At 36.8% G+C, this 144,179-nt stretch overlaps 3 protein-coding genes and 1 long non-coding RNA gene across 7 annotated transcripts in view; 1 reads left to right on the top strand and 3 right to left on the bottom strand.

The window, feature by feature from the left end:
- Positions 1-13,145: 13,145 nt before the first annotated feature.
- tm9sf4 (transmembrane 9 superfamily protein member 4) lies at positions 13,146-55,627 on the bottom strand. Its single transcript, XM_062057875.1, has 18 exons — positions 55,585-55,627; positions 42,883-42,993; positions 37,530-37,629; positions 37,306-37,462; positions 35,919-36,063; positions 35,726-35,849; positions 32,480-32,601; positions 32,276-32,387; positions 27,678-27,748; positions 27,473-27,605; positions 26,648-26,729; positions 26,481-26,556; positions 26,327-26,410; positions 19,723-19,898; positions 19,578-19,641; positions 19,369-19,488; positions 16,930-17,019; positions 13,146-13,732 (listed from the first exon to the last, which is right to left on the bottom strand). Exons 1-18 carry the CDS (start codon positions 55,600-55,602, stop codon positions 13,583-13,585), a joined length of 1,935 nt encoding a protein of 644 aa, XP_061913859.1. The 5' UTR covers positions 55,603-55,627; the 3' UTR covers positions 13,146-13,582.
- A 14,605-nt stretch (positions 55,628-70,232) lies between these two features.
- On the bottom strand, positions 70,233-125,553 carry hck (HCK proto-oncogene, Src family tyrosine kinase). Its single transcript, XM_062057868.1, has 13 exons — positions 125,400-125,553; positions 104,672-104,802; positions 94,493-94,529; positions 92,581-92,674; positions 90,415-90,510; positions 90,225-90,328; positions 83,657-83,812; positions 81,437-81,589; positions 81,166-81,348; positions 75,818-75,894; positions 75,435-75,588; positions 72,600-72,731; positions 70,233-70,637 (listed from the first exon to the last, which is right to left on the bottom strand). The coding sequence occupies exons 2-13, from the start codon at positions 104,789-104,791 to the stop codon at positions 70,435-70,437; spliced, it is 1,509 nt and encodes a 502-aa protein (XP_061913852.1). The 5' UTR covers positions 104,792-104,802; positions 125,400-125,553; the 3' UTR covers positions 70,233-70,434.
- Positions 98,982-99,464, top strand: LOC133639935 (uncharacterized). The gene is made up of 2 exons (XR_009823877.1): positions 98,982-99,104; positions 99,206-99,464. It is a non-coding gene; the product is annotated as an uncharacterized LOC133639935 (long non-coding RNA).
- An 11,631-nt stretch (positions 125,554-137,184) lies between the features above and the next one.
- Positions 137,185-144,179, bottom strand: part of rbbp8l (retinoblastoma binding protein 8-like) — a 42,472-nt gene continuing 35,477 nt past the window's right edge. The window contains exons 10-14 of one of the 4 annotated variants that reach the window (XM_062033101.1): positions 142,740-143,292; positions 140,140-140,233; positions 140,013-140,074; positions 137,896-138,049; positions 137,191-137,811 (exon numbers count right to left, since the gene is read on the bottom strand). In XM_062033101.1, coding sequence (XP_061889085.1) covers positions 137,750-137,811; positions 137,896-138,049; positions 140,013-140,074; positions 140,140-140,233; positions 142,740-143,292 — 925 coding nt within the window. In that variant the 3' untranslated portion in view covers positions 137,191-137,749. Of the gene's footprint in view, positions 138,050-140,012; positions 140,075-140,139; positions 140,234-142,739; positions 143,293-144,179 lie in introns of all 4 variants that reach the window. The other 3 variants (XM_062032930.1, XM_062033015.1, XM_062033182.1) reach the window with 3 other exon arrangements.

The following is a 144,179-nucleotide window of genomic DNA, read 5'->3' as shown; positions in this document are numbered from 1 at the left end:
CGATAGCACGGGCAAATACTGTATGCATGAAAACAATCCTGCAGACGTCACACACGGGACGGTTTAATAAGTAAAAATTGTTTTAGTTGTATTGTAAAAACATACAAACTTGGACTGGCGAATGGAGAATCCAGTAGGCACGCTATGGACGGCCAGAAGACAGAACGGCACCTGTACTCCCAGTTCAGTTTACAATAACACACCATTTAGGTGTCTTTGCATGTGTTTAATGAAATCTATTAGCATTATGGCCATCAGCGTAGAAAATGCTATAAATTAGCCACACCGTTTTGTAAGCCGCAGGGTTGAAAGCGTATAGTGTATATATATATATATACACACACACACACTAAATATATATATATATATAATTTGTCCGCACCGTTTTAGAAGCCGCAGGGTTGAAAGCATAGGAAAAAAGTAGTCAGGAGTTTACGGTATATCTCACACACATATATATATATATATATATATATATATATATATATATATATATATATATATATATATATATATATATATATATATATATATATATATATATAGTGTATGTATATACTGTACATACATACATATATAAATATAAATATATATACATATGCATACATATAAATACATATATATATATATACATATAAATACATATACATATATATAAACACATATATATATACACATAGTGTATATACATTTATATATACATAGTATATATATATATATATATATATATATATATATATATATACACATAGAGTGCATATATATATATATATATATTACACATATATATATATATATACAAACCCCGTTTCCATATGAGTTGGCAAATTGTGTTAGATGTAAATACAATTTGAATACAATGATTTGCAAATCCTTTTCAACCCATATTCAATTGAATGCACTACAAAGACAAGATATTTCATGTTCAAACTCATAAACTCTTTTTTTTTTTTTTGCAAATAATAATTATCTTAGAATTTCATGGCTGCGACACGTGCCAAAGTAGTTGGGAAAGGGTATGTTCACCACTGTGTTACATGGCCTTTCCTTTTAACAACACTCAGTAAACGTTTGGGAACTGAGGAGACACATTTTTTAAGCTTCTCAGGTGGAATTCTTTCCCATTCTTGCTTGATGTACAGCTTAAGTTGTTCAACAGTCCGGGGGTCTCCGTTGTGGTATTTTAGGCTTCATAATGCACCACACATTTTCAATGGGAGACAGTCTGGACTACAGGCAGGCCAGTCTAGTACCCGCACTCTTTTACTATGAAGCCACGTTGATGTAACACGTGGCTTGGCATTGTCTTGCTGAAATAAGCAGGGGTGTCCATGGTAACGTTGCTTGGATGGCAACATAATGGCGCCTTCACAGATGTGTAAGTTACCCATGTCTTGGGCACTAATACACCCCCATACCATCACAGATGCTGGCTTTTCAACTTTGCGCCTATAACAATCCGGATGGTTCTTTTCCTCTTTGGTCTGGAGGACACGACGTCCACAGTTTCCAAAAACTATTTAAAATGTGGACTCGTCAGACCACAGAACACTTTTCCACTTTGTATCAGTCCATCTTAGATGAGCTCAGGCCCAGCAAAGCCGACGGCGTTTCTGGGTGTTGTTGATAAACGTTTTTCGCCTTGCATAGGAGAGTTTTAACTTGCACTTACAAATGTAGCGACCAAATGTAGTTACTGACAGTGGGTTTCTGAAGTGTTCCTGAGCCCATGTGGTGATATCCTTTACACACTGATGTCGCTTGTTGATGCAGTACAGCCTGAGGGATCGAAGGTCACAGGCTTAGCTGCTTATGTGCAGTGATTTCTCCAGATTCTCTGAACCCTTTGATGATATTACGGACCGTAGATGGTGAAATCCCTAAATTCCTTGCTATAGCTGGTTGAGAGAGGTTTTTCTTAAACTGTTTAACAATTTGCTCACACATTTGTTGACGAAATGGTGACCCTCGCCCCATCCTTCTTTGTGAATGACTGAATGGAATCTACTTTCTTACACAATCATGGCACCCACCTGTTCACTTGTGGGATGTTCGAAATAAGTGTTTGATGAGCATTCCTCAACTTTATCAGTATTTATTGCCACCTTTCCCAACTTCTTTGTCACATGTTGCTGGCATCAAATTATAAAGTTAATGATTATTTGCAAAAAAAAAAAGTTTATCTGTTTGAACATCAAATATGTTGTCTTTGTAGCATATTCAACTGAATATGGGTTGAAAATGATTTGCAAATCATTGTATTCCGTTTATATTTACATCTAACGCAATTTCCCAACTCATATGGAAACGGGGTTTGTACATACATACATTTACATACATACATATATACAGTATATACAAACATATATACACATACATATATACACTTATGCATACATATATATGCAGACATATATATATACATACATATATACACATATAAACATATACACTAATATTTACATATACATACATATATATATACATACATATGTATATACACACATATATATAAACACATATATACATACATACACATAAATACATTTACATCCATACATACATATATATATGCAAACATATATACACATACATACATATATACACTACCGTTCAAAAGTTTGGGGTCACCCAAACAATTTTGTGGAATAGCCTTCATTTCTAAGAACAAGAATAGACTGTCGAGTTTCAGATGAAAGTTCTCTTTTTCTGGCCATTTTGAGCGTTTAATTGCCCCCTCAAATGTGATGCTCCAGAAACTCAATCTGCTCAAAGGAAGGTCAGTTTTGTAGCTTATGTAACGAGCTAAACTGTTTTCAGATGTGTGAACATGATTGCACAAGGGTTTTCTAATCATCAATTACCCTTCTGAGCCAATGAGCAAACACATTGTACCATTAGAACACTGGAGTGATAGTTGCTGGAAATGGGCCTCTATACACCTATGTAGATATTGCACCAAAAACCAGACATATGAGCTAGAATAGTCATTTACCACATTAGCAATGTATAGAGTGTATTTCTTTAAAGTTAAGACTAGTTTAAAGTTATCTTAATTGAAAGGTACAGTGCTTTTCCTTCAAAAATAAGGACGTTTCAATGTCACCCCAAACTTTTGAACGGTAGTGTATATACACTTATGCATACATATATACACATATAAACATATACACTAATATATAAATACATATATATATATACATACATACATACATACATATATATATATATATATATATATATATATATATATATATATATATATATATATATATATATAATAATACCTGGGGTTTATATAGCGCTTTTCTAAGTACCCAAAGTCGCTTTACATGTTAAAAACCCATCATTCATTCACACCTTGTGGTGGTAAGCTACTTTCGTAGCCACAGCTGCCCTGGGGTAGACTGACGGAAGCGTGGCTGCCAATTTGCGCCTACGGCCCCTCCGACCACAACCTATCATTCATTCAACATTCATTCACCGGTGTGAGCGGCACCGGGGGCAAGGGTGAAGTGTCCTGCCCAAGGACACAACGGCATGGTAAGAGGCGGGGAGCGAACCGGCAACCCTCAGGTTTCTGACACAGGCGCTTTACCCACTACGCCGGGGCGGCATGGCGTATACATACACATATATATATATATATATATATATATATATATATATATATACACACATATATATACAGTGGGGCAAAAAAGTATTTAGTCAGCCACCCATTGATTGTCAATGGGTGGCTGACTAAATACTTTTTTGCCCCACTGTATATATATATATATATATATATATATATATATATATATATATATATATATATATATATATACATATATATACATATATATACATATATATATATATATATATATATATATATATATATATATATATATATACATATATATACATATATATATATATATATATATACATATATATACATATATATATATATATATATACATATATATACATATATATATATATATATATATATATATATATATATATATATATATATATATATATATATATATATATATATATATATATATATATACATATATATACATATATATACATATATATATATATACATATATATATATATACATACATATATATACATATACATATATATATATATATATATATATATATATATATATATATATATATATATATATATATTGTATAGTACTTTAGTATATCAAATTTAGAATATGGAGGAGGTGAGGGTGAACCATGTATAGTCTTTGATTTCACTGATATGATCAATACGGTACAAGGGAAAAGGTACGTACTGACTTGTGTTGAGAATGACAGTGGTTGGCCGGAAGCAACAACAACCTCAAAAGAGGATGCAATATCAGTAATTAAATGACTTGTGAATGACCTAGTACCCAGACATGGTTTCCCCAAAAAGGTTAGGTCAGACAACGGCAACCATTAAAAAAAAATACAAAAATACTCACTTAGCCTTGGTCGAAAAGGCTTTCAGACTAGAACACAGGTTTGGGGTACCATCCTGAGTCCCAAGGTAAGGTTGAAAGGATGGACCAGAACATTAAAAACTAATTGGCTAAAATCTGTGCACAGACCAAATTTAATTGGATTGACATGTTGCAATTAGCGTTAATGATCATTCGAAGGTCCGTGAATAAAACTGTTTTATCGCCCTTTGAGTTTTTCACCCTATGAGCTGCATACAGGTCAGCCATTCACAGGACCAGCAGCCCCCCATGGAAGGAGGACTCAGCGTAAAACCAAAATGGTATTTTGCACAAAAAATTGCAGAATTTGTGTGCCAGTTCTTCTGTACAGATTCCCTTCCGCCCGCTGAGAGGGTCAAGATCAAGGTCATCAAACGCAAGTGGACGGAGCTTAGGTGGACTGGTCCCTTCAAGCTCGTGGAACGGACGTCCCACGCCCTTCGACTGGCTGGTGGAGGGGACACCTGGTACCACCTCTCCCTCTGCACTACAGCTGAAGAACCTGACAGATCACCAGGGGATGTCATTGCTGACATCGCCACAACATCTGCCCCTCAGCCCAGGAGACGAGAGAGATTTTCTACCTACATTACTCTTTTCAACTTCTATATTGTATATCCTTGTGTGAGACCAATCCAGTATGCTGAATGTTTCTTAGTTTTTCTTGCTTGTTTGCAGCATAACTATCTGTGTCGTTAGATTAAGTGAAAAGTTTGATGTTTATCCCCGTTTTGTTACCTAAATCACTCTGATATTGATAGACGAAAGGCAGGATGTTACACCCGGTAGTGTTCCCTGACAGACTGGTGCTTGGGCGTGTTCTACTGTCTTTGTGTCTCAGTTCTTCCTTCCTGACAACAGTGACTGACAAGTGTCTAAGAACAAACAGCGGACTTTAAATAGACTGGGTCAAAGGGGATAGCAAGACTTATTTTTTGACCTGTGCAGTGTGATTAATTACGGGGGACACAATAGCTATTACCGTGGTAATAACCTCTATATTTGTTACGACTCAACCCTGAACCATTGGTGTCGGATGCAGACAACATACTATGGTAAGTGGTGCCCATCGTCCCTTTTATGTTGTTTTGGGGGTTGACCTGACTGATACAGACTCTAAAGGAATTATTAAAATTAATGTCCTTGAGAGGGCGTTAACTACCTCTACACCCTCTGTAGCACCTAAAGTACCACCCCACCTTGGTGGTGTTTCAAAGGCTCTCACATCTGTGCGTGCTAATGACATCACCACCGAAGGCCTGGTAACTTTGACCTTAGGAGCGGGTACAGGTAAACCTGTGGCTCAGGTGGATGCCAAAACCTGGGTGACTGTGTTGCTTCTTCCGCTGGACGTCCCTTTTCCCACACTTACCCCACCCCTTTTAAGTTGACTGACATGTGTACCCTTCTGTTGACAATGCCACCCGACTTCTTCCCTTTGTGGCCCAGAAGCTGAATTACACGTGTTTTCAAATCAAAGGACCCTCTTCGTCCCCCAACAAATTGGGTGACATTAACCCTTCCTGGTGCACCACACTGATAGATGGCTCTAGGATAGGCCCTTGGGCACGAGCTGACTTATTCTGGTGTTGTGGGAAGCACAGATTGTACATTAGAATCCCGACGTCAGCCGTTGGGCTTTGTGCTATGGTTAGACTGGTGACCCCACTCACCAAATTAACACCCCTTGGAACTCCTGTTTCAGCGGCCTCTCTAACTCCCCGCCGCCGTTGAGACTAACCAACCTGACTCGTGACGCCGTTGAGGGACTTGCTGAACAACTTGCCCCGACCTCCCTCATGGCCATCCAGAACCGCATAGCCCTTGACCGCTTCCTAGCCAAGGAAGAAGGTGTGTGTGCAATGTTTGGTGACCAATGCTGTACCTTCATTCCTAACAACACTGCCCCCGATGGCTCAGTTCAGAGGGCCTTAAAGGGCCTGGAGGCCCTGTCTAGGGAACTACTGAAGTTTCAGGGGTCTCTCACCCCTTCAAAGATTGGCTTCAAAGCACATTAGGCAGGTGGACTGACCTAATTAAGTCTGTCTTGGTCTCCATTCGGAGCTTTTTTGGCCATCATAGCCTCATGCGGTTGCTTTATCGCCCCTTGGGCTAAGTGTCACTAAAGGGGGTCTAGCAAAGTGGTAACTTTAAGACTTTCGAGAATTGTTGGTTTACTTCCCTGACCATGACGACATTGACATGGACTCCTTCCATCTATCTCCCATGTAAATAAGCTGTTGTTTTATTGCTAGCTTGCTTAAAGAAAAAAAACAGCACCTACTTTAATGTGGGGCGTGCTTTATAAGTTTTGTACAAGTAATAAAGATCTTATTAGAAGATCTTAAAGGGGGACTTGTTGGAAGCATATCCATATTTAAGTGTTATTTCTTTCTAAACTCCTATAGTCATATAAAGAATAGCTAGTATTCTTCCTTCTTTTGAGTCTCATAGTAAGGTGTTGGCCTTCTAGATTGGAATGTGTCAGAGTAGAGATAACTCGTAGTAGTCTAAACAAAGAGAGTGGGGGCAGGGAGAGACGGAGGATCACGGGACTTGCGGGAGTTTTGAGCTAGACCGATCTGGACCGGGCTAGGGAACGCTTGGGTGCTGGATTGGTCTCAGTTTGTCCTCTAAGCTTGGAGAATAAACCACAAAATACCAACTATTGCCTGGAGATTGAATATAAACATCAGCGTATTGCCATAAAAAAGAATCTGGGAGAGACTAGCAATTTGAATTCCCCATTGGAGGAATGCTGGTCAACGCAACAATATACATATATATATACATATATATATATATATACATATATATATATACATATATATATATATGTATATATATATATATATATATATATATATACATATATATATATATATATATATATATACATATATACATATATATATATATATATACATATACATATATATATATATATATATATATATATATATATATATATATATATATATATATATATATATATATATATATAAACTAGGGTGTGGAAAAAAATTGATTCGAATTCAAATCGCGATTCTCACGTTGTGCGATTCAGTATCGATTCTCATTCTTCAAAAAAAAAAGTTTTTTTAAAAAAAATTAATCAATCCAACAAAACAATACACAGCAATACCATAACAATGCAATCCAATTCCAAAACCAAACCCGGCCCAGCAACACTCAGAACTGCAATAAAGAGAGCAATTGAGAGGAGACACAAACACGACACAGAACAAACCAAAAGTAGTGAAACAAAAATTAATATTATCAACAACAGTATCAATATTAGTTACAATTTCAACATAGCAGTGATTAAAGATCCCTCATTGACATTATCATTAGACATTTATAAAAAAAAACAAAACAATAGTGTCACAGTGGCTTACACTTGCATCGCATCTCATAAGTTTGACAACACACTGTGTCCAATATTTCCACAAAGATAAAATAAGTCATATTTTTGGTTCATTTAATAGTTGAAACAAATTTACATTATTGCAATCAGTTGATAAAACATTGTCCTTTACAATTATAAAAGCTTTTTACAAAAATCTACAACTCTGCTTGCATGTCAGCAGACTGGGGTAGATCCCGCTGAAATCCTATGTATTGAATGAATAGAGAATCATTTTGAATTGGAAAAATATCGTTCTTTAATCGAGAATCGCGTTGAATCGGGAAAAAAAATCGATTTATAATCGAATCGTGACCCCAAGAATCGATATTGAATCGAATCGTGGGACACCCAAAGATTCGCAGCATACATACACACACACACATATATATATATATATATATACATGTATATATATATACATACAAAATTCAGATTTTATGAAGTTGTTTTGAATCTGTTAAATGTTCATTAATCACAAAAAGCACATGATTGCAACCAAAATTGTAAAAACAAATACTGTTTTGATGTTTAGGGCCAAAATAATAATCACAATCATTTTTGATTGATATTGTAATCACGATTAACTACACGATTATTCATTCATTTGACATGAGATTTTATTGTGTACCACCAAAAATCAACTTTAAATATAGTTTAAAAAAAACAAACTTGTAAATTTGTAACAAATAAACTACAACAAAAATAACAACAATAACAATACATTTAGATAAACAATAGCAATATAAAAACAATAACATTCAGATTTTCTGTTTTAGTTAAGTCTGTATTTTCTAAAATCTTTTACACGCATTTTACCACCATAGCGTGTGTGCTTTTTGTGTCAAATAAAATTGTATAAAATGCTTCTTAATTAAATCCAGAAATCCTCACATTGATTGGTGCAATACATCTTTGGACATCTTTGGGTCAAAACATAATAACTTTGTACATGTATCAATAAGTGCTTTAAGTGCATTATACTTGTTTAAAGTACTTTTTTGAAACCTTCATTTTGTTAGCACAGTCAGACCGGTTGTGGTACAACGCGCTACTATTGTGAAGGGGGGGAAGTGTGCTGTGCTGCTGTTCTCAGCTTGACGAGTACAGAGGCGACTCACTTGAGACTGTTTAAAAAAAAGAGAGCCTCTCAAGTTGCGATTACTGTTTGTACATTGATCTTACATGGATGATGTTGTTCACTACAACACAAGCAGATCAGGTGTGTTGCGTGTGTATGGATTGTTCTTGCTAGCTTTTGCTTCCTAGTTTAGTCACTGTTTCAAGTAAACATCTGCACATTGATTACTTCAGGACGAGCGCTACCGGACTGATTATTTTGCCAAACAAATGGTCCTTCTCCTCACAATGACAACATTTATGTCAATTTCCCAGATATTATGTTGCGTTTATCAGCGGATTGCATTTTATCGGCCGATTATGTAACTCCTACGTTAACACGGAAATCATATGCCTTACTTTTTTGTTGAGATTAGAGATTATTGACTACTGATTAAGCATACTAGCGCTGTGTCAAAAAAAAAGTAGCAACCATTGTGACATTCCAAACTTAAAGTCGACGTTATTTTTTTTACTCATTCCCTCATCGGTTTCACATCATAATTGTTTTCAATTATTATATTTTAATAATCGCGAGAAGCCATTTTTGAAATTGGAATTTGATTTGGTTAACTGTCCAGCCATATGTTTTACTCATTTTATAATGCACAGACTTAAAAGTAGACACCAGATGGCAGTGAAAGCACGTATTCATTGTAATTACTGTTTTGATTAATCATGAATAATAATTGGTTAAAACTGCAGAAAGAAAGACCACCTTAGTGGGCGACAAGAGCGGGTATGTATGTTTTACACTTGATTAACATTCATTTATCACGTTCACCCCACACTTCAATAGCATTTGTGTTGGTCAATGAGAGACGATGAGGTTACCATCACACTTCAACATCTCTAACATGCAAATGCGGCATCTTTGCTAGGTCAGCATTGTGAATAAAAATCTGTTCTTTATTGTCTTGTGCTGGATAAACACATGTTAAAAATAAATGTAAATTAGGAAGTGAATGTTATGCACTACATTACCCAGAAGGTTGAGCGCTGTAGACAGGAACAGGAAGTAGGTGTGAGCTACAATTGTATCATGATCAATAATACATGTATGTTTTGTTACACTTTGTTGTTCCTGCTTCGTCTACACACAAAAACAAAGCAAGTTTTGATTGACAGTTCCAACAGTAGATATTATAATGAAAAGATAAAAAGGAATAGGCAGTACATGATACTTGTGTTGCAAAGTCTGAGCAATAAAACTGATGACTTATGCTCAGCAATGTTATGATTGCAAGTGTTTATTCCCACCCTACATTGTCATTATCTTTGTGTGTTGGACATGTAACGACGCTAACAATCACCGTAAAATGTTTAGAAAGACAGCAGCTGCTGCCAAGGACAAGCAAAGTCACGCGGGTGTAATGTCAACTCGTCCTAAAATGTAGAATGATGAATAATATACTGATTTATTGTGATTATTTCTCAGTCTGTCCATGTGTTGTTGGGTACAAATAAGAGTTGCATCATCACTAATGCTTGCATTGATCACTGGGCCTCGTCATTCATCAGCAAAGGCTCGTTGTGCCGCCTCCTCTAGCGACATTGTTTAAACGCCAATCTCTCAGCCATGAATAAATGGCCTGTGCCACTTTGTGTGATCACTGCGCACATTTATTATGAGCGCACAAAAACAGACAATGACAAAGTAACTAGATGAGGCGATTCCTGAAGGAATTGGGTGTGAACGCTCCAATGCTGAAGTTGAACTGAAATGCTGACAGAATGTAGTATGAATGTAAGAATAGTGGAATGGTTTGAATGCTGAAGAGTTTGAATTTCCAGGAAAACTGGAATTTGTTTTGGAACGTGGGAAAGTGTTAGTTTGAATGTGCAGGATAAGTGGAATGTGTTGATGTTGGAATGGTTTGATTAGGTTGAAAAATGTGGGAATTGTGCAACTTGGAAAAATGTCCCATTCATTTCAATGGGAACTTCCTGGAAATTTAGGAATTTGGGGAAAAGAAAGACTTTTTGGTAAATGATTAGGAGCATGAATGCCCTGAATGAGCTGAGTTGGTTGGTGTTGGAATTGTTTAAATAGGTCAAGAAATGTTGAAGTAGGAACAGTTTTGTAATTGAGAAATTGTACTATGGAATTCCTGGAAATCCAGGAATGTTTCTAGTTCATAAACCAACTTGTTTTTTTGTCTTGACTAAGAAAAATGTTTTGACGTTGGAACAGTTGAAATGGGATGAAAAATGTAAAGAGTAGTTAAACGAAAAAGGTTGGAAACAAGGTTAGAAAACCCCCAGGAATTCCTGGAAATCTGTTGAATGTAGAAACATGGTTGTTTGAATTTCCAGGATGAATTGAATGTGTTGAAGGTGGAATGGTTTGAATCGGTTAAAAAATGTGAAAGTTTGAAAAATGGATAATTAATTTTGAATGGGGAAAATGTCCCTAAAAACTGGGAATTCTAGGAAATCCGGGAATTTTTTAATAAATGTTCAAACGGAGCACACAACTCCTGAACAGGCTTAATATTTTGAAGTTGGAACGGTTTCAATTGGACAAAAAATGTGGGAGTTGTGGAACTTTGAAAAATGTCTCATTCTTTTCAATGGGAATTTCATGGAAATTTCGGGAAAAGTGGGAATTCTTTTGAACATGCGAAAACATTTGAATGTTCTGAATGAAATTTTATTGAAATTACATTTTATTTTAGGAATTTTAATTAAGTAAAATACGAAGGTCCTGAGTTCAATCCCGGGATCGGGATCTTTCTGTGTGGAGTTTGCACGTTCTCCCCGTGAGAAAAGTTAAAGTCAAAATAATCAACCAATTTTAATAAAATTGTATTTTAGGAATTGTATTTCAATTGAAAGGGAAAAAAGACTAAAATCAAAATAATCACATTAATTTTACCGAAAATTGTAATTTAGGAATTTTAATTAAATTTGAAATTGAAAGAACACATGGAAAAATTTAAATAATCAACTTAATTTAAGAATTATTTTTTTTTGACATTTGTATTTAATAAAAGGGAAATAAGACTAACCAAAATGATCAACATAATTTTAATTGCATTTTAATGCAGTAAAACTTCAAAAGGAAAGTAGAAAAATAAAATAATCAGGAATTTTGAATTAGGAATTGTAATTAAGTAAATATTAAAAGTTAAAATAGAAAAATCAAATATGAACAATTGAATTGTTTTATCCTAGGACATATGGATATAAAATACTCAGTTCCAGTGTCAAACTGTTGTTGTCAACCTTTCAACTATTTATCAACCCTACAGGCAATCTTTTAAGTAACATGTTAACATTCTCAACAGTCACAAGTGTAAAAAGAAGTTAACACAAACGTAAAAGTATACTACTCATATTTTGATGGCGTGGGACAGATAGAAACAAACAACTGTCATACATACGTGTGAAAAGAATGTAACTACTTCAAATAAAGTGAAACCACTCACCTTTACTCTCTGGTGACACAGTGAGTTGGAGAAAGTCCGTCTGAAAGCGAGTAAACAAAGAAGTTAACCTGCGGTGTACGATAACTTGATACAACGAGAGACGGAGCACTCTGGTCTCGTCTCATGAACCTTGTTATTGGGAGAATATTGCACCGTTCTATGGTTATCGTCACACTTTTACTTTTTGCCATGCACAAATGCGTTTAGATGACGTGGAATCCTGCTGAAGTGCAATTGAAGTGCGTACCGCCAGAGTACATAGTCCATTTATTAATGAACAAAGGTAAACCGCTGCCAGTAAAATCCTGATCTTTGCAACACTTAACAAATTGGCTGGCGTACATAAAGTCCCGTCATCACTGCTGTTAAATCGATTAAGAAAATGTCAGTGTAAGCAAAGACATTAATCTTTTGTATGCTTAAACGTTGCGCCTTACTGCTATCCAGTGGTACATCCTTGCCATTGCACCGTGAGCCACACCATTGCAGGGCTTTCAAGGACATTAAAACCACTGGGAATAAATAAAAAAATACTGAAGTCACCATTTAATGAGTTTAAAAAAACCTCTACAAGGGATGATTCTGTGTGGTCCACCCCACGTCACGCCTCCAAATAATCTCAAGTCCCCCTTCTTTTTGAGCCCACAGATCCGGTACGTTTAGAAGCTGCAGGAAAAGGTACGGAAACATGAGTTAAAAAAAACAAGAGCGCGTTTAATGCATCCATTCTGTAGAATCACCCAGCATGATCAGTCCAACGTAAGACAGTTTGTCTCTCGGGTGGAGGAGGAGGAGGCGGGAAACATTTCATTGGGAGACAGAACTGAAAACATTGATAAATTAGGCTCCAAAGGACAAACGAGTGTGCAGAAAACTCATTGTGTTGGTTGGTAGGTGACCCGGCTGAAGACGCAAACTGTCCCTTGAGAGGAAGCGTCCAAACAGAGGAAAAAAAGTCTTGCTGCCCTACACAATACCACCTCTGGGTGAGGCCGTTGTATTGCACAAAAAAAAATAAAAAAACAGCTCAACACAAGTCAGTGCTTGTTGGGCAATAAAAATATTTATATATAAAAGTTCAAACAAAAAGAGAATGTGACGAGGGGAAAAAAAGAGGAGGAGCCGCGGACTCAGTCGATCTTGACGGCGGCGTAGATCTTCCTGATGAACATGTAGGCGGCGTAGAAGCCGATGGTGCCCGTCAGCAGCCAGAAGGACAGAACCATCAAGGCGGTGTAGCCAAAGTACAAAAGCGAGGGGATGACCTCCACGATGTCCAGCTGAGAGGGGACAGTGTATGACAGGTGAGAACAGCAGAGGGTAATATTTCCCACCCTATATGACCCAGTATCATTGGGAAATTACAGTGTTTTATGCTAATTGGAAACAATAGAAGTCTGATTAATCAGTTCCTGGGTCACACTGTGACCACCACATGTCAAGGTTTTATGTAACATGTCCTAACTTTTTCCACTGAAAGATCATCGTGTGTGGGGCCATTTTGATGTTTCATTTTCAAAACCAATACTATACAATATAACCTTTACGGCGCCCCTTAAGTTTTTCAGGCAAATGTTAAAAACAATTCAGAAATTATTATTTTTAATTTTTTTACTCAACACTAAAATCTCCAAATCAACTTCAGATCTGTCAATATTATTTTTTTGATGCCTTTGCTTGTCAAAACCCTGTTTTCTATGGCAAAAATACAACATCTGCAATATTTTTCACCTCAGAACTTTCAATGTGAAGTAATTGAAGCCTTAAATATGTAAATAATTCATAACAACATGGATTTTAATACATTATAATTGTTTTGAGCAATGACCGTGTAAAAAAAAAAATGCCACTAAAATTTTCAGGAATTTAAAAGGGTCTCACTCATTAAAAACAAGTGATACATTTTTTTATTTTTTCACATTTAAATCTTCAGATCAACATTCAATTTTTTTTATTGCATTATTGTCCCTAAAAATATTTTAAAGGGAAATATTTGTCAAGTAATTGGGACCTTGAATATGTCAATAATTCATAACATCATTTTTTATAAATTATCATTTTTTTGAGCAATGATCGTTTAAAAAAAAAATGCTACCAAAATTCTCAGGGATCCATAAGTGTCCCACTCATAAGAGTGTTAAAAACAAGTCAAACATTTTTTGATTTGTTTTTTAACTTTCACATTTAAATCTTTAGATCAACTTCAGCTCTATCCGTTTTTAGTTTTTTTGTTTGTTAGTAATTGGGGCCTTGTATATGTCAATAATTCATAACAACATTGATTTTATTTCATTATTACTTTTTAAGCAATGACAGCTTTAAAAAAAAAAAAAAAAACGCCTGCATGGCAGCTTTGTTTTATTAGAGTCAACATTACAACTTTTTCTTGTTACATTTCACCTGTTTGCTTTTTCACTCCAATTTTAACAGTATTTTTAGAATGTGCTAAAAAATTAGCTGCGGGCCACACTTTAAAAATTAATAATTAAAAAACTAGAACGATACGGCATCAGAGGGTTAGTCTTAAACTGGATAAGAAGTTATCTAACGAACAGGAAACAATACGTGAAGCTAGGCGAACACATATCTACAACGCTCAATATATCCTGGGTGTACCTCAGGGATCAATACTAGGACCTAAATTATTCAATCTCTATATAAATGACATTTGTAAAGTTACAAAAGATTTAAAGTTAGTATTATTTGCGGATGATACAACAGCGTTTTGTTCAGGAGAGAACATACAGAAGATAATACAAATAATAACAGAATAAATTAACAAATTAAATAGATGGTTTAACAAAAACAGACTATCGTTGAATCTCAGTAAAACTAAAATAATGCTATTTGGTAACAGTAGAAGAGAAAGTCAAACACAAATACAAATAGACGGAATAGAAATTGAAAGAGTAAATTAAACCAAATTTCTAGGTATAATGATTGATGATAAATTGAACTGGAAATCTCACGTAAAAAATATACAACATAAAGTAGCAAGAAACACGTCAATAATGAATAAAGCAAAACATGTTCTAGACCAAAAATCACTTCATATTCTCTACTGCTCACTAGTGTTACCATATCTGAGCTACTGTGCAGAAATATGGAGAAATAATTACAAAAGTACACTTCATTCATTAACGGTGTTACAAAAAAGATCAGTTAGAATAATACATAATGTTGGATATAGAGAACATACAAATCCTTTATTTATTGAATCAAAGATACTGAAACTCCACGACATACTGAATTTGCAAACAGCTAAAATTATACACAAAGCAAACTATAACCTGCTACTAGTAGGGGCGGCGTGGCTAAGTTGGTAGAGTGGCCGGGCCAGCAATCGGAGGGTTGCTGGTTACTGGGGTTCAATCCCCACCTTCTACCATCCTAGTCACGTCCGTTGTGTCCTTGGGCAAGACACTTCACCCTTGCTCCTGATGGCTGCTGGTTAGCGCCTTGCATGGCAGCTCCCGCCATCAGTGTGTGAATGTGTGTGTGAATGGGTGAATGTGGAAATACTGTCAAAGCGCTTTGAGTACCTTGAAGGTAGAAAAGCGCTATACAAGTATAACCCATTTATCATTTATCATATTTACCCAAGAATATAGAACAATTCTTCTCAAAAAAAGAGGAGGAATATAATCTTAGAGATAAATGTAATTTAAAACATTTGTATGCACGTACAACACTTAAGACCTTCAGTATATCAGTATGTGGAATTAAATTATGGAATGGATTAAGCAAAGCAATCAAACAATGTACTAATATGATCCACTTCAAGAAACTCTTCAAACTTAAAGTGTTTACAAAGTACAAAGAAGAAGAATACTGAATTTATTTAATTCATCCATTCTTTCACTCTCAAAATAATCTTACTTATCTCATCATAGGAAATGTAACTTACTTCACCAATTATTATTTATTTTTATTGTGATTACTTATGGAGTATATTGTGAATAAATTGAGAACAGGAAGTGAACAAAAGTTTTAGCAACTGTTATGTAAAAGAAAAGGGGTAGGATTAAATAAGCTCTGCTTCTTCCTTCTCCTTTTCGAACATGTTGAAAAGAGAAAATGGAAATTGTGATGTATCATGTTGTATGCTTGCATGTTCGAAATAAACTCAAACTCAACTCAACTCAACACTTTAGACATCCCTGACTTCAACAATCTTCACTGAGTGTAAAATAAGCAGTATTGATTTTAAACATAAAAACAACAGTACTCTTTAAACAATGTTGCTAATTTATGGATACAAAAAAATGACAGAAATTGCTTTACTCATGACTAGGTTTTGGTGCGGTCCGAGCCTTGCGTTGGTAACTCTGCACCCCGGTTCTTAGCATTCTGAAAAAGTGTCCTTCGGGACAATTTGCGTGCCATCATAAAACCTTGTGACATGCAGGACTGGCATGTTTTTAATGGGGAAAATAAGATGGAGCCCTATGCGATATTAATGCATCGTGTGTATCACCTTATTGGCAAAGTAGAAGACGGCGTACACCAGGACATAGAAGGCTGACCCTCCTGAAACCAGGAAGGTTCTCCACCACCACCGGTAGTCCTTATAAGAACGTTAAGAGGGACAGAAAGCACATGTTGTATAAAGCTGAGCATGGCTAATAAAACTGTTAGCATGTGTCAAAAAACAAGCTTTATATGACATTGACGTGTACAGCTGCAAAATTTGATAAAAAGTTAGCATGCGCATGTGCCATGTACCAAGTTCATAACTCTGTAGTGTTTCAGCTGCAAAATTGGCTGAAAAGGTTAGCATGCGTCATGTACTAAGTTATTTGACTGAGGTATACAGCTGCAAAATTTGCTAAAAATGTTAGCATGTGTCATGTACTGAGTTATATGACTGAGGTGTACAGCTGCTAAATTGGCTAAAAAGGTTAGCATGTGTCATGTACTGAGTTATATGACTGAGGTGTACAGCTGCTAAATTAGCTAAAAAGGTTAGCATGTGTCATGTACTGAGTTATATGACTGAGGTGTACAAATGCTAAATTGGCTAAAAAGGTTAGCATGTGTCATGTACTAAGTTATATGACTGAGGTGTACAGCTGCTAAATTGGCTAAAAAACTTAGTGTGATAATGTTGGCATGCCAATATTAACACGCTAACAGTTTTAACATGTCAAGTACCAAATTATAGGACTGAGGTCTTTCGGCGGCAAAATTGGCTAAAAAAGTTAGCATGTGTGAAGTACTAAGTTATATGACTCAGGTGTTTCGGCTGCAAAATTGGCTATAAAGGCATGTGTCAAGTAGTAAGTTATATTACGAATGTGTACAACTGCAAAATTGGCCAAAAAAGTTAGTGTGCTAATGTTAGCATGCTAATATTAACATGTCAAGTACTAAGTTATATGACGCAGGTGTTTCGGCAGTAAAATTGGCTAAAAAAGTTAGTATGTGTCAAGTACTAAGTTATATGACTGAGATGTTTCGGCTTCAAAATCGACTACAAAAGTTAGCATGTGTCAAGTAGTAAGTTACATTACGGAGGTTTACAGCTGCAAAATTGGTGAAAAAAGTTAGTGTGCTAATGTTAGCATGCTAATATTAACATGTGAAGTACTAAGTTATATACCTACTCAGTGGCCTAGTGGTTAGAGTGTTCGCCCTGAGATCGGTAGGTTGTGAGTTCAAACTCCGGCCGAGTCATACCAAAGACTATATTAATGGGACCCATTACCTTCCTGCTTGGCACTCAGCATCAAGGGTTGTAATTGGGGGTTAAATTACCAAAAATGATTCCCGGGCGCAGCCACCGCTGCTGCCCACTGCTCCCCTCACCTTCCAGGGGGTGAACAAGGGGATGGGTCAAATGCAGAGGACAAATTTCACTAGTGTGTGTGTATGTGTGACAATCATTGGTACTTTAACTTTAACTTATATGACAGGTGTTTCGGCTGCAAAATTGGCTAAAAAAGTTAGCATGTGTCAAGTAGTAAGTTATATTACGGAGGTTTACAGCTGCAAAATTGGCAAAAAACTTAGTGCGCTATTGTTAGCATGCTAATTTTAACATGTCAAGTACCAAATTATATGACTCTAAGGTGTTTCAGTTGTAAAATAGGCTAAAATAGTTGTTAGCATGTGTCAAGTACTTAGTTATATGACTGAGGTGTTTCGGCTTCAAAATCGGCTAAAAAAGTTAGCTGAAAAAGTTAGCATGTGTCATGTACTGAGTTGTATTACTGAGGTGTACAGCTCCAAAATTGGCTTAAAAGGTTAGTGTGGTAATGTTAGCATGCCAATATTAACACGCTAACAGTTAACATGTCAAGTATGACTCTCAGGTGTTTCGGCAGTGAAATTGGCTAAAAAGGTTATTAGCATGGGTCAACTAAGGTGTTTCGGCTGCAAAATTGGCTAAAAAAAGTTGGCATGTGTCAAGTACTAATTTATATGACTGAGGTGTTTCAGCTGCAAAATTGGCTAAAAAAAGTTAGCACGTGTCAAGTAGTAAGTTATATTACGGAGGTTTACAGCTGTAAAATTGGCTAAAAAAGTTAGTGTGCTAATGTTAGCATGATAATATTAACAAGTCAAGTACTAAGTTATATGACTGAGGTGTTTCGGCTATAAAATTGGCTAATAAAAAGTTAGCATGTGTCAAGTACTAAGTTGTATTACTGAGGTGTACAGCTGCAAACTTGGCCAAATTAGATGACTGGGGTGTACGGCTGCAAAGTAAAAAAGTCAGCACGCTAACAGTTAGCATGTGTAAAGTATCAAGTTATATGATTCTGGGGTATTGGGCTGAAAATTGGTTGAAAAACGTTTGCATGCTAAGATGTTACGCTAGCACGCTAACTGTTAGCAAATGTCAAGTATCAAGTTATATCCCTGCACAGTTGAATAAACACACACTGTCTGAAGAGATGAATGAAGGAATTACCTCTGCACACAGCTGGAAGTAGACCATGACGATGCTGATCTGAGAGCAGGAGACCACCAAGATGATGAAGACCAGAAAGAGGAAGCCAAAGAGGTAATAGAACTGATTCTCCCAGATGGCCTAAAAGCACACACACACATTTATGATGACTTGATGGTCTTGGTAATGACCAACACACACACAGGTAGACAAGAAGCTATCACACTCACGCTAAAAATGAAGAAGAGCTCAATGAACATGGCCCCAAATGGGAGGATCCCGGCCATCAGGATTCTAATAAAGAGAAAAACAATGACGGTTTCAAAACCCAAGGTCCTACGTCAGCTCATGTGAGAATGCGGCGCGCTCGCTCACCCGACAAACTTGTTCATGTACCAGCGCTGCTCCGGGACCTGCCGAGGGATCTGGTTGGTGCGCACGGGGTTGTCGTACGGCTGCTTGCGGAAGCCAAAGTAGTAGCCCAGGTAGACCAAGGGCATGGAGATACCAAACCACATGCACAGCAGGGCCAGCATGGTGGTGAAGGGCAACTGAAGTTGGGGAAGAAAGTCAGTCCCAAAGCACAATGAAGTGGACATTGTTTATATCAAACACACACTATGACACATGAAAGGTGTCAACAATGAGCAAATAGGTGTTTAGAAAAGGAAAAATTCACATTAAAAACTAAGAGGGAACTGTGTCCTTTTTTAAGCCGACACAGATAACTTCCTTCTTTTTAAGAACAATACCGATAACCGATAAACTTATTTATATCTATTATTTTTTCAATGTAGATTTAAAGGGGCCCTATCATGCAAAAGTAAACTTTTCGTACCTATTGGTGCCTGCTGTTGTGCATTTGTGTCCCCAAAGTGTGAAATCCAAGCGTGGAGGGATGGCTGGGATGTTTACAAAACTATCTTGCCTTCCTATCTACTTCTTTCAAACGGTCCGTTTGGATTGTGCACAATTGGTGACGTCCCCATTCGGGAACATTGTCCATATATGGTATAAATTTACCAAGACTGTCTTGCGGGCATCCGCCATTTTTAGTTTATGTGCGCGCATCTGTAGTTTAGACGGCAAAATGGTGAAGATACGACTTGAAGAACAAAAATTATGCTGGTTGATTGCAGGGTTTCCCCTTAATAAAAGGTGGCGCGCCGCCAATGCATTTTCATTACCGCCACACCTTGAACATACGTAAGGTTGTTGTTTCTTTTTACTTGAAAACAAATTCAAGTTATATAAAATATTGTAGCCCCCAGAAGATATCACACAAAATCCAAGGCTATTTTTAATTTAAATTAAAGTACATCACTATTGACAAGTGATGTACCGAAAACTCGACCACCGGAAAAACTTTGATTAGCGAAAAACCGCGCTGCCTAAACCAGATGTAAACAAAACGCACGCTATTGTCTGGAATGTCAGTATGTCTGTGATGTGGACGTAACATTAATATATTCCAGACATACCCACGGACAACAATCTACAAAACGTGTTAGTTGTTTTTAATAAAAAAGTCATTTCAAAGTCTCTAAACACTTGAAAAAAACTCAACGAAGTACATTGTACAATCAGCAGCAAAAATTTAAAATATGGCAAAACAATAAAAAAAACATATGGTAATACTAATTAATAACAGATTTGTTTTTAAATATCCTATACATTTTTTCAGCCTTTTTAAAGAAAATCATATGCTCACAGTAAATTAGGCAAATTACTCGGTGATGTCATGGTGACCACGCCCCCACCACCACAGGTATCTTGGCAGTCAAGGGAAAACCCTATTACCAAACTCAGGGCAGTATTCAAACCTCCAGACTCATCTGAAGAAGTAAGAAGTTTCCTGGCTAACGTTTTTGTTTCATGGCAATGTGCCTTCAAACTGTGAAGAAGTTGTGTTTCACAGCAATGTGCCTTCAAACTGTGAAGAAGTTGTGTTTCGTGGCAATGTGCCTTCAAACTGTGAAGAAGTTGTGTTTCATGGCAATGTGCCTTCAAACTGTGAAGAAGTTGCTTCAAGAGTGTGCCAAGAGGAGTCCTGCTTCGCCCACAAACTTTCACGAAAGATGGATTTTCTGAAAAACACATTTTTTAATGACAAGCTCGGTGACTACTATCTATGGCAATGGAGGAGACAAAGAAACGCTGAGTAATAACAGTAGGTTAAACATGTTCAATTTGTTGTGAAGCTAGCTTAGCCTTCCACTGTAAGACAGTAGCATCACCATCCTCCAGCCAAATAAAGAATTATTTTCCTAAAAAATACTTTTAATTTGATCAGTGCCTACTGTGTTTGGCAATGGACGAATAAGTAATATAATCAATGTAACACTTAGCGTACCTTTTAGCCACAACCCTTTGATTGTTTACAACTCGAAGTAGCCGTGCAGCAGAGTTATTTACATGATATAGAATAGAAAAGCCTTTTATTGTCAAAATACACATGTGCAAGTCCAGGATCAAGCATTAGACGCGGCAGAAATGTAACGTTAGTCACGGTTTAGTTCCAGATGTGTACGTAAGCCAGGTTTCCTACCTCTCTCTTGTTTGTATCGCCTCCTTCCTAAGTGCCGACAACAAACCATGCTGAGCAGCTGGTCTCACTATATTATCCGAGATGTCATGTTGTGGTCAAAGTGATTTAAAATAGATGTCTGGTGGCAGTCACCAACATCTGTAGTGCAAAGTAAAAGCAGGAAAGCTAAAAAAAAATTACACAAAAAAAGCTGACAGGCGAGGGCGAAAGCTCATCGGTGTGAGGGGTTCTTTTGCATATAACAACTCCTCTCAAAACGAGCTGTTTTGAAAGGGAGCAAAAAAATGACTTGACAATAGGTCTGTTGAAAAAAAAATTATTTCACCAAAGAACCATCATTACATGCTATGTCAGGGGTCGGCAACCTTTACCACTCGAAGAGCCATTTTGACCAGTTTCACAAATTAAAGAAAACAATGGGAGCCAAAAAACTCTTTTGAAATTTAAAATGAAATAACACTGCATACAAAGTATTTTTTTTGCTTTGTGCTATGTATAAACCAGGGGTTTCAAACACGCAGCCCGCATCTTAAAGGCCTACTGAAACCCACTACTACCGACCACGCAGTCTGATAGTTTATATATCAATGATGAAATCTTAACATTGCAACACATGTCAATACGGCCGGGTTAACTTATAAAGTGCAATTTTAAATTTCCCGCGAAACTTCCGGTTGAAAACGTCTATGCATGATGACGTTTGCGCGTGACGTCGATGGTTGAAATGGAAGTATTCGGACACATTGTATCCCAATACAAACAGCTCTGTTTTCATCGCAAAATTCCACAGTATTCTGTTGGTGAATCTTTTGCAATTTGTTTAATGAACAATGGAGACAGCAAAGAAGAAAGCTGTAGGTGGGATCGGTGTATTAGCGGCTGGCTGCAGCAACACAACCAGGAGGACTTTGAGCTGGATAGCAGACGCGCTATCCGACGCTAGCCGCCGACCGCATCGATGATCGGGTGAAGTCCTTCGTCGCGCCGTCGATCGCTGGAACGCAGGTGAGCACGGGTGTTGATGAGCAGATGAGGGCTGGCGTAGGTGGAGCGCTAATGTTTTTATCATAGCTCTGACGAGGTCCCGTAGCTAAGTTAGCTTCAATGGCGTCGTTAGCAACAGCATTGCTAGGCTTGGACAGGCGGCACAGCATTAACCGTGTAGTTACAGGTCCAGTGTTTGGTTCGGTGTCTCCTGATAGTAGTATTGTTGATCTTCTGTCTATCCTTTCAGTCAGGGGCTTGTTTCTTTTGTTTCTATCTGCATTTAAGCACGATGCTATCACGTTAGCTCCGTAGCTAAAGTGCTTCACCGATGTATTGTCGTGGAGATAAAAGTCACTGTGAATGTCCATTTCGCGTTCTCGACTCTCATTTTCAAGAGGATATAGTATCCGAGGTGGTTTGAAATACAAATCCATGATCCACAATAGAAAAAGGAGAAAGTGTGGAATCCAATGAGCCCTTTTACCTAAGTCACGGTCAGAGCGAAAAAAGATACGTCCTGCACTGCACTCTAGTCCTTTACTCTCACGTTCCTCATCCACAAATCTTTCATCCTCGCTCAAATTAATGGGGTAATCGTCGCTTTCTCGGTCCGAATCGCTCTCGCTGCTGGTGTAAACAATGGGGAAATGTGAGGAGCCCTTCAACCTGCGACGTCACGCTACTTCCGGTACAGGCAAGGCTTTTTTTATCAGCGACCAAAAGTTGCAAACTTTATCGTCAATGTTCTCTACTAAATCCTTTCAGCAAAAATATGGCAATATCGCGAAATGATCAAGTATGACACATAGAATGGATCTGCTAGCCCCGTTTAAATAAAAAAAATTCATTTCAGTAGGTCTTTAATATGAAAATTTAATGTTAGTGCGGACCACGAGTTTTATATGAATGGCGCTTGACAGCGTCATACTTGCCAACCCTCCCGTTTTACCTCCCGTTTTACCGGGAGATCCCCGAAATTTAAGTCCACTTTTCTCTCGAATGTCTGCTGATTTTCACCCTAACAACAAGAATAATGCCCTCTACAACCAGCATTGACAACGTGCCAGTCCAGGTACATGTTGTATGCAGCTTCTGCGTGCACACGTATGTGACAGCAAGGCATACTTGTTCCACAGCCATAAAGGTTACACTTACGGTGGCGATATAAACAACTTTAACTCTCTTACTAATATGCGCCACACTGTGAACCCACACCAAACAAGAATGACAAACACATTTCGGGAGAACATCCGCACTGTAACACAACATAAACACAACAGAACAAATACCCAGAATCCCTTGCATCCCTAACTCTTCCGGGCTACATTATACACCCCGCTACCACCAAACCCCGCCCACCTCAACCGACGCACGGAGGGAGGGGGGTGGGGTGGGGTTTGATGTGTGGAGGACGAGGAAACATGCTTCACGACACACCGTAGCTCACCGGCGTCACAAAGTTAACAAACACCATGGGTGGCTCTACACCTGACATCCACTGTAATGATACCAAATACAATAGCGTATCTAGTAGGGCTGCAAATCTTTGGGTGTCCAACGATTCGATTCAATATCGATTCTTGGGGTCACGTTTCGATTATAAATCGATTTTTTCGATTCAACTCGATTCAAAAACGATATATTTCCGATTCAAAATGATTCTCTATTCATTCAATACATAGGATTTCAGCAGGATCTACCCCAGTCTAGATCCTAGAGGTCCAGTGATCACAGGTAAGAGCTACTCTGCTAGCTCTAGTCACAGCTTCCCCCACTTCTAGCTTTGTCTCTCTGTAAAGTGAAGGTACAACATTGTCTGTAAAAACCGAGCGTGATGGGATGTCATACCGTGGCTCAATAGTTTTGATCATGAACCTAAAGCCTTCTCTCTCCACTGCGCTGTATGGTCGCAGGTCTTTTGCAATGAAACAAGCGATGGATCTGGTTATCTTCTTTGCCCGTTCAGAACTGAGTGGTCATTTTGTAAAGTGGTGAAGTGTGCGTTGATTAGCTGCCGGTGTTGTTAGTGGATGATCCTTTTCCTCTGATAACTCTGGGTGGCGTCTGTCCAAGTGAGCGCGGGGATTTGACGTATTCACAAAATACTTAACTTTAGCGTTGCAAAGTATGCAAATTGCATGAGTCATGTCAAGCCCTTTCTTGCCACGGTAAAATCCAAAGTATCTCCAAACGTTTGCTTTCAAAGTCCGCGGAGGCAGTTGTATTTCTTCTTTAGGCTGCTCGGTGTCTTTTTCTTCTACCTGCATTTTATCGGCAACACAACAACACTACACTTACTAGCTAGCCACCAGGTAGCCACGCTGCTTACTGTGCAATACCTACGGTAGCCCAGAAGGCACATACACATTGCCGGGAGCGGGGGAAGAAAATCGATTTTTGAAAAATGAGAATCGATACTGAATCGTACAATGTGAGAATGGTGATTTGAATTCGAATAGATGTTTTCCCACACCGCTAGTATCTAGTCGATACTACTATGATTATATCGATATTTTTAGCATCACAAAATCTTTTTTCCTTTTTTAACAAAAAATTCATATTATGTTTATAAACTCAGGAAATATGTCCCTGCACACACGAGGACTTTGAATACGACCGATGTATGATAGTGTAACTACTTGGTATTGGATCGATACCTAAATTTGTGGTATCATCCAAAACTAATGTAAAGTATCAAACAAAAGAAGAATAAGTGATTATTACATTTTAACAGAAGTGTACATAGAACATGTTAAAACAGAAAATAACCAGATATTAACAGTTAACGGACAAGTAGATTAATAATCAATTTTTACAGTTTGTCCCTCATAATGTTGACAAAATAATAGAATGATAAATGACACAATATGTTACTGCATACGTCAGCAGACTAATTAGAAGTCTTTGTTTATTTACTTACTACCAAAAGACAAGATGTCTAGTATGTTTACTAATTTATTTAAGGACTACATTGCAATAATAAACATATGTTTAATGTACCCTAAGATTTTTTGTTCAAATAAAGACAATAATGAATTTTTTTGTGGTCCCCTTTATTTAAAAAAGTATCAAAAAGTATTGAAATACATTTTGGTGCCGGTACCAAAATATTGTTATCGGGACAACCCTACAATGCTAAAATACACAAGCAATACAAGTGTATTGCATTTGAAAGGGTATACGTGCAATATTATTATGTATTGTCATTACTTCAGTGGTTAATTTGGTCTCAAAATAAAGTTGACAATATCGTTTATCTGCAATAATTTTGTAGGTCAATATATCGTCCAGCAAAAATTGTAACCGGCCCATCCTGATATGAGCACAACAATTATCTGTCCGCTTTGAAAAGGAAATATGGCAAAATGGCCTCTGCGTCCTTGGATTTTTCAGCGTAGGTCCCTAAATGGAAAAGGTTTGGTTTATATTCATGTTCATGCTCACCGCCCCAGAGGAGTGCTCGCCCCAGATGAAGCAGTTGAGGATGAAACAGATGCCAAAAAACACAGCGGGATACAAAGTTGCAGTCTGCAGGAGATATTAGAAACATGTTGATACAGAGTACGGCGTTAGCTAAGAAACAATGTCTGCCACTCACACAAAACGCTCCTTTCTTCCAGCGGTGGCCTTTCAGTGTGCGGTACAGTCTCCCCGCAAAGTAGCCTCCAAACACACTAGGGAGTAAAAACAACACATTTTAACACCACAAAATGATTGCTACAGTAGCTTCCTCTTCTTTTTCTTTTTAGCAGTAATAGTTCTCACCCCATAAACATGAAAAGGAAGCAAGCAGTGGTCATCAGGGCTCCTCTACTGGATGGAGACAACATGCCCAACATAGCAACAACTGCACAAGCACATAGAAGGAACAATTAACACTTACAAAGTCAACACATCGTATATTCCAGGGGTGTCCAAACTGCGGTCCGCCAGCCTCTTCGCAGAGTGCTTTCAAATTAATCTTAAATACCAAGCGGTCTCTGAATGCTACATATTTGCTGCCATCTTGTGGACAATGTGAGTAAATCAGATCAATGACCCTTGATAAAAGCGCAGCAATTACTTATATAGCACAATCCAAACAACCTTCCTTAGTCATAGTGCAAAAAAACCCAAACAAAACAATGCAACTAACATAAAGGTCAACACACATAACACAACCTGCTCACTGAACTTTGTGAATATTATGAAAAACGTCCAAACACCATGAAAAATGCAAAATTACACCCATTTAAATCCAATAGAATGCATGATGGGAAAATGTCAAACACTCTCTCCACACTTATCCATGTTTGGCACATGTTAGCTGTGTGATCATTCTGATTGATTACAAAACTTTAAGATGGTCGTCACGGAAGTAAACAAGGTAGGAGTCAAACGTTCACATACCGGTACTCTTAATATCAAATTATAATAATTATGTATCCATTATATTAATTATATAGCATCATATTAATATGGTATGTACTCGCACGCACATATATAGTTACTTTACATGCAGTCGGACAATATTTTTTAGCCCAATGCGCCCCCAAGTCAGAAGGTTTGGACACCCCTGACATAAATGTATTCTTATTAAAAAACACTCACATATGACAATAAGGATCATGCAAAACAGCTGGATCCCCGACCCCAGCAGTGAGCTTAGAATCATGGGGTACTGAGGCGGCCTGAACACATCACCGTGGACATTCTTCCATCCCGACTCCTCCATTGTGTCCTCCTGTTGGCAAGAGAAAGATGGTTCAAAGGCCAGCAGCACACCAAGACTTCAAAGGTCAACAAAGCAACTTACAATATCGTCTTCTCTGTTGTAATTAGCAATGTCCTTCCTCAAGGTTCTGATGATGATCATACTGAGGATGCCTGAGCGAGAAAGAACATAAGCACGTTTATGGAAAGCACTGAGTGGAGGTCAGGGGTGTCCTAATACAACCTTTTCACTTCTGATATCGATATTAGAGCGCCGAGTACAAGCCGATATTGATATTGCTCAATGAAGGACCCTTTTTACGTATGTCTAGCTTGTGTGCTTTAGTGTGCTTAGCTGTGGTGTAGCTGCTAGCTCCAAGTAGCCTGTAGCCTAGCATGTTTACCTTTTTTAAATGACTTATTGGAGGACATTTAGATGTTAATCAGACATTTTACACGCAAGCCAATATAATCTGATATTGTTTTTTTTTTGCTGATAGAGCGATATCCGATATCAATATCGGGTCGGGACACTCCTAGTTCTAAGAGTAACGTGTCCCTAGAGCTGGTTGATAAAACTATATCATTATATATCACAACAGACAGTCAATATCAACAAAAATGCGTTTGATAATTTCTATTTCTTCTTCAGAAGAAGAACGTTTCGAAGCAAGGTTGGTTGCATGAACAAAGGCACTCGCTCTCTCGCAGGAAGTGAACACTGATCAGTAAGAGTGACACACTAACAGCCAATCAGGTAACAGTATCAATAACCAAGTTTGGTTGTGCCATCTTGTTGTCTCGCAGTTGATTCTTCAGTGAGAAGCGAAAGTAAAAATGAGTTCTGCACTGAGCAAAGAAATTGTCGATAAAAGAGGAAAAGTCACCTCGACAGTATAGCATTAAAACATTTTTAAAACAGACTGCAGTCAGACCAAAGGCTAGGCTCACCCTTTAGAGCACAGCCATAACTTCCTGTCACTAAACCTGCAGAAAATAGTTCTTCTCAGCTCTCTTTGTGTGTAAATGTTTACAGTTTTCACTATTTTCTTACACTTTCACCTTCACCTTCATTTTAAGAGCTTATTGCTAAGTGTTCAATGGGATTTTACAATTTTAATTACTTTTTAATTAATTTTAATTGAGTTTCTTCCCATGCTTGTGTTGACATTTCCTTCCCTATCTGCTTTGATCGTTGAGGGCATTATAATCAGAGGAAGGTTACTAAAAACGTAATACATTTTTTTACATGTAATATATTTTTCTCATGGTCCTTATTTTCCGTAGGTCATAAAAATATCAATAATTAAACACTTGTATTGTGATACAATTTCCAGTCATATTGCCCAGCCTTATTAGAGCCTGTTTATGAGCACTAAATGTTCCGGAGACAGTAGTTATAGTTAAAAAAGGACACCTATTTAGTATGTTTATTGTGAGCTGAGCTAACATTAGCCCTGTAATAATGTCACAAGTGGCTGTAAAATGTGACTCTTTTGCGGTACATGATGTAGTAGTTTCTCTCTCACACACAAACACATGGTTGTAATATTAAGAATGGATTAGATTTACAGTGTATTCTGGACTATATGCCACGACTACGCTTTGAATCCTGCGGCTTATAAAACGGTGTGGCCAATTTATGGATTTTTGCTCGCTAATGGTCATAATGTTTTGTGTTCAATAGCGTTCATGAAACGAAAGCGGAGACACTGAAATGGTGTGTTATTTTTTGTGCTACGGCACCATCTTTTGAACGAGTTCTCTTAATGCAGGTGTTGTGGTTTTAATGCCTTAAATCGGATGTGAAATTGTCCATAGTGCTTCTGCTCAAAAGGATTCTTCATTCGTCACTCCAAGCAACGTGTGTACGTTTTACAATATAACTAAAACAATGCTTACTTACTTAACCGTCCCATGTGTGATGTCTGTAGGAATGTTTTCATGCATACTTGTACGCGCTATCGTAATGTAATCAAGCATTAGCAAATATGCTAACATGTTTACGAGTGTCTATTAGTGCTGTATTTTTCGGACTATAAGTCGCAGTTTTTTTCATAGTTTGGCCGGGGGTGCGACTTATACTCAGGAGCGACTTATGTGTGAAATTATTAATAAATTACCGTAAAATATCAAATAATATTATTTAGCTCATTCACGTAAGAGACTAGACGTATAAGATTTCATCGGATTTAGCGATTAGGAGTGACAGATTGTTTGGTAAACGTATAGCATGTTCTATATGTTATAGTTATTTGAATGACTCTTACAATAATATGTTACGTTAACATACCAGGCACGTTCTCAGTTGGTTATTTATGCGTCATATAACGTACACTTATTCACTATTCTTTATTTATTTTAGATTGCCTTTCAAATGTCTATTCGTGGTGTTGGGTTTTATCAAATACATTTCCCCAAAAAATGTGACTTATACTCCAGTGCGACTTATATATGTTTTTTTCCTTCTTTATTATGCATTTTTGGCCGGTGCAACTTATACTCCGGAGCGACTTATACTCCGAAAAATACGGTAATATTTACCTAAAATTGAATTATTTTTGTATTGTTTCAGTTTCACAAATTGGATGACAGGGGATGCAAAACAATAACAATACTGAAATAAACTGCAACAAAAAACAGTGCAATTAACAGTGCAATAACAGTGCAATACATTTTCATAACATGGTCACTACTGCATGGTTTCTCTTGTTATATTCTTATTTTTACTGTTATATTTTTATTCTTATTGTTGCTTTTTATTCTTATTGTTATATTTTATATTTTATTTCCATTTATACCCCCATTATTTACTTTTTAGATTCGAGCTCAATTCTGTACACTGCTGCAGGAATTTTTATTTTACTGAGGGAACTCTCCTGAAGGAATCAATAAAGTACTATCTATCTATCTAATAGTAGTAGTTGTAGTGCAAGTACCATTAAACAATCTGAAGTTACTCGCCAGTTACCCAGTACTTGAGTGGTTTTCTTCAGTGCGTCTCCCATAACAATGTGACCTCGGACTATGTCAAGGTAACGTGCGGAGTTCCCCAGGGTTCGGTTCTTGGCCCTGCACTCTTTAGTATTTACATGCTGCCGCTGGGTGACATCATACGCAAGTACGGTGTTAGCTTTCACTGTTATGCTGATGACACTCAACTCTACATGCCCCTAAAGCTGACCAACACGCCGGATTGTAGTCAGCTGGAGGCGTGTCTTAATGAAATTAAACAATGGATGTCCGCTAACTTTTTGCAACTCAACGCTAAGAAAACGGAAATGCTGATTATCGGTCCTGCTAGACACCAACATCTATTTAATAATACCACCTTAACATTTGACAACCAAACAATTACACAAGGCGACTCGGTAAAGAATCTGGGTATTATCTTCGACCCAACTCTCTCGTTTGAGTCACACATTAAGACGGCCTTCTTTCATCTCCGTAATATCGCTAAAATTCGTTCCATCTTGTCCACTAGCGACGCTGAGATCATTATTCATGCGTTCGTTACGTCTCGTCTCGATTACTGTAACGTATTATTTTCGGGTCTCCCTATGTCTAGCATTAAAAGATTACAGTTGGTACAAAATGCGGCTGCAAGGCTTTTGACAAAAACAAGAAAGTTTGATCATATTACGCCTATACTGGCTCAACTGCACTGGCTTCCTGTGCGCTTAAGATGCGACTTTAAGGTTTTACTACTTACGTATAAAATACTACACGGTTTAGCTCCAGCCTATCTCACCGATTGTATTGTACCATATGTCCCGACAAGAAATCTGCGTTCAAAGAACTCCGGCTTATTAGTGATTCCCAGAGCCAAAAAAAAGTCTGCGGGCTATAGAGCGTTTTCTATTCGGGCTCCAGTACTCTGGAATGCCCTCCCGGTAACAGTTAGAGATGCTACCTCAGTAGAAGCATTTAAGTCCCATCTTAAAACTCATTTGTATAATCTAGCCTTTAAATAGACCCCCCTTTTTTAGACCAGTTGATCTGCCGTTTCTTTTCTTCTCTCCTCTTCTCCCCTGTCCCTTGCGAGGGGGAGTTGCATAGGTCCGGTGGCCATGGATGAAGTGCTGGCTGTCCAGAGTCGGGACCCCGGGTGGACCACTAGCCTGTGCATCGGTTGGGGACATCTCTGCGCTGCTGACCCGTCTCCGCTCGGGATGGTTTCCTGTTGGCCCCGCTGTGGACTGGACTCCCGTTGATGTGTTGGATCCACTGTGGACTGGACTTTCACAATGTTATGTCAGACCCACTCGACATCCATTGCTTTCGGTCTCCCCTAGAGGGGGGGGGGGTTACCCACATATGCGGTCCTCTCCAAGGTTTCTCATAGTCATTCACCGACGTCCCACTGGGGTGAGTTTTTCCTTGCCCGTATGTGGGCTCTGTACCGAGGATGTCGTTGTGGCTTGTACAGCCCTTTGAGACACTTGTGATTTAGGGCTATATAAATAAACATTGATTGATTGATTGACTGAATATTTAAGTAATGTGGATGACTACTTGAGTCATGTTACTCTTACTTGACTCTCTTCTATTCAGGTCAATGCAATATTTAACCAAATGCGGAAGAGGAACTAGTTCGATTAGTTCCCTTTAGTAATGATATACGTACCTGACTTTCTTTAAAAAAGGTGCGAATGTAAAACAACAACTTCGTGGAAACAAATTGTCGCTGGAGGAACAAACCTGAGAGGAAGAAGACCACCACCACAGAGTTGACAATGGAGAACCAGTGAATCTGCACGTCGCTCATGGTCAGGTAGGTGTCCCATCGAGAAGCCCATTTCACCTCGCTCTCCTGCCACGGTCACACAAGACACACAGTATTCAATATTTGTTCTACGGGTACGGCTCTGGGAGGATTATTTATTCTGTGTCACAGTGGCTGACCTCCCAGTGCACCGAGTAGGTGAAGAGGACCTCGTTCTCCTTGGTGGGGTCGATCTCCTGCGGCGCCGAGCCGCTGGCCTCCGGCATGGAGCAGGTCTTGTCCTTTTCCACAGCCTTCAGGTCTAAGTGGAGGTACAGTTTGGGTCAGCATTCCTCAAACAGAGGGTCCCTTTTGTGCCAACGCTCTAGTAGTCATGTTAGAACCTGCAGCTAGGTGGCAGCGATGCTCAATGCAATCAACAAGATCCCTGTTCTACCCAGTAGGAGTAGGAAGTACTGAGGAACACAAGAGTACGGGACTAAGTGATGGAAAAGTTTGTGGCAGGAATGAAAGGAAAGGATGATAAAGAGAAAAAAATATACATACTGTACGTAGCCTCTGTAACTACAGTAGGAAATCAGGAAAGACAAGGGTATGTTTGATGCAACATTCTACTTCCATTTGCAACATTCTATCTGTGTGGGACGGCTGTTTCTACCATTGCTACAATAAAAACCGTGTACAGATCAGGGATGTGACAAACCATCCGATTTTTGTAAAAATAAAAAGTATGTGATTGCCTAGTTATGTCTTTTAATACCGATCACATACACCACTCACTTTTTTAACAGGTGAGCTACTTTTCAAATGACTAAGTCGAGGTTATCTGCCTCATCTATATTTATAATTTGTATTTATTTATTTGTGAAACAGATGTTTTTTGTTAACAAGTTAAAGGTGTTTAATGATAATACGAGCATGTTCCTTTCTTTCATGAAGACAAGAATATAAGTTGGTGTATTACCTGATTCTGATGACTTGCATTGATTGGAATCAGACAGTAGTGATGATAACGTCCACGTTTTTAAATGTCGGGAAAAAAAAAGTCCTCCTTTCTGTCCAATACCACATTAAAGTGGTTGGTTTTTGGCATGGTATTTGTCCAGCTTTCATACTCCTTTTTATACACTTTACAAGAAATACATTGGCGGCAAACTCCCTAGCTTGCTAGCTTATGTGTGCTAGCTTTCTGAGACTCTTATTTTGTTAGCGCAGGCAGGATAGAGCAGCACTTTTATTGTGAAGACAGGAACTCTGCAGTCGGTCTTTAGAGTTTTGACGGCAAGTACGACGCGACAGTCTGTTGAAATAAAAGGTGTGTCTTGCCTTCCCGCCGGTAATTTTTTTTCTTAATAGTGAGCTCGCAAGATCCTTGGGTGCCGTGAATGTCAATCAAGTAACGTCATAGTGAAGATTGATGATCGCTATTTTTAAGATCTATTTTTTTTTATGCCTGGCTGTTGATTGATTGACACACCCTCCGTAATCGACCTAATAAGCACCCCTGACATACACTAATCCTGTCTGACTGACTATATATTTGTGGTGTGTCTCCATACTAAGGATGTAACGATAAACAGTATTAATTAAAGGTGGGGAAAATAATCGATTTTTAGATGCATCCCAATTCAAACATGGAAGATTAAAGAATCGATTAGTAAAGTCAATAATTGATTTATGTATTGTAAATAAAGTAATGCACACAGTTCTACAATTTGTTTGACTGCAGCAAGCCATCTCACCGAGATCCGACCAGCTATTATCGGGCACTAATGGTCCAGTTTTGCACACATTTTTAATTAATCTAATAAATGTGGGAATTAATTGAACTGTGTATTATTCCAATTGAATTGGGGTTTTTTTAAGTTGCAAGTGATAAACGCTTATTTAGTGGAACAAAAAGAAATGTAAAACTGCATCAATACATATAAATTAAAGATGCATCAATAATCGATTTTTAATCGAATCATAGCTCCTGAATTGTAATCGAACCGTGAGGTGCCAAAGATTCCCACCTCTTGTATTAATGATAACCGCAGTAAAACTACCGACAGTTAGTATTACCGTGTTAAATCAAAATGATCGAAAAACGGTAACAGGTAAGTGCACTAAACTTACGGACCGACTAGTGTTAGCATGTTAGCTAGCTAAAATGCTAACAAAAACACAGTAACGTCTATCCCCTTTAAGAAACGTCATAATGTGTTTATCTAAACATATTAGTGCCTGAACAACTAAGCTATTCACATTGAACTGCAGGCCAAAGGGAATTGAATATGAACATAATGCTCAAATGTTCTAAACATATTTTTTTGCTACAAACATGTATTTCTAAGTGCAAATAATTTTGTAGAAACATCTGTTTCAAGCAAATATGTTAAATAATAACTTAATGTAAACCTCCAGTGTAACAAGTGTAAAACAATAAGCTTTCATAGCGAGATATAAGTTAGAACTGTACTTTATATAAAAAATGGAAACAGCGTAGGATGAATGACCCATAACAAGAAGATAGAGAAAAATAAGTTTACGGACTACGGCGTCGGTACGGTGACGGACTACAATTGCGGACGCGCGCAAATTTTCAGGACTTAGACGCACATCACAAATACACATCAGCAGGTACCAGAAAGTAAGAACATTTGATTTTGCATAATATTGCGAAACAAGACGCCAGGTAATATGTCTCCATTTTGCGGTCCTTATACACACACCGTAATAATACCGTATGTTGAAGCACAGTACGTCTAACTACAGTGGCTGTAATGCTCCGACAATCCATCAAGCGATGCGGCTTCATAGCTTACCAAAGTCGTACTAAAACATTTTGACAGATTTTGAGCACCGTGTTTAATGTTCTATATTCCTAATGGAACATTTAAAGTTTTGGTGTTTACTGGCGTCATCTTGCAGTCTACACATATATCTTATGTGTGACTGCCATCTATTGGTCACACTTATCATTACACCATGTACCAAATGAAATAGCTTCGAGGTCGGTAAGCACAACCAGAATTATTCCATACATTTAAAGCGCACTGTCCATTTTTGAGAAAATGAAAGAATTTTAGGTGCACCTTATAGTCCGAAAAATACGGTAGTTACCTTTTTTACACTGTGTTCCTGTTAATGATACACGTTATCTCAAATAACGTAAATATCGATATTTTGATTTGAGAATCAATATTACAGCAAACATATCTGGTATCGGTGTTATGGATGTCTTAGTATATATGTGCACATCACTAGTTTGAAGCCCAGATCTGAAAAGTTGTGCAGTGCAAAAAGGGCTAAATACGATAATCAAGTTCCCAATAGCAATAAAATTCAGGGGGTTGTGTTCAAAATGTCTGTAGCCCAGGTTTGTGGTGACAGAAAACAATAGTTTAGGTGAAGGTGTGGAAGCGAGGGGTGCTCACGCCTACCTTCTACTTTTACACTTTGGGGTATGACCTCAAATCGCACCACTCTGTAGTTGTGCTGCTCCTCCTCCTCCAGCTTCTCCCTGTGGAAGTACAGGATGAAGGAGAGGTGGTTGTGCAGGTAAACCTGTGTGGGGTAGGAGAGGAGAGAAGGTCCAGGACTGGTGCATAACGACATTCAGGATATTCAACAAACCTTGTTGTTGTCAACAAAGCCCAGCCTGTAGCCGTGTTCAAACTGGATGTCTTTCACCATGTCCTTTCTCAGCTCCTCTTCGGCTCCTGCCTCCCTGTTGAGGTACAACTCCAGCCGGGTGGCCACCGGCAGGTTGTCTGCAATCCTATACAGGTAAAGGTAGTGTTGGTGTTGTATTTATGTACACCTGTACGGCGTAAATTTACATTAGCATTAGAGTTCCACAGATTATCGACGCTGATTATTGGGCCATTGGCTTTTTGAAATATATTGGTATCTGCCTTTTTTTTTTTCTTACAACAGAACTACATCAGAAGATACAATATCTAAACATATGGTACCAGTATTTCCTACGGAAAAAAAAAAAAAGTAATAAGCACTGCTCAAGCACTAACCCGTTTGCAATGCATGGGAAAAGTTATCTTTTTGCTGGAGCCCAATATTTTTACAATACATTTTAGAATAAAAAAATAACCTTATTGTCAATCATTTTCCCCAAATATGTTTTGATATCTGACAGGGTATTTATTTGAGTTCTTGTGAGCATTATTCTCCGGTCTGCTTTCACTGGGGCCACGCCACCCCCTCCTCTCATGCTGGTCAACTCCAGTATGTCTCCTCTGCCTACCGGTCGAAACGTCTTTTTTTTGCCGGGAATTCCAGGTTCTGTCCTTCTTTCCTTCACGATCCTGTTTTGTTTGGAGTCGCTCGACTAGCCTCCGTCCGCAACACTCGGAGGTGGGCTCATTAAAGGAGCGTCGCGAGTTTCAAATCAGATAGCGACGCGACAGATATGAATGACAAATAGGAGATTATTATATAAGTAAGAAGAGCAGGCAGCAGGTCTCACATTCTCATACTTTCTCTAACATCCAGGAAGAAATGTCGGCCATCTTAAAAATGTCTCACTTTTAATGTACGTGAAGGAGCACAGAATTGTTTGAAATTAAATATTCTAATATTTCAGGGTTCCTCATAAGGACACCTTACAATGTATTAAATATATAAGCTGTTATAAAACTGTATAAAATTGAGTAGATGGCGAGTTATTGTGATGTAGAGATATCGAATATTTTTACAGATTTTCAATGACTTTCTATATTTTGAAATGCTAATGTTGACGCTTCTCTTAGACACACGTAATAAAGGTGTTTGCGAAATCCCCTGATGTTTTTGCTGCTAAATTAACGACAACTTTAGTGACGCATAATAAAAACATTATGTCCCTACCCGTGCAACGTTTCCTGAAAAAATTTAAAACAAACCCAACTTACAAGCCTTGTCCAGCTGACATATGCTAGTTATGTTTAGCTAACTTGCTCCTTAACTACTAACAACTAGTGGAAAAAACATATCGGTCGATCTCTAATTAGCATTACAGACTTACAGGTGAACGTAATACTCCTCATGTATCCTCTCTGCAAACAACTTGCTCTCCTTTTTGCTCAGCTTCTTCTTGTCGCACACCACCTCGCACTTCTTGTCCTTGTTCATCGCCACGTTGAAGGGCGTGTTGACAATACGGTCGCCGCGCAACACCTCACCTGCAATACAATAATACCATGTTAAATATTACATGGACGTTTATTGTTGTTTTTATCTTCCACTTACCAAGGTTCTCGCCCTTGTAAACAACAGATGCAGGCTTGCAATATGGTAGGGAGTAGTATTCATAAGGAAGCTGAGTGCGGGAGCTGGTCATCTTCACAGCCTGTAAAGTAAATAACAGGACTTGTTTCATTTCAAAATGATTAATTCATGTTTTTATTATGCAAAACAGATGTTCTAACAGTGATAACAATTGTTTGCTCCACTTTTGAGAGAAGAGGCTTCGCTACACATCTTAAAACAAAGCCTGTAGCTCTGCCAACCCACTGTCAGTCAACTACGGACTTTAGTTTTTCTTCAGCAAATATGCTAACCTAGCATGATGACGCTGTTAGAATGTGAGTGTAATGTTAGCATGTAGCTCACATAGCTATGCTAGTGTTGCTAACGCTTGTGTCCTCCTGTCCCACTACTTAGCCATGGGCCGGCTTGTGTTCACTTTCATAGCGGACATGTGTCCCATTCTGCAAGTTAGCCTTTTGTCTCACTGACCTTAATGTTAAATATATCCCTCTCTGTACGACAAAAACACCAAATACTAACTTTCTAACTGGCTCAAACTCAACCATTTCTCCACCTATTCGAAATCTAAAAACACTGAAACGCTCCCCAAAGCCGTCAGGCGCTGACGGTCTTTCCTAGAAGTTGATGTCTCGAAGCGTTTGGCCACAATCAGACTTTCTTCGGCATGAACGTTTTGGAAATCCCCACAGTAAATGTCATTGACATTGTGAAAGTGGCAGCACATCAGCTGCAGCCAATCAGATGAAGTCCTTTGAGGTCACATGACAGCCCCTCCCCTGAGGTGTTTCTACGCCAAACGTCTACTTCCTGTCTGTTTCAATGGGCATGTTACCCCCATTAATATGAATAGAAGTGATTTAAAATGTCCTAGTTCCTTAATTTCTCAACAAATTTTAACCGTTCCAGCGTCTAAATGTTTATTCAGGACATGCTATCTTGCAAGGTGCTAGCATGCTAACTATTAGTATATTACATTTTTTGCTATTCCACTACTATAAAAATACAGATATATTACAGACATGGTAAAAGTGCATTAGAAAAATGCCTCGTCACTTTTGGTATTTCCTCATTGCATGCTAACGATAGCATGCTAAGGGTTTATGCTAGCGTTTTTGCTAATTTTGTTCCGTTAAGCTTAAACATGGTTTTTGATACTTGGCCCCATCTTACAACTATGCTAACTCATCCTATGTTAACATGCTAACGTTTCATGCTAGCGTTTTAGCTAATTTTGTATGTTTACTAGGGCTGTGAATGTTTAGGCACCACACGATTGCATTCGGTTCCTGGGGGTAGTAACGATTCGATTCAGAATCGATTCTCGATTGAAAAGCAATACCTTTTAAATAACATTGGGTGCCAGTTCTATGATTAACTACATTCCTTCATAAAATAGATAAACAGCTCTGATAAATGTTTATATTACTTAAAAGATAACAAACCAAACATTTAGTTAAGTGGCTGGACAGGAAAGGACAGATTTTCAAAAAGAAAAAAAAAATCGATTGTTGAATTGTTTAAATCGGTTAACAATCGTTACACATAAGAAATGCGATTAATTCGAAAATATTTTTATTTTTTTACACCACTAATGTTTAAATGAATTAAAATGGTAAATTGATTATTCTTGTGTAGCACTTTTCTACCTTCAAATGGTAAATGGGTCGTACTTGTATAGCGCTTTTCTACCTTTTTTTTAAGGAACTCAAAGTGCTTTGACACAATTTTCCACATTCACCCATTCACATTCACACACTGATGGCGGGAGCTGCCATGCACGGCGCTAACCAGTCCCATCAGGAGCAAGGGTGAAGTGTCTTGCTCAAGGACACAACGGACGTGACTAGGATGGTATAGGTGGGGTTTGAACCAGTAACCCTCAGATTGCTGGCACGGCCACTCTCCCAACTTCGCCACGCCGTCCCCCTTCCTTCAAGGTACTCAAAGCGCTTTGACACTATTTCCACATTCACCCATTCACACACACATTCACACTGATGGCGGGAGCTGCCATGCAAGGCCTAACCACGACCCATCAGGAGCAAGGGTGAAGTGTCTTGCCCAAGGACACAACGGACGTGAGCAAGATGGCAGAAGCTGGGATCAAACCTGGAATGCTCCAACACCCAAGCCACACCTACAAACCATAGATTTTTATACTTGGCACCATCTTAGGAGTATGTTAACTTCTCCTATGTCAAGTCAAGTCAAGTCAACTTTATTTATGTAGCACGTTTACGACAACTTTTAAATTGAACCAAAGTGCTTTACAGGTTAAAAAAAAAAAAAAGAAAAGCATAGAGCAAAAAAACAAACAAAAACAAAAAACAAAACAAAGAACATAAACAATGAATGAGCTGAACAAGATAGAGCAAAAGCAATACGGTAAAAGGGGTCGAATAAAAAGTAAACATTTTCTAAATAAAAATAATAATAATAAAAGTGCGACAAATTGAAAAATAAAACTAAAGCGAAGGGGTGGGTGGGGGACTAGAAATGGTGGCTTAATGGGCGGACTCAGCTCAGGTCAAAGGCCAGCGAGAAGAGGTAGGTCTTAAGAAGGGTTTTGAAAACCCCCAGGCTCTGGGCTGATGTTATGTTAGCATGCTACCGTTTTATGGTAGCAACTTAGCTAATTTTGTTGATTTAAACCTAAAAGTCATGGTTTTTGATACTTGGTGCCATCTTGCAAGTATGCTAATTGGTTCCCAGTTGGTTTCATGCTAGCTTTTTAGCTTCGGTTGAGCCGGGGCCAGAGGTTCACAGCACAGATAGCAGGCCCATCAACATTTCCACAGGAAATTTTGTAGTGTCACATTGTCAGAAACCGGCGTGGAAATAAACGGCTCATTAGCTGCATATTTTCCCACCATTAGACAGAGTGAACTGTAAATGAGATTTCATGTGCAGTACATAATGTTCAAGGACATAACATGACTGCACCCTGTGTTTACAATCCATGCAAATACACACACGTTGTATTTAATTTAGGTTCCGAAAGAAGAGGTACCAGGAACGAGATGAAGGGAGAAGAATGTGTGTGCACTCGGCACACGCCTCAAGTTAACTTCCAGTTTTGTATACCCGTCAAAGCTCTGACCTTTAGATAACTTGGTCCTCGCTCTCAGCTGCTGGTATCACAATTGTTTGTACTTGCTCCTGTTTTTCTGGTCACTTCTTATCCTTTTAGACCGCCTTAGAACACAAGGATCAAGGTGCACTCTACCCTGGAAAAGGGAATAGCTACGAACACACAAAAAGATGCCTTGCCAATAAGGTTTATTAAAATCACTTTTTATTTGTCTAAATTCTTGCATCAAAGCTATTCTTTGAACTACACATGTTCAATACACTATTGTTGCACATCTGACAGTTCCTTCAAAGAGTTGAAAAATGAGACCAAAAAAGGGGAACCCAATGATTTCGTCAAGATCAGCAGGTTTGACCATCACGCGTTTTAATCTGACAGGTCAGCCACAATAAGTGACACAAATGTCAAATTGTTGTCAAGCAGCCCAGACGACGGCACTGAGGACAATAGGAAGACTGACACTCCAGCGTCCTCAGTCAATGTCAACATTACCACTCACCACCTCTCTTGGAATTATACAAAACCCCAAAACCAGTGAAGATGGCACGTTGTGTAAATGGTAAATAAAAACAGAATACAATGATTTGCAAATCCTTTTCAACTTATATTCAATTGAATAGACTGCAAAGACAAGATACTTAACGTTCGAACTGGTAAACTTTGGTATTTTTTGCAAACATTAGCTCATTTGGAATTTGATGCCTGCAACATGTTTCAAAAAAGCTGGCACAAGTGGCAAAAAAGACTGAGAAAGTTGAGGAATGCTCATCAAACACTTATTTGGAACATCCCACAGGTGAACATGCTAATTGGGAACAGGTGGGTGCCATGATTGGGTATAAAAGCCACTTCCATGAAATGCTCAGTCATTCACAAACAAGGATGGGGCGAGGGTCACCACTTTGTCAACAAATGTCTGAGCAAATTGTTTAAGAACAACATTTCTCAACGAGCTATTGCAAGGAATTTAGGGATTTCACCATGTACGGTCTGTAATATCATCAAAAGGTTCAGAGAATCTGGAGAAATCACTGCACGTAAGCGGCAATGCCCGTGACCTTGGATCCCTCAGGCGGTACTGCATCAAAAAACAACATCCGTGTGTAAAGGATATCACCACATGGGCTCAGGAACACTTCAGAAAACCACTGTCAGTAACTACAGTTGGTCGCTACATCTGTAAGTGCAAGTTAAAACCCTACTATGCAAAGCCAAAGCCATTTATCAACAACACCCAGAAACGCTTCGCTGGGCCTGAGCTCATCTAAGATGGACTGATGCAAAGTGGAAAAGTGTTCAGTGGTCCGACAAGTCCACATTTCAAATTGTTTTTGGAAACTGTGGACGTGGTGTCCTCCGGACCAAAGAGGAAAAGAACCATCCGGATTGTTATAGGCGCAAAGTTGAAAAGCCAGCATCTGTGATGGTATGGGGGTGTATTAGTGCCCAAGGCATGGGTAACTTACACATCTGTGAATGCACCATTAATGCTTAAAGGTACATACAGGTTTTGGAGCAACATACCTGTATGTTGCCATCCAAGCAACGTTATCATGACGCCGCTGCTTATTTCAGCAAGACAATGGCAAGCCAAGTGTTACAACAGCGTGGCTTCATAGTAAAAGAGTGCGGGTACTAGTTTGGCCTGCCTGTCGTCCAGACATGTCTCCCATTGAAAATGTGTGGCTCAATATGAAGCCTAAAATATCACAACTGTTGAACAACTTAATCTGTACATCAAGCAAGAATGGGAAAAAATTCCACTTCAAAAATTAATCTCTTCAGTTCCCAAAAGTTTACTGAGTGTTGTTAAAAGGAAAGGCCGTGTAACACAGTGGCAAAATTGCCCCTGTGACAACTTTTTTGCAATGTGTTGCTGCCATTAAATTCTAAGTTAATGATTATTTGCAAAAAAAAATTAAGTTTTTCAGTTTGAACATTAAATATCTTGTCTTTGCAGTCTATTTAATTGAATATAAGTTGAAAAGGATTTGCAAATCATTGTATTCTGTTTTTATTTACAAATTACACAATGTGCCAACTTCCATTGTTTTGGGTTTTGTACTTGCACTCTTTCTGCTCTCACACTAACTGGAAAGCCACCCCACAACAGTGTGTGAGCAGTATGAGGAGATGCCCGGCTGCTGCTCCCGAGGCTCTGACTGTTTACTAGGAAAGAATACTTTGTAAACGTGCTAAAGTTCTGGGAGCTTTCAGATGTGATACGACAAGTGTTCCTACCTTAATATCTACAACGTCGCCTTCAAGGAAGTCCCGGGGAGCCACTCCAGGAACGTAGAAGGGCAACACACCAGGCAACAAGGACAAGAGGAGCAAGGCCCACCACGTCTCCTGGAAATGCACATATTCAAAAAGGAATAAAACACAGTATTGTGGGAGTCATGGCTGGCCATGACAAGGAGAAGGCAGTGCTTATACATGTCTCCTGTTTAGGAACACTTCACACTTTAAAAAACTTCACTTTACCTCAACTAAAATAATGTTTCAGACTGTTCACACTAGAGATCCACCAATAGATTTTTTTTATTTGGAGCCGATATTCTGTTGTTAAAAGTTGTTAAGATTTTCGAATGAATCGCGATTCTTATGTTTAACGATTCTTGATTGATTCAAAACTCGATTTAAATAAATATAAACATATTTTTTCCCCTCCAAAATCTGTGTTGTCCAGCCACTTTATTGAATATTTGGGTAGCATTTTATTAAACAAAACTAGTTTTCTTTTGAGTAATGTAGACATTTATCAGACCTGTTTATTTTATGGAGGAATGCAGTTAAAACTATTCTGATTCTGATAATCATTGAACTGGCACACAATGTTATTAAAACTATTGATTTTGAAATGATTCTGAATCGAATCGTTTCCCCCAACAATCGAATCGAATCGTAAAAATAGTTGTGTTTTTCTCAATTTTTGAGGAAATGTTGGACGAGTGGTGACATAAATTTTTTGTGCAGTCGCTAAAGTTGTGGTTAATTCAGTACCAAACAACATCAGGGTATTCTGGGTCGGATTTATAATTTCATGCTTTTTTATACCCTTTTAAAAACCACTTAAAATAAGTTTCATGCCCAGGGACAATTGTAAGCTTTTGACAATGATAATCTTGAATAGTTAACATTAACCGTTACTCAGTGGCGAATGGCATGTGGCTCACAAGACTGTTTCATGTGCTGAATGTTGCTGTAGATGTGAGATACTGTATTAATAGTTTTCCTATTTTACATAAGCTATTAATGATTGTTCTTGTTGTGTACTGTTTGCTGCTGGCGATCTACATCTTGCCCAGGGACTATGGTTGGAAACTAGGCTTTGTAGCAAAAACATTTGCATTTACAGCAATGTTGATTAATGTGCGTTGTCCCTGTTTAAATCAACTAATACAATGAATGTTAAAAAATGTCGTTTTTTTTTATCTATTTTTATTTATTTTATATAGCAAAAGTTGCTTTGTTGGTCAAGCCAAAGAAATAACTGCTGGCTGCCTTTAATGGCCGACTTGTGACTAGCTAATAGCATGTGTGATTTCACAACATTGATGCCTATTCAGCAAAGTTTGGAGGTCTTTCTGCCTCTCGCGGTTTACCGTCGACCGGCTTTAACCAGCGTTCACTAATGACGAAATAAACAAAAAGGTCATTAAGGTTCCCACGCACTTAAAGACATTATAGGGACAATTTACATCATAGACAAAATATATAAAACAATCTAATATGATGCTTTTATTTTTCCGTTCTATTTTATTTTGCTATCCCTTGCACATGTTTAATGTTTCTTATGTTTATTCTTTCTTTATGCTAGCTTTATTTAAAATTTAAATTTTTGTTTGAAAATTATAAATTATTATATTTTTAATGTACATATTTTTGAAAAAATGTACTGAGACATGTTTACTATTGTTTGAATTTTTTTGTTAAAATAAAACTAAAGAAAAAAAGAGCGGTCAGCTTTTTACGACATTTTTACATTCACACAGCCCATCTTCGTCTTGTCCTCTGGTTTTGAAGCAATGTGTACATCAAAGTGACCGTTGTAATAAAATCCAAAATCAAAGTGAGTGTTGCTAACACTACTACACACGGGAAAAGGTGAGGAGAATTGCAAGAAGGTCCCTGCCTGCTCCTAACGAAACAAAGATTGTAGATGACTGACAGGAGACTCACTCTGTGTAATTCTACTGTTGAATAAACACACTCATGTGCTGAGAGCGATGCACGGCGTGAGACCGGCACCACAGTTTTGTATTGTCGCTCGGTCCTTCGGCGGAGTGCTTTGGAAGCTACCGGACCGCTCGTCTTCCCCGCCCGGACTGTTTACAGCGGCGCCGGGGGCGGGAGCGAGCAGGTGGGCGAGCGAGGGAGGCAGGGAGGGAGGAAGAGCGTGTGCGGGTGTCGTGGAAAAGCGGCAAAATGTTTCTCTGCTTGCATCATGCAAGTGACGTCAATGCATACTTACCAACCTTGAGACCTCCGAATTCGGGAGATGGGGGTGGCGGTGGGGGGGCGGGTATTTTTGTAGCCCGGAAGAGTTAGGGCTGCAAAGGATTCTGGGTATTTGTTCTGTTGTGTTTATGTTGTGTTACGGTATGGATGTTTTCCCGAAATGTCAATCAATCAATCAATGTTTATTTATATAGCCCTAAATCACAAGTGTCTCAAAGGGCTGTGTGTTTGTCATTCTTGTTTGGTGTGGGTGCACAGTGTGGCGCATACTTGTAACAGTGTTAAAGTTGTTTATACGACCACCCTCAGTGTGACCTGTATGGCTGTTGCTCAAGTATGTCTTGCAGTCACTTGTGTGTGCCTGCAGAAGCCACATACAACATGTGGCTGGGCCGGCACGCTGTTTGTATGGAGAAAAAGACGGCGCGATGACAGGTTCTAGAGGACACTAAAGGCAGTGCCATCACGGCATGCCCTCAATATTGTCGAGAGGCATATACCACACACCATGATTGGTAGATTCCTTCCGCTCCGCACACAACGCTGTCAAGCGCCATTCATTTAAAACTCGCAGGCCGCACTAACATTAAACTTTCATATTAAGGTGGGGGCCGCAAAATAACGTCTCGCGGGCCGCAATTGGCTCGCGGGTTGTGTGTCTGAGACCCCTGACCTAGACGTTAACAAGAAATGTCAACTATTATATAGTTTTCATACATTCATTCTACCCAGACGTTAACAAGAAATGTCAACTATTATGCTAATGCTTTCATACATTCATTCTACCCAGACGTTAACAAGAAATGTCAACTATTAAAGTTAAAGTTCCAATGATTGTCACACACACACTAGGTGCGGCGAAATTATTCTCTGTATTTGACCCATCACCTTTGATCACCCCCTGGGAGGTGAGGGGAGCAGTGAACAGCATCGGTGGCCGCGCCCGGGAATCATTTATGCTAATGCTTTCATACATTCATTCTACCCAGACGTTAACAAGAAATGTCAACTTTTATATAGTTTTCATACATTCATTCTACCCAGACGTTAAAAAGAAATGTCAACTACCGGTATTATACTAATGTTTTCATACATTCATTCTACCCAGACATTAAAATGAAATGTCAACTATTATACTAATGTTTTCATACATTCATTCTACCCAGACGTTAAAAATAAATGTCAACTATTATACTAATGTTTTCATACATTCATTCTACCCACAATGTCAACTATTATACTAATGTTTTCATACATTCATTCTACCCACAATGTTAACTATTACACTAATGTGTTCATAAATTCATTCTACCCAAACGTTAACAAGAAATGTCAACTATTATACTAATATTTTCATAAATTCATTCTAGCCAGACGTTAACAAGAAATGTCAACTATTTGACTAATGTTTTCATACATTCATTCTACCCAGACGTTAAAAATAAATGTCAACTATTATACTAATGTTTTCATACATTAATTCTACCCAGACGTTAAAAAGAAATGTCAACTATTAGACTAATGTTTTCATCCATTCATTCTACCCAGACGTTAACAAGAAATGTCAACTATTATACAAATGTTTTCATACATTTATTCTACCCAGACGTTAACAACAGTTTTCATACATTCATTCTACCCAGACGTTAAAATGAAATGTCAACTATTATACTAATGTTTTCATACATTCATTCTACCCAGACGTTAAAAAGAAATGTCAACTATTATACTAATGTTTTCATACATTCATTTTACCCACAATGTCAACTATTATACTAATGTTTTCATACATTTATTCTACCCACAATGTTAACTATTATACTGTTTTCATACATTCATTCTACCCAGATGTTAACAAGAAATGTCAACTATTATACTAATGTTTTCATACATTCATTCTACTCAGACGTTAACAAGAAATGTCAACTATTATACTAATGTTTTCCTACATTTATTCTAACCATACGTTAAAAAGAAATGTCAACTATTATACTAATGTGTTCATACATTCAGTCTACCCACAATGTTAACTAGTATATTAATGTTTTCATACATTATTCTACCCAGACATTAACAAGAAATGTCAACTATTATACTAAAGTTTTCATACATTCATTCTACCCACAATGCCAACTAGTATATTAATGTTTTCATACATTCATTCTACCCAGATGTTAACAAGAAATGTCAACTATTATACTAATGTTTTCATACATTCATTCTACCCAGACGTTAAAAATAAATGTCTGATTTTGATTGAGTTGAGTTTGTGTTTATTTGGAACATGCATGAAAACAGTCAGGATCAAAGCCCGCTCGGAACCATGGATGAATCCGGACCTATTAGCTGCCATAAAAGACAGAGACAGAAAATACTCAGAATACCAAAAATGTAAAACAGAAGTAGATAAACAACCCAATAATATCAACCTCAAATTACTCCTTTCAACTCTCAAAAAGCAATGCAATAAATTAAGAAATAAGTCAACCAACCTGACTAAATCCTTAAAAAAAAATTACATTAACGACAAAATAGAGGAAAACACAAATAAGCCACGTGAGCTCTGGAAAATTCTCAACAGCCAGCTTCCTGGTTGCAGCCAGAAACTTAAAACCAGACTCACCAACATCAGCATCAAGGAGGGTGACTCCCTCATTACAGACAAAATGGAGGTAGCTAGCAGACTTAACATCTTTTTCACCAGCATAGCCGCAACTCTTGTCAACAAGCTGTCCCACCACTCTGGTCACTTTGGTGTAGAACACATTAAAGCCTTCTACAGAAAGCTAGGAGTATCCAACGATTATTTCAAATTAGAAATGGTCACAGCTGATGAGGTGTTTAAAAAATTGAGCGCGCTCCACCCTAACAAGGCCACCGGCCTTGATAATATTCCCTCCAGATTCCTCAGGGACTCTGCCTCCATCATTGCCCCGATCATCACGCACATAATAAACCTATCAATTACACAAGGCCAAGTACCAAAAGATTTTAAGATAGCAAGAGTAACTCCCCTCTTTAAAAAAGGAAGCAAATTGGAACCTGGCAACTACCGACCTGTTTCTTTTCTCAGTTCCATTTCGAAAGTAATGGAGAAAATAGTGTATGAACAGGTCGATGGTTACCTTGCCACTAATAAACTCATGTACAAATTCCAATCCGGCTTCAGAACCAACCACTCCACTGACACATGCCTTCTCTATCTGACCGACCACATCAAACATGAGGTGGACGCGGGCAAATACTGCGGCATGGTCATGCTGGACCTTCAGAAGGCCTTTGACACCGTTAACCACGCTATACTGTTGGATAAGCTCAGAGCAATCGGATTTAACAAAACCTCATGGAGCTAGATGCAATCTTACTTGGAGGGGAGGGAGCAGGTGGTAGAGGTGAACGGCACCGTGTCCCCACCCCTCTTGGTGAGCTGTGGAGTCCCCCAAGGCAGTATATTGGGACCTTTACTGTTCCTAATATACATAAATGACATGTCTTTGGCATGCGACTGTGAATTGTTTTTGTTTGCGGATGACTCTGCCCTGCTGGTATCCGACAAGGACAAGTCACAGGTGGAGAAAATCCTCAGTGCTGAGCTCTGTAGAACTTGCACCTGGCTCACTGACAACAAGCTATCCATACACTTGGGTAAAACGGAATCCATCCTGTTTGGGTCCCACATCAACCTTAAGAAAGTCAATGACTTCACTATAAAAGTGGGTGACATTGTTATCACCAGGAAAGATGAGGTCACCTACCTAGGTTCCATTCTAGAGGCTAACCTTTCCTGTGATAAAATGGCAACCAAGGTAATCAGAAAGGTTAACCAACGAACGAGATTTCTCTACAGAATCTCCTCTCTGGTCAACAAAAGCACCATGAGGATTCTGGCGGGAACTCTCGTTCAACCCTTTTTCGATTACGCATGCACCTCCTGGTACCCTAAAACCTCCAAAACCCTCAAATCTAAACTCCAAACATCTCAGAACAAGCTAGTCAGGTTACTTCTAAACCTCCACCCCAGACCCCACCTCACTCCTACCCACTTCTCTAAAGTGGGCTGGCTCAAGGTGGAGGACAGAGTTAAACAACTTGCACTGAGCCTAGTCTATAAAATCCACTACACCTTCCTGATACCGAAGTACATGTCAAACTACTTCCTTAACGTAAATGACCGCCATAAACACAACACCAGGGGGAGCTCCACTAACCATGTTAAACCCAGATTCCGAACTAACAAAGGTCTTAACTCATTCTTTTTCTATGCCACATCAATGTGGAATGCGCTCCCAACAGGTATAGAGGAAAGGGCATCTCTATCCTCCTTCAAAACCGCAATAAAAGTTCACCTCCAGGCAGCTACAACCCTAAACTAACACCCTCCCCGGATTGCTAATAATCAAATGTAAACAATCAAATGCAGATACTTTTTCTTATGCCTTCTGATCTCTCTCTCTCTCTCTCTCTCTCTCTCTCTCTCTCTCTCTCTCTCTCTCTCTCTATGTCCACTACTTGTTGTCCATATCCCCCCCCCCCCCCCACACCTCTGATTGTAAATAATGTAAATAATTCAATGTGATTATCTTGTGTGATGACTGTATTATGATGATAGTATATATGATAGTATATATCTGTATCATGAATCAATTTAAGTGGACCCCGACTTAAACAAGTTGAAAAACGTATTCGGGTGTGGTCAATTGTACGGAATATGTACTTCACTGTGCAACCTACTAATAAAAGCCTCAATGAATCAAAAAAAGCATACAACATGATACATCACAATTTCCAATTTCTCTATTCAACATGTTCGAGAAGAAGTAGGAAGAAGCAGAGCTTATTTAATCCTACCCCTTTGCCTTTACATAGCAGTTGCTAAAACTTTTGTTCACTTTCTGTTCTCAATTTATTACAATATACCGGTACTCCAGAAGCAATAACATTAAAAATAAATAAATAATAATTAGTGAAGTTGTATTTCATATGGTGAGATAAATAAGATTATCTACAAAATGAACAGATGGATGAAATACATTCAGAATGTTTATCATGGTTCTTCTTCTTTGTACTTAGTAACACTTTAAGTTTGAAGAATTTCTTGAAGTGGATTATATTAGCACATTGTTTGATTTATTTGGTTAATCCATTCCATCATTTAATCCCACATACTGATATACTGAAGGTCTTAAGTGTTGTACATGCGTACAAAAGTTTTAAATTACATTTTTCTCTAAGGTTATATAAGAATTGTTGTACGTTCTTCGGTAACAGGTTATTGCTTGCTTTGTGCATCATTTTAGCTGTTTGCAAATTCACTATGTCGTACAATTTCAGTATTTTCGATTCAATGAATAAAGGGTTTGAATGTTCTCTATATCCAACAACATGTATTATGACAACTGATCTTTCTTGTAACACGGTTAATGAATGAAGTGTACTTTTGTAGTAATTTCAGCTCATTTCAGTGACCACTACTTCTCATAGATAATAACACTAGAAGTATGACGGACCGTGGCGAAGTTGGTAAAGTGGCCGTGCCAGCAATCGGAGGTTACTGGGGTTCAATCCCCACCTTCTACCATCCTAGTCACGTCCGTTGTGTCCTTGGGCAAGACACTTCACCCTTGCTCCTGATGGGTGCTGGTTAGCGCCTTGCATGGCAGCTCCCGCCATCAGTGTGTGAATGTGTGTGTGAATGGCTGAATGTGGAAATACTGTCAAAGCACTTTGAGTACCTTGAAGGTAGAAAAGCGCTATACAAGTATAACCCATTTATCATTTAAGTAAACCTTTATTAAGAGGGAAAAATTGTCATTAACGTGTACAACCTGCTCAGTGGCCTTGTGGTTAGATCGTCCGCCCTGAGATCGGTAGGTCATGAGTCATACCAAAGACTATAAAAGTGGGACCCATTACCTCCCTGCTTGGCACTCAGCATCAAGGGTTGGAATTGGGGGTTAAATCACCAAAATGATTCCTGAGCGCAGCCACCGCTGCTGCTCACTGCTCTCCTCACCTCCCAGGGGGTGATGAACAAGGGGATGGGTCAAATGCAGAGAGTAATTTCACCACACCTAGTGTGTGTGTGACAATCATTGGTACTTTAACTTTACTTTTAACTTTATAGGCTGTAGAGGCCCGATGATCTGGAATGAGATTGATAGCTCTATAAAAGAATCACATTCTTTAAACATTTTAAAAAAGCGTTTTAAGCTAAATTTATTGCAACGTTATGCTTAGTACATTTAGCACAGCCCCTATGGTTGAGGAATTCACATTAGTCGCATAATTTTGGTCTTGACCTCTGTATGTATGATGATTATCGCAGATCTTCAAGATGCAACCTTTTAATCAAATTTGAATAATACGATATTGAGACTGATTTGGTGTATTTAAAGATTCCTTTTTTATTTATAAATTACATTGAAAATGGGTATTTGGTGGGTAGATTTTGAAATGTATTGTATTTTGTATATTGTATGATGATATATATTTTAACTGTGGGTCCCTGTCCATAAGCTGTGTGCTTCTGGGGATGACCTTTTTGCAGAACGGACTCTGATATTAACAAAAGAAACAAAAATGAAATACAAAACTGTCTGTAAATAAATAAATTAAAATTAATATGACCTCGGGAATACCCTGATTATGCAGATTTTTTTCAAATCAAAAAATGTATATACATTAATTTGAGCAGGTACAACCCACAGGCCAAACTTGCCTGTCAGGTTACAATCCAGCACAACATGCACAATACTAAGGTGTTGGTTCTAAAGTGTGTAATTGACATGTCATTTTGCACAACTTTCTTAAACGTTAACAGGCACATTATCCGTTTTTGCAGTAGTTTAATTAGTTTGTGATTGAATTATCTTCTAAGTTGAGGCTATTAACCACTCAATGTCATCAGTGCCTTGAGATTAGGGCTGCAATAACTAATCGATTAAATCGATTATAAAAATAGTTGCCGATTAATTTAGTCATCGATTTGTTGGATCTATGCTATGCGCATGCGCAGAGGCTTTTTTTTTTTTAAAATAAATCTTTATTTATAAACTTTACAAACAGCTGAGAAACAATAATCAAAATAAGTATGGTACCAGTATGCTGTTTTTTTCCAAAAAAATACTGGAAAGGATAGAAATGTAGTTTGTCTCTTTTATCCGATTATTAATCGATTAATCGAAGTAATAATCGACAGATTAATCGATTATCAAATTAATCGTTAGTTGCAGCCCTACTTGAGATATTTACTAATCAGTAATAGTGATGATGGCATTAGCATATAGACGTTCTGAGTGCCTGCAAGTCCGCATTCGTGGCAGGATTACTGGTGAGCTGCAGCATATAGTGAAAGTAAAGTCACTGCTCCTTTTAAATGTTGTGTTTCAACATCTATGCTAGTGTTAGTCATATTTATTCATTTTGTTCTTCTAGGCTGCAACTCCAGCTGTGTCAAGGGACGAGGGACAACACAATTGCACATTAATTACGATGTGGGGAGCCTGACTTTCACGACGGTGGAACACGGACACACTTTCACACAAACACACGCAAACGTACACGTTCACACACAGGATCACAGTCAATAAAGGTGGATTGTTCCGTGCAGGATTATACCAAGCATCGTTGCTTCCCTACTGTTTACTATTGCGGTATCTTCTAACACAAATTTCCGTCATGTTTGATCGAGGAAATATGCTAACAGCTGATCACCATGATTGATCAGCCCTAGTCTTAACAATAATCTATGTGAAGTAGCCCAGAATTGTTTTTATTTCAAGGTTTGCAATACTTCAGGGTTCTTCGCAAGTAAACTTTACAATGTACTAAATCCATTAACTGCTCTAAAATTTAGTAGATGGCGAGTAATTGTGCTTTAGAGTAACATCCCCTATTTTTACCAATTTTCCCTCCACGATTTCCCATATTTTGAAATGCAAATGTTGATGCTCCTGTTAGACACACATAATAAGGGTGTTAGTGAAATCCTTTCATGTTTTTTGCTGCTAAATTAACCGCAACATTAGCGCTGCATAAAACATGATGTCGCTGCTGGTCCAACGTTTCTGGAAATTAAAAAAAAAAAAAAAAAAAACTTAAAGCCTTGTCCAGACGTTAACTACTAATAATCTGTATTGGCAATGAAAAAATGATATCGGTCGATTTGTAATATGAACGTGATCGGCTTCAGTCGCCATTATCCACTACACCGGAAGCTAAACAGCAAGTAAGGGTTAATATGAGGTCCCACTGTGGGCTGACCCGGGTAGTTACAGTCGTGGTCAAAAGTTGACATACACTTGTAAAGAACATAATGTCATGGCTGTCTTGAGTTTCCAATAAGTTCTACAACTCTTATTTTTTTGTGAGAGTGATTGGAGCACATACTTGTTGGTCACAAAAAACATTCATGAAGTTTGGTTCTTTTATGAATTTATTATGGGTCTACTGAAAATGTGACCAAATCTGCTCGGTCAAAAGTATACATACAGCAATGTTAATATTTGGTTACATGACCCTTGGCAAGTTTCACTGCAATAAGGCGCTTTTGGTAGCCATCCACAAGCTTCTGCTTGAATTTTTGACCACACCTCCTGACAAAATTGGTGCAGTTCAGCTAAATGTGTTGGTTTTCTGACATGGACTTGTTTCTTCAGCATTGTCCACACGTTTAAGTCAGGACCTTGGGAAGCCCATTCTAAAACCTTAATTCTAGCCTGATTTAGCCATTCCTTTACCACTTTTGATGTGTGTTTGGGGTCATTGTCCTGTTGGAACACCAAACTGTGCCCAAGACCCAACCTCCGGGCTGATGATTTTAGGTTGTCCTGAAGAATTTGGAGGTAATCGTCCTTTTTCATCGTCCCATTTACTCTTTATAAAGCACCAGTTCCATTGGCAGCAAAACAGGCCCGGAGCATAATACTACCACCAACATGCTTGACGGTAGGCATGGTGTTCCTAGGATTGAAGGCCTCACCTTTTCTCCTCCAAACATATTGCTGGGTATTGTGGCAAAACAGCTCAAGTTTTGCTTGTGGATGGCTACCAAAAGCGCCTTATTGCAGTGAAACTTGCCAAGGGACATGTAAACAAATATTAACATTGCTGTTACTTTTGACCCAGCAGATTTGGTCACATTTTCAGTAGACCCATAATAAACTCATAAAATAACCAAACTTCATGAATGTTTTTTGTGACCAACAAGTATGTGGTCCAATCACTCTATCACTTAGACTTAGACAAACTTTGATGATCCACAAGGGAAATTGTTCCACACAGTAGCTCAGTTACAATGATGGAAAGTGTAAGGATGGAAAGGACAATGCAGGTAATAGACTAAATATAGCGATATAAAATATAACATATATACGTAATATTTACATAATATATGTACAGTATATTATATATACTGATATATTATATTATGTCTATATCATATATACAAAATATAACAATTACCATGTACACACATGACGACAATATTACAGTATATCACAAAAAAATAAGAGTTGTAGAACTTATTGGAAACTCAAGACAGCCATGACAATATGTTATTTTCAAGTGTATGTAAACTTTTGACCACGACTGTACAAAAAAGTTCTGCAAACCACAGGCCAAACTTGCCTGTCAGGTTACAATCCAGCACAACACTAAGGTGGTAGTTCTAAAGTGTGTAATGAACATGTCATTTTGCACAATTTTCTTAAACGTTAAAAGGCACATTATCCATTTTTGCAGTAGTTTAATTAGTTTGTGATTGAATTATGGACTATGGACTGGACTGTCACTCTATTAACTAGATCCATTCAATGTCCATTGCACCGGTCACCCGGAGGGGGGGTCCCCACATCTGCGGACCCCTCCAAGGTTTCTCATTGTGCCCATTGGGTTGAGTTTTTTTATTGTCCTGATGTGGGATCTGAGCAGAGGATGTCGCTGTGGCTTGTGCAGCCCTTTGAGACACTCCTGATTTAGGGCTATACAAATCAACTTTGATTGATTGAATTATCTTCCAAGTTGAGGCTATTAACCACTCAGTGCCTTGAGATATTTACTAATCAATAATAGTGATGATGGCATTAGCTATGTAGCTAATGCTAACAGCTAACACTCGAGTCAATGAATGAATGAAGGTTTGTCAGCAGCCGACAAGGCTCGTTCTGATATTCCAACACAAACGACTGGACCTGGCGAATAAAACCAGAACCATTTGTTGGTGTTAAACCCGTTCCTGACCACTAAGCTAAAGTGACGTTAACTGCTAGCTTAGCGACCAGGAAGTTAGCGGAAGGAGCGTCAACATTCAAACAAACATTAAAGTCTGCTCGTAAAACCCATCTAGTCGCCGCCAAAATGTTGTCTGCCAAGTAAAGCGGAGACTTAAGCCGCCCAAGACCACAACACGCATCCTTTAAAGGGGAAACAAGAGGTGAGGAATGTGTAGTTTGAGGGGAAAGTGCTCGACGCTCTACTCACCATAGCCGCGGCCGCCATTTTGAATACGTGTCATTTGTGACGTCACTACTGTGATTTTTTTTTTCTATGACCACTTCTTTCAGTAAATGTATTGCATTGATCAAATATATACTAATATATTCATCATATATGTTTTTGATTTATTGTAACTTTAGAGCAAAATAAAAACACACATCATAAACATGATAAGAAGAAACGCAGTATGGCGTAATTTAACTTCCGGTTCTCATGGGAGAGAAATAATACACAAATATTTGTTCCTAAATATAAAAATATTTATTTGACAAGTCTTATAGCGGTACACATATAATCGAGCCAATAAAAAAAACAAGCAAAGATATTTCAGTTTAAAAAATGATAATATTGAAAGAACCTATTGCCATACTTGCCAACCTATTGGGGGGGAGGGGGATGTTGGGGTGGGCGGGGCCGCGGGCGGGGTTAAGGGGGAAGGAGTATATTTATAGCTAGAATTCACTGAAATTAAAGTATTTATATATATATATATATATATATATATATATATATATATATATATATATATATATATATATATATATATATATATATATATATATATATATATTGTAGTGGCTGGCTACGGGGTGTTAGCCAATGGCTTTGGCTGGGGGGCGGGACTTCCGGGGAAGTAAGGGAAGTGACGTTGTTGACAGGAAGTGTTGGTTCGAGTTTGGCCGGGAAAGGAGATGGACGCATGTTGGAGCTGTTGTGTGCCTTAAATGCATCTTGTACAATAAATGCAAGATAATGAAGAAGTCTCTGAGCCTACATTCCTGAGATTATTACACTCGTGTCAGAAGTAAAACCGACGATTTTCGGAAGAGACTTTGTCGCGGTAAGGACACGCTGCGTACCGCGCATTAGCCAGTTAGCTTCAGTCTGTGAGTTAGCTAAGACCGCAAGCCGTTTAGCATGTTTAGCTCCGGTGAGCATAAGTTTAAAGTTGAGCGGGATGACGCTGTTTTGGAGCGGGTGACCGTCGAACAGACGCGCTCCTGCTCGCACACGAGCGGCTCGTCGGCCCGTGAGGACGTAAAGATGTCGCCGCTGCCGCCGCCGCCGCCGCCGCCGCCCACAGCTTCCCCGCACGGCGCGTCTCCTCCACCGTCTGCGGCCTCAGTGAAGACGCCAAAATTTGCCGGTGGATCAGATTGGGAGGCGTTCCACGCTCAATTTGAACTGTTGGCGGATGCTAGAAGGTGGGAAGAAAGGGACAAAGCATTGCAATTGGCTTTGTGTCTGGAAGGAGAGGCTCTTTCGTGCCTCCTGCTGCTGGATCCTGAACTGCAGCGGTGCTACGCAGCCCTGGTGGGGGCGCTCAAGAGGAGGTTTGGGAGATGGTCTCAGCCAGCGCTTTTAAAAACTGAACTGAGAGGGAGGTGCAGGAAGCCTGGCGAGCCACTCCGGGGGGTCGCTAATGACATTGAGAGCCAGGTGCGCCGTGCATATGGTCACCTGCCTGCTGATGCACGGAATGAGCTCGCAACTGACCTGTTTGTTGGAGCCATTACTCCTCCTGACCTGCGCGTGCAAGTGCAGCTTCAGCACCCAAGGTCCCTGCAGGAGGCACTGGAAGCTGCCGTGGAGAGGGAGATGCTGGGGAGTGCAGCTGCAGCTGGGGAACTGGAAATGATACCCCATCCAGTGAGGGCGGCATCGTCACACCCGTCTAGCGACGGGGCTCCGGCTTGGGCGACAGAAATTACCGAACTGCTGAGGTCGGTGACTCTGCAAAGTCAACGTGGCCCGCGCCCCATGCAGGTCTGCTGGGGATGTGGCCAACCTAGACACTTTCGTAGGGAGTGCCCTGCCACTCGTCGTGAGCCGGGAAACGCGCCGGGCCCGCATAGTCAGGGGTATGCGGGCCCCTACGTTCACCGCGGACCCTGACTCGCCAGCCCAGGCTCGTCAAGCAGGGGAGGGAGCCCGTCAGCACAGCCAGGGGGGAGGGGCTCCTTCCCCCCCAGAAGCAGACGACGACTCGCCTTCTACACCTTCTTCTCGCTTTCGGGCACCCGGAGGAGCCCAGCGGCACAGCCAGGGGGGGGGGGGGGACTCCTTACCCCCCAGAAGCAGACGACGACTCGCCTTCTACACCTTCTTCTCGCTTTCGGGCACCCGGAGGAGCCCAGCGGCACAGCCAGGGGGTAGGGGATGACAGCAGTGTGCCACCTATGGCGGTGTGCTGGACACGGGGGGGTCCCAAAGGTGAGGGCTCCTGCCATGTTGCTATCTCTGTCCAGGGGGTGCCTACCGTGGGCCTGGTGGACACAGGGTCATCGGTAACGCTGGTAAGACCGGACGTTCTGCCCAGCAGTACACCACTTGAGCCCACAGCAGTACAGCTACGCACAGTCACGGGCCAGCTAGCTCCTATGGTGGGGAAGGGGTTCCTGTGGTTGTGCGTGGGGGGAAAGCGAGTTTGCCATCTAGTTTTGGTGGCAGACGTGCAAGACTGCTGCATTTTAGGGCTGGACTTCCTCCAAGTCACTGGGTGCCTGCTAGACATGGGGAGGGGTACACTTAACTTCCCAGGGGGCCCTACAGTTGCCATGGGTACCCTAGTTCCCGGGCCCCTGCCCGTTTCACCGCATGCCTCTACATCCTTGTTGCCTCACACCTCACCTAGTTACTACCCCTGCCCTCGCCCTGTCTCCCTTCAGCCAATGAGGGGAGACACAGCTGTGTATTACCCGGGGATGCCAGCCCTGGGCATCCCTACCCACGGGCCCCCACCCGCAGCCAGCACCCCCGGTCATAGGGGGAGGGGTGTGGAGAGAGGAGTACAGGGACTTGGAGAAACAGCAACAGGAGCAGCTGAAACAGCTGCTGGTGGAATTCCAGGGCAGCTTTGCAATGAACGAGAGTGAAGTGGGAAGAACCCACTTCGCAGAGCATGTCATAGACACTGGCTTGGCACGGCCCAGCAAGTGCCACGTACGCCGCATCCCCCTCGCTCGACAGCAGGTATGCGACAAGGCCGTAGATGACCTGCTGCGGGCCGACTTTATTGATCCGTCTGAGAGCCCCTGGGCGGCACCTGTGGTCATGGTCGCGAAGAAGAAAGCTGGGGATTGGCGATTCTGTGTGGATTACAGACGGCTGAACAAAGTGACCACAAAAGACTATTACCCCCTCCCCCGTATTGATGAGTCCCTGGACCTAGTTTCCGGCTCCTCGTGGTTCACCACTCTGGACCTTAAAAGCGGGTATTATCAGGTACCCCTTTCTCCTGAATCTCGCCCTAAATCCGCCCGCTGTACTGGCCGGGGCTTGTGGCAATTCAAAGTCCTCAGTTTTGGGCTCTGTAATGCCCCCGCCACTTTTGCCCGGCTTATGGACAAAGTGCTGGCTGGTATTTCCCGTCAAGAGTGCCTGGTGTACCTAGACGACATCTTGGTACATGGGCGTTCTTTCGAAGCAGCCCTGGGGTCCCTGAGGAGAGTCCTGGAGAGGATTCGAGCAGCGGGCCTTAAATTGCACCCCGAGAAATGCAGTTTCATGCGGCGGGAAGTAACTTTCTTGGGACATGAGCTGGGGGCAGATGGCATTGGCGCCATGGGGGCGAAGGTGCGGGCTGTGAGAGATTGGCCCGCCCCTCGGGACCAAGGACAGCTGAAGAGCTTCATTGGGCTTGCCTCGTACTATCGGAGGCACGTGCGGGGTTTTGCTACAATCGCCGCGCCCCTATATCGATTGCTGGAAAAAGGCAAAGACTTTGTGTGGTCCGAAGGGTGCCAGGAGGCATTCTGGGGTATGAAACGGGCCTTGTGTGAGGCCCCGGTACTCGCCCCACCTGACCTCGCCCTGCCCTTTTTACTGGACACTGATGCCAGCGGAGTGGGGGTGGGGGATGTACTTGCACAGCCGTGGCAGGAAGGGGAAAGGGTGGTGGCATACTTCAGCCAGAAACTCAACAAGTCGGAACGGAACTATTGTGTCACCCGCCGAGAACTCCTGGCAGTGGTGCTCTCTATCAGACACTTTAAATATTACCCGCGTGGCCTCCCCTTTGTGATTAGGACTGACCACTCTGCCCTCCAGTGGCTAATAACTTTCCGGGAGCCGGAGGGGCAGGTTGCCAGGTGGGTGGAAGAGCTGCAAGGATACAACTTTAAAATAGAACATCGGCCAGGTGCTCGCCACTCCAACGCGGACGCGCTCTCGTGCCGGCCGTGTGCAGCAGACGGATCTCGGTACTGCGAGCGCAGGGAAGCCCGGGAACAAGATCGGCGGGCAGAGGGCGCTGAGTGTGCGGCCGTCTGTCAGGCTGATAACGTTGTCTGCCGAGAACTACAGACTGTGACGAATGCTGACTGGAGGCGCACGCAGGAGGAGGACACAGACCTTCATCCTGTTTTGCAGTGGGTAGAGGCTCGGCAGCGCCCGCCTTGGGAGGCGGTGGCACCATTCTCTAAGGCTACTAAGGGCCTGTGGGCCATGTTTGACTCATTGCGGGTGTCCCAAGGCGTGTTGCAGCGGGCATTTAAGGCCGCGGCCACGGGGGAAGAACAGTGGCAGGTGGTGGTGCCAAAGGGACTGCAAGGGGCAGTGCTTAAGGCAGTGCATGGGGGAGGTGGGTCTGGGCATTTTGGGGTCGCCAAAACACTCAAGCGGCTGCGACAGGGGTTCTATTGGGGTCGGCAGAAGAGAGATGTGGAGGACTTCTGCCGCCGCTGTGACCCTTGCGTTGCCCGCAAAGGCCCCACTGGGCGCTCACAGGCACCGCTCCAACAGTTCCCAGTAGGGTGCCCCATGGACAGGGTGGGGATTGATATTACAGGGCCGTACCCACGGTCTGACAAGGGGAACCGCTATGTCCTTTCCGCCATAGACTATTTCACCAAGTGGCCAGAGGCATACGCCATTCCCAACCAGGAGGCAGAGACCATTGCTGATGCCCTGGTGGAGGGCATGATAGGTCGGTTTGGCGTCATGGCGTCTCTGCACAGTGACCGAGGCAAAAACTTTGAGTCCCGGGTGTTCGTAGCCTTGTGCCTGGGCATTCACAAGACCCGCACTACCCCATTGCACCCTCAGAGTGATGGGTTAGTGGAGCGGTTCCATCGCAACCTGGGAGACCAGCTCACCATTGTCACCTCCCGCCACCAGCGTGACTGGGACCAACACCTACCACTTGTGCTGATGGCGTGTCGCTCTGCTGTCCAAGAATCCACGGGGTGCACACCGGCGCTTCTCATGCTAGGGAGAGAGATGCGCACACCAGCAGAGCTGGCCTTTGGCCGCCCACCGGATGCCCCGGCCTTCGCTGCAGGGCCAGAGTACGCCAGGAAATTACAGGACCGGCTGGACTCAGCCCACAGTTTCGCTCGGGAGCAGCTGCAGGAAGCTGTGACCGTTGCTGCATTGCTGCCGCCTTGTGCTTCTCTGACCGTTAATGAGTGATTATATCCATTCGGCCACCGAGTTCAATGGAGAAGTTTGATCTACAAAATGTGCAGGCAGCATAACCCTCCCCCTTTGAGCTGTCCTGGATGAAATTAAATTCTTGTTTCCAATCATTTTGGAACTTGCAAGCGTACTTCTTCTTCTTACTCTTCGTCGCCATGACTGTCTCTTCTTCGTTCTTCTGCTTCGTCTCTGTTATGTTTTTGGACATTACTATTTGCCGTAGTTTTGAAGCAATGCATGATTGGAATCCGGATGTTGCGTGTCAGTGTATTAACGTGCCGGCTGGAATAAACAAACGCTGAGAAATAGCTCTGTTCTTGCCTACTTTATGGGTTATAGATAAACCTATGGATAACGGAGACATATATAATAGTCTCCTTTTCAGGTGACAGAGGACGCTAAAGGCAGTGCCTTTAAGGCACGCCCCCAATATAGTTGTCCGGCTGGAAATCGGGAGAAATTTGGGAGAATGGTTGTCCCGGGAGATTTTCCGGAGAGGCACTGAAATTCGGGAGTCTCCCGTAAAATTTGGGAGGTTTGGCAATTATGCCTATTGCTGTGCCTTGATCCATTCTAAAGTCAGATTAAAAGCTGTTTATTTTCATTCATTTTGCCAATAACACAACTTTATTTTCTTACAGATTTAAAAATCTACATGCAGTGTTTTGTTTTCACTTTTTGGAATGCTAAATTCTAAAACCGCCCGGTCTCCGAGAAAGTCCCCAAGTCGAAAACGCTGGTGTTTAAGGCGGTGGCTGTGGGCAACGTCCCGCTGTATTCCACAAGACGGCCATACTGCAGCTGTGTTTGAAGTATCCTGCGGCATCCAGCAGCTTGATTTAGCTGTGCGTGCACTTTGAAATGTTGCCACTCAACTGCTGGTGTTACACTTGCCGCACTGATGCTGACAGGGAACTCATCAGCGCTATTAATGCTGACAGAGCAGTATTACAACATTGGTTCTGTTGCTGCTGTGTTGTACGATATGCTTGTTCATAAAATGACCACAGCCACATTATTAAAGATTACAAAATAATTCAAGCTGCGAGCAGCATTGAACAGGCGAGTCACGTCCTTCCCGATGCCCTGACCCACCACCAACAATTTCAGGAATGCTATCATGCTAAAGTTAGCACGTGAACAGTTAACATGTGCCAAGTACCAGGTTATCTGACTCTGAGGTGCACGACTGCAAAGTTGGCATGCTAGCAGCTAGCATTTGTCAAGTACCAAGTTATATGACCTTGAAATGAACTGCTGTAAAAGTAGCTTGACAAGTTAGCATGCTAGCCTGTTAAGGTAAGCATGCTAACAGTTTGCATGTGTCAAGTACCATGTTATTTGAAGTTTTCGGCTGCAAAATGGGCTCAAAAAAGTTAACATGCTAAAGTTTAACAATGTTTAGAAAACAAAAATCTAAATCAGCACTTCCCTGCTTCATTTTTTTTTTAACCCAGAATGCAACAGGCCAGTTAAAATAGCTGCCACCATGTACCCACAATGCATTGTTCTATTTATTTTTTGATATTTCTGCGGTCAATTTAAATGTTTGATTGTTTGTATCATCTACTTGCTAGCAATGTTAGTTTTAGGAAAAACAATGTTAAACCATGATTGTGGTGAGGAGGCTATTCAGTCACTGAGCCCTGACTGTGTTTACAGTCATTGTTAAAAAACAATAGTTACCGTGAAGAAAATATGCATAATCCATCTATCCATCCATTTTCTACCACTTGTCCCGTTCGGGGTCACGGGGGGTGCTGGAGCCTATCTCAGCTGCTTCGGGCAGAAGGCGGGGTACACCCTGGACAAGTCGCCACCTCATTGCAGGGCCAACACAGATAGACAACATTCACACACTAGGGCCAATTTAGTGTTGCCAATCAACCTATCCCCAGGTGCATGTCTTTGGAGGTGGGAGGAAGCCGGAGTACCTGGAGGGAACCCACGCAGTCACGGGGAGAACATGCAAACTCCACACAGGAAGATCCCGAGCCCAGGATTGAACCCAGGACCTTCGTATAGTGAGGCACACGCACTAACCCCTGTTCCACCGTGCTGTCAGCTAAAAACATAAAATAAAGCATTGAAAATCTGAGGTACTACTTGGTGAAAAATGTGTAAGAAATAATGTTAGACATTTTTATATTTGGGAGTGCTGTATGTGCTTATTACATATAGTTTTGTATGTAGTATTGTTAGTACTTAAAACTACTGTTGCACATTACATTTTAACAGGAAAGTATATAAACTTTGTGTAACAGTATATAAACATAAAAAGACTACATTTAGAAGAAAAAGTTAAGAGTAAGTCATTACTAACTAACATACCCTACGCATATTATCATCTAGTACCCCTTAAAAGGAATTTAGTTGTAACAAATTTACAGAGTGATGAAAATAAAACTGAATAATCTTAGGCTTTTTAAAGTGGAAATGTTTCATTTTGCCAACCTGGTCTGGCGGCTGTCCCAGGCTGCTACTGTTAGCTAGCTTGGAACGTGGCGAACACCTGCAAGCCTACTATCACAGTGATCTATTAAGCCCTCGAAACGGACACCACAAGTGGTGCCTCATATACATTTGCTGATCTTACTTTAGAAGACAACCATGGATTGTGGACACGGAGCTCCGTGCGCTGTCATGCAGGTCATCGGATGGAGGCGCAACACGCCGACTTTTCACAGAAGTTGCCCAAAAGGTGTCCTTAACGTCCACCAAATGTTTACTTGTGTCTCCTTCTCACGAAATCCAGGTTATTGTTTTCTTTTTGTGTAGTGACTATATACACTGCCAAGTATTCACAGCGCCTCATTTTTTCCACATTTGTTATTTCAAAATGGAATAAAATCATTTTTTTCTTCAAAATTCTACAATACCTCATAATGACAATGTGAAAAGGTTTTCATCCAGGATGTCTCTGTACATTGCTGCATTCAGCTTTTCCTCAAGCCCAGACCTGGGCATTCTGCGGCAAATCCGGCCCTTTGTGCGTCCCTGTCCGGCCCGCGTGAGGCCAATCATAAAATACTAAATACATTTTAAAAAAGTATCTATGTCGAGTGTGCAATACAACGGTGCTGCTTTTGTTTTGAAAAGCGTTATTTGTATTACTTCTGTGTGGACGTATGCGAGTGCTTGTTTGTGAGTGAACGTGAACAGCTGCAATCACAAATTACAAAATAAAGTTGAAAAAATATATATGTCATGCGCGCAATATAACTGAGCTGCTTTTATTTTTAAAAGTGTTATTTATGGGCGTATGTCCGTGTGTAATCTGTGAGTGAAGGTGCACAGCGACAAATGATGCACGGTTTACACCCGAGACGCTAAAAAGAGAAAAGTTGATGACGAATGGCGTGTTTTCAACAAGACATGGACCGCCAAGCAACGTTCCCTCTAAGGTGCGCGCCTGCGCAATTGCACACTGCTCAAGCGTCCTCTGCGCACAGCAAATATATGCTGCGCACCAAATCAAATCCCATCTGAATTCTAAACAAAATAAACACATTTATTCTGTGTAATTTTGCAATGCAACTTTGAGTGACAGTGACAACAAGCGGCCCTAACGGTGTTCGTCAACACCGTTCAATTGAACACCGTTCAGTTATTGTAACGCCTATCGAGATGCTTCGAGGCCAGGAATTATATCGATCACTTTATTGAGCAAAACTGTTTATATTCGGCCATAACCACACCAAAAACATGAGTAAAATACTTCTATCTCGAAAAACTACTCATTTTCTGCCGTACAAACCAGGCCAAAAACCACTTGTCATCTGTCACCAACACGCATACCACTAAGCCACTGGTGCGTTTATGGCCACACAAAAAGTCGGACAACTCAAACACCACACAAAGTTACACTATGACTCCTCAGTCATATGTGTGCTTATTTTACTGTCAGTTATTATTAATGTTTAATTTATTGATATTAATCATGGAATGCTGTTACTAGAGAAAGTTACAGAAATGCACACTTCATCCTATGCTTACATTTCATTGTGCAACATGAGGATGTTTAAGGGGAACTAAATGTGATCTCTGAAAGGGGTACAAAGGATTTCCAAAGCAGTGCTTTTGGTATAAAGTTAAGTTAGGTTAAATGAAAGTATCATTATTAATATTATTATTATTATTAGTAGTAGTATTTATCTTACGGTGTATATCAAAAATAATATTGAGCAAAATTTAATTGAAATATTGTCGATGTGGCCCTCCAGCAGTGCTCGAGTTGCTCATGCGGCCCCCGGTAAAAATTAATTGTCTACCCCTGCTCCAGCCTGTCTAGTCTCCCAGTTCCTGCCGCTGAAAACCATCCCCACTCCATGATGCTGCCAACACCCTGCTTCACTGTAAGGATGGTTTTGGCCTGGTGATGAGCGACGACTGGCATTAAGGCCAAAGATTTCAATCTTTGTCTCATCAGACCGTCTGGCCACTCTACCATACAGGCCTGAGTGGTGGATTGCTGCAGAGATGGTTGTCCTTCTGGAAGGTTCTCCTCTCTCCACAGAGGAATGTTGTAGCTCTGACAGAGTGACCATCAGGTTCTTGGTCTCCTCCCTGACTAGACTAAGATAGATGCAGCAATGTACTGAAACAAAATTCTAAACTATCATATTGTCTTTTTGATTTCCAAGTGAACTATGATATAACAAGGTTAAGGAGTTTATTAAAACATATCTTAGGCTTTGTAAAGCTACTTTGACTCATGGTACCATTTAAATACCCAGATAACAGTGGGGGTACAAAGATGGTTGTCGTAACTAAACCGTAATTGAGAATTGTAGAATGACAATCTACATATATAGTCTGATGTAAGGAAGCAATAGATAAGTAATAGTGGGTTCTACATTTGGAATTCCTATACATGCATGTTATGTATGTAATATTGTCAAAACTATTGTATAGTATATCCTATTGCAGTGTTGGTAAACTCTATGAACTGTGTAAAGTAAAAGTTTAAACATAACATACATTCAGAAGAAAAATTAAGTTGGAGTAGCTCATTATTAATGTACAGTACAGGCCAAAAGTTTGGACAACACATTCTCATTTAATGGGTTTTCTTTATTTTCATTACTATTTACATTATAGATTGTCACATCAAAACTATGAATGAACACAAGTGGTGTTATGTACTTAACAAAAAAAGGTGAAATAACGGAAAACATGTTTTATATTCTAGTTTCTTCAAAATAGCCACCCTTTGCGCTGATTACTGATTTGCACACTCTTGGCATTCTCTCGATGAGCTTCAAGAGGTAGTCACCTAAAATGGTTTTCACTTCACAGTTGTGCTTGAAGCTCATGAAGAGAATGACAAGAGCAGTAATCAGAGCAAAGGGTGGCTATTTTGAAGAAACTTGAGTATAAAACATGTTTTCAGTTATTTCACCTTTTTTTGTTAAGTACATAACTCCACATGTGTTCATTCATAGTTTTGATGCCTTCAGTGATAATCTACGATGTAAATAGTCATGAAAATAAAGAAAACGCATTGAATGAGAAGGTGTGTCCAAACTTTTGGCCTGTTCTGTATCCTATACTATCTTATTTTCTATCACACTTTAAAGTACATTTTGATCTAAAACATTTACATAGTAACAACAAATATTAGGTTTTTTAAAGCTATATACAAGGTTACTTTGACTCATGGGAGTGCAAACCTAAACCGTTACTGAAAATGGTCGGCTGATGGTATGATGCAAGCGCGTTCATTTCAATGCACCAGTAGCATAATCCTTCACAAGTCCCTGAGGGTCTGTCTGCAACAAATCTGTGAGCCATTTTTATGGGAACCAAACCCAGGGGTCCCCAAACTACGGCCCGCTGGCTGAAGTCTTACGTTTTTTTTTTAATGTGTCAGACTGCTTCTATGTTAGCTACTTCTCTTTGTTTATAATGTCTATTTTCTGCTGGATCTACTCTCTATTTTATGCTGCCTTTTTTTTAATTTTCTGCAGCTGTTACATATACTGTAATACTGTACATCAGGGGTGTCCAACACATTTTAGCTCAGGGGCCGCATGGAGGGAAATCTGTGCACACGTGGGCCGGACTATTAAAATCATGGTACTAAAACTGAAAAACAAAGACAACTTCAGATTGTTTTCTTTGTCTTACTTTGGCCAAAAATAGAACAAACACATTCTGAAAATATGACAATAAAAATATAGAGAAAAATACCTGGCAGCGGTAAAGTTTGGATCAGGGGTCCCCAAACTACGACCGGCGGGCCGAATATGGCCTTGCAACGTCCAAAATCTGGCCCGCGGGAAGTCTCAAGTTTAAAAAAAAAAAAGTGTCCTTTGTAATCTATTTTTATCGCTTGTTACTCTTGGGGTCTCCTAGCCGGTCAGGCAAATCATGTTGTCTAAAAATGCATTTTCCCATTGACAAGACCTGCTCAGTGGCCTTGTGGTTAGAGTGTTCGCCCTGAGATAGGTAGGTTGTGAGTTCAAACCCCGGCCGAGTGATACCAAAGACTATAAAAATGGGACCCATTACCTCCCTGATTGGCACTCAGCATCAAGGGTTGGAATTGGGGGTTAAATCACCAAAATGATTCCCGAGCATGGCCACCGCTGCTGTTCACTGCTCCCCTCACCTCCCAGGGGGTGGAACAAGTGGATGGGTCAAATGCAGAGGTTAATTTGTGTGTGAGTGACTATCAGTGGTACTTTAACTTTATAACGTGACATCATCGCGCTCGCGTCGCAGTGTCGGGCGAGCGTGCACACGTGGCGCACTCTTTTAGTCAATTAGTGCGTGACACACGCAAACACAGAGCCCGGCCCCCGGCCACATTTTTTTAAGTCAAAAAGTTTGGGGACCCCTGGTCTAACCCTTCTAACAAAATCCATAAAGGCTTACCATGATTTATTGCTTCCGGTAACCCAAATGTGGATACAACGAGGGTTTTGCCACCCTAGTGGTACATATATGTCACTACAAGTTGCCGACCGAGATGCTGGTGCAGTTCTACTCAGCCATCATCGAGTCCATCCTCACCTCCTCCATCACCGTGTGGTTCCCCGGCGCCACAGTCCGGGACAAGCATCGACTGCAGCGCATCGTACGTGCTGCTGAGAAGGTCATTGGCTGCAAACTCCCGCCCCTCCAGGACCTGTTCTCCTCCAGGACCAGGAGGCGTGTGGGTCGGATCACAGCGGACTCTTCTCACCCCGGACACAAACTATTCTCCCCTCTCCCCTCAGGCAGGAGAATACGGTCCATCCAGACCCACACCTCCCGCCACCTGAACAGTTTTTTCTCTTCGGCCATCAGACACATGAACAATAACAAGATCTGATAGCTCAGTTACAGCTCATGTTATTCTATTCTGTGTTATATGTGTTTTTTTATATTTGTTTTTTGCGCCAAGTAAAATTCCTAGTTTGTGAACCCGTTCTCAAACAATGGCAATAAAAATTCTTATGATTCCGATTCTGATTCTACAAGCTAACCTTGTAGCAAATGAATCAATCACATTGATGTCAATTTAACACGTTACATCTTTTCACATGAGTGACAAAGAGGACACCTCCATTTTCATGATATCTACACGTTTGCGGTGTCTTAACTTCTTCTTCTATGCATTAAAGGTGCATTATCGCCACCTACTGTGTTGGAGTGAGAACCAGAGTTCCCTCCCTCATATTCCTTTCCATACTAAATTGTACTGCGTAATCCCGTCTGTTTTAGGAACTTCACTAAAATGTACTTGTTGCTGCTTAATGCCCCTTTGAGAGTTTTCTTCATGCCTTCCATCTTCGGTCTTCTCTTATCTGCACTGTGTTTCCCACAAGGAATGATTGCATGTGTCTCATAATCCTGTTGGGTGTTTACTCATGGGGCGCCACGTCTTCTTCAGTTTGGTTTGTCCTAATCAAATATAAATGCATATACATATATATAAATATATAATATAAATATAAATATATATATATATATATAAATATAATATAATATATATAAATATAAATATATATATATAAATATTTATTTTTAGGGAAAATAAAGGTTGAAACCGTGAGTCAAAAAGGTACGCTAAATTATATTATATACATATAATATAATTTAGCGTACCTTTTTTATACTCACGGTTTCAACCTTTATTTTCCCTAAAAATAAATGTTTGATTTAAATAAGTATATTTGTTGTAATGAAAAAACATTGAATTAGCCCTGAGATGAATCAAAAACTAACACAGTAGTGTCACAGCGTTGCATGATATGCTCACGGCAGCCATTGGTGTACTCCGCTGCAATCTGGGTACCATGACTCAAAGTAACCTTGTATGTCCCAGCTGCACTCGGGTGGAAGGCGGGGCTACCTCATCTACATATAATACTATATATACCAAGCATGTACAGCACTGCCCAATATTGAAATGTGTAATATCTTCTATTACTTTATTTGATGTTTTAGATTTGATTTGTGTTACACTTGTCACCGTTACAACTTTGGTTCTGTCGTTGCCTTTTTGCGCAATATACTTGCTAATGAATGAGAAGGTGTTTAAAGAGAGCTGTATTTTACATTCCACTTTCTCATGCACTCCAAATCATAGTTAAAGTTGGGAAAAATAACTTGTTTAAAATTCTGCGACAAAGTTAAAAATAAAAGCTCTGAAATTTCAGGACAAACTGTTTTATGTATTTATATATATATATATATATATATATATATATATATATATATATATATATATATATATATATATATATATATATATATATATATATATATATATATATATATATATATATATATATATATATATATATATACATACATGTGTGTGTGTGTGTGTATACGCATATATATGGATATATGTACAATATATATTATGTATACTATATATATATAATCTCTTATATACATAATACATATTATATGTATAACATACATGCACTATAATAAATTAAATAAAATGAAATCTATAATATATTTATTATATATATTAATATATATATATTTATTTATTTATGTATATTTCATATATATTACTATATGCTGTACATTATATATATAGTATATATAAATAAAGTATATGTATATATATATATATATATATATATATATATATATATATATATATATATATATATATATATATATATATATATATATAAAATATACATATATAAAAAAAATATATATATAAATATATATCAAATTTAAAAAAAAAATATATATATATATATACACACACACACACAAACATATAATATTAACATGTGAAAGCTATAGACTATTCAAAGACAGGAAAGGCACAAAGAGGAAGAAAGCCCTTCCAAGCCCTCCTTGGGTAAAGATGGACGCTTGTTGTTGGTGCAGAAGCATTAAGGAAAATACTTTGAAAGTTTTTTTCTCGGTGTCCAAAAATCTGATGAAAGTACACGCTGCTCATGGCTGCTGCTGGTACTGGCTCTCCGTGGCGGTGTAGAAATCCTCCAGGACGCTCTGCAGGTAATCGAAGGTGGGCCGGTTGTCCGGTTTGTCCTTCCAGCACTCCAGCATGATATCATAGAGTTCCTTGGGGCAAGTGTCCTGACGCTGCATCCGGTAGCCCTTCTCCAGGGAACGGATCACCTCCGGGTTTGTCATGCCTGCACAATCCCAGCACAGCAGTTTAATGGTAAACCTTGGAAATATCTGACATCTACGAAAAGGTGACTTTTAGCCATGTTCTTCCAATACCTTGAGTATTATCCAAATGATCCGATACGATATCAGCACTAATCGTACATACTTGTATCATCTTGTAGTGTGGAATGTTACACAAAGTTGGATCAAGTTGTATTATTCAAACAATAACAAAAACACTAACCTATTTATTATTAATTGTCCGGAATGGACTCATCTGCCTTTAAGTTGAAGTGGAGTGGTATAGTAATCGTTTTTTTTTGATAATTTATGAAATTAAGTCCATGACGCGTAAATTGAATGATACGGACATGTTTGTTACTGGACACTTTCAAATAGGCTTCTGCCTTGGAGACTTTGTAGGTGTAAGTAATGTGCAACTATTGATACTTGTTTATATTGATTCACACTGCCATTTGGTTCAATTATTATTACCTTCTAGCTTGTGTGCTATTGTGTGCTTAGCTGTTGTGTAGCTGCTAGCTCCTAGTAGCCTAAAGCCTAGCATGTTTACCTTTAGTACATGACTTTAGTAAGACATAAATTGTGCTTATTTGAGGACATTTAGATGTTAACATTTAGATGTTGTCCAGGTTTGCACAAGTAGACCATCTGCAGGACTGCTTGTGTCACACATGATATCACACTCAACTAAACACGCTCCAGGACTGCTTGTATCACACATGATATCACACACAAGTAAACACACTGCAGGTCTGCTTGTATCGCACATGATATCACACACAAGTAAACACGCTGCAGGTCTGCTTGTATCGCACATGATATCACACACAAGTAAACACCCTGCAGGACTGGTTGTAGCGCACATGACATCACACACAAGTAAACACCGTGTAGGACAGCCTGTATCGCATATGATATCACACACATGTAAACACGCTGCTGACCTGCTTGCATTGCACATGATATTGCACACAAGTAAACATGCGGCAGGACTGCTCGTATTGCACATTATATCGCACACAAGTAAGGCAGGACTCCTTGTGTCGCACCTTATATCGCACACAAGTAAAAACGCGGCAAAACTGCTCGTATCGCACATCATATCGCACACAAGTAAAAATGTGGCAGGACTGCTTGTACCGCACATTATTCGCACACAAGTAAACACGCGGCAGAACTGCTCGTATTGCACATGATATCTGCTCTGCCAACTGATCCTACAGGCGTGAGAACAGTTTGATCATTTTGTGTCTAAATATATAAATATATATATATATATATATATATATATATATATATATATATATATATATATATATATATATATATATATATATATATATATATATATATATATATATATCTTTTTTTTTAAATTTATTTATTTATTTATTATTATTATTATTATTTTTTTTTTTTTATGAATGAGACGCTTTTGTATCCCCAAGAATGTTAGTGTTGTTTTATTTAAACTGTCATTGTTAAAATATAAATTTATAACAATAATGAATCAAAATCAATGTTGTTATGAATTATTGACATATTTAATGCTCCAATTACTTCACATTAAATATTACACTTTGACATTTTCTGGGAGGGGAAATATTGCATGTTGTGTTTTTGCCATTAACAACAGGGTTTTCTTCGACAAAAAAGGCATAAAACATTTAAAAAATATCTCACTTGATATCGATAGATAGATGTGAAGCTGATCTAGAGATTTAAGCATTGAAAATTGAAAAAAAAATATTAAGATAATAATTACTTTTACAACTTTTATGACTGAGGCCCTTCCTGGTCCACAGGATCTTTAACATTTACAAATTAATACTTATATTGTACTGGTTTTAAAATGGAAAAACTATTAAAACAACACAGATTTTGTAGTGTACAAAGTGTATATGTAAAACAGCTCATTAGCATCAAAGCTACAGACACACAGCAGAGTGTGCAGACCCTACCTGGGTATGGCGTGCGTCCATAACTGATGATCTCTGTCAGCAAGATGCCAAAAGACCAGACGTCCGACTTGATGGTGAAGCAACCGTAGTTGATGGCTTCAGGGGCCGTCCACTTGATGGGAAATCTGGCCCCTGAAAAACAACAGATGTATTGCTTGAGGGTCTACATTTGATGACAACAGGAAGTAGTATACGAAGGTTCATTGTTTGGACACTTAATCTATCTAGGTGAAGTTTTTTGTTGCTTTACATCAAATTATGCTGACAGTTTCAATGAATTAAAAACAATGTGACCAAAATGTGTTTAAGAATTCAGTTTTTAAAAAGTCTGTGTTTTCAAATTCAGTGCAGAAATAGTTAATTTTTTGTTTCAAAACTTTACTGGCTGGTTCAGAGACAGAAAGGATTTCCTCAGTCTTAATTTACCCAAAGTCAGTCTTGAGGTTTGAAGCAACAAATATTTCTGGACTGAATTTTTTTTACACGGAATTTCTATACACTGAATTTTTAAAAGATTGATTTTTACACTGAATTTTTAAAAGATTGATTTTCAGAATTAATTTGTACACACTGAAATGTAAAGCACTGAATTTGAACAAACTGATTTTTATACACTGAATTATTTTTACACAATTTTTTTTTTACATTGAATTTGAACAAACTGCATTTTAACACACTTTTTACAATGAATTTTAAAACACTACATTTTTACAAACTAAATTTTAAAACACAGATTTTTTTTACAAACTGAATTTTAAAACATCGGCGTGGCGAAGTTGATAGAGTGGCCGTGCCAGCAATCGGAGGGCTGCTGGTTACTGGGGTTCAATCCCCACCTTCTACCATCCTAGTCACGTCCGTTGTGTCCTTGGGCAAGACACTTCACCCTTGCTCCTGATGGGTGCTGGTTAGCGCCTTGCATGGCAGCTCCCGCCATCAGTGTGTGAATGTGTGTGTGAATGGGTGAATGTGGAAATACTGTCAAAGCGCTTTGAGTACCTTGAAGGTAGAAAAGCGCTATACAAGTATAACCCATTTATCATTTATTTATTTATTATTTACACTAACTTTTTTTACACTGAATTTTAACAAACTGCATTTTTACACACTGAATTTTTATACAATTAATTTTAAAACACTACATTTTTACAAACTGAATCTTAAAACACAGATTTTTTTTACAAACTGAATTTTAAAAGATTGCATTTTTTTACACAGATTTTTTAGACATGAAATTTGAAAACACTGAATTTTATCAAACCAAATTTTTTTTTACAACAATTATTTTCTTTTGCACTGAATTTTTACACACTGAATTTGTAAATGCTGACTTTTTATACCCTGAATTTTTATACACTGAATTTTAAAACACTGAATTTTTTTACACAGATTTTTTAGACATGAAATATGAAAACACTGAATTTTATCAAACCAAATTTTTTTTTACAACAATTATTTTCTTTTGCACTGAATTTTTACACACTGAATTTGTAAATGCTGAATGTATATACACTGAAATTTTAAACGCTGAATTTTTTACACAAATGTTTTTCACTCTGAATTTTAAAACACTGAATAAAAAAAAACTGAATATTTATACACTGAATTTTTTACACTAAATCTTTACACACAGACTTTTAAACACTGAATTTTTCCAAGCTACATTTATTCACAATTTTTTTTTTTCAAACTGAATTTTTACCCACTGACTTTTTATACGCTGAATTTTTATACACTAAATTTCTATACACTGAATTTATATACATAACATATTTATACACTGAATTGATATACACAGAATTTTTATACACTGAATTTTAAAACACAGAATTTTAACAAACTGAAATTTTATACATTTCCTTTTTTTTTTACACTGAATTTTAAAACACTGAATCCTAACAAACTGAATGTTTATACACTGAATTTTAAAACACTGAAAAATAAAAAATGTTCACAATTATTGTATTTTAAACTGAATTTTAACACACTGACTTTTTGTACGCTGAATTTATATACACTGAATTTATATGCATGAAATTTTTATACATTTAATTTTAAAACATTAATTTTTTACAGATTTTTAACACTTGGAATTTTAAAATACCAAATGTTATCAAACTGAATGTTTTTTTTACAATTATTTTCTTTTGCACTGAATTTTTACACACTGAATTTTTACACACTGAATTTATACACGCTGAATTTATATACACTGAATTTTAAAACACTTAATTTTTTACACCAATTTTTTACACACGGAATTTTAAAACAATGAATTTTAACATAATGAATTTAGATACACTGAATTTTAAAACAGAATTTTTTACACAAATGTTTTTCACTCTGAATTTTAAAACACTAAATCCTAACAAACTGGATGTTTTTTTTTTACAATTATTTTCTTTTGCACTGAATTTGTACACACTGAATTTGTAAACGCTGAATTTATATACACTGAATTTAAAAACACAAAATTTTTTACACAAATGTTTTTCACTCTAAATTTTAAAACACTGAATCTTAACAAACTGAATTTTTATACACTTGTTTTTTTTGTTACACTGAATTTTTACACATTGAATTTTAAAACACTGAATCTTACCAAACTGATTTTTTTTTATAATACATTTTTTTACACAAAATATTTTACACACAGAATTTTTATAAATTGGAATTTTACACACACCAAAATTTTAAACACAATTTTGCCCACAAATTGTCATTGAATGAAATTGTCAGCATAATTTGATGTAAAAAAAACAAGACCCAGACAGAGCCTTAACTGCGGTCCATTATTATTATTATTATTATTATTATTATTATTATTATTATTACCTTCTCTGGCCGTGTACTCGTTGTCTTCGATGATGCGGGCGAGGCCAAAGTCTGCGATCTTGCACACCAGAGCTCTGCTGACCAGGATGTTGGCAGCCCTCAGGTCTCGGTGGATGTAGTTCCTCTGCTCGATGAAGGCCATGCCCTCCGCCGTCTGGGAACAATGAATCTGCTCTGACATGTTTGTGACGGATGGCTGGCGACAGCAACGTGTCGCGTTCGAGTCCACCTGAAGGCCACGTGACATTCCAAACGGTTCCAACTACAAGCCCTGAGTTTTCCAGCTTTCGTGCCAAGTTAACTTTTGGTTTCGATCTCCGCTAAAGCGAATCTGTTCACCCACTCATGGGCAAGGTAACCTGTATGGGAGGGATGGAACTCACCTGGGCGGAGAAGTCAATGAGCTTGGGAAGTGGGATGCGGTTGCCTTCGTCGCTCTTGAGGAAGTCCAATAAACTGCCTGTCGACAGGTAAATTCACACGTTTGTAGCATTCAGCCTTTGTTGTTGAAATCATGGTGATTGATTTCTATTTCTATTCTATTTCAATTTTTTTGACTTGTTCAGTCCTGTAAGTGTGGGTTTGCAAGTATATATCTCCCAAAACCAAATATAGGACAACCTGTCTTTTTTTAGACTGTTTTTGCTGGGGAAAATGCATATATCGGGTCTAATATTTGTGTCATTATGGTTTTAAATTTTTCTTTTGTCTTTAAATGGTGCAGTCCTGTAACTGTTGGCTTGCAAGTATAAATCTCCACATGCCTAATATAAGACGACCTGTCTTTTTCAGACAATTTTTTTCTGGGAAAATAATTCTTAAATATTTGGGTCAATAGGGTTTTTACTTTTTCTTTAAATGTTACAACCCTATAGCGCCGTCTATATGGTTCTTATTTTTCTAAAATTGTGCAGTCCAGTAACTGTTGGTTTACAAATATTTAGATACGTAATATAAGACGACCAGTACCTTTCAGACTGTTTTTGCTTTGGGAAAAAAATGGTTCCTAAATATTTGGGTCATAACGGATTTTACTTTTTCTTTTTGTTTTAAGTAGTACAACTCTATAACTGTTGGTTTACAAAGCTTTATGTGTCAAATATAAGACGACCTGTCTTTTTCAGACTCGGGAAAATGCATATATTGAGTCATATACTGTACTTGCGTCAAATGGATTAAAATGTTTCTGTTTTCTTTAAATAGTGCAGTCCTGTAACTGTTGGCTTGCAAGTATACACCTCCACATGCCTAATATAAGACGACCTGTCTTTTTCAGACTGTTTTTTTTTCGGGAAAATAATTCTTAAATATTTGGGTCAACAGGGTTTTTACTTTTTGTTTTCGCTTTAAATGGTACAACCCTATAGCGCTGTCTGTATGGTTCCTAATACTTTTCCCATACTTGTCAGACTGTTTTTGCTTTGGGAAAAAAATGGTTCCTAAATATTTGGGTCATAACGGATTATACTTTTTCTTTTTGTTTTAAGTGGTAAAAACCTATAACTGTTGGTTTACAAAGCTTTATGTGTCAAATATAAGACGACCTGTCTTTTTCAGACTCAGGAAAATGCATATATTGAGTCATGTATTGTATTTGCTTCAAATGGATTTACATTTTTCTGTTTTTTTTCAATAGTGCAGTCCTGTAACTGTTGGCTTGCAAGTATAAATCTCCACATGCCTAATATAAGACGGCCTGTCTTTTTCAGACAGTTTTTTTTCCGGGAAAATTATTCTTAAATATTTGGGTCAATAGGGTTTTTACTTTTTATTTTTGCTTTAAATGGTACAACCCTATAGCGCTGTCAATATGGTTCTTATTTTTCTAAAATTGTGCAGTCCGTTAATAGTTGGTTTACAAAGCTTTAGATACCTAATATAAGACGACCCATACTTTTCAGACTGTTTTTGCTTCGGGAAAAAAATGGTTCCTAAATCTTTGGGTCATAACGGATTTTACTTTTTATTTTTGTTTTAAGTGGTACAACCCTATAACTGTTGGTTTACAAAGCTTTATGTGTCAAATATAAGACGACCTGTCTTTTTCAGACTCGAGAAAATGCATATATTGAGTCATATACTGTGTTTGCTTCAAATGGATTTACATTTTTCTGTTTTTTTTCAATAGTGCAGTCCTGTAACTGTTGGCTTGCAAGTATACTGTAAATCTCCACATACCTAATATAAGACGACCTGTCTATTCCAGACTGTTTTTTTCTGGGAAAAGAATTCTTAAATATTTGGGTCAATACGGTTTTTACTTTTTCTTTTCGCTTTAAATGGTACAACCCTATAGCGCTGTCAATATGGTTCTTATTTTTCGAAAATTGTGCAGTCCAGTAACTGTTGGTTTACAAAGCTTTAGATACCTAATATAAGACGACCCGTACTTTTCAGACTGTTTTTGCTTCGGGAAAAAAATGGTTCCTAAATATTTGGGTCATAAAGGGTTTTACTTTTTATTTTTGTTTTAAGTGGTACAACCCTATAACTGTTGGTTTACAAAGCTTTATGTGTCAAATATAAGACGACCTGTCTTTTTCAGACTCGGGAAAATGTATATTTTGAGTCATACACTGTATTTGCGTCAAATGGATTAAAATGTTTCTGTTTTCTTTAAATAGTGCAGTCCCGTAACTGTTGGTTTGCAAGTATACATTTCCAGATATCAAATATAAGACGGCCTGTTTTTTTCATATTGTTTTTGCTCTGGGAAAAAAACTTAATTTATGTTTGGGGCAATACGGTTTTTACTTTGTCTCTTTAGTTGGTACAACTCTATAACTGTTGGTTTACAAAGCTTTAGATTACATATATAAGACAACCAGTCTTTTTCAGATGAAAAATGCATATATTTGGTAAACATTTGTGTCAATATGGTATTACATTTTTCTATTTTCTTTAAATAGTGCAGTCCTGTAGCTGTTGGTTTGCAAGTATACATTTCCAGATACCAAATATAAGACGACGACCCGTCTTTTTCAGACTGTTTTTGCTTGGGGAAAAAAATGGTTCCTAAACTTTTGGGTCATAACGGATTTTACTATGTCGTTTTGCTTTAATTTGTACAACCCTATATCTGTTGGTTTACAAAGCTTTAAATAGCAAATATAGGATGACCCATCCTTTTCTCACTGTTTTTTCTTGAGAAAAATGTGTATATTGAGTCGCACATTTGTGTCAATATGGATTAAAATGTTTCTGTTTTCTTTGAATTGTTCAGTCCCGTAGCTGTTGGTTTGCAAGTATATAAGGCCAGATACCAAATATAAGACAACCCGTCTTTTTCAGACTGTTTTTGTTTGGGGAAAAAAATGGTTCCTAAATATTTGGGTCATAATGGATTTCACTATGTCGTTTTGCTCTAATTGGTAAAACTCTATAACTGTTGATTTACAAAGCTTTAAATGGCAAATATAAGATGACCTGTCCTTTTGTCACTGTTTTTACTTGAGAACTATGCGTATATTGGGTCACACATTTGTGTCAATATGGATTTAAATTTGTATTTTTCCTTTATGTGGGCTCTGTACCGAGGATGTCATTGTGGCTTGTGCAGCCCTTTGAGACACTTGGGATTTAGGACTATATAAATAAACATTGATTGATTGATTGATTGATTAAATGGTGCAGTCCCATCACTGTTGGTTTGCAAGTATAAATCTCCAGATATAAGACGACCCGTCTTTTTCAGACTGTTTTTACTTGGGGGAAAAAAAGAGTTCCTAAATATTTGGGTCATAACGGATTTTACTATGTCGTTTTGCTTTAATTGGTACTACCCTATATCTGTTGGTTTACAAAGCTTTAAATAGCAAATATAAGACAACTTGTTCTTTTCTCACTGTTTTTACTTGGGGAAAATGCATATATTGAGTCACACATTTGTGGCTCAATGGATTTAAATTTGTATTTTTCCTTTAAATGTTGCAGTCCCGTCACTGATGGTTTGCAAGTATAAATCTCCAGATACCAAATATAAGACGACCCGTCTTTTTCAGACTGTTTTTACTTGGGGAAAAAAATGGTTCCTAAATATTTGGATCATAACGGATTTTACTATGTCTTTTTGCTCTACCGTATTTTTCGGACTATAAGTCACTCCAGAGTATAAGTTGCACCGGCCGAATATGCATAATAAAGAAGGAAAAAAACATATATAAGTCGCACTGGAGTATAAGTCGCATTTTTTGGGGAAATTTATTTGATAAAACCCAACACCAAGAATAGACATTTGAAAGGCAATTTAAAATATATAAAGAATAGTGAACAACAGGCTGAATAAGTGTACGTTATATGACGCATAAATAACCAACTGAGAACGTGCCTGGTATGTTAACGCAGGGGAGCCGAAAAGGGGGGGTAAAGGAGACGGATTCTAGGGGCCCATGATGGAGGGGGGCCTAGAGAGGCCCCTAATGATGATGAAATTATAATACAGGGGGCCCTGTAAAGATTCTTTTCATGGGGCCCAAAATCCCTAGCGGCGCCCCTGTGTTAACGTAACATATTATGGTAAGAGTCATTCAAATAACTATAACATATAGAACATGCTATACGTTTACCAAACAATCTGTCACTCCTAATCACTAAATCCGATGAAATCTTATACGTCTAGTCTCTTACGTGAATGAGCTAAATAATATTATGTGATATTTTACGGTAATGTGTTAATAATTTCACACATAAGTCGCTCCTGAGTATAAGTCGCACCCCCGGCCAAACTATGAAAAAAACTGCGACTTATAGTCCGAAAAATACGGTAATTGGTACAACGCTATAACTGTTGGTTCACAAAGCTTTGAATGGCAAATACAAGACGACTCGTCCTTTTCTCACCTTTTTTACTTGTGGAAAATGCATATATTGAGTCACACATTTGTGGCTCAATGGATTTAAATTTGTATTTTTCCTTTAAATGTTGCAGTCCCGTCACTGTTGGTTTGCAAGAATAAATCTCCAGATACCAAATATAAGACGACCCGTCTTTTTCAGACTGTTTTTACTTGGGGAAAAAAATGGGTCCTAAATATTTGGATCATAATGGATTTTACTATGTCGTTTTGCTTTAATTGGTACAACCCTATATCTGTTGGTTTACAAAGCTTTAAATAGCAAATATAAAACAACTTGTCCTATTCTCACTGTTTTTACTTGGGGAAAATGCATATATTGAGTCACACATTTGTGTCAATATAGATTTAAATTGGTATTTTTTCTTTAAATGGTGCAGTCACTGTTGGCTCGCAAGTATAAATCTCCAGATACCAAATATAAGGCGGCCTTTCTTTTTCGGACTGTTTTTGCTTGGGAAAAACAGGTCGTAGTTGGGTCTATTGTTTTTACGTTAAATGGTACACCTGTAACTGTTGGTTTGCAACGACACGCCTTATAGCACACTTCTTTTGTTTAAATCATAAATTTGAGTCGACATAGTATTCATTTTCACTTTTAGCTTCAAAATGGTGTCTTGTATTGTTTTCTGTGAACCCAGAAGTGGCCTGCTGATACTTCCTACTAACGGTGCGTTACAGGACACTGGGAAATGTCCAACTCGTGGCTAGGAAAGCTGCCCTGACTCAAAGTCAAAAGCCCGCCATGTTTGTGTTTACATCCAGCGTGGACTTTTCCAAAAGCGATATTTCCTACTTCTCACCAGACTTTAACGCAGCACCAGTGCTACTCAGCAGCTGCCCACTAGGCTACGTGGTGGTTATCTCCAACTACGCACCTTTCTCCATGTATTCCGTGATGATGTATATGGGCTCCTCCTTGGTGACCACGGCGTTGAGTCGGACCAGCTTGTCGTGCTGCAGAGTCTTCATCAGGTTGGCCTCGGCCATGAAGGCTTCCACTGACATGCTCCCGGGCTTCATGGTCTTCACCGCCACCTTGGTGTGCTTGTTGTACGTGGCTGAGCACACATCTCAGCGTCACTCATTCAAGCGCTGCCTACTCAGCGGCCATGTGCGGTTTTGCTTTTGTTTTGTTGTTGTAATTACCGAGCCAGACTTCTCCAAATTGTCCAGCGCCAAGCTTCTTCTCCAGCTTCAGTGACGACCTCGGGATCTCCCAGGCGTCTTTCTCCCAGGGCTTCTCCGGTTTGGGGCTGAGACAAGGGCTGGTCAGGGTTTGGCAGAGTCCGTCGCTCTGCTCTGCAGGAATACAAAATAAAATATGCAGAGAAACTTTATGTACTTGATTGACTTTGGCAGTGTAAACACATGTTACACTGCAGTTAACTTTTTTTACATCTTTAAATTGGTTTAAATATACATTTTCTAATTATTGTGCTTATTAATTAATTAATTACATTATTGCTTTGACTCATATTTTTTTTTATATCTTTTTTTCTTTTGCAGTGTAAACATATGTTACACTGCAGTTAACTTTTTTTAAATCTTTAAATTGGTTTAAATATACAATTTCTAATTACTGTGTTTATTAATTAATTACATTATTACTTTGACTCATAGTTTTTTTAATATATTTTTTAATATTTTTCTTTGGCAGTGTAAACATATGTTACACTCCGGTTAACTTTTCTAAATAATTAATCTGATTTAAACATGAATTATTCAAATTCATGAAATTTTTACTGTGACTCAGAGGTTTTGAAAATATCCTTTTTTTATATTTTCTTTGGCAGTGTAAAAATATGTCACACTCCAGTTAACTTTTTTTAAATCTTTAAATTGGTTTAAATATACATTTTCAAATTAATGTGCTTATTAATTCATGACATTAATGCTTTGACTCAATGTTTTAAATATATTTTTTAAAATATTTTCTTTGGCAGTGTAAACATATGTTACACTCCAGTTAACTTAAAAAAACCTTAATTGATTTAAACATGAATTATTGAAATTAATGTGCTTATTAATTAATGGCATTATTGCTTTGACTCAGTTTTTTAAAAATGTTTTTTAATATTTTCTTTGGCAGTGTAAACATATGTTACACTCTAGATACTTTTTAAAAATCTTTAAATTGATTTAAAGATACATTTTAAAATTAATGTACTTTTTAATTCATGACAATATTGCTTTGACTCATAGTTTTTTTTCAATATATATTTTTAAATATTTTGTTTTGCAATGTAAACATATGTTACACTCCAGCTAACTTTTTTTTTTATCATTAAATTGGTTTTAATATACATTTTTAAATTAATGTGCTTATTAATAAATTACATTATTGCTTTGACTCATAGATTTTATATATATATATATATATATATATATATATATATATATATATATATATATATATATATATATATATATATATATATATATATATATATATATATATATATATATATATATATATATATTTTTTTTTAAATATTTTCTTTGGCAGTGTAAACATCAGTTACAATCCAGTTAACTTTTTAAAATCATTACATTGATTTAAACATGTATTATTCAAATTAATGAAGTAGTCATATGTATTTTTTAATTGTTATTTATTGTTTATTTAACAAACATGCATTATCCAAATGAATGTGCCTAACAATCTTTTTTGTTTGTTACATTATGATTATTCAAATTACTGGGCATATAATTAATGACATTAATGAGTCGAGTGATTCGTTTTTTTAAATGTTTTAAAAAAAAAATATTAAAAACAAAATTCTGAATTGTAAAAAACAACATGCCCTTTAATGACATAACTGTTTCGACTGACAGCCTTTTCAAAATGGGTTTTAAATGTATTTTGAAACAATATTTTTTAATGCCATTATTGCATTGACTTGTAGTTTTTTTTAAACGTTTTTAAATAAATGTTCTTTTTTTTTGTTTTGGTAAACAGGAAGTATTAAAATTATGTTCCAATAGATTAAGGACATTAATGCTTAGAGACATCATAGTTAAATAAAAAGTTTGTAATAATGTATCTTAAATCTTGTTTATATGTTTTCTAAATTGATTTATTGTATTCTGAAAGAAGTAAATAATATACAGTATATATGTTATGCCTCACGGCCCTACTTTTGTCCTCAACTAGCTATTTAGAAGATGTCCAGTAGAGGGTGCTGTTCCTGCATAATCCACTGAACATTGAGGAAATGATTAGGTTAATGAAACATATCTAAAAAGTATTTCATTCTTGCCCAAAGTGAGATTCCTGCATAAGTGTTTCCAAAAGGAAAGACAAGTTGTAGTGTCAATATAGTACTCTCCAGTGTGTCCAGTAGAGGGCGCTGTGGCCCCACTCACTCTTGTAATGCTTGACCAGCTCTTGCAGCGTTTTGAAGGTGATGCGTGGCGAGATGTAGAAGCCTCCATTGTCCAGCGTGCGGATCTTATAGTGTTTGACCGTGTCGCCGTCCTTTGACGAGCCGTCGCTGTCTCGCACTGACAGAGAGAAGCTCCCTGGGGTCAAAGGGCAAAGGCGTTACCATGACGACGCACAGTCGAGCGGTTAGCTTTTTACGACCTGCTTTATTTGCACTCCAAGGATTTCATGACTGGCACTTCCTCAATCGTCCGTTTGCTAACAATGACACGTTTTTACTGTCGTTAACGTTCAGAAAATCAAATGCTTTTTTGTTACCGCTACAGCTTTTTTTCTCAGGGAATAGAATGAAAGATTCCACAAGAGCACAAAGATCCTCTATACACGGCACCAGTACACTGCTGTTTTTAAAGAGCTGCTGCAGAAAACAACATTAAAAAAACAGTTCATGAATTAAATGTACTTCTGTTTTCAAGAACTTACAGCATACACCCTAGTCAAAGATCATCTATACAGCATTAGCCCTCTGCTGTTTTTAAGCAAAACATGCGAGTCAAAGATCCTTTGTATGACAGGGCACCCTGGTGTTTTTAATAAAATACTACAAAAATGTTGGCCAAAGATTCTTTATATGACAGGAGGGTTCTGCAGTTTTCATTTAATACTACAAAAATGTTGGCCAAAGATTCTTTATATAACAGGAGGGTTCTGTAATTTTCATTTAAATACTACAAAAATGTTAACCAAAGATTCTTTATGAGACACAAGGACTCTGCTGTTTTAAGAATCTGCTGCAAAATGCTAGTCAAAGATCCTCTATACAGCATTAGTCCTCTGCTGTTTTTAAGCAAAACATGCGAGTCAAAGATCCTTTGTATGACAGGTGACCCTGGTGTTTTAAAAAAATACTACAACAATGTTAGCCAAAGATTCTTTATGAGATAACAGGACTCTGCTGTTTTAAGAACCTGCTGCAAAATGCTAGTCAACGATATTCTATATAGCATGAGCCCTCTGTTATTTTTAAGCAAAACATGCGAGTCAAAGATCCTCTATACAGCATGAGCCCTCTGCTGTTTTTAAGCAAAACATGTGAGTCAAAGATCATTTGTATGACAGGGGACCTTTGTGTTTTTAATAAAATACTACAAAAATGTTAGCCAAAGATTCTTTATATAACAGGAGGGTTCTGCAGTTTTCATTTAAATACAACAACAATGTTAGCCAACGATTCTTTATGAGACAAGAGGACTGCTGTTTCAAGAACCTGCTGCAAAATGCTAGTCAAAGATCCTCTAAACAGCATGAGCCCTCTACTTTTTTTTTAAGCAAAACATGCGCGCCAAAGATCCTCTATAGGACAGGAGGACTCTGCTGTTATCAATAACCTACTGCAAACATTCAAATTAAAGATCCTTTACCGAACAGGAGGGCACTGCTGTTTTTTTTTTTTTTTTAAATAAAATACTAGCAAAAATGTTAGCCAAATATTATTTATATGACTGGTGGGTTCTGCAGTTTTCATTTAAATACTACAAAAATGTTAGACAAAGATTCCTTGTATGACAGGAGGGTGATGTAGTTTTCATTTAAATACTACAAAAATGTTAGCCAAAGATTCTTTATGAGACAAGATAACTCTGCTGTTTTAAGAACCTGCTGCAAAATGCTAGTCAAAGATCATCTATACAGCATGAGCCCTCTGCTGTTTTTAGGCAAAACATGCAAGTCAAAGATCCTCTATAAGACAGAAGGGCTATGCTGTTATAAATAACCTACTGCAAAAATTTGAATCCAAGATCCTTTACCGAACAGGAGGGCACTGCTGTTTAAAAAAAAAAAAAAACTACCAAAAATGTTAGCCAAAGATCCTTTGTATGACAGAGGGTTCTGCTGTTTTTAATTAAATACTACAAACATGCTAGTCAAAGATCCTTTAAGCAAAACATGCTAGTCAAAGATCCGCTATTGGACAGGAGGGCTCTGCAGTTGTCAATAACCTGCAAGAATACTAATCAAAGATCCTTTATAAAACAGAGATGCTTTGCTGAATTGAAGAACCTAGTCCAAAAATGCTGGTAAAAGATCCATTATATGACAGGGGGTCTCTGCTGTTTTAATAACCTTTGCAAAAAGCTAATCAAAGATCATTTATAGAACATAGTGGCTCTGCTGTTTTAATAGGATACTACAAAAGTGCTCGTCAAAGATTTTTTTTATGACAAGAGGACTCTGCTGTTTTGAAGAACCGACCGCAAAAATGCTGTCAAAGATCATTTATACAGCATGAGCGTGCTGCTGTTTTAAGCAAAAAAATGCTAGTCAAAGACAGTCTGTTTTAAAGGCCAACTGAAATGATTTTTTAAAATTTAAACGGGAATAGCAGATCCATTCTATGTGTCATACTTGATCATTTCGCGATATTGCCATATTTTTGCTGAAAGGATTTAGTAGAGAAAATCGACGATAAAGTTCGCAACTTTTGCTCGCTGATAAAAAAAAGCCTTGCCTGTACCGGAAGTAGCGTGACGTCACAGGAGCTAGTATTCCTCACAATTCCCCATTGTTTACAATGGAGTGAGAGAGATTCGGACCGAGAAAGTGATGATTACCCCATTAATTTGAGCGAGGATGAAAGATTCGTAGATGAGGAACGTTACAGTGAACGACTTGAGAGACAGTGATGGACGTATCTTTTTTCGCTCTGACCGTAACTTAGGTACAAGCTGGCTCATTGGATTCCACACTCTCTCCTTTTTATATTGTGGATCACGGATTTGTATTTTAAACCACCTCGGATACTATATCCTCTTGAAAATGAGAGTCGAGAACGCGAAATGGACATTCAGTGCCTTTTATCTCCACGACAATACATCGGCGAAATGCTTTAGCTACGAGCTAACGTGATAGCATCGTGCTTTAACTGCATGTAGAAACAAAAAAAATAAACCCCTGACTGGAAGGATAGATAGAAAATCAACAATACTATTAAACCGTGGACATGTAAATACACGGTTAATGCTTTCCAGGCTGGCGAAGGTTAACAATGCTGTGCTAACGACGCCATTGAAGCTAACTTAGCAACTTAGCAACCAGACCTCATTGAACTATGTACTCTCTCCTTTTTCTATTGTGAATCACGGATTTGTATTTTAAACCACCTCGGATACTATATCCTCTTGAAAATGAGAGTCGAGCACGCGAAATGGACATTTAAAGTGACTTATCTCCAAGACAATACATCGGTGACACACTTAGCTACTGAGCTAGCGCGATAGCATCGTTCTCAAATGAAGATAGAAACAAAATAAATAAACCCCTGACTGGAAGGATAGATAGAAAATCAACAATACTATTAAACCGTGGACATGTAAATACACGGTTAATGCTTTCCAGGCTGGCGAAGGTTAACAATGCTGTGCTAACGACGCCATTGAAGCTAACTTAGCAACCGGACCTCACAGAACTATGTACTCTCTCCTTTTTCTATTGTGAATCACGGATTTGTATTTTAAACCACCTCGGATACTATATCCTCTTGAAAATGAGAGTCGAGCACACGAAATGGACATTTAAAGTGACTTTTATCTCCAAGACAATACATCGGTGACACACTTAGCTACTGAGCTAGCGCGATAGCATCGTTCTCAAATGAAGATAGAAACAAAATAAATAAACCCCTGACTGGAAGGATAGATAGAAAATCAACAATACTATTAAACCGTGGACATGTAAATACACGGTTAATGATTTCCAGGCTGGCGAAGGTTAACAATGCTGTGCTAACGACGCCATTGAAGCTAACTTAGCAACTTAGCAACCAGACCTCACAGAACTATGTACTCTCTCCTTTTTCTATTGTGAATCACGGATTTGTATTTTAAACCACCTCGGTTACTATATCCTCTTGAAAATGAGAGTCGAGCACGCGAAATGGACATTTAAAGTGACTTATCTCCAAGACAATACATCGGTGACACACTTAGCTACTGAGCTAGCGCGTAGCATCGTTCTCAAATGAAGATAGAAACCCATCAACAGCCGTGCTCACCTGCATTCCAGCGATCAACGGCACGACGAAGGACTTCATCCGTGGGTTTGGCGGCAAGCATCGGCTAGGCGTAGTAAGTAGTCCTTGTTGTGTTGCTGTAAGTATTGTAATGCCCCGCAGTGGAGAAGGAGTCACACAGACGAGGAAGCGCTGCTCAATCGCTTTATTAAAAAGCGGTAACTGGTTGTAGTTCAAAAAGTAACGCACACACATACACGAGCTGCTGTTAGCCAAAACTCACGCTCACACACACAAGTTCTCCGCCAACTCACTCGCGCATGCGCGTTCCCCAAACCCTTAAAGACAGTACACTAATGCAAATATCACAGATATTACAGAATGGTACTTAGCCGCTAAGACACCGATCGATCCCACCTACAACGGTCTTCTTTGCAGTCTCCATTGTTCATTAAACAAATTGCAAAAGATTCACCAACACAGATGTCCAGAATAATGTGGAATTTTGTCGAAGAAAACTAGAGGCTTTTCTATCGGGTCCGATGGGGTCCAACCACTTCCGTTGCTTTTGTGACGTCACGCGCATAAATCATATCCAAAGGAGTTTTTCAACCGGAAGTGTGGCGGGAATTTTAAAATTGCACTTTATAAGTTAACCCGGCCGTATTGGCATGTGTTGCAATGTTAAGATTTCATCATTGATATATAAACTATCAGACTGCGTGGTTTGTAGTAGTGGGTTTCAGTAGGCCTTTAAGAACCTACTGTACAAAATCCAATTAAAGATCCTCTATTAATGACAGAAGGGCTCATTTGTTTTTAAGAACCTATATGCCAGGGGGGCTGTGCTGTTTTTAAGAACCTACAGCAGAAACTCAAATCAAAGATCCTCTATACCGCTCTTGTTTTTAAAAACCTAGTGCTGGTCAAATATATAACAGGAGGACTTTGCTGTTTTTAAGAACCTACAGCAGAAAATCCAGGCAAATCTAACGCAAAAAAACGTGTCAAAGATCCTTTGTATAACAGGAGGACTTTGTTGTTTTTAATAACCTACTTCAAAAGTGCTATTCAAAGATCCTCTATTATATAAAGAGCACTCGCTTTTTTTAAGAACCTACTTCAAAAGTGCTATTTAAAGATCCTCTATTATATAAAGAGCACTCCACTATTTTTAAGAACCTACTTCAAAAGAGCAATTCAAAGATCCTCTATTATAACAAGAACACTCCGCTGTTGTTAAGAACCTACTTCAAAAGTGCTATTCAAAGATCCTCTATTATATTAAGAACACTCCGCTATTTTTAAGAACGTACTTCAAAAGTGCTATTCAAAGATACTCTATTATATAAAGAGCACTCCGCTATTTTTAAGGACCTACTTCAAAAGTGCAATTCAAAGATCCTCTATTATAACAAGAACACTCCGCTGTTGTTAAGAACCTATTTCAAAAGTGCTATTCAAAGATCCTCTATTATTTAAAGAGCACTCCGCTATTTTTAAGAACCTACTTCAAAAGTGCTATTTAAAGATACTCTATTATATCAAGAAAACTCTGCTATTTTTAAGAACTTACTTCAAAAGTGCTATTCAAAGATCCTCTATTATATAAAAAGCACTCTGCTATTTTTAAGAACCTACTGTACAAAATCCAGTCCAAGGTCCTCTATAAATGACAGAAGGGCTCAATGGTTTTTAAGAACCTACTGCAAAAAGCTAACCAAAGATCCTTTATATGCCAGGTGGACTGCGCTGTTTTAAAGAACCTACAACAGAAACTCCAATCAAAGATCTTCTATAAATCTCCTGTTTTTAAAAACCTAGTGCTGGTCAAATAGGACTTTGCTGTTTTTAAGAACCTACAGCAGAAAATCCAGGGCAAATCTAATGCAAAAAACTTGTCAAAGATCCTTTGTATAACAGGAGGACTTTGTTGTTTTTAATAACCTACTACAAAAGTGCTATTCAAAGATCCTCTATTATACCAAGAATACTGTGCTGTTGTTAAGAACCTACTTCAAACGTGCTATTCAAAGATCCTCTATTATATAAAGAGCACTCCGCTATTTTTAAGAACCTACTTCAAAAGTGCAATTCAAAGATCCTCTATTATAACAAGAACAATCCGCTGTTGTTAAGAACCTACTTCAAAAGTGCTATTCAAAGATTCTCTATTATATTAAGAACACCCTGCTATTTTTAAGAACCTACTTCAAAAGTGCTATTCAAAGATCCTCTATTATATAAAGAGCACTTCACTATTTTTAAGAACCTACTTCAAAAGTGCTATTCAAAGATCCTCTATTATATAAAGAGCACTTCACTATTTTTAAGAACCTACTTCAAAAGTGTTATTCAAAGATCCTCTATTATATAAAGAGCACTTGGCTGTTTTTAAGAACCAGCTTCAAAATGCTCTATATTGCAGTTTGTCAGAACCACCCGCACACATGCTGGTCACAGATCCTCTATTAGACACGAGTACACTGTGGGCCAGTCCGATGTCATTGGCAGTAAGAACTGGGGAGTTGAACCCTCACCCTTGTTGGTCTCGCTGTCCCGGATCATGAAGGAGCCGACTCGGTTCCCAGGGGCCAGCAGCTGCCTCTCGGCGTCTCTCCTGCTGATACCCTTGAAGAACCACCTGGGCAACACATGAGGCAATCAGCAGGGTGTCCTGGCTGGTCCACCACCAATGTTGTGACGTATTGTTGCTCTAAGTGCACCTACTCCTCGGTCTGCAGCGTGTCTTTGGCCACGTAGTTGCTGGGGATGAAGCCTTCCTGTGCCGTCATGACGGACATGGCTCGCCACCACTCCCCCGACCTACCAACACGTGTTCATGTTAAATATTCATGTTCATGTTCATAATAAATATTCATATTCATGTTAATGTTCATGTTTATGTTCATGTTAAATATCCATGTTCATGTTCATATTAAATATTCATATTCATATTCATGTTCATATTAATATTCATATTCATGTTCATGTTCATATTAAATATTCATATTCATGTACATGTTCATGTTCATATTAAATATTAATATTCATATTAATGTTCATGTTCATATTAATATTCATATTCATATTCATGTTCATGTTCATATTACATATTCATGTACATGTTCATGTTCATATTCATATTCATGTTCATATAAAATATTCATATTCATGTTCATGTTCATATTAAATATTCATATCCCTGCGATGAGGTGGCGACGGTGTACCCCGCCTACCGCCCGAATGCAGCTGAGATAGGCTCCAGCAACCCCTCCGAGACCCCGAAAGGGACAAGGGATAGAAAATGGATGGATGGATTCATATTCATGTTCATATTAAATACTCATATTCCTGTTCATATTCATATTCATATAAAATATTCATGTTCATGTTCATATTAAATATTCATATTCATGTTCATATTACATATTCATGTTCATATTAAATATTCATATTCATGCTCATATTGAATATTCATGTTTATGTTTATGTTCATGTTTATATTAAATATATATGTTCATGTTTATGTTCATGTTTATATTAAATATTCATGTTCGTGTTTATGTTCATGTTTATATTAAATATTCATGTTAATGTTTCTGTTCATGTTCATATTCATATTAAATGTTCATGTTCATATTAAATATATTAATGTTCATGTTCATATTAAATAGTCATGTTCATATTAAACATTCATGGTCATAATCATATTAAATATTCACATTGAATATTTATGTTCATATTAAATATTGATATTCATGTTCATATTCATATTCATGTTTATGTTCATGTTGATGTTCATATTAAACATTCATGTTCATGTTGATGTTCAAATTAAATATTCATGTTCATGTTAATGTTCAGTATCATGTTCATATTCATGTTCATGTTCCTATTAAATATACATATTCATGTCCATAATAAATACTAATATTCACGTTCATGTTAAATATCCATGTTCATGTTCCTATTAAATATACATGTTCATGTCCATAATAAATATTAATATTCATGTTCATATTAAATAATCATATTCATGTTCATGTTAAATATTCATGTTCATATTAAATATTCATGTGCATATTCATACTAAATATTCACATTCAATATTCGTGTCCATATTAAATATGAATATTCATGTTCATATTAAATATGAATATTCATGTTCATATTCATGTTTATGTTCATGTTGATGTTCATATTAAATATTCATGTTCATGTTGATGTTAAAATTAAATATGCATGTTCATGTTAATGTTCATTATCATGTTCATGTTCCTATCAAATATTCATGTTCATGTTGATGTTCAAATTAAATATTCATGTTCATGTTAATGTTCATTATCATGTTCATATTCATGTTCATGTTCCTATTACATATTCATGTTCATATCAAATATTCACATTCAATATTCATGTTAATGTTCATCCACCATCCACCCATCCATCCATCCATTTCCTACCACTTGTCCCTTTCGGGGTCACGGGGGTGCTGGAGCCTATCTCAGCTGCATTCAAGCGGAAGGCGGGGTACACCCTGGACAAGTCACCACCTCATCACAAGGCCAACACAGATAGACAGACAACATTCACACTCACATTCACACAGTAGTTCATGCTCATATTAAATATTCATATTCATATTAAATATTCATGTTCATATTCATATTAAATATTCATGTTCATATTCATGTTAATATTCATGTTCAATATTCATATTCAATATTCATATTGTATTTATATTAATTATTAATATTCAATATTCTGATTCACATTCATATCCATATTAATATTCATATTCATATTCCTATTCATATTCATGTTCATATTAATATTAATATTAATATTCATATTTAATCGTCATATTGCTATTCCTAAAGGATCTTTACTCACTCCTCCAAAATGCGGAGCTTGTCTCCCTTCTTGAAGCCCAGGTCTCCGTCGTGGATTGCGTCATAGTCGTACAGCGCTATGGCGACCACGTCTCCTGCAGGGACCACAAATTAAAATTCCAACAAAAAACTCTGCATCAAAATATCATTTCTTCCCTTTGCTACACTTTTAAAGTTGCAGCCATGAAGAAGAAAATAGTAGACATCTTTTGGGGCCTGTTTTATAAAAATGTACCCAGATTATTTGTGTTTTATTATTCTATTCTATTCATATTTTAATATTATTTTTGTATTATTATTTTTAGCATCTTAACGTTAGCATGCTAACTTTTTTGGCAAATTTTCCAAATATATACCTTACAGTCATATAACTTGGTGCCTAGCACATGCTAACTGTTAGCATGCAAACATTAGCAATTATTAGAAATTGCTAATTAGAAATTTTGCAGCCTCATAGTCATATCATTTGGTACTTGACACATGCTAAAGTTTTTTAGCCAGTTCTGCAGCCAAAATACTTCAGAATCATATAATTTGATACTTGACACTTGTTAACTGCTGGCCTGCTAAAGTTAGCATGATAGCATGCTAACATTAGGATGCTAACTTTTTGTAAATGTCTCAGCTGTACACCTCAGAGTTATGTCCAGTGTACATAATAATGTTGTGTTTCCAGTGTACATAATAAAGTTGTGTTTCCAGTGTACATAATAAAGTTGTGTTCATAGTGTACATAATAAAGTTGTGTTTCCAGTATATAAACTAAAGTCGTGTTCGCAGTGTACATAATAAAGTTGTGTTCACAGTGTACATAATAAAGTTGTGTTTACATTGTACATATTAAAGTTGTGTTAATAGTGTACATTATAAAGTTGTGTTCACAGTGTATATAATAAAGTTGTTTTCATAGTGTAAATAATAAAGTTGTGTTCACAGTGTACATAATAAAGTTGTGTTTTCATTGTACATAATACAGTTGTGTTTCCAATGTACATAATAATGTTGTGTTCACATTGTACATAATACATTTGTGTTCATAGTGAACATAATAAATTTGTGTTCACATTGTACATAATAAAGTTGTGTTCATAGTGAACATAATAAAGTTGTGTTTCTAGTGTACATAATAAAGTTGTGTTTCCAGTCTACATAATTAAGTTGTGTTCATACTGTACATAATAAAGTTGTGTTTCCAGTGTACATAATAAAGTTGTGTTCACAGTGTACATAATTAAGTTGTGTTTCCAGTGTACATAATAAAGTTGTGTTTCCAGTGTACATAATAAAGTTGTGTTTTCATTGTACATAATAAAGTTGTGTTCATAGTGTACATAATAAAGTGGTATTTCCAGTGTAAATAATTAAGTTGTGTTTTCATTGTACATAATAAAGTTGTGTTCATAGTGTGCATAATAAAGCTGTGTTCACAGTGTACATAATAAAGTTGTGTTCACAGTGTACATAATAAAGTTGTGTTCACATTGTACATAATAAAGTTGTGTTCACATTGTACATAATAAAGTTGTGTTCATAGTGTACATAATGAAGTTGTGTTCACATTGTACATAATAAAGTTGTGTTCACAGTGTCCATACTAAAGTTGTGTTCACGGTGTCCATACTAAAGTTGTGTTCACGGAGTACATAATAAAGTTGTGTTCACATTGTACATAATAAAGCTGTGCTTCCATTGAACATAATAAAGTTGTGTTCACATTGTACATAATAAAGTTGTGTTCACATTGTACATAATAAAGTTGTGTTTCCATTGTACATAATAAAGTTGTGTTCGCATTGTACATAATAAAGTTGTGTTCACATTGTACATAATAAAGTTTGTGCCGAGGGGATGCAGAGAAAACACAAAGGAGGGAGAGGAAGTATGCAAAGAGAGATTGTGTGTTGTTGTCGCACCATCTGTCGTGTTGTGTGCACCGGAGGGCTTCTTGTTCTGGAAGACACAAAAAAAGGATGAACTTAAAAAATATTTTTAACAAGTGAGTATTTTTAGTTACTTCTTTGACAGACAGAAAATAACATATTTAATTAAGGTGTTTTCTTCTCTCCAGTTGCTTTAACAAATATCCAGGAAGTAAATAATCCTCCACGCTCAACTCGGCCAACATTTTCTAATGTTGTCGTTTTCTTCTCCTGCTGATGCCTCTGCTTTCGTCACTTCCTCTTTTTTACTTCGGACCAAAACCACACAGGAAGAGACGACCAAGAGGAAGCACATATTTTTCACAGACATGAGTGACGATATATATATATATATATATATATATATATATATATATATATATATATATATATATATATATATATATATATATATATATATATATATATATATATATATATATATATATATATATATATATATATATATATATATATATATATATATATATATATATATATATATATATATATATATATATGTATATAAATATATATATACACATAGATATATATATATATATGTATATATATATATATATGTATAATATATATATATATATATGTATATATATATATATATATATATATATATATATATATATATATATATATATATATATATATATACATATATATATATACATATATATATCTATGTGTATATATATATTTATATACATATATACACATACATACATACATAAAGTATTTATATATATATACATATATATATATATATATATATATATACACATACATATATACATACATACATACATACATATATATATATATATATATATATATATATATATATATATATATATATATATATATATATATATATATATATATATATATGTATATATATATATATATATATATATATATTTTAGATTATTTTCATTATTTTTTTTAATTTTCAATGGACATTTGTATTAATAAACAAAAATGAATTAATTCATAATACATTGTAGTTACTTGATAGCAGTTTTTTTAATGTTTAATTAAAAAAAAAAGTCATTTTACACAAAAGGTTTTGCATTTTGTTCCATTACTAAACTAAGCAGGACCTTAAAACCGAGATATACACCAAACCATATCCTTGGTTAAATAAATAAATGATAAATGGGTTGTACTTGTATAGCGCTTTTCTACCTTCAAGGTACTCAAAGCGCTTTGACAGTATTTCCACATTTACCCATTCACACACTGATGGCGGGAGCTGCCATGCAAGGCGCTAACCAGCAGCCATCAGAGGCAAAGGGTGAAGTGTCTTGCCCAAGGACACAACGGTCGTGACTAGGAAGGTAGAAGGTGGGAATTGAACCCCGGTAACCAGCAACACTCCGATTGCTGGCACAGCCACTCTACCAACTTCGCCACGCCGTCCCGGTTAACGGTTAAACCGTTACAAATATTTTGTAGTGATGAAATTGCGTTTGCATAATAGTAATAATATTTTTTTGGCAAATTATTATTTTGGGGGTTTAAAAAAAAAGAACTGTGGGCCACAAGTGGTCCCTGGGCCAGACTTTGGACACCTTTGATGTTATCATGTCTATTTTGGTCCTGTCCAAGTTACAATGGCGGGCGGTGTTAGTAAAGAGGAAGTAACTTCTTCCAGTGGACGTTACATTTGATGTTTTTTTTTGTGCTGAGCAGCCAGAGAAAAATCACTTGGCGCTAACTAAAATAAAGTCTTATTTTGGAAATGATGAAATTTACGACCTTATGCGCATTTGACTTTGGAAGTTCCACACGACTTCTTTTTTCCCGACAAATTAAAAAACATAACCTTTGTGCTGAGTAAATGTTTCACCAGAGTCAAAGTTCACTGCTTTCGAGAAGTCAATTCTACTTCTCAATTCTTAAAAGAACACGCATCATCGCTCAAGCACTGGAAGGCAGCGCTGACAACATGAAGGAAACAAGTAAATATATCTTTCAACATAAAGGAAATATGTAAATACATCTCTCAACAAAAATTAAATATGTATATACATCTTTCAACATGAAGAAAATATGTAAATGTATCTTTCAATATAAAGGAAATAAGTATATACATTTTTCAACATGAAGGAAATATATAAATACATATTTCAACATGAAGGAAATAAGTAAAAACATCTTTCAACATGAAGGAAATATGTAAATACATCTTTCAACATGAAGGAAAATGGTAAATACACAATTCAACATGAAGGAAATATGTAAATACATCATTTAACATGAAGGAAATATGTAAATACATCTTTCAATATGAAGGAAAAAGGTAAATACACAATTCAACATGAAGGACATATGTAAATAAATCTTTCAACATTAAGGAAATATATAAATACATCTTTCAACATGAAGGAAATATATAAATGCATCTTTCAACATGAAGGAAATATGTAAATACATATTTCAACATGAAATAAATATATAAATACATCTTTCAACATGAGGGAAATATGTAAATACATATTTCAACATGAAATAAATGTATAAATGCATATTTCAATATGAAGGAAATAAGTAAATACATCTTTCAGTATGAAAGAAATATGTAAATACATCTTTCAATATGAAGGAAATAAGTAAATACATAATTCAACATGAAGGAAATATACAAACACATATTTCAATATGAAGAAAATAACTACATACATCTTTCAACATGACAGAACTAAGTAAATATATCTTTCAATATGAAGGAAAATGTAAATTCATTTTTCAACATGATGCAAATATGTAAATACATCTTTCAATATGAAGGAAATAACTAAATACATTTTTCAATGTGAAAGAAATATGTAAATACATTTTTTAATATGAAGGAAATAAGTAAATACATATTTCAATATTAAGAAAATATGTAAATACATAACTGAATCTCAACTGAATCATAACCGAATCGAAACTGGTTCACAACTGAATCATAACTTAATCATAAGTGAATCATAACTGAATCATAAGTGAATTATAAGTGAATTGTAAGTGAATCATAAGTGAACCATAAGTCAATCACAAATTAATTATACTTGAATCATAAGTGAATCATAAGTGAATCATAAATGAATTATTACTCAATCACAAATGAATCACAACTGAAGCTTAAGTGAACCATAACTGAATCATAACTGAATCTTCAGTGAATCATAAGTGACTCATAAGTGAATCACAAGTGAATCATAAGTGAATCATAAATTAATCCCAAGTGAATCACAAGTGAATCATAAGTGAATCCCAAGTAAATAACAAGTAAATCATAAGTGAATCACAAGAGAATTATAAGTTAATCATAAGTGAATCATAAGTAAATCCCAAGTGAATCCCAAGTGAATCATAACTGAATTATAAGTGAATCCCAAGTGAAACACAAGCTAATCACAAGTGAATCACAACTGAATTATAAGTGAATCATAAGTGAATCTTAAGTGAATCACAAGTGAATCATAAGTGAATCACAAGTGAATTATAAGTGAATCACAAGTGAATCACAAGTGAATCATTACTGAATTGTAAGTGAATCGTAAGTGAATCACAAGTCAGTGGCGGGCCGTACATTTCTCACCTCGGCCTTCAGTGATGTCAATGATTACCTTTCAAAATACCATCATTTATGTCACCACATGACCATTGCTGGAGAAATACTATACAGGTACACATTTACAGGGTATTGAATCACATCAACAGTGTACAAAATGGGTTATTTTTTGGCGCATTTAAAAATCAATAAACCCGCATCAGCAATTTAAAACATATCTTATGTAGTACTGTCAACATTTGCAAAAAACATATTAAAAGTGAAAAAATACAATATTTTAACTCACAATTAGTAGCACCTATTCGACGCCGTGTAAGCCAATGGTAGCCCTTGTTGTCGGCTTATTCGAGTGGAAATGGCGAGCATTTCCATTTCATTGATTGTAGTTTCTCTTTAAGTATCCTTTCTGAAAATGGCCTTGCAAATATATATCTGCCACCTCATCAACGTTTTGTTCTCCTTTTTAATTTCATTTCCATCCATCCATCCATCCATCTTCTTCCGCGTATCCGAGGTCGGGTCGCGGGGGCAGCAGCCTAAGCAGGGAAGCCCAGACTTATCTCTCCCCAGCCACTTCGTCCAGCTCTTACCGGGGGATCCCGAGGCGTTCCCAGGCCAGCCGGGAGACATAGTCTTCCCAACGTGTCCTGGGTCTTCCCCATGGCCTCCTACCGGTCGGACGTGCCCTAAACACCTCCCTAGGGAGGCGTTCGGGTGGAATCCTGACCAGATGCCCGAACACCCTCATCTGGCTCCTCTCGATGTGGAGGAGCAGCGGCTTTACTTTGAGCTCCCCCCGGATGACAGAGCTTCTGTTGCAGCGCGGATTCGAACCCAAGATTTTCCCTCAGCAAGATCACACTTCCTGTCTGGCAGCATGTCAGGACACGCCCTCACCGATTGCATCACGCCCTCTCTTCACCGCAGCTGCAGGCGGTTAGTCATCAGCACACCTGGCAGTAATCAGGAGGACAGCATAAGAACCAGTCACTCCTTGGGACCTACGCCGGAACGTCGTTAACTCTTGTAGTAAGCATTACGTCTCTGGCTTCCCTCTCGTTGTCCTCGCCTTGCTTTTGTCTTTTGCCCCTTTTTGTCTTGTTGACTTATGTCCCTTGTTCTCCTTGCAGTTGCCTCTCTCAATCCTCGATCACTCGTTTTGGACTTGGACATTGTTGCTTGCCGCCTGCCTTCGACCACCTGCCTGTCCCCGGATCTCCCTTGTGCCTACCCTCTTGGTCAGACAAACTTTTCATCCATCACGCATGTACAACATCCTCTTGAATTATTTACATGGTTAATTCTACACTTAATCCTGCAACCAACACTTAGAGTAGCATACACATCCCACACAATCATCAAAGGTTACAATAAACCTGGTAACCTTAAGCTCTTCGTGGTGTCGTCTCCTTCCAACCCTCACGTACATAACAGTACGTTCCGGCCAACCATGTCGGAACCAGACGACACCCCCCAGCCTAGCCTCGCTCCCCAGGCTCGGATCCCACGAAATCCGGACTTGGAGGTAATGTGCTCAGTCCTGAAGACGCACCAGACTCGTTTTGAGGCATTAGAGGACAATTTAGAGAAGGCTTTCACCAAGTTATATATTAAGTCTGACGAGCTAGTCCCCAGCCCAGTGCAAGACTTGGTAACTGGACAGCATGCTACACCAGCTACTAGCTCCGGTAGCGCTTCCTTTAGCCGAGAGCCCAAGATTGCTAGCCCTAAGCCTTTTGAGGGTGATTTTGAGCTCTGTAGGGGGTTTTTGGTGCAATGTGAGTTTATTTTTTTGCACCAACCCTCGCGTTACACTACCGATGGGGCCAAAATTGCATTTGTTTTTTCGCTGCTTGCCGGACCTGCTCTCAAGTGGGCTACTGCAGCTTTGGACAAGTCACTGGGCCTCGGCACCGACTACTCAGCCTTCCGGTCCGAATTTTTGGCTGTCTTCGACCACCCCAAGGATGGGGGGGATGCCGCAGGACGCTTGCACACCATCCGGCAAGGAACTCGCTCTGTGGCAGCGTACACCCTTGAGTTCCGGACCATTGCGGCAGACAGTGGCTGGAACGACAAAGCCCTCCAAAGTGCTTTTCGTCAGGGACTCGCCGAAGAAATCAAGGACGGTCTGCTGAGGGATAGACCAACCTCTTGCAGAGGCCTCATTGACTTGGCACTCCAGTATGATCAGAGACTTGTGGAGCGAGCAACCGAGAGAGCCCGGAGCGTCGCTAGGAGAACCCCGGCTACGACCTCATCTCCCGTCTTTCAGCCATTTGGAGGACAACCGACCCCATTACCTGTTGCGGTTTCAACCACCGAACCCATGCAAGTAGGAAGAACCCGTTTGGGGACGGAGGAGAGGGAGAGAAGGATGAGGCAACATCTCTGCCTTTACTGTGGGGGTGCGGGACACATTGTCCGCTACTGTCCGGCACTACTAAAAGACCAGGCTCACCAGCAAGGGGGATCCTGGTGAGCCATTCGACACTCCCCCGGGGACAAGAGAACCCAGGCATCCTGTTTTCCGTGTCCTTAACTTGGAACGACAAGAGAGTTGGAGTTAAAGTTTTTTTGGACTCCGGGGCGGACGATAGTCTTATGGACTACGGCTTTGCCCAACAAAACAAGATTCCTCTGGTATCTTTGAACAAGGACCTTCCTGCTCAAGCTCTGGACGGACGTCCATTGAGTCCTATCAGACACCGATCAGAACCACTGCTTCTCACCTTATCCGGAAACCATTCTGAAACCATCCGTTTCTGGGTTTTGGAGGCCCCTTTCACTCCAGTTGTCTTAGGAAGAGCATGGTTGAAGCAACATAATCCTCACATTTCATGGACCTCCGGAGAGATAATGGCTTGGAGCACCCTTTGTCACGCTAACTGCTTGAAGTCAGCCTCGGCCCCCAGCAGAACTATTCAATCTACTAACCACCAGGTCGACCTCTCTACCATTCCTGAGTTCTATCATGACCTCGCTGAAGTATTCAGCAAGGAACGTGCTCTATCTCTCCCGCCGCACAGACCATATGACTGCGCTATCGAGCTGCTTCCTGGGGCATCCCTGCCGTCTAGTCGGCTGTACAACCTGTCTCTTCCCGAAAAAGAAGCCATGAAGAATTACATCACTGAATCTCTGGCTTCCGGTATCATAACCCCTTCTAAATCCCCTGTGGCTGCGGGGTTTTTCTTTGTGACTAAGAAGGACGGGTCCTTGCGACCCTGCATTGACTACCGGCACCTCAACAACATAACCATCAAGAACAAGTACCCACTGCCACTTCTAAACGCATATTTTGAACCCCTGGCACCAGCTGCCATCTTCACTAAACTCGACCTTCGCAACGCATACCACTTGGTTCGGATTAAAGAGGGGGATGAATGGAAGACAGCGTTTAATACTCACCTTGGCCACTACGAGTACAGAGTTATGCCTTTTGGTCTTACCAATGCTCCTGCTGTTTTTCAGACACTGGTCAATGACATTCTTCGTGACATGCCGGACCAGTTTGTTGTTGTCTACTTGGACGACATCCTTATTTTTTCTCTTCCTGTCATGGATTTTTTCTCTTCCTGTCATGGATTTTAACTGCCCTTTTGAAGAGAGACTTGATGGGTTTTAGTACAGTTTCTGTTGTGTGCTCCAAATTGTGAAACAATAATTTATATATGAGAATATCATGGCGTGCATATAGACTTTAGCCGTCTTGGAAGTGAGGCATGGCCTTACACGATTGAACTTTGTATTTAACGATATTTGTGATTTTTTTAACATGCGCTTTGAATGATGCATTCGTGTCAAAGACCACTCGTAGATATTAGAATTTTTCTACGATATCAAGGCTCTCTAAATTAACCACTCCAGACGGTTGATGGCCCTCTGCTGACTTACGAGAGAAGAACAAACATACAGTCTTGTTGGTTTTGAGGTGTGAACAGGATTCATTGAGCCAGTGAGATACCCGTGCCAGAGCTGCTGATAGTTTTGTTGCAGCTTCTTGTTTTGATTTAGCTTGGACAAATAGCACTGTATCATCAGCATATCATTGCAAATGAACACCTGGGCAGACTGCAGGTAAGTCGTTTACATAGAGACTGAACAGTATTGGGCCCAAGACAGAGCCTTGGGGTAAACCTGTTGAACAGCTAAGGTAAGGTGACATTGAGTTTCTGATCTGAACAGCCTGAGTACACCATCAGAGAAATTAAAGTGAGACATTTTTGACATTCTCCGCTAGCCCGGTCTGGCTACGGCGCAACACTTCCTGCTTCCTGAAAAATTGCAACTAGTGATTGGATACTCACTTTGGAGTGACAAGTGAGTATCCAATCACAGTCTCGTTAACATCAGGCTACTTAGAGAGGCTACTGTCAACAACTTGTGATCTGATTGGCTATCGCAAATGTCTATCCACGGCCCGAGCGCACACCAGTACGCATTCCTGTGTGCGCTGCGCTGGTCGCATCTTTGGGAGCGCGCCAGGCGCGTGTCAGTCCGGCTGCAGCAAGCAGCTGCAATCAAACGCCAGCAATCAGCGCACCTGTCACTGATCAGAGGACCTGCCTTCATAAGCCTGCCAGAACGTAGTCATCTGTTCCCGTACAGTAAGCCGACTAGTCAAGCTCTATGCGCGCTCTTTGCTCTCTGTGTTTTCTCCCCCGTCGTGTTCATTGTCTCGTGTCCTCCTTGTCGTCCCTGCAGCCGGCCTTCGTTCCCATGTTACGAGCTGTGTGTCTCGTCTTCCCGCGTTCTTTCTGCTTCCCTGGCTGCCTCTTGGATCTCGACCTCCCGCCTGGACATGGACCTCTGACGCCTCGCTATCGCCCCGACTACCTGCCTGTCTCACGGGCCTTCGAGCCTGTTTTTCTCCTACGGTACTTCCGCCTCTCGATCAACACTCCGGTAACACACAACAGCTAACTCACACACATATTTGCACACACACACACACACACACACACACACACACACACACACACACACACACACACACACACACACACACACACACACACACACACACACGCACACACACACGCACACACACACACACACACACACACACACACACACATTTTTGATTTATTACGCACTTAATTGTATTATTTATGTATATTGCGCATATATATATGAGAATATGAGTACTTTTACATATCTAGAGAAAGTAAATTACTTTTATCTTTAATTATGATTATGATTTCTGGTTATGTTAGGCCAGCACAGAAGGCTTTGTTGGCCCTGACGGCACACCACTGTCACAAGTGAATCATAACTGAATTATAAGTGAATCATAAGTGAATCACAAGGGGATCATAAGTGAATCACAAGTCAATTATAAGTGAATCATAAGTGAATCATAAGTGAATCACAAGTGAATCATAACTAAATTATAAGTGAATCATAAGTGAATCACAAATGAATCACAAGTGAATCACCAGTGAATCATAAGTGAATCACAAGGGAATCACCCATGAATCATAAGTGAATCATAACTGAATCATAACTGAATTATAAGTGAATCATAAGTGAATCACAAGTTAATCACAACTGAATCATAACTGAATCACAAGTGAATCACAAGTGAATCATAAGTGAATCACAAGTGAATCACAAGTGAATCCCAACTGAATTATAAGTGAATCATAAGTGAATCACAAGTGAATCATAACTGAATATAAGTGAATCACAAGTGAATTATAAGTGAATCACAAGTGAATCATAACTGAATTATAAGTGAATCATAAGTGAATCACAAGTTAATCACAACTGAATCATAACTGAATTATAAGTGAATCATAAGTGAATCACAAGTGAATCACAAGTGAATCCCAACTGAATTATAAGTGAATCATAAGTGAATCACAAGTGAATCATAATTGAATATAAGTGAATCATAAGTGAATCACAATTGATTGAGAAGTGAATCAAAAGTGAATCACAAGTGATTGAGAAGTGAATCCCCAGTGAATCCCAAGTGAATCACAAGTGATTCATAACTGAATTATATGTGAATCACAAGTGAATCACAAGTGAATCACAAGTGAATCATAACTGAATTATAAGTGAATCATAAGTGAATCACAAGTGAATCACAAGTGAATCCTAACTGAATTATAAGTGAATCACAAGTGAATCACAAGTGAATAATAACTGAATCACAAGTGAATCACAAGTGAATCACAAGTGAATCATGAGTGAATTACAAGTGAATCATAACTGAATTATAAGTGAATCACAAGTGAATCATCACTGAATTATAAGTGAATCACAAGTGAATCACAAGTGAATCACAATGGAATCATAAGTGAATCAAAAGTGAATCACAAGTGAATCACAAGTGAATCACAAGTGAATTATAAGTGAATCACAAGTGAATCATAACTGAATTGTAAGTGAATCATGAGTGAATCACAAGTGAATCATAACTGAATTATAAGTGAATCACAAGTGAATTACAAGTGAATCACAAGTGAATCACAAGTAAATCATAACTGAATTATAAGTGAATCAAAAGTGAATCCCAAGTGATTGAGAAGTGAATCAAAAGTGAATCCCAAGTGTCTGTGTGACAAATAAGAAATTGTGCTTACAGTTTTGGAGTTCCTGGAAGTGGGGTCTTTGACATAGTGGGTGGTCTGGCCGCTCCTCTGCACCTCGCTGCTCTGTTTGCCCACAGACTCCCGGTCCTTCTTGGAGCACATGCAGCCCATGATGGAGGCACCTGTCAATCATACATATGTCACAACGTGTTGAGTCGCCAAATAGGCAGGGCTTCTGAAAGGTTCCCACTACAGAGGGAACACTTACATATCAACACTGAATTATTCATCTTTATTTGTATTATATTCAATAATCATGTCCAACATATTACAGTTCAACAACTTTGTTAATCATAATGATTTGTATCAAGTCAGACTGATTGCAAAAATAAATACTCATTAAATATTCTGCAAAAGGGACTCATAAATGAAATTAATACATTCTAATGAATTAATAATGAATAATGATACCATATATACATATCTTAAATCAATTGTAAACACAATTTATCACATTCAAATATTTTAATTTAGTATCTTTTTGCACTTATTTGAATGTGTCATTGTTATTATAGTATTTGATTAATTCTGCTATGTTAAAATGTACTATTATTTTATTGTTGTGTTTATTTTTAATTGTAGATTATTTATTGGCCAACTATGCTTGTTTTTAAATGTTCTATATGAATAATTAAACTGAAAATTATTACAATTGAAGTGCTAATGAAAATACAGCGTTCCCATTTTAGTCATATTTTTTGCGCTTGAGAAACTTCTCTGTGACTTTAGCTCCAGACTTCTTCTGTTTGGTATTGTCATTACTGCCACAACTGGTGGAAAAGTGTATTACAGCTGAGTGCCACTTTTTGGGGGTTCCTCTCGGGCGCCAACAATAACTAATGCTGTTGTGTTAAGTGCACAAATTAAGTGTGCAAAGAAACGGCACTCAATAACTGCACAATTTCCGTAAACACAGTTAAATGCACTTACTAAGTGCACAATTGAAGTGCACTTAAGTACACACATTAAATGCATTTGGAACGTGCACAAGCACAAGGGGCAGCATAGCTCGGTTGGTAGGGTGGCCGTGCCAGCAACTTGAGGGTTCCAGGTTCGATTCCCGCTTTATCCATCCTAGTCACTTCCGTTGTGTCCTTGGGCAAGACACTTTACCCACCTGCTCCCAGTGCCACCCACACTGGTTTAAATGTAACTTAGATATTGGGTTTCACTATGTAAAAGCGCTTTGAGTCACTAGAGAAAAGCGCTATATAAATATAATTCACAATTCACACACAAAAAAAAGTTTAGTGTGCAAAATAAGTGTACTTGTAAGTACAAACATTGAGTGCAAATAATAACTGCAAAATGTAAGTACATTTCATAAGTGCACAAGTTAAGTGCGCAAAATAATACTTAGTACACAATATAAGTGCACTTAAGTACATATATTAAGTGAACAAGTTAAGTGTGCAAATAAGTGAACTTACTTAGTGCACAAATGGTGTGCACTTAAGTTCACACATTAAGTGCACAAGCTAGAGCACAAAATAAGTGCACTATTTAAGTGCACCTAAGTACAGACAGTAAGTTTACATGTTAAGTGCAAAACATGAGTGCACTTACTATGTGCAACATCTAAGTGTACTTAAGTACACACAATAAGTACACAAGCTAAGTGCACAGGTTAAGTACGCAAAATAGGTGCACTTACCAAGTGCACAATTTAAGTACACACAGTAAGTGCACATGTTCAGTGCACAAATGAAGTTTACAAAATAAGTGCACTTTGAAAGTGCACCATTTAAGTGTACCTAAGTACACACAATAAGTACACGTGTTAAGTGCACAAGTTAAGCACAAATAATGCTCTTACTAAGTGCTCAATTTAAGTGCACATAAGTAAACACGTTAAGTGTGCAAAAAAAGTGAACTTACTGAGTGCATGAAAGAAGTGCACTTAATAAGTGCACAATTTATGTGTACATCTGTACACACAATAAGTACACATGTTAAATGCGCAAGTTAAGTGCGCAAAAAGGGTGCTCTGACTAAGTGCTCAATTTAAGTGCACATAGGTACACAAGTTAAGTGCAGAAGTTAAGTGTGCAAAATACGTTACTTTGTGTGTGAAAAAAATGCACTAACCAAGTGCTAATTGTAATTGTGCTTAAGTACACAAATTAAGTGCACATATTACATGCACTTGAAAAGGTCCAACTTTCTAAGGGAGAGAAGCAGGCTACATTCTTGACTGGACTGTCAGACCACCATTTTGGTTCAAAACAACAAAATATTCTCAATCACCATTTTAGTACAGAATAATCTAAATCAAAGTCCTTTGTAGACAAAAAGATGCTGAAAAGTCTTTTAAGGCAATGACAATGCAACAAAAACAAAGTAAACCAAAGCATATTCAAATGAACTCTAAGGAGTTCACTACTGGACTGGACTGTCAGACTGCCTTTTTAGTACAAAATAATCTAAACCACCATTTGAGCACAAAATAATCTAAATAAAACTAATTCGTAAACAAAAATATGTTATAGATTCCTGTCAAATTTGGCTTAACTAAAGCTTTTTTAGGATGACTTTAGGTAAAGACACAGACTAAATTCTAGACTTGACTGTCAGAAGAACATTTTAGTACAAAATAATCTAAATCAAAGTTTTTTTTACACAAAAATATGCTAAACAGTCCTGTCAAGTCTAACTTAACTAAATAATATTTAAAAGGACTCTAAGGGAGAGACAGACACTCTTATAGGAGTTAACTTCTGGACTGGACTGTCAGACAGATTTTTTTGTACAAAATAATCTAAATCACCACTTCATATATATATATATATATATATATATATATATATATATATATATATATATATATATATATATATATATATATATATATATTGGCCCTGCGATGAGGTGGTGACTTGTCCAGGGTGTACCCCGCCTTCCACCCGATTGTAGCTGAGATAGGCTCCAGCGCCCCCGCGACCCCAAAGGGAATAAGCGGTAGAAAATGGATGGATGGATATATATATATATATATATATATATATATATATATATATATATATATATATATATATATATATATATATATATATATATATATATATATATATATATATATATATATATATATATATATATATATATATATATAAGCGCCTTGTCATTAATGAATTGACATTTTACATACACTTACATTATCTATTTATTTATTTATGTATATATTTATTTATTTATTAACATTATTTACATTATTTTTATTTTATAATTTTTTTGTTTTGTTTTGTTTTGTTTTTAAATAAAGCTCCTGGTTGCATGGAAAAATATATATATAAATATGTTATAAAAATATATTTTTGTTTTTGTTTTTATTAACAGTATCAAATGGTTCAATTTGGTCAAAAAAATGTATAGTTTAAATACAGTTTTAATTATTTTTTTTAATTTAATTTAATTTATTTATTTATTTTTAATTTTTTTGTCCTGTCCAGCTTCTCAGGCAAATCATTTAGTTGATGTAGATGCCCATATTGGCTGTTCAGATTTACTTTACAAAAGAGAAGTGTAGGATACTTCTCTTGTTGCCTTATTTGTATTTGACTTTATTAAATGTATTTATATTATCGTTTGGTGCAGCCGGGCCGGAGCAGGAGGGGATAGAAAGAGAAAAAAAGGAAGACAGAGGGGGAAATTGTGGGGACAAGAGGGGGAACAGACAGAGAGACAAAAACAACAACAGCAAATACAACAACAACAACAACAATAGAGCAACATGAGCAAATTTGACATGTACAAATATGATGGTAAAAGTAATAGCAAATAAGCAGTTAGCAAAAATAAAAAATAATATAGAAATGACAATGAGCATTATTACACTACAAATGGAGCAATACAATTACCAATAGAAATAGCGCTATTGATAATGAACAATACACATACTTTACCTTTATTATCAACAATACAGTTGTTCAAATGCAACAATACATATATGTAATGATAACTTGAGATACGAAAGAATGCAGAAAAATGGAGGGGAAGAAAGAGAAGCAACCTACATTAACCTTGTAGATTGTTATAGTAACAATAGGGTAAGCTTTGTTAGTGTGCCATGTGTTGTACCCAGTTTACCCTAGGGCAACAACATTAATATATGTTTGATGAAAAGTGATTATATGCATAAGTGTATGTATGCATATGCACTTGTACATGTACAGAATGTGTATATGTGTTGGTACAGTGAATGTATATGTACAGTATGTGTATGTGTATGTTTTGTATAATGAATGTGTGTGTGGATGTATATTTTTATTTTAATACGGCTCCTTCTGGTTGCATGGAAGAAGAAAAAAAAAAAAAAAAAAAAAAAAATTAAAAAATAAATAAATAAATAAATAAATAAATAAATAAATAAATAAATATATATATATATATATATATATGTATATATATATATATATATATATATTATATATATATATGTATATATATATATATATATATATATATATATATATATATATATATATATGTATATATATATATATATATATATATACTGTATGTATGTATATATATATATATATATATATATATATATATATATATATATATATATATATATATATATTGTTTAAGAACAACATCTCTCAACCAGTTATTGCAAGGAATTTAGGGATTTCACCATCTACGGTCTGTAATATCATCACAAGGTTCAGAGATGCTGAAATGCATGTAAGCAGCAAGGCTGAAAACCAACATTGAATGCCAGTGACCTTCCATCCCTCAGGCGGTACTATATCAAAAAGCGACATCAGTGTGTAAAGGATATCACCACATGGGCTCAGGAACATTTCAAAAAACCACAGTCAGTAACTACAGTTGGTCACTACATCAGTAAGTGCAAGTTAAATCAATCAATCAATCAATCAATGTTTATTTATATAGCCCTAAATCACAAGGGTCTCAAAGGGCTGTACAAGCCACAACGACATCCTCGGTACAGAGCCCACATACGGGCAAGGAAAAACTCACCCCAGTGGGACGTCGGTGAATGACTATGAGAAACCTTGGAGAGGACCGCATATGTGGGTAACCCCCCCCCCCCCCTCTAGGGGAGACCGAAAGCAATGGATGTCGAGTGGGTCTGACATAATATTGTGAAAGTCCAGTCCACAGTGGATCCAACACATCAGCGAGAGTCCAGTCCACAGCGGGGCCAACAGGAAACCATCCCGAGCGGAGACGGGTCAGCAGCGCAGAGATGTCCCCAACCGAGGCACAGGCTAGTGGTCCACCCGGGGTCCCGACTCTGGACAGCCAGCACTTCATCCATGGCCACCGGACCTATGCAACTCCCCCTCGCAAGGGACAGGGGAGAAGAGGAGAGAAGAAAAGAAACGGCAGATCAACTGGTCTAAAAAAGGGGGGTCTATTTAAAGGCTAGATTATACAAATGAGTTTTAAGATGGGACTTAAATGCTTCTACTGAGGTAGCATCTCTAACTGTTACCGGGAGGGCATTCCAGAGTACTGGAGCCCGAATAGAAAACGCTCTATAGCCCGCAGACTTTTTTTTGGCTCTGGGAATCACTAATAAGCCGGAGTTCTTTGAACGTAGATTTCTTGTCGGGACATATGGTACAATACAATCGGCGAGATAGGCTGGAGCTAAACCGTGTAGTATTTTATACGTAAGTAGTAAAACCTTAAAGTCGCATCTTAAGTGCACAGGAAGCCAGTGCAGGTGAGCCAGTATAGGCGTAATATGATCAAACTTTCTTGTTTTTGTCAAAAGCCTTGCAGACGCATTTTGTACCAACTGTAATCTTTTAATGCTAGACATAGGGAGGCCCGAAAATAATACGTTACAGTAATCGAGACGAGACGTAACGAACGCATGAATAATGATCTCAGCGTCGCTAGTGGACAAGATGGAACGAATTTTAGCGATATTACGGAGATGAAAGAAGGCCGTTTTAGTAACACTCTTAATGTGTGACTCAAACGAGAGAGTTGGGTCGAAGATAATACCCAGATTCTTTACCGAGTCGCCTTGTGTAATTGTTTGGTTGTCAAATGTTAAGGTGGTATTATTAAATAGATGTTGGTGTCTAGCAGGACCGATAATCAGCATTTCCGTTTTCTTAGCGTTGAGTTGCAAAAAGTTAGCGGACATCCATTGTTTAATTTCATTAAGACACGCCTCCAGCTGACTACAATCCGGCGTGTTGGTCAGCTTTAGGGGCATGTAGAGTTGAGTGTCATCAGCATAACAGTGAAAGCTAACACCGTACTTGCGTATGATGTCACCCAGCGGCAGCATGTAAATACTAAAGAGTGCAGGGCCAAGAACCGAACCCTGGGGAACTCCGCACGTTACCTTGACATAGTCCGAGGTCACATTGTTATGGGAGACGCACTGCATCCTGTCAGTAAGATAAGAGTTAAACCAAGACAAGGCTAAGTCTGACATACCAATACGTGTTTTGATACGCTCTAATAAAATATTATGATCGACGGTATCGAAAGCGGCGCTAAGATCAAGAAGCAGCAACATAGATGACGCATCAGAATCCATCGTTAGCAATAGATCATTAGTCATTTTTGCGAGGGCTGTCTCCGTAGAGTGATTTGCCCTGAAACCGGATTGAAAAGGTTCACAGAGATTGTTTGTCACTAAGTGTTCATTTAGCTGCTGTGCAACAATTTTTTCGAGAATTTTGGAAATAAACGGAAGGTGGGAGACCGGTCGGTAGTTTACCATGAGGTCAGGATCGAGGTTAGGTCTTTTGAGCAGAGGATGAATAACCGCTTTTTTGAATGCTAGGGGAACAGTGCCGGAGGAAAGTGATACGTTTATAATATTTAACACTGATGGACCTAATAATACAAACAGTTCCTTGATAAGTTTCCCAGGAAATGGGTCAAGTAAACATGTTGTTTGTTTTATCCCACTTACACGCTGTAATAATTCCTCTAATGTTATTTCATCAAAAATAGAGAGACTATTTTGGAGGGCAGTGTCCGTCGTATATACAGTCGTATTTGTGTTAATAGAACCCAGTTGTAGCTGCGATGCGTTGTCTTTAATCTCCTTTCTAATGAGTTCAATTTTCTTATTAAAGAAATTCATAAAATCATCTGCCGAGTGGGTGGAGCTACTGGGAGGAGTCCCTTGTTGGGTTAGCGATGCTACTGTACTAAACAGAAATTTAGGATCGTTTTTGTTGAGGCGGATGAGATTTGAGTAGTATTTAGCTTTAGCTAAGGTAAGCATGCGTTTATAAGTTATTAAACTATCACTCCATGCTTGATGGAAAACCTCAAGTTTAGTCGCGCGCCATTTGCGTTCCAGTTTTCTACATGATAATTTATTAGCTCTAATTTCTTCTGTAAACCATGGGGTACGCCTTTTAGGGGCCCTTTTTTGCTTTAGCGGTGCTATACTATCAATAATTTCGCGCAAGGCATCGTCAAAGTTGTTAGTGAGGTTATCAATAGAGCCGACATAATTTGGGAATGGTGCCATTACCGAAGGCAGTAGGTCAGCAAGAGTCATCGTTGTGGCAGCATTAATGTTGCGGCCGCTATAGCAGTTATTATTATTATTAGCTTGTTGACAATGAGTCAAAACTTCAAATTTTATAAGGTAATGATCGGACATTACTTTAGTATATGGAAGTATCATAACTTTGGAGGTGGTGACACCCCTGACAAGCACTAGATCTATTGTATTACCGTTGCGATGCGTGGGTTCATGTATTATTCGTGTAAGACCACAGCTATCAATTATGGTTTGGAGCGCCACGCACTGAGGGTCCGATGGGGTATTCATATGGATATTAAAGTCCCCCATTATGATTATATTGTCGGCGTGCGTCACTAGATCAGCAACGAACTTTGAGAATTCACTGATAAAGTCCGAATAGGGCCCAGGGGGGCGGTAGATAACAGCCAAAGCCATTTATCAACAACACCCAGAAACGACGCCGGCTTCGCTGGGCCCGAGCTCATCTACGATGGACTGATACAAAGTGGAAAAGTGTTCTGTGGTCTGACGAGTCCACATTTCAAATTGTTTTTGGAAACTGTGGACGTCGTGTCCTCCGAAACAAAGAGGAAAAGAACCATCCGGATTGTTATAGGCACAAAGTTGAAAAACCAGCATCTGTGATGGAATGGGGGAGTATTAGTGCCCAAGGCATGGGTAACTTACACATCTGTGAAGGCACCATTATTGCTAAAAGGTACATACAGGTTTTGGAGCAACATATGTTGCCATCCAAGCAACGTTATCATGGACGCCCCTGCTTATTTCAGACAATGGCAAACCACGTGCTACAACAGCGTGGCTTCATAGTAAAAGAGTGCAGGTACTAGACTGACCTACCTGTAGTCCAGACCTGTCTCCATTGAAAATATGAAGCCTAAAATACCACAACAGAGACCCCGGATTGTTGAACAACTTAAGCTGTACATCAACCAAGAAGGGGAAAGAATTCCACTTCAAAAATTGGTCTCCTCAGTTCCCAAACCTTTACTGAGTGTTGTTAAAAGGAAAGGCCATGTAACACAGTGGTAAAAATGCCCCTGTGACAACTTTTTTGCAATGTGTTGCTGCCATTAAATTCTAAGTTAATGATTATTTGCACAAAAAAAAGAAGTTTCTCAGTGTGAACATTAAATATCTTGTCTTTGCAGTCTATTCAGCCTTGATAATATCCCCTCCAGATTTCTCAGGGACTCTGCCGCAATCATTACCCCAATCATCTCGCACATAATAAACCTCTCAATTTCACAAGGCCAAGTACCAAAATATTTTAAGATAGCAAGAGTATCTCCCCTCTTTAAAAAAAAGGAAGCAAATTGGAACCTGGCAACTACCGACCTGTTTCTATTCTCAGTTCCATTTCGAAAGTAATGGAAAAAATAGTTTATGAACAGGTCGATGGTTACCTTGCCACCAATAAACTCATGTACAAATTCCAATCCGGCTTCAGAACTAACCACTCCACTGACACATGCCTTCTCTATCTGAGCGACCACTTCAAACATGAGGTGGACGCGGGCAAATACTGCGGCATGGTCATGCTGGATCTTCAGAAGGCCTTTGACACCGTTAACCACGCTATACTGTTGGATAAGCTCAGAGCAATCGGATTTGACAAAACCTCATCGAGCTGGATGCAATCTTACTTGGAGGGGAGGAAACAGGTGGTAGAAGTGAACGGCACCGTGTCCCCCCCCACCCCCCTCTCAGTGAGCTGTGGAGTCCCTCAAGGCAGTATATTGGGACCTTTACTGTTCCTAATATACATAAACGACTTTTCATCAGCATGCGACTGTGAATTGTTTTTGGTTGCGGATGACTCGGCCCTGCTGGTATCAGACAAGGACAAGTCGCAGGTGGAGAAAATCCTCAGTGCTGAACTCTGTAGAACTTGCACCTGGCTCGCTGACAACAAGCTATCCATACACTTGGGTAAAACGGAATCCATCCTTTTTGGGTCCCACATCAACCTTAAGAAAGTCAAAGACTTCACTATAAAAGTGGGTGACATTGTTATCACCAGGAAAGATGAGGTCACCTACCTGGTTCCATTCTAGAGGCTAATCTTTCCTGTGATAAAATGGCAACCAAGGTAATCAAAAAGGTCAACCAACGAACGAGATTTCTCTATAGAATCTCCTCTCTGGTCAACAAAAGCACCATGAGGATTCCAGCGGGAACTCTCGTTCAACCCTTTTTCGATTACGCATGCACCTCCTGGTACCCTAGCACCTCCAAAACCCTCAAATCTAAACTCCAAACATCCCAGAACCAGCTAGTCAGATTACTTCTAGACATCCACCGCAGATCACACCTCACTCCTACCCACTTTTCCAAAGTGGGCTGGCTCAAAGTGGAGGACAGAGTTAAACAATTTGCACTGAGCCTAGTCTATAAAATCCACTACACCTCCCTGATACCGAAGTACATGTCAAACTACTTCCTTAACGTAAATGACCGCCATAACCACAACACCAGGGGGAGCTCCACTAACCACGTTAAACCCAGATTCCGATCTAACAAAGGTCTTAACTCATTCTCTTTCTATGCCACATCAATGTGGAATGCGCTCCCAACAGGTATAAAAGAAAGGGCATCTCTATCCTCCTTCAAAAACGCAATAAAAGTACACCTCCAGGCAACTTCAACCCTAAACTAACACCCTCCCCGGATTGTAAATAATCAAATAATCAAATGTAAATAATCAAATGTAAATACTTTTTCTTATGCTTTCTGATCTCTCTCTCTCTCTTTGTACACTACTTGCTGTACATATCCTACCAAGTCAGACCTACACTGTTTCAATGTCCATTTCTCTGATGATGCAATTGTTGATGCTGATTGTTGATGACAGAAGTGTTGATACCAACCAAACCTAACCCCCCGCCCCCTCCATATCCCACACCCCAGATAATTCAATGTATATACTCTGATGATTATCTTGTGTGATGACTGTATTATGATGTTAGTATATATTTGATAGTATATATCTGTATCATGAATCAATTTAAGTGGACCCCGACTTAAACAAGTTGAAAAACTTATTCGGGTGTTACCATTTAGTGGTCAATTGTACGGAATATGTACTTCACTGTGCAATCTACTAATAAAAGTTTCAATCAATCAATCAATCAATTGAATATAAGTTGAAAAGGATTTGCAAATCATTGTATTCTGTTTTTATTTACCATTTACACAACGTGCCAAGTTCACTGTCTTTGGGTTTTATAGATATATATATATATATATATATATTTATGTCACAGGATATGATACCGCGAGGACAAATATGCCTTATGGCGTCCATCGACAGTCAGCTGACTCAGCATATCATATCTGGAATGCTGGCGTTCAATGACTGCATTTGTTTACTTTCCACCCTGTAGGCCACACTTATTTGCACATGCATCTTGTCTGCAGGCGACTAGATGGGATGCGGAGAAAGGAAGGCCATTGTCTTCGGGGGAATTCCCAAAGAAGCAGAGAACAATCTGCCAACATGGGGATAAAAAAGACATTGGAGAGAGGAAAATGGCTAATTAGCATGTTAGCGCTTGTTGTTTTGTTGACAATACTTTGTGTAATTAGTTACTAGTAAACACAAGTTACTAACAACTTCATACTAATATCTTTTAATGCCATGATTACAATAAACAGTCACATGACCCGGCCGACATTACTATATATATATATATATATAAATATTATATATTATATATTTAATCTATATATTATATATATAATTTACATATATATTATTATATTTACATTGTAGTAAATACTTTTTCTATCTTTTTCTAAGTTTTCTATCCTTAAAAAATATAGTATATATTATAATGTAAATAATGTAAATATAATATATATATATATATATATATATATATATATATATATATATATATATATATATATATATATATATATATATATATATATATGTAAATTATATATATAATATATAGATTAAATTACATGTACGTATATATATGTACACATACATATATATGAATATATGTATGTATATGTGTATATATGTATATATATGTGTGTATATATGTATATCCATATATATACATGTACACACAGTATACATAGTTTTCTATCCTTAAAAAATATAGTATGTATTATAATGTAAATAATGTAAATATAACAACATATAAAAATTATATATATATATATAATATATAGATTAAATTACATGTATATATATATATATATATATATATATATATATATATATATATATATATATATATATATATATATATATATATATATATATATATATATATATGTACAGATACATATATATGAATATATGTATGTTTAAATGTATGTATGTATATATGTATATGTGTATATATGTATATATGTATGTGTGTATATATGTATTTATGTATGTGTGTATGTATATATATATATATATATATACACACAGTACACATAGTTTTCTATTCTTAAAAAAATATAGTATATATTATAATGTACTGTAAATATAATAATATATATATATACATATATATACACATATATATATATATATATATATATATATATATATATATATATATATATATATATATATATATATATATATATATATATATATATATATATATATATTAGGGGTGTGGGAAAAAATCGATTCGAATTCGAATCGCGATTCTCACGTTGTGCGATTCAGAATCGATTCTCATTTTTAAAAAATCGATTTAAAAATTGTTTTGTTTTTTTTTTAATTTATTTTATTTTATGTTTTTAAATTAATCAATCCAACAAAACAATACACAGCAATACCATAACAATGCAATCCAATTCCAAAACCAAACCCGACCCAGCAACACTCAGAACTGCAATAAACAGAGCAATTGAGAGGAGACACAAACACGACACAGAACAAACCAAAAGTAGTGAAACAAAAATGAATATTATCAACAACAGTATCAATATTAGTTACAATTTCAACATAGCATTTATTAAAAATCCCTCATTGACATTATCATTAGACATTTATAAAAAAAAAAAAAGAACAACAGTGTCACAGTGGCTTACACTTGCATCACATCTCATAAGCTTGACAACACACTGTGTCCAATATTTTCACAAAGATAAAATAAGTCATATTTTTGGTTCATTTAATAGTTAAAACAAATTTACATTATTGCAATCAGTTGATAAAACATTGTCCCTTACAATTATAAAAGCTTTTTACAAAAAACTACAACTCTGCCTGCATGTCAGCAGACTGGGGTAGATCCTGCTGAAATCCTATGTATTGAATGAATAGAGAATCCTTTTGAATCTTGGCAAAAATCTTAGCCACACGATTATCAAATGTAATAGGAAAATTAATTCATACTGACCAAACTGGCTTCATGGAAGGTCAACAATCTTCAGACAATACAAGGAAATTGTTTAATGTAATTTACTATGCTAGAAGTCTCCCTTATCCCAAAGCAGTATGTACTGTTGATGTGGAGAAGGCATTCGACCGCATAAACTGATCATTTATGTTTTGCCCATTACGTAAATTTGGATTTGGAGATAATTTTATACAATGGATTAAGATGCTTTATACAAAGCCCATGGCATCAGTCAAAACCAATAATCATATTTCAGAGCCTTTTTCGTTAAAAAGAGGAGTAAAACAGGGATGTCCTGCATCTGGATTATTATTTAATTTGGTTATTGAACCCTTAGCTGCAAAAATAAGAAGTGGAAATAATATTCATGGGATAAAAATTGGCTCTCAGTATAATAAGCTATCGATGTATCGTGACAAAATAATTCTCTACCTGTCACATGTTAACTCCTCTCTTCACTATATCAATAATGTCATCACTGAATATGGCTGTTTATCAGGGTATAAAGTCAATTGGGACAAATGTGACATATTACCACTTAATAAACACTGCAAGAAATCACAAGTTCAGAACTCCAAAACTAAATGGAAGAGGCAGAAATCATATATCTGGGACTACACATTACACCAAACCTTTATACAAGCAGTGATCTAAATCTTAAACATTTAAAAAATAAGATAGAATCCAAAACGGAACGCATGGTCACGTCTCCAAATATCACTTTGGGGTCGGGTGAACATAGTAAAAATGAGTATACTGCCAGCAGTTAATTATATACTGAAAATGATGCCTGTCCTAATTAAAAAAAAGTTGGTTTAAGAAAATACATACAATGATATCACATTTCATATGGTGTAGAAAGAAGGCCAGTTGTTCATACTAAAGGTTGTCTTGTACACAAGATAAAGGAGGACTACAATTACCAAACTTCTTACATTATTATCTCCTTCGGTTGTGAACAAGCAAGCCACTTATTTCATTCTTCTGCAGATAAGGACTGGATCAACATAGAAAAAAATATGTTAAAGAATTTGGACATTGATGTGGGGAGTTTATATTATATTAAAAAAATACCTAATGAATTGAGGCAGAGCCCAATAGAAGCCACCTTTAACATTCTAAAACTGTCAGAAAATACTAGGAATCAACTCAATGACATCTGTAAATCAACCGTTTTGGTACAATCCTAATATCATAATTAATAAAAATGTGGTTAAATGGACAACATGGAAAGACAGAGGTATTACTAAACCTCATCATATTATTAATAAAAACTCTTTTAAACCGTTCAATGATTTATTTAGTTGATCAATATAATGTACCCAGAAATAATTTTTTACATTTTATCTCTTTAAAACACGCTATAAATAAATGCATATCCTCTGAAAGTATGTCTTTAGATAGCCATGAACTGGAAGATGCACTTTTCAATCAAGATACATTTAAGAAATTAATTAAACTATTTTATGGAATAATAAATGAACACCACACTAGAAATGCAAATGATGCATGTGTTCGGAAATGGATGATGGACTTAAACATTTTAGATGAAAGAGACATATCATGGAATGATATTTGGAAAAATGCCAATAAGCCCTTTAGCAGCATTAAAGATAAACTGACTCAATTTAAGATATTGAATAGATTGTATTTTACATCTTCTCAGCTGTTTAAAATTGGTGTAGTAGATAGCAAGTTATATATGAAGTGTCGGGCAGCTGAGGCAACTCTTGTTCATTTATTGTGGGAATGCCAGAGAATAAAAGAGTTATAGTTGAAAACAACAAAAGAAGCAGTCACATTCCTTAATATAATTATCCCAATGACACTGCAAACTTGTATTCTTGGGGATCTCTATCAATTTAGTAACGTGTCATCAAAGAGTAAAACTGCATTTCTTTCAATATGCATAATAACAAAAAGGGTAATATTAAAAAAATGGATAGATGTTGATAGTCCAACTCATACTGACTGGTACACACAAGTTATGGAGATGATATCAGTAGAAAAAAATGCATTTAGTTTAGATAATAATGAGTCATATATTGGAATACGGGATCCATTATGTAAATTTGTTTTAACTATTAAATTAACCAAAATATGACTTATTATATCATTGTGGAAAATATTGGACACAGTGTGTTGTCAAGTTTATGAGATGCGATGCAAGTGTAAGCCACTGTGACACTATTGTTCTTTTTAAAAAAAAAAAAGTTTTATTAATGTTTGTAATGATAATATCAATGAGGGATTTTTAATCACTGCTATGTTGAAATTGTTACTAATATTGATACTGTTGTTGACAATATTCATTTTTGTCTCACTACTTTTAGATTGTTCCGTGTCATGTTTGTGTGTCCTCAATTGCTCTTAATTGCTCTGTTTATTGCTATTCTGAATGTTGCCGGGTTTGGTTTTGAAATTGTATTGCATTATTATGGTATTGTTGTGTATTGTTTTCATTAAAAAAAATAAATTAAAGATTAAAAAAAATAATAATAAAAAAAAATGTGTTTTTGAATCGCAAATCGTGTTGAATTGAAACAAAATCGATTTTGAATCGAATTGTGACCCTAAGAATCGATTTTGAATCGAGTCATGGGACACCCAAAGATTCACAGCCCTAATATATACATATTGAGGTTTGAGGTTTCCTCCACCCTCAGGAGATTTTCTCCTGAGGATTGAGGAAACCCCTCATGAAACAGGCCTGTAGAGATGAAATAGTCTTGTGATTTTTTCCCCCACACATACATATAAATAAATATATATATATATATATATATATATATATATATACATATATATATATATATATATGTATATATATATATATATATATATATATATATATATATATATATATTATATATATATATATATATATATATATATATATATAAATAATAAATATAATAATATTAAATTATGTGTATGCATATATATATATATATATATATATATATATATATATATATATATATATATATATATATATATATATATATATATATATATATATATATATAATCTATATATTATATATATAATTTATACATATATTATTATATTTACATTATAATATATACTTTTTCTGTCTTTTTCTGAGCTTTCTTTCCTTAAAAATTATAGTATATATTATAATGTAAACATAATAATTTATGTATAAATAATATATATAATATAAAGATTAAATTACATGTACGTATATATATATGTACACATACATATTTATATGAATATATGTATGTATAAATGCATATGTGTATAAGTGTATATACTGTATGTACGTGTGTATATATGTATATATGTATGTGAGTATATATGTATATCTATATATACACACAGTACACATAGTTTTCTATTCTTAAAAAAATATAGTATATATTATAATGTAAATATAATAATATATAAATAATACATTTAATATATATATTAAATTACATGTATGCATATATATATATATATATATATATATATATATATATATATATATATATATATATATATATATATATATATATATATATATATATATATATATATATATATATATATATATATATATATATATATATATTTTTTTAATGTGTATCTATTTATTTTTTTCCACATTATTTTGTGAAAAAATAATGTGAGCCTATCTCAGCCTCCAGCAACCCCCGTGACCCCAAAAGGGACAAGCGGTAGAAAAGGGATGGATGGATATATAATACGAAGGTCCTGAGTAGTCCTGAGTTCAATCCCGAGCTCGGGATCTTTCTGTGTGGAGTTTGAATGTTCTCCCCGTGACTGCGTGGGTTCCCTCCGGGTACTCCGGCTTCCTCCCACCTCCAAAGACATGCACCTGGGGATAGGTTGATTGGCAACACTAAATGATCCCTAGTGTGTGAATGTGAGTGTGAATGTTGTCTGTCTATCTGTGTTGGCCCTGTGATGAGGTGGTGACTTGTCCAGGGTGTACACCGCCTTCCGCCCGAATGCAGCTGAGATAGGCTCCAGCACTCCCCGCAACCCCAAAAGGGACAAGCGGTAGAAAATGGATGGATATATATATATATATAAATATATTTATTTATTTATTTACCAGAAGGAGCTTTTCTAACTTGTAACTTGTTTTGAAAAAGTCACAATATAATTATTATACTAATTAATACATTGCGAGAATCGGTTGGAATGGGAGAATGGATCCTGAGGTGCCCAAAGATCCACACTCCTCGTAAGCGCGTTTGAGAGGGTTGTTTACGTTGACGAAAGAGTGCTTGTGACCATTTTGTGCCGAGCATAATAAACATTTGCATAAAGCACAACGATATTGCATTTTTTATTAAATGTACTTACTGAATGTGAGAAACTTCTATCGATCTGTGATTAATCACGTCAGGTAAAACCCCAAGGGTCCTTGACAGTTTTTATCGGACCGCCATTAGACTGTTGAACCCCATAAAATCTGGAAAATAACAACATGACATAACATGATACACGGTGCAATGTGTGTGCAACATTATAATATAATTTATTACTGTTTTACCACTGTTTTACTGCCTTTCCCACTGTTTACTGTCCTATTTGTCAGCATTTTTAACCATATAAAACTACATCTTAAACCTGGTTTATTTCATTTTATTATGATTTTATGTTTTAATCGGGGTTCGGAAATACAACATAAATTTGTAATGTTCAAATAAAAAATAAATAAATCTACATCTTAATCGCTAGAAAATGTGATTAATCACAATGAAATATTCAGAATTAAAAAAAAAAATTCTGGAAAAAAATACAATAATTATTTGTCAGTTAATTTGAAAATATGACTTTTAAAATGTTATTAATGAATTAAAGATGGCACTTTCCTTATCAACATTTTTTATGATGGCCAACAACTCAGTGACAGTTCATCTTCTCAGGTGACAAGACCACAGACTTGGATCTACTTTAGAGTAGTCCGTGTACAGCTTGTGTCGCAGTGTAGATGACCCACCCACTGAAAATGAGTCAACACACATCCCTTACTATCGGGCAACACAAGTGGGTCAAGCATGACAAGTTGCACACAGACTACTCTAAACGAAACAGGGTTTACTTTATGGAGTTGAGGAGACACTTCCTGGAAGTTTGGACGTGATCGTCAGCACGTGAGGAGTGTTAGCAAGTTAGCAAACAGCAGAGGAGGAGCTAAGATGCTAACTTTATGTCCATCAACACAGCAGAGAAAACATAATATGTTTGGAAAAAGTTTTTGTTTGAAAACAGACCCGTCTTATAATACTAATAATGATAATAATAATAATAATTGTAATAATAATACTATATATATATATATATATATATATATATATATATATATATATATATATATATATATATATATATATATATATATATATATATATATATATATATATATATATATATATATATATATATAAATAAATTATAATACTATAAATAATAATAGTAATATAAATAATAATAATAAAACAATAAATAATAATAATAATATAAATAATAATGATGAAGATAATAATAATAATAAAAATAATACTATAAATAAAAATTATAATAATAAAAATAATCATGAGAGCGATATAAATCATATTAATAATATTACTAGTAATATAAATAATAATAATAATAAAAAATAATAATAGTAATACAAATCAAAAATAATAATAATTCAATAATTATAATACTAATATATATCATATTAATAATAGTAATAATAATAATACAAATGATGATGATAATAATAATAATAATGATGATATTAATAATAATAATATAAATAATAATGATAAAAATAATATAAGTAATAATAATAAAATAATACAAATAATAATCATAACAATATAAATAATAATAATAATAAAATGCTACTACTAATAATATTGATAATAGTAATAATAATGACAATGATAATAACAATAATAATATAATTCATAAAATAAATAATAATATTAATACTAATAACAATAATCATAACAATAATCATAATAATCATAATAATGACAATACTAATAATAATAATAGGATAGGATAGACTTTATTTATCCCACAATGGGGGAAATATGTTGTTGCAGTGCAGGTTTTTACATACAGTAATAGAAGTAAAGCGAAATGAAAACAAAAAGTAATAAACACAACGTAATTCTCACTAACGTGTATAAATAGAAGATAAAATATAACAATGAAACAAAAAAAATCACTAAGATCCATACGGCACGCCACAAAATAATAATAATAAAAATATAGTCGGGGTCAACAGGTAACTTGAAACTTGAGTCACAGCTTTTCTTCTTGTCACTCACCTCCTAAGACCATAGAAGCAGTCAGCAGGTACTGTACGTGTCGAACAGCTAAAAATATATATGATATCCTTTTTTTAAAAGACAATTATTTTTACACTATAAAAACCTAATTTAAAAAAAAGAATTATATTTTAATAAATTATTTTCATATTTTTCTGGCATTTTAAACTCATGCATAAGCGTGTGTTCTATTCATTTGCAAATAAAATAATCATCATTTTTCCTGTTACTTTATATTGTGAAATACTTCCTTTCCATTCGCACGTTAACATAAAACATTGCATGAGTTCTATTTGCGACATTTGGGGCAGCGTCAGAAGGAAATCAAACCAAGGTTTCTGCTGTGATGTAATATCGGCTTCTTCTTTTTTTTTTCTTCTTTTTTTTTTTGTTTGTTGCTATTGACAACACACAGAAGGATCTTTTCAAAATGAAGAATAATCAAGAATAAATCCTTGGAGGATTAAAGCAGCTGTGAAGTTGTGTTGATACACTCCATGAACACTTATTCACGTATTATTTGGCCTTTTTTCGTAAAATTGTAAATATTATGACACTAACTCTTGTAAAAAAATTATCTGCAATGTTATAATTACATTTGTTGGCCTATTTTGGGTTATTACTTAATTCTTGTAAAATTAGGACTTTTTGTCTTGTACTATTTTTTGTCAAATTTTAGTGATTTATTTTCTGACCACTCTTAGAAATAGTTTTTCTTCTAATATAATGACATATTTTTGGTGAAATGTACCTTTTGTTGTAAAATTAGTATACTATGTATTTTTTTTCAAAATGTTGACTTTTTATTGTAAAATATTTATTTTATTTTTATTGTTTGTTATATTATGACATTACTGTTGTAATACTAAGACATTTTTTGTAAAAACGATGATTTTATTAATGTAAAATTGACTTTATTTTGGAGTATGATCTAATTCTGTTAAACTTATTTTCTTATACTATTTGTGTAGAACATTTTTGATTACTTATTTCCTTATAATAATGTGATTACTGTTAAACATATATTTCTTTATTTTAATATATTGACATTATATTAGTAAAATGCACCTTTTGTTGTAAAAAGATGTCTATTTTTTGTTCAAAATTGTGACTTTTTAATGTAAAATTTTGATATCTTTTTTTTTTACATTATTTAGTTTTATATTTAATTATAATTGTATTACAATTATAATTATAGCTGGGTTTTTGTTTTTTTACCAGTGTGCCCTTACTAAATAATGAATATTTTTTTGCCCAAATATTATGACATTATAAAAAAAAAAAAGATGATTATTGTACTACTGTATAGCTTCTCTAAATAATATTATTACTCACTCCATTTGTTACTGAACGATATTTATACATTTAAATCAGTTTATATTAATAGTAAAACAAAACGCTATAATATTACAACATGTGCATGTATTCGTAAAAATTGTATATATCTTTTTTTAAATTTATTTTTACATGTATTGGATCTTTTGTCCTCGGTCAGCATCAACAGTGACGTCACAGCCGTCTCACACAAACAAAAGTCTCACCGCAGCTTGAAGCGAGTCGTCAAAAAGAATGTCCTGCTTTGTTCAGTAGATCCTGCTGGTCGACAATAGTCCTCATTTCGTTCTAGAAACTTCCATGAGCGACGAGGAGCGCTGAAATGCTGCTGTCCCTTCAGACGAGGAAGTTGAGAGTGCCGCGGTTAATCTTCACAGAGCTGATGGAAAGAAGAAAAAAAAAAAGAAAGAAAAGAGGAACCAAACGTCTGAGCATCGACTGCACTCCCCGAATAACTCGCTCCATTTTTGGACAAACTGCAATTAAAATTAAATGAAAACATTTAAAATACTTATTAAAAAAGACGACGACAATTTTATTTTGAAATGGCCGCTTGGCGCATGATTACCGTAATGTTGCGTATAACAACGCACAACAATTTCACAAGTAGGGCTGTTTGGATGGTAGTTCAGTGGTGGAATCTTCAGAAAAAACTGACAGGTGAAAAACATGAATTTGAAAAATGTTTTGGACATGAACAGCGGTTTAAAAAGTTCCTTTAAAATTCAAGAATGAGCTCTATGTGGTATATTACGGTATTCCCTACATCGAACTATCACTGACTGACCCATTTGCTTATCACAACAATAATTATAATAATAACAATAATTATGAAAATATATACCTAAGAAACATTTTTTAAATGCATCATTGTAATAAAGGTAATATTAGATATTGTTTTCTCAATACATTTCTGTTTTTTTATTGTTTTGCTGTGCTGTACATTAAACAATACAATACAATTCAAATAAATCATCAATAAAGATAAAAAAAAAACAAAAAACAATTACGCCAAAGCCTAAAGAAAATACAATATCACAAAAATAATTTATCAAAAAATAATGAATATATACAATGGACTACAATAGTTTTATATGAATTATTGTGCTGATGACCATGAAGGACACAAGTGTAGTTTATTTGTTAATACAACAAATACTTCAAAGCAATCAGCTTTTTTTTAAATTAATTTAAAAAAACAAGATAGAAGTGCTGTAAATTCAACTATATATCACACAATTTAAAATATATAAATATATTTTGAATAAATAATATAAAGCAGTCATTTCCCAAACATATGAAATTAATTATTATTTTGTAAAATGAAGAATATTTGCATTGTTATAGTTTGACTTTATCCTTGTAAAACAGAATTTATTTTGTAATGTTTGTTGTAATAAACACAACAATATATGAAACAAATGATCATTTTCATTCATCTTATAGATTTTTCCCTGAATGATTGTGTTAATGACAAATAATGAAATGTTTTTTTTAAATGAAAGTTTAGTTTGAGGTATTACACCGAGTAAGTATGCAAAAAGAAATATAATAATGCAAATGAATAAAAACAAATATATGTAAAATCAAAATTATTAGGTGTGAATAATAGGAACGTAGTTTTAAAAGTTTTACTCAAAATAAATATAATAATACACACTAATAAAATTAAAAATATACAATTCTTATATTTTATGCTCAGGTTTAAAGAATAAGTACATCATTGTAGTATTAAAAAAACAAATAAAAAAAATAAATAAAAAAGGTCAGTAAGTGCAAAATAAAATATGACAAAACACTTAAATCAAAAAAAGATTCTTCAATCATCAATGAAGACATCAAAGTACATGCTTTGTGGTAGAAATACATCATTACCTCATTAGCATATATTTGCATATGTGAAATATATTTATTACGCTATAAATGTTAGATAAATATTAGCATATGACTAAATACTGATGTTAAATTCATCGTACTGTCACACGCTAGCTCTGCTTCTATGGTTATCGTCACATCTTTATTCTTTGCTGTGGCTGATACGCCTCAGAAAAACACACACTGAGCCAAATACGTTGTGTGGGTGCGTGTGTGTTGTAATGACACATGATAGAAAACAACCAGCTCGTCAAGCATATAATCCTTCATCAGCAGCCGGGATTAGTGTGTGTGCGTGTGTGTGTGTGTGTATGTGTGTGTGTCTGTGTCAAGCAAGCGTCGTTATTACAGTAGAGTGTGTATAGGTACATACTGTGCTGCCAATTTCACTTTCCCAGCATGGGCGTCACGGCCTGGTTATTTTGGCCGTCACACGCCTTTTAGTCTCTCCAGTGACCAAAGTCAGGAAAAAAAAATACCCGACAACTTCCACTTCCTCTTTTTCGTTTTCAAAATGCAGATATTTTGTAACTGCTAACTTTCCACGCACATCTGTGACAGCATCTGCTGGTGCGGAAGTGAGTGTGTGATAAAACGACAAACATCACCAGAGACTTCTTCTTCTTCTTTTTTTTAGCCACTTTTCTACTTTTTATGTTCATTTGTTGATTATATAAATATATATATATATATATATATATATATATATATATATATATATATATATATATATATATATATATATATATATATATATATATATATACAGTATATATAATTTTTTTCCTATATATATATATTTATATATACATATATGTATATATACATACATGTATATATATACATATATGTATATGCATATATGTATATATACACATATATATGTACATATACATATATGTATAAATATATACATATATAATGTATATAACATATACATATATATATATACAGTTACACACACACATATATATATACACACACATACATATATATATATATATATATATATATGTACATAAACATATATATATATATATATATATATATATATATATATATACATTTACATACATATGTATATATACATATAAATATAAATATCTACATATATATATATATATATATATATATATATATATATATATATATATATATATATATATATATATATATATATATACATTTACATACATATGTATATATACATATAAATATCTACATATATATATATATATATATATATATATATATATATATATATATATATATATATATATATATATATATATATATATATATATATATATATATATATATATATATATATATATATATATATATATAAACCCCGTTTCCATATGAGTCTTGCTCAAGGACACGACGGACGTGACTAGGATGGTAGAAGGTGGTGAATTGAACCAGTAACCCTCAGATTGCTGGCACGGCCACTCTCCCAACTTCGCCACTCATAATATACCTCATATCTCATAATATACCAACAAAAACACAAACAAATCCTAATTGTACAACAGGAAGTCACAATAACATGTTCATTTGATAAAAAGACCATAAAATAATAATAAAATATTTCTAAAAATAAAATAAAATTTGTCATAATTTCTAAATGTTATTTTATCTATCTTTTAATCCAAAAATAAATAAATAAAACCTATTTTACAAAACAATAGTACAAGAAAACAAGTCCTAATTTTACAAGAACTAAATCATACTCCAAAAATAGTCACATCACAAACAAATCCAAGTATATAATTATAGAAAAAGTTTTTACAATAATTACTGACATAATTTTACTCAAAAAGAAACAAAAACAAATCAAATTACCTGTGAATAATGTCATAATATTTGGAGAAAATTATTCAGCATTTTACAAGAGTAAAGGCACACTGGTACAAAAACAAAACAATTATAATTATAATACAATTATAATAAAACAAAAATAAGGGCATAAAATAGCAAAAAAAAATTAAATCTAAATTTTACGATGAAAAGTCCCAATTTTGAAAGAAAATTAGACGTATTATATGAAAAAAGTTTTAATTTTACAACAAAAGGTGCTTTGTACTAAATAAATGTAATTATGTTGAAATAAAGAAATACATTTTTAAGAGTAGTTACACTATTATAAGGAAATAAGTCATTAAAAATGTCATACGTTTACAAATATAGTATAGGAAAATAAGTTCGGTTTTAAAGAATTAGGTCATACTCCAAAATAAAGTGAATAAAATCATAATATTACAACAAAATAATGTCAAAAGAAAACTAAAAAATAAAATATCCATGTTTTACAATACAAAGACACAATTATGAAAAAAAGAGCATATTATATTAAAAAAGTTAGAATTTCACAACAAAAGGTATATTAAAAAAAGTCATTATATTAGAAGAAAAAATTTTTTTTCTAAGAGCAGTCAGACTACTATTAGAAAATAAATCACTCAAATTTGACAACAAATAGTACAAGACAATAAAGTCCTTATTTTACAAGAATGAAGTCATAATACAAAATAGGAATATCATAAACAAATCTATGCATAACATTGCATATATTTTATTTACAAGAGTTATAATAATCACAATTTGACAAAACAAGGCAAAATTAAACGTGAATAATATCATAATATTTTAAGAAAAATATTTAGCATTTTACACGAGTGCAAGAAAAAAATATAATTTGATGACAAAATGAAGAATTAAATTGAATATTATAACACACATTTTGCAACAAAAAGTATATAATATATCATGAATTTTTATTTTATTTTACTGTAAGAAGCCAAATTATAATAAGATGAATGTCAAAAAATTAGAAGAAAAAGTCATAAAAATGTAAAAATTGTACAAGAAAATAAGTAATTAATGGTATAATATTTCATGAAGAATATTCATTATTCTACTGCAAAAAGACAATGTTACAAGAAAATAGAAGAAAAATGGTCATCAATTTACAAAAGTAAAACTATGACAAGAGAAATGAAAACTAAAAATTACAATATCATGAAAAAAATGATTAATTTCACCTGAAAAGTCAATTTGACAAAAATAATGTAGTATATTTATAATATTCATCATCTTACAAAAATCTAACCATAAAAAGTGAATTCGACAAAAAAAAAATCAAATTTGAAGATTTTTAAAAATTATTTTACAAAAGTGAAGTCATACTATCACAAAAATATTATTAAACTGTCTTTTTTTAATTTTTTTTTTACAAAAAATAATGGCATTATATTTAAATTAATAATAATAATAATTTTACTACAATTTTACAAGAATAATATAAAAATAGCAGAAGAAAATAAATCTTAGTTTTCTAAAAGTTGATTCATACTAAAAAAAATAATCACGATTTGACAACAAAATGATTAATTTTACAGAAATAAAGTCACGCTATTATAGGAAAATATTCTTAATATTGCATAAAAAATTTTGACAAAAAATAATTATATTTCAATAAAAGAGTCATAATTTCATAACATATATTTTGCAGGCCAGTTTTAAGAGAATCAAATAAAGTTATTGTCAAAAAGCGTGCAGAGACTGTACAGTATGTGATCGACACCCTCCGTTGGCAGCAGATCAAAGATATTCAGTTCAGAGAAGATGCTGACACTGTTCAAGTTGACGTTCTCCTGCTGTCTCACACAGCCGAAAAGGACAGGAAGAGGCAGTCTTAAAGTCACACACACTCAGTGAAATAATCAATGATCTGTATTAAATAAAAAGGACATATTTCAACATTTTCCTGAGCTCCACTTCTATGGTTATCATCACACTTCTCTTCTTTTTATGTATCCTGTGGTGACATAAAAAACAACATTTAAACATTTTAACGCCTAGGTGGAACATTTTTAGTACTTAGCACACATTTTTTTAAACTTTTAAAACCTCAAAATATTTTAGCATCTAGCATGGACATTTTAGCACCTACCGCAAAAAATTGGTAACACTTAGCTTAAAAACATTTAGAAACTAACAACATTTTTTTTCAGAAAATAACGCATAATTTTTTAGCACATACGTAGCTGGAAAACTTTTAGCACCTACCGCAAAAAATTGTTAACACCTAGCTTAAAAACGTTTAGAAACTAACATCTGCAGTCCTCTCCAAGGTTTCTCATAGTCATTCACATCGACGTCCCACTGGGTTGTTGAGTTTTTCCTTGCCCTTATGTGGATGTCGTTGTGGCTTGTGCAGCCCTTTGAGACACTTGTGATTTAGGGCTATATAAATAAACATTGATTGATTGATTGATTTACAGCTAAATGCAAAAAATATTTGCACTAGGTGCTAAAATTTCCGTGCTAGTTGATTAAACATTTTTGAGCTAGGTTATAAAATGTTTCCAGCTCTCAAATAAACACACGCTGTATCACGGTCAGGTTGCGGAAGAAGAGGTACCAGGTAGGGCGAGTGGACAAATGCGTGTGTGTGCCAAACATATAAACACCAAGTTAACTTTCGGTTTCTCTGCTAATGTAGGGCAAGAACATAGGCAAAATCGTGTGACTCTTCCTAGTAAAATGAGGGTCCCAATATTATTGTAAAATATAACTTTTTTGTTGCAACATAATTCATATTTCTGTTGAAATGTTAGTGATGAATATTTTTCATATCATAGTTTGATTTTATTTCTGTGAAACTAACAATTTTGTTGTCAAATCAGGATTTGTTTTCTTAAAAAAGTATCACTTTACTCTTAGAAAACTATTTTTTTTACTTCAGATATTATAGTATTATTCTTGTAAAAAAAATGTTTGCAGTAAAATTAATACAATATTTTACTTCAAATATGATATTAAATTTGTGTAAATTTATGACAGTTTTATAATATTTTTTTTCAGATAGTATGACTTCACTTTTGTAAAATGATGAAAATTTTCCTTCCAATATGATTTTATTCTTTTAAAAGTTGACTTTTTATGTTTAAATTCTGAATATTATTAATGCAATATTTTACCCTTCATTCTTTAAAATGACTAATAATGTAAATATTTTGTTTTAATACAAGTCAATCTACCAAAATATTCTTCAAATATTATATTATTTTTGTAAAATTGACTTTTTGTAGGAAAATTAATAATATATTTTAATTCAATTATGATTACATCAATTTCTGTAAATGTATGGGTTTTGTCATTTGTTTTTTCAGATAGTATGACTTCACTTTTGTAAAATGATTAATATTTTTCTTCAAATATGATTTTATTCTTTCAAAAATTTACTTTTTATAATACAATTCTGAATATTTTTAATGTAATATTATACCCCTCATTCTTTAAAATGAATAATATTATAAATACTTTCATAATATTCTTCAAATATTATGATAATATTCTTTTAAAATTGGCTTTTTGTAGTGATAAAATATTTTACTTTAAATATGATGACATAAATTTGTGGAAAATTATGACAGTTTTATAATTACTTTTTTGATAGTATGACTTTACTTTTGTAAAATAATGAATATTTCTCTTCAAATATGATTTTATTCTTTTAAAAATTGACTTTTTATGTTAAAATTCTGATTATTTTTAATGTGATTTTATACTCTTCATTCTTTAAAATGACTAATTATAAATTTGTTGTTGTAATACAAGTCAAGCTACCATAATATTCTTCAAATATTATATTGTTTTTGTAAAATTAGATTTTTGTAGTAAAATTTATACAATATTTTCATTCAAATATAATGACATAAATTTTTGTACATTTATGACAGTACTATAATATTTTTTTTTCAGATGGTATGACTTCACTTTTGAAAAATTATGAATATTTTCCTTCAAATATTATTTTATTCTTTTAAAATTTACTTTTTATGTTACAATTCTGAATATTTTAATGTAATATTATACCATTCATTCTTTAAAAGGAATAATATTATAATACCTTTATAATATTCTTTAAATATTATGATATTATTTTTGTAAAATTGGCTTTTTGTGAAATTAATAAAATATTTTACTTCAAATATGATGACATCAATTTGAGTAAAATTATAACAGTTTTATAATTAGTATTTTCTGATAGAATGACTTCACTTCTGTAAAAGGATGCATATTTTTCTTCCAGTATGATTTTATTTTTGTAAAAATTGACTTTTTTTGTTAAAATTCAGAATATTTTTTCTGTAATATTATACCCTTCATTCTTTAAAATGACTAATATTATAAAAATGTTGTTGTAATACAAGTTGAACTTTCATAATATTCTTCAAATATTATGTTGTTATTCTCGTAAAAATATTTTTTTATTTCAAAATTCTGAATATTTTAATGTAATATTATACCCTTCATTCTTTAAAATGACTAATATTATAAAAATGTTGTTGTAAAACAAGTCTTACTTACATGTGTGATGTCTGCAGGAGTGTTTTGCACGTGCTATCGTAATGTCAGCGTCGTTAGCATTAGCTAACAGGCTAACGCGTGTCCATGACTAACTTACAGGTGCATTCTCACTCACAAACAAAAAACATTTTGAAGCTATAAAAGTACAAAAAAACGTTTGCCCAAATGTCGCAGTGTTTTTTTATTTTAATCCGACGTGGGGCCGAAAAAAGTTGTTAGTGCCAGCACTTTGATAAAGAAGGTGAGAAACTCCATTGAATTGTTGGCGTGAGTCTCCGCTTTGCCAACCAAAGTCCTCAACAAAGTTTGAAAAGTTTTATTTGTACATTTCATTCATCATTTAAATGCATTTCATTCTTTAAAACTATAAATATTCTCTGTAAAATGTCTTTTTGTGCTCATAATTTCTCGTGTCAGGTACAGATTCAATGGACTTACCTGATTTGGGTCTAGGTCTGACCTTTTTGAATGGACTCCTCAGTAAAACCGAGGTACTACAGCAGCACTCTGCTGGATTAGTCCAGACAGTGCATGATAGGCTGCTTGCTGTGCTGTTTCCAAAATAAAAGCATGACGTGTGGCCTTGGATACGTCAAAGACTATTATGGTCAGTTTATCATGGCAGTGATTTGATGATGATGATGGAATAGTCACGACAGTGCATGATAGGCTGCGTGCCGTGATGCTACCAAATTTAAAAAAAAAAAGTCACTCACTATGAAAAGTTGGGGTGTTGCTTTTCTTAGATAGACTATCCTGTTGGATTCATCATAGCACTGCTTTATTTATGCGGGGATAGTCACGAAAGTGCATGATAGGGTGCCTACTGTGATGCAATTCAAGCCAGGCTATCCGACTCCTGAATTTTCTTAATTTCCCTGATTCACTTCATGCAGGACTTTGATGAATTTGAGAAGCTTGGATATTGCTCCTTGATAGTCAAGACAGTGCATGATAGGCTGCTTGCGACAAGGCTTCCAAATCCGTTGCCGCTTGCTATGAAAGTACTTGTGAACTTTGGTTATTGCACCTCTTAGTGACTGTCCTGTTGGATGCATCACAGCAGTGCTTTGATGATGACTAATAATAGTCAAGACAGTGCATGATATGCTGCTTGTAGGAGGCAAGCCAGGCCATACCGCCCGAATCTAGATTGTCCTCCATTTCCATTATTTGCCTTATACTTTGATACATATGACAAATGTGGATACCGCTCATCAATAGTAACGAAAGTGCATGATATGCAGTTTGCTTTGATCTCTAACCAAATTGAGATTATCCTCCATTCTCATGAATCGTCTAATATTTTGATACATTTGCCAATTTGTGATATCGCTGACTATTCCGTTCCATTTATCATCGCAGTGCTTTGATGACGCTCCAATAGTAAAGACAATGCATGATAGGCTGCTTGCTGTTACGCAAGCCAGGACACACTAACCAAATTGAGAATTTTCCTCCATTTCTATTACTCACTTTATACTTTGATACATTTGACAAATTGGCATATCGCTCCTTTATTGTTAAGACAGTGCATGATATGCGGCTTTCTTTAATGCAAGCCAGGCCACTATAACCAAATCCAGAGGATTTGTATGATATTTTGATACCTTTGACAAATTTGGATAAAGCTTCTCTTAAATCTTGCATTCCATTTATCGTAGCAGTGCTTTGATGATGAGAGGATAGTAACGAGAGTGCATGATATGCTGCTATGCAAACCAGGCCATGCTAGCCACATCCAGATTTTACTCCATTTCCTATATTTGATGTATACTTTGATACATATGACAAATGAGGATACCGCTCATCAATAGTAACGACAGTGCATGATATGCAGTTTGCTTTGATCTCGAACCAAATTGAGATTTTCCTACATTTTCATTCATCGTCTAATATTTTGATACATTTGCTAATTTGTGATATCGCTGACTAATCCGTTCCATTTATCATTGCAGTGCTTTGATGACGCTCCAATAGTAAAGACAATGCATGATAGGCTGCTTGATGTTACGCAAGCCAGGACACACTAACCAAATTGAGAATTTTCCTCCATTTCTATTACTCACTTTATACTTTGATACATTTGACAAATTGGCATATCGCTCCTTTATTGTTAAGACAGTGCATGATATGCTGCTTTCTTTAATGCAAGCCAGGCCACTCTAACCAAATCCAGAGGATTTGTATGATATTTTGATACGTTTGACAAATTCGGATAAAGCTTCTCTTAAATCTTGCATTCCATTTATCGTAGCAGTGCTTTGATGATGAGAGGATAGTAACGAGAGTGCATGATATGCTGCTATGCAAACCAGGCCATGCTATCCACACCCAGATTTTCCTCCATTTCCATTATTTGATGTATACTTTGATACATATGACAAATGAGGATACCGCTCATCAATAGTAACGACAGTGCATGATATGCAGTTTGCTTTGATCTTGAACCAAATTGAGATTTTCCTTCATTTTCATTAATCGTCTAATATTTTGATACATTTGCTAATTTGTGATATCGCTGACTAATCCGTTCCATTTATCATTGCTGTCTGTGCTTTGATGACGCTCCAATAGTAAAGACAATGCATGATAGGCTGCTTGCTGTTACGCAAGCCAGGACACACTAACCAAATTGAGAAATTTCCTCCATTTCTATTACTCACTTTATACTTTGATACATTTGACAAATTGGCATATCGCTCCTTTATTGTTAAGACAGTGCATGATATGCGGCTTTCTTTAATGCAAGCCAGGCCACTATAACCAAATCCAGAGGATTTGTATGATATTTTGATACGTTTGACAAATTTGGATAAAGCTTCTCTTAAATCTTGCATTCCATTTATCGTAGCAGTGCTTTGATGATGAGAGGATAGTAACGAGAGTGCATGATATGCTGCTATGCAAACCAGGCCATGCTAGCCACATCCAGATTTTACTCCATTTCCTATATTTGATGTATACTTTGATACATATGACAAATGAGGATACCGCTCATCAATAGTAACGACAGTGCATGATATGCAGTTTGCTTTGATCTCGAACCAAATTGAGATTTTCCTACATTTTCATTCATCGTCTAATATTTTGATACATTTGCTAATTTGTGATATCGCTGACTAATCCGTTCCATTTATCATTGCAGTGCTTTGATGACGCTCCAATAGTAAAGACAATGCATGATAGGCTGCTTGATGTTACGCAAGCCAGGTCACACTAACCAAATTGAGAAATTTCCTCCATTTCTATTACTCACTTTATACTTTAATACATTTGACACACTGGCATATCGCTCCTTTATTGTTAAGACAGTGCATGATATGCTGCTTTCTTTAATGCAAGCCAGGCCACTATAACCAAATCCAGATGATCTGTCTGATATTTTGATACGTTTGACACATTTGGATAAAGCTTCTCTTAAATCTTGCATTCCATTTATCGTAGCAGTGCTTTGATGATGAGAGGATAGTAACGAGAGTGCATGATATGCTGCTATGCAAACCAGGCCATGCTAGCCACACCCAGATTTTACTCCATTTCCTATATTTGATGTATACTTTGATACATATGACAAATGAGGATACCGCTCATCAATAGTAACGACAGTGCATGATATGCAGTTTGCTTTCATCTCGAACCAAATTGAGATGTTCCTACATTTTCATTCATCGTCTAATATTTTGATACATTTGCTAATTTGTGATATCGCTGACTAATCCGTTCCATTTATCATTGCTGTCTGTGCTTTGATGACGCTCCAATAGTAAAGACAATGCATGATAGGCTGCTTGCTGTTACGCAAGGCAGGTCACACTAACCAAATTGAGAAATGTCCTCCATTTCTATTACTCACTTTATACTTTAATACATTTGACACACTGGCATATCGCTCCTTTATTGTTAAGACAGTGCATGATATGCTGCTTTCTTTAATGCAAGCCAGGCCACTATAACCAAATCCAGATGATCTGTCTGATATTTTGATACGTTTGACACATTTGGATAAAGCTTCTCTTAAATCTTGCATTCCATTTATCGTAGCAGTGCTTTGATGATGAGAGGATAGTAACGAGAGTGCATGATATGCTGCTATGCAAACAAGGCCATGCTAAACACACCCAGATTTTCCTCCATTTCCATTATTCGATGTATACTTTGCTAAATATGACAAATGTGATATTGGTAGTAACAACAGTGCATGACATGCTGCCTGCCTCCCAATGAATGGCAGAAGAAGAAAGGTGACCTTATATTGGAGTGTTTATGAGTTTTGTCACAGTTTGGGTCCAGTCCAGTCCAGTCAGCATGAGGTTTTCTCCTGAGTTCTCACGCCCATCTTGACCTTCTTGTTTGGTGCGGGCGCTGAGAGGAAATGAGAAGCATGAAACGATGTGAGAGGAAAGAGAAGCTCACTTGAGGGAAAGAGGAACCGGGATGGATGCTGACTGTCAGAGTCTGAGTCCAGGTCCAAGTCCGCCTCCACTGATAGTCTCCTCCTCTTGGAGACCTGGTCCTGGTCCTGTCCTGACACACTCACTTCCTCTTCCTCTTCTTCCTCCTCCACTTGCCCCTCCGAGCTCTCCGGTTCATCTGCTGGCGACTGTTGGGAAACAAGACCTTTGTTTGGGTGTCTAACCCTCAGGGTTTTTTAGGCGTGTCCAAACTACGGCCCGCGGGCCAGATGCGGCCCACCAGCGTCTTCCATTTGGCCCGTGAGACGTCACAAGTCCCAGTAGAGTGCTTTCAAAATAATCTGTGCTTTTATTATAACAGCACAGCATTTACATGTATGACACAATCCAGACAACCTTCCCTAGTCACAGTGCACTTTTTTTTTTTATAAAGGTCAACACACATAACAACCTGCTCACTGAACTTTGTGGATGTTATGAAAAACGTCCAAACACCATAAATAATACATTTCAAAATGACACCCATTTAAATACATAATGTCATGGCTGTCTTGAGTTTCCAATCATTTCTACATCTCTTATTTTTTTGTGATAGAGTGATTGGAGCACATACTAGTTGGTCACAAAAAACATTCATGAAGTTTGGTTTTCTTTTATGAATTAATTATGGGTCTACCGAAAATGTGACCAAATATGCTGGGTCAAAAGTATACATACAGCAATGTTAATATTTGGTTACATGTCCCTTGGCAAGTTTTACTGCAATAAGGCGCTTTTGGTAGCCATCCACAAGCTTCTGGCAAGCTTCTGGTTGAATTTTTGACCACTCCTCTTGACAAAATTGGTGCAGTTCAACTAACTGCGCCCAAGACCCAACCTCCGGGATGATGATTTTAGGTTGTCCTGAAGAATTTGGAGGTAATCCAGAGTTCCATTGGCAGCAAAACAGGCCCAGAGCCTACCGTCAAGCACCATGCTTGACGGTAGGTTTGGTGTTCCTGGGATTAAAGGCCTCACCTTTTCTCCTCCAAACATATTGCTGGGTATTGTGGCCAAACAGCTCAATTTTTGTTCGATCTGACCACAGAACTTTCTTCCACAAGGTCTTATCTTTGTCCATGTGATCAGCAGCAAACTTTAGACAAGCCTTAAGGTGTGGCTTCTGGAGCAATGGCTTCCTTCTTGCAAGGTAGCCTCTCAGTCCATGGCGATGTAAAACACGCTTGACTGTGGACACTTGACATCTGTGTTCCAGCAGCTTTCAATTCATTGCAGACCTGCTTTTTGGTAGTTCTCGATTGACTCTTGTTCAACCTGACCAATTTTCTCTCACCAGTAGGTAATAACTTGCGTTTTCATCTTGATCGTGGCAGTGACAAAACTGTGCCATGCACTTTATACTTACGGACAATTGTTTGCACAGTTGCTCTTGGAACCTTAAGCTGCTTTGAAATGGCTCCAAGAGACTTTCCTGACTTGTTCAAGTCAATTTTTTTTTTCAGATCTGTGCTGAGTTCCTTTGACTTTCCCATCGTCGCGTTTGTAACCGAGTCTAATGACTGCATCACATGAGCCCTATTTAAATTGGCTCAGAGAAGTCAACAGGTGTTGTCAATCATAAACACTCACATAAAGTAAAGAGGCCATGCAATGAAGCTAATATGATTTGATTGTAACTTTTCTACATCACCAAAATTGATCATGTATGTTGCTGTATGTATACTTTTGACCGAGCAGATTTAGTCACATTTTCAGTAGACTCATAATAAATTCATAAAAAAACCAAAACTTCATGAATGTTTTTTGTGACCAACAAGTATGTGCTCCAATCACTCTATCACAAAAAATTGAGTGTAGTAGAAATGATTGGAAACTCAAGACAGCCATGACATTATGTTCTTTACAAGTGTATGTAAACTTTTGACCACGACTGTATATGTACATTATAGATACACACACACATATATATATATATATATATGTATATATTATCAAAAAGGTTGGACACCCTTGGGTTAGATCATTTTTAGGGTAATTTAAGTTGTGTAAACCGGTAATTTACTGTGATTAATCACGATTAATCCAAATTCCCAAGTGTGGTTAATCTGATCACAAACAATAATCTAAAAAAAACTAATCCAGATATCCTACCTTGCCATTTGTCGATGTGTTTTGTGTGTGAAGATCAGAGTTGAGAGTCTCCAGCACCACGACTGTTGCACAAAGCAGACAGGAAGTGAGCCACACCAGGACCGTGTCACACCCATACAGGTCCTACCTGGACGCAGCGATATCGTGAGGGTGGGAACCTTCTTGCTTTGCTCCGCCTTCCCCTGTGCCGCTTTATTCTGCTCCTGCTCTTTTACCGCCTGCTGGGACAAGAGCGTCAGATACCCTAATTTCTGTGAGAATCCTGCGAGTGAGCGAAGCATTATGGCGCAGATACAGTTAAGCGCGTCTTTTTGCCTCATTCCTGTGAGAATCTTTCGAGTGACCGAAGCATTAAAACGCAGATACAGTTAAGATTGTCTTTTTGCCTCATTCCTGTGAGAATCCTGCAAGTGAGCATACTAACGTCAATGTGAGCTTTTGAGCTAATTTTGCATGTTTACACCTACAAATAGTTCATTTTTGTATTGACTATGACCCGGTCATCTGCTATCACCCTAATGTTAACATGCTAGCTTCTTAGCTAACGTTGCATGTTTTTACTTAAAAATCATGATTTTTGTTACTTTGTGCCATCTTGGAAGTATGTTAACGTCTTTGATATTAGCATGCTAATGTTTAAGGCTAACTTTTTAGCTAATTGTGTGCGTTTAAACCTAAAAATCATGGATTTTGATGGTTGTAAGGATTTTGGAAGTATGATAACGTCTCTATGTTAATGTTAGCATGCTAACATTTTATGCTAGCTTCTGAGCTAATTTTGTATGTTTATATCTAAAAGTCAGAGATTTTTAACCTGGTGCCATCTTGGAAGTATGCTAACGCCTGTTATATAAGCGTGCTAGAGTTTTATGCTAGCTTTTTAGCTAATTTTGTGTGTTTAAACCTAAAAATCCTGGATTCGAACACTTGGCGACATCTTACAAAACCCAAAACCAGTGAAGTTGGCACGTTGTGTAAATGGTAAAAAAAAAACCAGAATATAATGATTTGCAAATCCTTTTCAACCTATGTTCAATTGAATAGACTGCAAAGACAAGATACTTAATGTCCGTACTGGAAAACTTTGTTATTTTTTGCCATTATTAGCTCACTTGGAATTTGATGCCTGCAACATGTTTTAAAAAAGCTGGCACAAGTGGCAAAAAAGACTCAGAAAGTTGAAGAATGCTCATCAAACACTTATTTGGAACATCCCACAGGTGAACAGGCTACTTGGGAACAGGTGGTTGCCATGATTGGGTATAAAAGCAGCTTCCATGAAATGCTCAGTCATTCACAAATAAGGATGGGGCGAGGGTCACCACTTTGTCAACAAATGCGTCAGCAAATTGTTTAAGAACAACATTTCTCAACCAGCTATTGCAAGGAATTTAGGGATTTCCTCATATACGGTCCGTAATATCATCAAAAGTTTCAGATAATCTGGAGAAATCACTGCACGTAACATTAAATGCCCGTGACCTTGGATCACGTAAGCGATGATATTGAGGACCTTCAATCCCTCAAGCGGTACTGCATCAAAAAGCGACATCAGTGTGTAAAGAATATCACCACATTGGCTCAGGAACACTTCAGAAAACCACTGTCAGTAACTACAGTTTGTCACTACATCTGTAAGTGTAAGTTAAAACTCTACTATGCAAAGCCAAAGCCATTTATCAACAACACCCAGAAACGTCGCCAGCTTTGCTGGGCCCGAACTCATCTAAGATGGACTGATGCAAAGTGGAAAAGTGTTCTGTGGTCTGACGAGTCCACATTTCAAATTGTTTTTGAAAACTGTGGACGTGGTGTCCCCCAGAACAAAGAGGAAAAGAACCATCCGGATTGTTATAGGCGCAAAGTTGAAAAGCCAGCATCTGTGATGGTATGGGGGTGTATTAGTGCCCAAAGCATGGGTAACTTACACATCTGTGAAGACACCATTAATGCTGAAAGGTACATACAGGTTTTGGAGCAACATATGTTGCTATCCAAGCAATGTTATCATGGACGCCCCTGTTTATTTCAGCAAAACAATGGCAAGCCACGTGTTACAACAGCGTGGCTTCATAGTAAAAGAGTGCGCGTACTAGACTGACCTGCCTGTAGTCCAGACCTGTTTCCCATTGAAAATGTGTGGTGCAATATGAAGTCTAAAATACCACAACAGAGACCCCGGACTGTTGAACAACTTAAGCTGTACATCAAGCAAGAATGGGAAATAATTTCTCTTCAAAAATTTGTCTCCACAGTTCCCAAACGTTTACTGAGTGTTGTTAAAAGGAAAGGCCATGTAACACAGTGGTAAAAATGCCCCTGTGACAACTTTTTTGCAATGTGTTGCTGCCTTTAAATTCTAAGTTAATGATTATTTGCAACAACAACAAAAAAAGTTTCTCAGTGTGAACATTAAATATCTTGTCTTTTCAGTCTATTCAAATAAATATAAGTTGGAAATGATTAGGAAATCTTTGTATTCTGTTTTTATTTAACATTTACACAACGTGCCAACTTCACTGCTTTTGGCTTTTGTAGAAGCAGGCCGGCTTGGATGGAATCGAATCATTTATTGATTTACTCAGTAAATGGGTTTGCCATCTCTGCATTAAGGAGTGGGACTGTTCAGGACTAGCTGCAGCGTGCTCAATCTTATCAGGTCTCATCATACTTCACTCACGATGAGGCAACAACTAACCCAGATCTACTGATTTGGACAGCGCTCACCTTGTGGTTTGGGACTTCCTCTCGCTGTGAGACCGGAGGTAAGGACGGAGACGCGTCAGGTGACACGTCCTTGTCCCGTCTCCGGTCCAAACCTTCTTGCCAGGCCAGAGGTGTTTGGCCCGTCTTGGACTTTCCTCTGTCGGAGAGGTCCAGAGGACCGTCACATGGATCTTTGTGCTGAGCGTCCTTCTTGTCCTGGGTCTTGGCCACAGGGCTTTGTCCCGCGTGCTCCGATGGGTTCTTCAAGCGGAACACCACGGTGGGTTCTTTGACGGCCTTGTGCCACTGAGGCCCGTAGCCCGGCAGGCTGCCATTTTGGCTCGTCGGGACCATGTTGGGGAAACCAGGGAGACCGGACTTGGGGTAAGGGTGCAGCACCATGCTGCCGCCCGCCATGGGTGCCCAGGCGGCAGATTCAGGGATAGCCCAGGGGAAGGTGCTCTTGATTGGCTGAGGACGACAGGGCACGGGGGCCTTGAGAGAATGTGGACTTAGGTCGGAGAGGGAGGAGGTCTTCAGGGGATGATGGTCAATGGTCTCCGCGATGTGAGCTCTAAGGAACATGAAGCACTCAAATGACATTTTATCTTGACATTTTAGACATTTAGGGCCTGATCTGGAAAGTAAGCCTCAGGTTCAAATGGATTCAATAAATGTTTGTCCTCAAAATTATCTACACAAAAACCCCATAATTACAACGTGAACATTGGTTGTTTTTAATTTAACAAATTTACTAAAAATAACTTCTAATACTTGGCACCATCTTACAAGGAAAACAGCTAATATTTTTTTGTTCAAAAATGTAATCATGATTAAGACAATAAATATCTGAATTCAATAAATATAAAGTTTTTTTCTTAACAGCATATAGCTCAGATTTTACCTAATTTACAATAATGAAAATACTAGATAATATAGATTTCTCCTTAATAATAATAACAATAATAATAATAATATTATTAATATTGGTTTATTTTTAAACCAAACAAATCAAATTAATAATAAATATTTAAAATAATCATGATTTTTGTTTCTTTGCGCCATCTTGGAAGTATGCTTACGTCTCTGATATTAGCATGTTAGCGTTAGCATGCTAATGTTAATGCTAGTTTTTTTTAGCTAATCTTGTATGTTAACACCTACGAATAGTGCCTTTTTTTGTATTTCCTATGATTCAGTCATCTGCTAGCACCCTAACGTTAGCAGGCTAACATTGTATGCTCGATTTTTAGCCAATGTTGTATGTTTTTACCTAAAAATCATGTCTTTTTAAACTTGGCGCCATCTCAGAAGTATGCTAATGTCTCTTATATTAGAATGATAACACTTTATGCTATCCTTTTAGCTAATTTTGTTTGTTTACACCTAAAAATAGTGCATTTTAATACTTGGCGCCATCTTACAAGATTGCTAACTTGTCCCATTTTATCATGCTAATGT

The sequence above is a fragment of the Entelurus aequoreus genome, linkage group LG01 (genome assembly GCF_033978785.1).
Source record: "Entelurus aequoreus isolate RoL-2023_Sb linkage group LG01, RoL_Eaeq_v1.1, whole genome shotgun sequence".
Classification (NCBI taxonomy): Eukaryota; Metazoa; Chordata; class Actinopteri; order Syngnathiformes; family Syngnathidae; genus Entelurus; species Entelurus aequoreus.
The sequence above is the reverse complement of the archived record's forward strand: the minus strand, read 5'-3'. Positions and strand labels throughout refer to the sequence as shown.

What these genes read in the sequence shown, in the direction of transcription:
- tm9sf4 (XM_062057875.1), bottom strand. An exon ending in TACATGAACAAGTTTGTCGG is followed by an intron (nt 19,642 to 19,722) that starts GTGAGCGAGCGC and finishes TCTCTTTATTAG; the next exon opens with AATCCTGATGGCCGGGATCC. An exon ending in ACTTCCAGCTGTGTGCAGAG is followed by an intron (nt 17,020 to 19,368) that starts GTAATTCCTTCA and finishes CGTTCTTATAAG; the next exon opens with GACTACCGGTGGTGGTGGAG.
- hck (XM_062057868.1), bottom strand. Translation starts at nt 104,791, where the DNA reads ATGGGCTGCATGTGCTCCAAGAAGGACCGGGAGTCTGTGGGCAAACAG. An exon ending in AAGCTCCGCATTTTGGAGGA is followed by an intron (nt 90,511 to 92,580) that starts GTGAGTAAAGAT and finishes ACGTGTTGGTAG; the next exon opens with GTCGGGGGAGTGGTGGCGAG. An exon ending in GCTGGTCAAGCATTACAAGA is followed by an intron (nt 81,590 to 83,656) that starts GTGAGTGGGGCC and finishes GTATTCCTGCAG; the next exon opens with AGCAGAGCGACGGACTCTGC.